This window comes from Lepidothrix coronata, unplaced genomic scaffold (genome assembly GCF_001604755.1).
Source record: "Lepidothrix coronata isolate B3197 unplaced genomic scaffold, Lepidothrix_coronata-1.0 Scaffold33, whole genome shotgun sequence".
Taxonomy (NCBI): domain Eukaryota; kingdom Metazoa; phylum Chordata; class Aves; order Passeriformes; family Pipridae; genus Lepidothrix; species Lepidothrix coronata.
The window spans coordinates 740868-842295 of record NW_016690213.1 but is presented as its reverse complement, the minus strand read 5'-3'; the positions used below and the strand labels follow the sequence as shown (position 1 = coordinate 842295).

General features: G+C 44.2%; 4 protein-coding genes across 10 annotated transcripts in view; 3 read left to right on the top strand and 1 right to left on the bottom strand.

The window, feature by feature from the left end:
• The window catches only part of TATDN3 (TatD DNase domain containing 3), a 5157-nt gene extending 4731 nt beyond the window's left edge, over window positions 1-426 (top strand). Inside the window, exon 10 of one of the 2 annotated variants that reach the window (XM_017811766.1) lies at window positions 60-426. In XM_017811766.1, the coding sequence (XP_017667255.1) occupies window positions 60-203 (144 nt within the window). In that variant the 3' untranslated portion in view covers window positions 204-426. The remainder of the gene's footprint in view (window positions 1-59) is intronic. The other variant, XM_017811767.1, reaches the window with a different exon arrangement.
• A 19907-nt stretch (window positions 427-20333) lies between these two features.
• On the top strand, window positions 20334-31464 carry FLVCR1 (feline leukemia virus subgroup C cellular receptor 1). Its single transcript, XM_017811771.1, has 10 exons — window positions 20334-20801; window positions 24050-24194; window positions 24676-24816; window positions 25128-25195; window positions 25448-25551; window positions 26726-26836; window positions 27859-27964; window positions 28184-28295; window positions 28841-28908; window positions 30306-31464. The coding sequence occupies exons 1-10, from the start codon at window positions 20334-20336 to the stop codon at window positions 30366-30368; spliced, it is 1386 nt and encodes a 461-aa protein (XP_017667260.1). The 3' UTR covers window positions 30369-31464.
• Window positions 31465-44730: 13266 nt separating this feature from the next.
• Window positions 44731-82097, top strand: VASH2 (vasohibin 2). 5 transcript variants are annotated; one of them, XM_017811698.1, is made up of 7 exons: window positions 44731-45039; window positions 50260-50348; window positions 52552-52608; window positions 61272-61346; window positions 72580-72961; window positions 74857-74972; window positions 79657-82097. In XM_017811698.1, the coding sequence occupies exons 1-7, from the start codon at window positions 44731-44733 to the stop codon at window positions 79724-79726; spliced, it is 1098 nt and encodes a 365-aa protein (XP_017667187.1). In that variant the 3' UTR covers window positions 79727-82097. The 5 variants fall into 5 exon arrangements, with proteins under 5 accessions (XP_017667187.1, XP_017667190.1, XP_017667188.1 ...); XM_017811701.1 differs by lacking the exon at window positions 44731-45039 and adding an exon at window positions 45101-45128; XM_017811699.1 differs by lacking the exon at window positions 44731-45039 and adding an exon at window positions 45152-45315.
• Window positions 82098-83242: 1145 nt separating this feature from the next.
• On the bottom strand, window positions 83243-99306 carry ANGEL2 (angel homolog 2). Of its 2 annotated transcripts, none has more exons than XM_017811696.1 (9): window positions 99111-99306; window positions 96907-97343; window positions 94475-94728; window positions 92994-93063; window positions 91592-92013; window positions 90489-90615; window positions 89749-89809; window positions 87620-87783; window positions 83243-83778 (listed from the first exon to the last, which is right to left on the bottom strand). In XM_017811696.1, the coding sequence occupies exons 2-9, from the start codon at window positions 97334-97336 to the stop codon at window positions 83624-83626; spliced, it is 1683 nt and encodes a 560-aa protein (XP_017667185.1). In that variant the 5' UTR covers window positions 97337-97343; window positions 99111-99306; the 3' UTR covers window positions 83243-83623. The 2 variants fall into 2 exon arrangements, with proteins under 2 accessions (XP_017667185.1, XP_017667186.1); XM_017811697.1 differs by lacking the exon at window positions 99111-99306 and adding an exon at window positions 98733-98856.
• Between the last annotated feature and the right edge of the window lie 2122 nt (window positions 99307-101428).

Genomic DNA, 101428 nt, shown 5'->3' with positions numbered 1-101428 from the left:
TGAAACACCTGTGGTCTGTAGGGATCTGTAACTTGGTTGGTTTGTTTCTTTGTTTTCAGGTGAGAAATGAACCCAAAAATATTTACATTGCTGCAGAATATGTTGCCAAAATTAAAGGAATTCCAGTTGAAGAAGTTATAGAAGTGACTACACAGAATGCACTAAAAGTATTCCCCAAACTTCAGAACTTTCTTCGGATATAGATTCAGAAACTGAAACATATGATATTGCAGAAAGTATTATTTATATTGTAATTAATAAAACCAACATGCATCTTGTGTTAAAGTGGAGTTTTGCTCTTGGAAAGTTCAAGAAGTGAGCAGTGTTATATAGCTGTATAGGGTGAAAATAGGGAATTTCTCAAAGACCTTTGGTATGCACCATACTAATATCTTGAATGTGATAAAGACGTGGTGTTCATTTGCATCTCTCATGTCTCTGAACAAGTACTTCGTGTGCCGTGGGTTGATTCTGCTACTTTGTCTAATGTCCTAAAAGCTGAATCTTGTACTCCCTCACAGCACCTGTGTGCATGTGGGCCTGCAAAATATTGATCAGAATTTTGCTGACTGTAAACCAGCAATTGAACAAGGTGAGTTTTGCATAACACCTAATTATTCTAAGAGCCACTAAGCAAGTGGAGATTTTGTCTCTATGGGGAGTTTTTTACCTGCTCAGCCAAGAAAATACACAAGTACTGACTTAGCCCATAACCACCTCAGGTATAAAATCATGTATCATAGCAGCTGAAGGTGAAAGATCTGGCTTTAAGATCTGGGCACATTTCTTTAATGTCTCATGTGCCTATGTGATTTTTTTTTTAATTGGAATCCTTCCTTTCTTCCCAGTTTAAGCTTCTTACTGGTTGCCCCTTTGCAAAATGGTTTTATAATGCCCTGTTCTGAAATCATGTTGATGTCTGCCTTCTGGGGTGGAGGACTGCAAGGCAAGAATTTGGGTTTTTTTCCTGTTTTGAGGAGCATGTGGTTAGAGAAGGGATCAGCTCCCAAATACGGGGAAAAATAAAAGAAGGAGAAAAAGCTTGTGATGTAAGTGATGCATATTGAAGTTTTGTTTCCCTCTACGTTCTTTTCCTCAGTTTCTTAAAACCACATGGTCAGGAGGGTTTTTTGCTGTCTTTATCAGAACAGCTGTGCTGTTCTGCTTTTTGACCTGAGTTAGCGTATTGAGTTTAAACATATGTTCCTAAACAGTTCTTGACCTGCAGCAAACGACCAAACTTGCATAAGTTGTCTCTATTCCAACATGTATTCAGAGCAGCAAACACCTGAATCTTTGCTGAGAGTTTGATCTGGAGGAGTTAGAGCCATTTGTTATCCTGGATCTACAGGCACCGTTTCCACTAAATTGGGCGAAGGACTAAGTTTGCCTCCAGATGGTGCTAGGGAACAGGTGTGCGATAGTCTTAAGAATATTAATGCAATTGACTTAATGATTAATAATCATGTCATTGGAGATACTAAACATGTGATACCAGGCAGCCTTACCCATGCTTCCTGCTGCCTGTGTGATGGGAAGGCTCCCACTATTGCTTGGGAATGCAGTTATGTATGGAGATGCTCCGGGTAGGAAGTCAGGCGGCATCCAAATGTTTGTGGAGTTTTGACCTAGTTATTTTTCTCTATGGAGTTCTCAGCATTGCATGAAAACACTAGTTTTGCAAAAAGGGGAATATTAAGTATTTAGACAGCTCAAAATCCCTGTCTCTGCAGGGAGCATTGCTCTGGTTCGGGCTTAGCCTTGCAGACGGGTGATACCTGGCTGAGCATTTGAATCCTTTTGCTGCTGCAGTGCTGCAAAAACCTGCAGACATGCCCACATCCTGCAGCTCCCATCTGGGATGGCACTGCTGAGGGTGGCCAGTCCCATATGGGCTGTGGGGGCTCTGTGGGACAACCTGTGCCCCTGGTCCCTGCATCAGCAGAGTCTGGCAGTGCTCATGGTTGTCTGGGAGTGTGGTTGGGGCTTGGGAAGGAGACACGGAGTTGCTTCCCCCTGGGCCAGAGAAAGCTGGCATTGCAGCAGCCGTGGGCAGGGCGAGCCTGGCAGAGAGCCCACAGCAGAACAGACCGACTTTGTCCTCTCCTTAGACCTGCGGCGCCTCGGCTAAGTCATGGAGTAGATGGCCTGGTGCTCCAGAAAAGGAAAATGCAGTGTCATTCCCACTCTGCCTTGGCATCCCTGACACCAAACAAGGGTCAGAAGCACCACCCTTTCCCTGGTGCCATTTTGCTGTATGAGCTGTGCCCAAGTCCCCTGCAGTCAATGCTGGGGGAGCGGGCAGCAGGCTCTGAAAATAAAGTTGTTACTTTGCACAGGAAGCCCAACTTTTTAAGGTGCTCACTCAGGACTGATGGCACTAATGTGTGTGAGAGAGGAAGTGGGGTTTCTAAGCTGGAAAACATCACTGATCCCTCAGCAGTCATCCTGTGACTATACCTTGAAAGGAGAATTTAGCTAAGAGCTTGCATTTCTGCCTGCAGTCCTGCGCTAATACCTAGTCCCGAGGGGCTTGGGAAGTCAGGATGGCTTTTGGGGAGGAGCTGTGTGGCTGTACGCCATGAAGCCCTCCATCCCCACAAGGGTTGGCCTTAATATCAGTGTGTGCTGAACCCTGTTGCAGCTTCTCAGATTGTATCAACAAACCATGTCCCCTCCTACATAGCATAAGACACTGAGGTGGTCAAGGATGTACTGGAGGAAGGACCCAGTGCAAATTTAGCTGGATGGCATGTTTAGCTCTCAGGAAACCTGAGGAGAAAGGAGAGAAAAAGTACGGAATTAGCGGGGACCCAAATTTTGTTTTCAGTTATGCCATTAATTTTGGGGGACATAAATGGCCCTGGTGACCTCTCACTGAGAGAACTGGAATGGCACAGATGTTCTGCAGCTGTATGGAAAGTGGTAGGTCCCAAGCTCCATCTGATACCTATAGCCATCTGGTACAAACAGCAGATCTGGTTGCACTTTGCGTGACTCCTCATGTCTCTCTGCCTTGCAGGATGCACGTGGTGTGATAGAAAAATCAAGAAAGGTTTGTGATTTCTTTGACATAAATAATGCCTTCAGAGTGCCTTGTGTGTTAGTCAGTACTTGTTATTGATGCAGCTCTGGCTGTTACAGCTTCTGCCAGAAAAAAAAAAAAGCCCCACATCTCTTTCCAGGCTTAAAATAATGCACAGAGATGCACTGTGTGCCCCAGGACTCCCACACGTGCAAGGGCTTACAGTGAGTGTGTAGCTCAACACCAAGGCAAAGAAATGAGAGGGAGACAGGGTGACAGTAATAACGTGAAGGTACTTTCCATAGGCTGAGATGCACAGCCTGGAGATATAGAGAGCTTCTAAAGTGGATTTTATCTGCTGATAGAGACAAAATATTGGATCAGTGTATATTGTCAGTGGCAGAGGTATTTTGCTCAGTGAGCACCATGGATCAGCAGCAAGGGTTGGAAGGACACTGAAATTGTGACTCCTTGGCAGGCTGGTGGCATTGCCCTTTTCCCACCCATGCCAAGCTGCTTGCAGGGCTCCTGGGGAACAACACTAAAGTGATTTTTCCTGAAGGCCAAGTGACTTCTAAGAATGGAGTGGGCATAGAAATAAAAGGTTGCATGTGTCACTTGAACTCAGATTCTGAATTTCCTCTGAGTTCAGCCCTGAGAGCTAAGAGTTTGTCTCACTTAAGTGAGTTTGTCTCACTTAAGTGAGCACTTATCTGTGCTCACTTAAATAGTCTTTGGAAGGCTGCAGCTGGATCATCCTCCCAGGGTCTTTCTTCTGAAACTTGTTTTCAGTCATGGAGTTACAGGACCTGAATCTGCTGAATTTTGGGACAAAGTGTACTGAGTTTTTCCAGGCTTCAACATGGGAACAAGTGAGGAGATGGTTATGAGGCCAAGTGGATGAAATGCTGTTTAATGTTGCTGTTTATTATTACAAGAGTTTAAACAAATTGACTAAAGACTTTTACTGGAGGTGCTTCCAACAGACTCCTATGCAATGCATAGATAGGCTCTGTAGAAGCAAAAGCAAATAAATAATTGCCTGGAAATGCAACTTTTATCACTTATGAAGTTATGCTTGTGTTTGTTTTTTTCATTAATGCAGGCTGGGACTCGATCCTCTGTTCCCATTATGGAGCAGGAAAATGAATTTGAGAAACTCAGTGGCTTAGCATAAAGCTTAATTGTTTTTCTCTTTGCTTTCTATATGCAGTACAAAGATAAAGCTGAGATCAAAGGAAGTATACAAATTGCCATAGCACCTAGTTGTATCAACATTTTCCTTTTCAGCAGGTGGTTATCCATCTGTTCATTTCCCCTGCTGGGCCTGGCATTTCTATCAGTGTGAATGGCTCAGGACATGGACATCACCCTCACTGCACTGTGTGGCGGCCCCACCATGCAGTGAGTGCAAAGTGCCTCTTCCAGGGGCTGGTGAGTTTTTATGCTGCTTTGAGCTACTGTGAATGACAAAACAGTGACAAACCACAGTGAGGATCATGGCCCTAACGAACCTGTGCCTGGAGCAGGAGCTGATACCCATCTCCCCAAATGCTTGGTGCTGTTCTCAGAGAGATGCTGCCCATGGGCTGCTTGATGCAAACATAGGAGACCAGTGCCACTACCCCACCTGGCTCTGCTGGTGAAAGTGGTGGTGTGGTTCATCTGCAAAAGCAGAAACGATGAGGCACTGGGACAAGGAATCTGCAGGAGCAAGGACCCCTCTTTGCCCTAAAAAACAGCATAATGAGCACTGCTGATATTCATCTTGGCTGCCTCAGAGAGCCTCTGGCACATGGAGCACTTGTATGGAGTGGGTGCACAGGTGGCATCAAGGAACTTAAGGCAAAGCTGAAAATAGGTGTAGAGCAGTGGCACATCAGCAGAACAGGAGGATCTAGGATGTTGTCTGAGGAGCAAACAAGTTCTGCACTGATGCCTGGGGACATATCTGGTGTCCTACCAAAGTGACAGAGTCAAAATATATGGAGTTTGTCTGCAATGTCTGGGTGAGTCGATATGTCTAGTTACATTGCCTTCAAGGGCAGGTGAGGCAGCTGCGTGATGTCCATGGCTGGTGGCTGCATACAGATGAGCCCAGCCTGCCATGGCAGAGCACCAGTGTTGTGTTGTGGCTGAGCAAAGCTTCAGCTTCTTGGCACGGGAGTGAGTACAGCTGCCTGAAAGACCGTGGAGCAGCACTGACATGTGGGGAAGCAGGGCCATATCCCCCTGTTTTGAAAATGCAGGGTGTGAGACATGGAAAAGTGATGGTATTGGCAGTGTGATTGAACCCCTGATGCCTCAGAGGTACTACCTGGCAGGCAGGCTGGGTCAGCACATGGACTGTGCCTTGGGCTTGATGCTAAAGCCTGACTGCAGAGCGGGGGGAGCTGTTTGAGGTCCCTGTTGACAGAGCCCATAGTGCTGAACTGCAGCAGAGCCCAGCCCTGTGGCACCATGGCCACTGTTCTCTCCATCTGCTGCAAGGTCTCTGCAGCTGCTGGCACTTACTGCACCTGGGCCATGCTTGCTGACAGGGAATAATAGCTGACATGTCCCTGCTGCCTCCTGCCCCGCAAAGGTATCCTGACTCCATCACTGCATGTTGTGGGGTTCATCCAATTTGGAGCAGAGCAGAAGGGCAGTGCAGGGCCACATTCCAGGTGAGGTGCCTGGCTCCTTCCCACATGTATTTTCTATTTCTGTGACTGAGTGTGGACACCATGTTTAACTTCTTTAATATGCATATTCAGATTTTGTATCCACTGTTTTGGCTGTGCCAGGGCTGTATGCTTTATCACCAGAGAGTGTAAACAGATGCTTGGTACCTTGTTAGTGTCCAGGGGCAACTTAGATAAAGCACATGGCCCCATATTGATAGAAGTTATTTCACAAGCAGCACAATCAATAATGCTTTTTTGCCCCAGGGATTTATGATCTCCTCGTCACATCAATCCCAATCTCCTACTTCTGTCCTGGTAAGCTTCTATTACAGCCCAGCACCCCCAGTGCTGCATTTCCAACTCCCTGTGTGTCTCCCAAATCCCTGCCATGGTACCACTAGCTCCTTCATGTATGTTCTGGGCTCTGCCCCCCACAGTACCTTGGTTTTCTTCTTTGTCCCTGTGACCTCCCTGTAATTCCCATTCTCTCTTCCATGTTGCCTCCCTGAGCTTGTTGGATTGTCATTTAGGCAAGATTAGTCTGGGTAGATCATATTTGGATGGCTGCTGGCATCAAACCCAGCAGCTGGGTGTGTGACTTCTCTTGCTAGCCTTGAGAGGGAATGAAGGGGGTCAGTGTCACCTACGTAACAACCAACTCTCACAAACCTTGTAGGAATTTTGTATCTCCAAAAGGTGTGTGGACAAGGGGACAGCATGACCACGTTAAGTGAATTCTGTAGAAATATATTGGATGCTATGTTTTCCAGACAGAATTGGATCTGTTGCTTGGAGCCTCCTAGTTCTGCTCAGCATATGACCACTGGTGAACCTGTGAAATGGACCTGGGATTATCTAGCAGGAAGGTCTGCCTTTGTGAAGTGCACTGCCTGGAGAGGGCAGCTTTGAAGTGCTGATTGGCACTGGCTTATTACTATAAATATATAGAGAGAGTGTTTTTGTGCTCAGAACATTTCTGGATGCACAACAAAGGGTAACGAAGAGAAAAAAATGGAACAAGTTAAAGGGAGAAGCATGCAGGGAGTTCCAATCAAAGCATCTCTAGATAACTTCCCTTCTCTTTAGGCATCATTATTCCTGCCTGGAAAAGTCAGGGTGGAAACTCAGCTCCATACTACACAGGACCTCTGTGCTGATTTGAAGCAATGGCAAGTGCATGTGCAGAGGGCTATTGTGGTATATAATATAAACAAGCAGAGTATAGCACTTTCAGAAATAATCCCTTCTGCACTCCCAGTGAGTGTAGCACATCCATTGACAATCTCTGTGTGTGATGCCATTTATCCAAAGATGATGTTTCTTGACCAGCACATGGAGGCTGCTGTTGTTGTCTCAAAACAGGTCCTTTCATCCAGTGTGCAAGGTGCCAATCCACACACAGAGTGGAGGTATTTATTTACAGTTCTGCACAGAAAAGGGTGACAGGTGCCAAATTCACAAAGCCAGCATGACGACTACCAAAACTTTTTGCTAATTTATATGTCTTAGCAAACAAAGGCATGAATGTTCATAGGCTACAAGTTACCTATTTCTCTTAGTAATTAATATTCTATCTTCTCTTGGTTATTAATCCTCTCCCTTCTCATGCTAATTAGTCTGCTTTCTGAGCCTTTCTCTTTGTTTGGGTTGGTGGGTTTCTTGCATGAGTGGGCCATGAGTTGGCAGTCATGCTCTCCCCCTGTCAGAATTACCTTTTACCCAGTCGGAGCTGATCCAGCACAGCTGTTGTCTTTATTAGTTTCTGCCTTATCTTGGAAACTCTTCAAATATCCTCGTGGCCTATAAGTTCTACATTATTTGTGTTCCCCTAGGTCTGAGATGTTTAGCCCTAAATCTTAACAAGGCAATTCTAATGACAAGTAATTTATCCTTCTAACACCTGGACATCACTAAGAGCTTGCTTGTTAGCTACTATCTGTTTCATGGATTAAATCTCCTTCCATGTTGATTAGGCTTGAAAGTATACAAAGATCAAACATCAAAGAACATCCTTTCTTAAGAAAATTTTTATATATTCTGCATTTTGCAACACTGTGGTATCAGGATGATCAGAGCTGCCTCTTGGCATCCTTAAGCTGCCCTGTTTTTTGGAGAGGTGCAGCTACACACAGTGGTGTCACTCCATCCCTGCTGTCTTAGTGAATGCATATTGTGGTAGATGAGGGTGAATGCTGGGGCAAAACTCGAGGAAGGTAAGTGCTGACCTTGTGGCAGACAGCATTGAGGTTCACTAGAACAGGAGAGGCTGTCTTGCTCTCATCTCCCAGGGATCAGGTCTCCTTCCTTCCTAGCCTCTGTCCCGGATCAGTGGGGGTCTCACTGCTGGAAGCCCACAGTGAAGTTTTACAATTGCTGAGGGCAGGTGTATTCAGAATTGTTGTGTCTGTGTGCTGTTGGCTGGTGCAGCTCTTGAACAGGAGCCTGTGCTCTTGAACAGCTATTGTGGTTTAACCCCAGCCAGCAGCCAAGCCCCACACAGCCACTTGCTCACTCCCCCACCAGTGGGACCCGTGAGAGAATCAGAAGGATAAAAGCTAGAAAACTCTTGGGTTGAGATCAAGACAGTTTAGTAGGAAAGGCAAAAGTCATGCACACAAGCAAAACAAAACAAGGAATTAATTCACTGTCTCCCATGGGCAGACAGGTGTTCAGCCATCTCCAGGAGAGGAGGGCCCCATCATGGGTATTGGTTACTCGGGAAGACAAATGGCATTCTCCAAATGTCCCCCCTCTTACTCCTTCTTCCCCCCTCTTTAGATACTGAGCATGATGTCATATGGTCTGAAACACCCCTTTGGTCAGTTTGGGCCACCTGTCCTGGCTGTGTCTCCTCCCACACTCCCATGCACCCCCAGCTTGCTTGCCGGTGTGGCAGTACGGAAAGCAGAAAAGGCCTTGGCTTTGTGCAAGTCCTGCTCAGCAATAACAAAAACCTCTCTATATTGTCAACCCTGTGATCAGCACAAATCCAAAACATGGCCTCTTTCTAGTTACTGTGAAGAAAATTACCTCTACCCCAGCTAAAACCAGCACAACAGCCCAAAGTGATGAAGAGCTTGGCCGAAAAGACAGTGATTCATGGGACTGGTCTGGGAGGTTGGTTCAACAAGACCTGTTTGCTGGCACTGACAACTGCCTTTCCTCTGGAAAGGACACCACTCAGGACCAGGCTGCCAGAGAGCTATTAAAATGCCTTTCTCAGAGGTTTCCCAGCTCTCAGAAGATGAGGCTCAGTTCAGCCAAATGAGGAAGAATGGGATCTTTCTTCCTCTGCTCACTAGCAGAGTTACCTGGACCAACATCACTCCAACCCTCTTTGAATCTATCTTTTAATTTTGTTCTGAAAAGGATGAGTAATTAGGCTTTTCAGAAGCTGTTAGTAACACTGTAGACTGATCCCCTCTGTCCTGGACTATCGTTTTCAAGGTTTGCTTTTCAAGATGCACAATAATACAGTTGTGTGTGGTTTTGTTTGCCATGGCTCAGCTTAGCACTCATCTGTCTTTACAAAACACACAGGCTAGTTTATTACAGGTCATGGAATCTGTCCTGCTCTTCAAGAAGCACAAAGATAAGCTGCTGGCCATTGGTCAGGTAATCTGCTCTGATTTCTGCACAACCAGATCTTGCTTGATTTGACTATATGGAAACTGTCTGAAGTTGCATGTAACTCATTGTAATCTCTGGCTGCTTACATTCCTCTTCATGGATAGATACGAAATGAGTTGAGATTAAAACCCAAAACTTTATTTTCCTGGCTAAATACCCATGCAGGAGTAAAATGAAGGTTGCAAAATCCTAAAAGGGGAGCATATTGTCAGATGTCTGAAACGCTGGTTTCCTTCAATGAAGATATGGTAGGGATGCTAGAGAAGTTACTTTAGATCTTTACCAGGAGTGTTTTCATAGCTAGTATCACATTTTCTTGATTTTTATTTTTCTTATATTAATATATTTCCAGGTTTGTTGCCTTTTGGAGGTTGCTGTCTTTTATTCTACTGCTTCATTGCTAAAAGCTTCTACCACTCTCCTGAGAAAATTAAACTAGCATTAGATCCCCACAGTTTGAAGTTCATCGCATTTTGTTAAGTCTTAGGTGACTTTTTGTGTGGATCGGGTTGGACTTCACGAATTGTGTCCATGCCTCAGCAATGTGAGGAGCAGCAGAGAGCCCTTGGCTGCAGCTGGCACAGCAAAACAACTGGGCTTGCCAGTGTGAGCCAGAAAACGTTCACACAGTGTCTCCTTCATACACAGGACTTTAACTGGGCTCGACACCTGTTTCCTGCATCACAGCTCCACAGGCATTCCCTAAAGAACACTAATGGTTGTTTTGAAGTTTGAGTTTATCCAAGTGTTCAGTGTTTTGAGTTGAAAGAAATAACAATTCTTTGTAAGCACTTACATTTATGAGCATGGTGTCTTTGTCAAATGTGAACTAGAAAACTGTTCCTTTCTGGCTGTGCTTCTGGTGAGGATGTGGGAGACTTCCTAGCCTTTTCACCAAGACTCCCCCAAAGGAAACTTCTTTTTGTGATTCTACACCCCAGGGGCTATAGGGTGCTACTTAGTACTGACCTAGTAACATAAGGAATTGCAAAGTCCACCTGAACAAGTATGGCAGATGGAAAATTAGTGAAACAGAGACAAGTGCTGTAACTTTGTGGGGGACAAGTGGTGAAGGTAGTGGAACAAAACAGCTACTGCCCCAGCATTACCCAGTACAGTGTGGGGTTTTTTTTAATTAGGATAGGAAAGTATGATTTCATGAAATATTTTTTCTTCCTGGGGATTATTTTAGGCAAATGAGTATATTCCAAATTTTACTTATCTAATGGGGAAAAATATATCCTTTCCACTCATCTAAAAACAATTAGGTTTATGCATACCTTAAAATAGAGCACGGCAGAAGACAACAGGACAGAAAAAAGGCTGAGCTATTGCAGCAAAGACTTTTCCTGTATTTGCAAGTCCCATTGTGCACCAGGCAGATGCTAACTGAAAAATGTGCCCATTACCTGTCCTCTGGTGACTGGTAAGTTAATTTGATGGTCCTTGCCTACCTACCAGTAGGCTGAGGGAATCTCAGTAGCCATTTCAACACCTGGAGGGCAGGGTTGACAAATCCAAGCTTTGCGGTTTTTTTGGTGGCTTTAGTACTGCCTATAATCTTGGAGTCTTCTTGTCCTGCTGTAAGAAAACCTGGTACACAGGGTTTGGGCTGCTCAGCTCTGCAGTGTGATCCCAGCTCCCTGGCTTTCTTACGTACATCACAGATGTTCAGGACATACTGCTCCGTAACTTTGCTAGGACACAGTCTGTCACTCTGGAAAGGGTACAAACTGGTTATTATTTTTCTTTTCCTCTTGCTGTTACAAGGCTTGATCAGTATAGTCCTTGCAGAGTTCCTGGAAGACATTTCAGCAGAGTTATAACTAGATTGCATGAGCTTTGGCCTTTTGCCTTCTCTTCCAACTATCATTTTCACTACTGAATCAATGTAGAAGGAAAAGTGATACTAGCAGGGACGAGGGATTGGCTGTGGCTGTCTGGGGGAATAACTTTAATGCCATGAAGCATATTAATGCCCGTGTTTTCCTTTGGAGTGAAAACGAAATACTGGGATTTTTTTGATTTTGGAAAAAAACACGTGAAATACAAGTCACATAGCAGTTTGAAGCTAAGCCTCCTACAGGCTATGGGGTTTTCAAACAAAACTGCTCATTTTGAAACAAGGGGCCCATTTATTTTTCTGTATTTCCCAGATGAAAACAGTCTCACACTTCTCAACAGAAAGCTCAGTATGAGTTTCTCAGTGAAGTGGTTTGATGTTTACCAGTAAAAGAAAGTTTCCCAAACATGTAAGTAACTTTGGTCCCTCAAAAAATGCAGCTTCTCCCAAGCCAACCCCTTGTCAGGGAGCAGTGTGAGCTTCACTTTCACCACCAGCCATCCCAACATCACCCAGCTCTGTTCTTGCCCCAGGCTCTGGCTGCCCCATCACTACTCTCTGACCTGATGGGGGACAAGGGCAACAAAGCCTTCTGATTCCAGCACTCAGACATTTTTCCTCGAAATAGCTGAGCTGACAGGAGAGTCATCAAGAGTGCCAAATCTGCCAGGGTAAAATGAGGCAATAATGAGCTCTCTCTGTCCTTTCCCTTAGGCTGAGAGGAGGGATGCAGGACTGTTTCTGAGCGCAGCACTCTGAAGCTGCCAGCAGAGTCATGGCTGTGCTGGTTTTTCACCTGTGTTAAACTGCCCTGTGTCCTTTTAGCAGCTTTGTGAGTCTGCTTTCTGGCCTCCAGCATCACCTTTGTCCTGTGTGGCTCCCAAGGTTGTTGTACAGCCAGCAGGGAGGAATAAGCACTCAAAGCAGAGTTATTCCCAGAACCCAAGTTATTTCCACTTCATTCCCCTCCCAAGGTTTCTAAAAGCTATAAGCCTCAACTTGGTACTGTCTGAAGTCTTAAGGGACACAAATACTCTGTTCACCCTATGTTTGCAGTTAATTGGAAATACAGGATTATCTCCAAAGGCTTAAACAGTCTGAATGCCATTCTGGCAGAACTGGTATGTATGGGCTATTCTGTCATGTTCATTTTCCTGTTTGCATCGATGCAGATGAGAGTAGATGGCCTCAGGTTACACCAGGGGAGGATTAGGTTGGATATTAGGAAAAAACTCCTCACTAAAAGGATTGTTGAGTATTGGAACAGGCAGCTCAGGGCAGTTGTTGAATCACCGTCTCTGGAGGTATTTAAAAGACATGTAGATTTGGCACTTAAGGACACGGTTTAGTAGCAGACCTGGCAGTGGTGGGTTAACAGTTGGACTCGATGATTTTAAAGGTCTTTTCCAAAATAAATTCTGTGATTCTATATATAAGAGCCACAGGGTTCTCACAAGACAGAGAAACAATTTATAAGGCAACAGTTCAGCTGTTGGGCTGACATCATATGACTGCTGCTCCAGCAAAACACACTGACGAATGTACTTGTGGATGTCTCAGGGATATCAGGTGCTGGGTGAGTGCTGGAAGTGCTGAGTGCCCTCCATTTCCCGTGGTGCCATCAGGAGTTGGGCATAGTGTTGAATTGGTCACTGCACAGGCAGGAGGTGGAAGCAGAAGGCCATGCTCTCCCCTACTCTAAACATGTGGATGAAACAGATGATGTCACTCACATGCAAAAAGCTCTAGATGCTCCGGGGTTGTCCTGGCAGAGGAGCTGTCCACTGGCCAGTGGTTGATAGGCGCACTAAGTTTGCTTTTCTTGATAATAAAAAGGTGGGGAATTTTCTGTGAGAAATTCTGGGTTTACAGCTGATCTGAAACAGTTTATATCTTGTAGCTGCACTGCAAAAGACAGCAGTTCAAAAGGGTCTTCGGAGAACACTTGGAGTGCTTTCCCAACAGAGGAGCTCCAACAAGGAGAGTCCCCAGTGTCTGTCTGTCTGTCTGACTTCCTGTTAAAATGATTAAAACTGTTGGAATGTTGATGCATTTGCCATAATTTACTCTCACAGCCAGGGTCTTGGGCAGGCATCTTTTATTGTTATTCAGTCTAAACAAAAAAATTCCTGCTGATTTTTATTTAAGCTGAGTTAACATTCCCCATCGAATAGATGTAGATGTTTAAAGAACATGGCTCCCTTCCTGCTGATAACCTCTTCAGAGAGAAATTGGGAACTTCAAGCTGTTACTAAATGTTTGGTTTTCCTCAATAGTAAAAGCAGCAACATTTCTCAAGCTTGGGTGAGCAATCTGTCTCTGAAATAGAAACACATTTCTGTACTAGGCCCTTAATGGCCTAGTATGGAATGTCCCTTCCATTTAATTTTCAAAGGATCTGCATGCATGGACCAGGCAGGTAAGTTGTAATGAATCAGGTAGTGAAAGAGAAATGGGAAATTTGAGACATATACATTGTGGTGTTTTTTTGAGAGTATAGTGCTTTTTGTTGTAACTCTGATCTGAGATCTCCTAGAAGGGAAGAAAACATTTTATCCGTGTTGCTCTGAAGGGTGGTTTCTCCAGCTAATTTCTTCAACATTGCTGTATATTCCTATGTGGATGGGGCAGGGAGCAGGAGCTCTCAGTTGACTTTGCATCCATGGAACACCACTTGTGATCCTGCTAGAGCCAGCAGAGAAAACTCTTATGGAGTAATTCCTCTCACATTACTGAATTCTTATACTCTGAGTTGCTGACTGCATTGTGTTAGTGGAAACCTGCATTATCTCCCAGGTGTAGAGCCAGCTTCCTCAAAATGCAACTGGCAGCATCTGCGTGGCTTCTCGAATCACTTCTGTCCCACAGCCCTTTGATGGGTCAGGTTGATGTCACTCAATCTTTCTCACAAAACAGCTTTGTTGATTATCTTTTAGGAAAGAAACAAACCCAACAAATCAGGATCACCTGCCAGCAGATTGCTGTGGTGAAAGGCATATCAGCTGAAGGAGTTTGTGATGTAACAATGAAAATGCCTCCAAGCCTTTCCCCAAACTTAATAACTTTTGAGGGAATGAGTGCTGGCCAAAAATAGGAATGTTCATCCAAGATAACTCTTCTGCAGATTATGCATTTTATTAATTTTTTTTTGGTAGGCATACACATTTTTCTCATTGTTTATAAAGGATTCAGATGGTAGTTACATTTGTTATAATATATGAAGAGCCTGTTAATCTTGGAGAATAAGAATCAAATAAATTTACCTACTGTATTTGTTCATATTATTTTTTGGTACACAAAATTAATTTTACATATGTATGTTTTTCCTGCTTGCTTTGGTAGGAAACTCAGGGGTAAAATTCCATTACATATATGAAATTGATAGCTGACTACAAAAAGAAAACCAGATGGCAGCCCAACAGAAGTACCAGATGTACATTTCTGCAACTTTTGCGTGGATTGAGACACTCAGAAACACAAATGTCTGTTGTTTACAGTAGAGGAGTTCACTACACATATTTCAAATTCAGAACTTTTCTCTGATACTTAAGAGTACGCTTCTATATTTCTGTCAGTTCATCAAAAATTGAATCCAGGTCATTGGCAAACATACCTACTGTGGGGAGTCATATTCCCAAATTGGAGTGGCCAGGCAAACCCTTGGAGATAGATACAAACAAATTTCAGACAAGTGCCTTCTGTTGCAAGTGCTTTTTCTTCAGGTGGGGTTATGACTTTATCTTATGGGGAGATTGGGCAAATATTGCTGGAATGAGGACTGCATAGGAGGAAGAGGATGTTTACATTTTCCCCTGCATTCTCTCAGAGCTTTCAATTAAGATATTTAAGGCATATGACTCTCCAACTAATTTCTTTCAAGTGCAGCTTATTGAAGTTTGTTTAATATCCTGCTAAAATAGTTCATTTCTAGCCCAGTTGGAACTTCAGATCTTTTGTTCTGAAATCCCTTTCTTAAACTGCTGTCGTTTTCTTGTTTAAACAACTCGTCTGGAAGACAAGTACCTGGTGGACTCCTGCCATGTAGGTTTTCTCTGCATGAAGAGGTCAATTTTTGCATTGAAAATCATAACCAAGAGTTAAATAAATAAAGTTTAATTTGTTTCATTTAGAGACTGATGTACTTGATTTGAAACATTAAAACTAGAAAAATCTGGAAGCCTTAACTGTGTGCCTGGTGTACATAAAAATTCTAGGTTTTTTTAGAAGTGTTGATATTTTGGTAACATCCTATCTCTTTGTTTCAGACTCCTAACCTTGGTCTCAAGTTTTACAAAGATGGATTGACATGTGTTTTTTGGGTGGTGGGCTTAGATAACATTTTGAGATTTGGAAAAAGGATTTAACTAGGAATTAATACCACTGAAATAACCCAGCTAGGGATATCTGAAAGTTAATTACACCCTGAAAGCAACACTGTAGCTGAGTTTCCTTTATTTTGTGAAATTCCCTGGACTGAAACAAAAAGGCTGTTTCTGAGCCTTTTTTTTTTTTTTTTTTTGTACAAAGATTCAGTACCTGCAAGATAAAATTAAAGTTTGGAAATATTATGAAAATATATTTTCTTTTGATGGAACATATCCTACAGGAGGAACAATAACACCACTACAAGTAAGGATACTGCATCTCTAACTGCCTTTTAACTTTCTCCAGCTTGGAAATTTGAGTGCTTGGCCCCTGTCTGACTTCTGGAATTTGGGTAGAAGAAAATAATTTCTATGGAGTAAATTAGTATCACCTGCTTCCCAGTGACTGCGTGATACATAACATATTTTAGCGTTTTCACAGCATTCAGGAAAACAACTTCACTAACATTTGGGTATCCATGAGCAATTTCTGGCACTAACTAATAGGAATATTCAGGAGAGCCTAAATTTTCAGTTAGAAGGTAGATTTAGAAGGGACAGCAGCAGTTTAAAGCTAAACTTATGCTGTAAACCTTGACATCAGTGTTCCATTTTTAGCTTTATAAATTGTCCATGAAATGTAGAAATCCAGGGACTCACATTTTAATGCCATAGACACTTCTCCTGGGCTAACATTCTCTTTCTGGGCAACTATGTCCTTGGCCCTGCTTCTCATACAAATGGCTATAAATCAGAAGTAATGGTTGTGAGGCTGATGAAATACAGCAGTGTCAAAAGACAGAAGATAAGTACCAAGGCGTTGCCTTGATGCTGTCAGTTTGGTTTGCCTTTTCTTTTTTTTTTGTCTAGGAAGATACTTCTGGAGATAAATGTTCCCAGGATGGAAATGTATTGGCCGCACCTCATCGAAGTCGACCTGGTTTTATTTCACTGAGACCAGTGCAGCTGTAGCAAAGGTGGATTTGCCTCCACGTTGATCTGCTGTAAATAAACTTGTTTCTTTCTGGAAAAAAAGTCTCTTCTCCTTGTGAGAGTTAGCTGTCATTGAGGTGCTCTTTCCACTACCAGACTTCACCTCTTTTTATCTACAGTTCCCTGGTGTCTAGTTATTTCTTCCATGTGGGAAGCAGATGAAGTTGTTTTGTGCTGAACCACTGGGTGGATAGAGAAGACAGATGATACTCTGTGGGCACTGTAGCAGTGAAACCCAAGGTGTGCCGGCCATTCTAGCACAGGCTGGATTCAAACCTTTCACTGAGTGTATTAGCTGGCAGCAGCTCTGCCTGCTGTATGCAGCCAAGGGTGTAACAGTAGGAAAAGAATAACAGAATCAGAGAATCACAGAATATGCTGAGTTTCAAGGGACCCAAAAGGATCACAGAGTCCAGCCCTTAGCCCTGCATAGGGCCATTTCCAAGTGTCACACTATGTGCCGGCGAGTATCATCCAAATGCTTCGTGCTGTGACCCCTTTTCTGGGAGCCTGTTCCAGCACCCAATGGGTGAAGAAAATTTTTCTACCTAGTATCTAACCTAAACCTCCCCTGACACAGCTTGGGTCCTGTCACTGATCACCACAGAGAAGAGATTAGTGTCTGCCCTTCTACTTCCCTTCATGAGGAAGTTGTAACTGCAATGAGGTCTCCCCTCAGTCTCCTCCAGGCTGAACAGAACAAGTGACCTCAGCCACTCCTCACACAGCTTCCCCTCAAGATTCGTCACCATCTTCAAAGCCCTCCTTTGGACACTCTAATAGCTTAATAACTTTCTTATATTGTGGTGCCCAGTATTGCACACAATATTCATTGTGGGGCTGCACTAGTGCAGAGCAGAGAGGGACAATCCCCTTCCTCAACTGGCTGGTGATGCTTTGCTTGATGCCCCCCAGGACACGGTTGGCCCTCCTGGCTGCCAGGGCGCTGCTGACTCATATTCCCCAGGTTCCTTTCCAACATCTCATTCCCCAGTCTGTACGTACATCTGGAGTTGCCCCATCCCAGGTGCAGAATCTGGCACTTTCCCTTGTTGAACTTCATACAATTGAGGATTGCCAGTCCTCTAATTTTTCAAGATCTCTCTGCAGGATCTCCCTGCCTTTGAGGGAGTCAACATCTCCTCTGAGTTTTGTGTCATCTGCAAACTTGCTTAGTATTCCTTCCAGTCCTGGGTCCAAGTAATTTATGAAGATATTGAAAAGCACAGGACCTAAGACAGAGCCCTGTGCAACCACACTAAAAGAATGAGAGAACAAAGCCTACTTTCCTCTGCTTTTAAGGAGTAAATGTTATCTTTGGATGAACTTCGAGGTCATCCAAAATTCAGTGGGAAAAAATGTTAAATAAAATTGGATGTAGATCAATGTTTATACCTTCTTCCAAAAGAACAAGAGTAATTTAGGAATTTAAAGCTACATTTATACAACCCAACCAAAGTGTCATGGTACTTTTCCTGACCCTAAAGCCAAGCTACAGCCTGTGCCAAGGATCATAAACAGCCACTGCTGGAAGTACTAGCAGAGACATAGTCACAGGTGCGTTTTCAGCATATAATGTATAATATGGACATATGTTCCTGAAGTGAAAGCCAGCTATTCTGTTGCTTTGATACTGTTTGTTTCAGATCCCACTACACTTCTTTCTCCTGAACTCGTGTTTGAAAAAGGCTCCATTGCTACAGTATATAGAACTTGAACTGTCAAGTCAGGCAGAGGATTTGGAAGAAATTTACCCAGCATCTGATCTTACACAGGAAAAGTAGAAATAAATCAGGCTTTTTCTTGGAATGAATGACAGAGGCAAGAAGAGCCTGAATCTGTCATGGGTAACTTTATTTTTAAAGAGCCAATTTCTAGCACATACCTCTAATCTGCAAATTCGGGATATACTTCCTGTAGTCTCTAAAAATCCATGGCGTCTGCAATCACCACTATCGTTGCTTAGCTAAGTGCTCAGGGAAAGAAAACATAGCCAAATTAATAGTTTGAAGCATGTGTTCATATTATTATTCATGCTGTAAATAAGATCAGGAACTGCGGCTTACATAGGTCAACTGATCTTGAGTAAAATACCAACTCATAATTAATGAGGGTACTTAAGACTGGTGGCTAAGCATATCTACCACACAGACAGATCTGATTAGGCTCTGACATACCCGTGAACAATGTGCGATGTGTTATTTGCTGAACACACGCCAAATGATTTCCCACAGAAACCAGTAAAATACTATTAACATTGTTAACAAAATTAAATATTTCTATATTTTCCTGTTGCTCTTTGGAGAACAATCTGTCTTTTTATTAGGGGACACTGTCTGCAGCAAGAGAATTACAAAGTGTGACAGGGGCTGCCAGACACTGCTCCTGTGCGGGCACATACTGAGTGGGGTTTGAGGGAGGATTGCTTGCTGAAGTGATATCTACCCGCCTCTGCACAAGGCCAGATGGCCAGTTTTCTGGGGTATGTGTCAAATCAAATTTCAGAGGTTGAGTGGAAACAAGGAATGTTTTGCCTGCGGCTCTGGAGGCAATGAAGGGCTGGGGTGGATGCACACACCCTGGCGATGCACTGTACTAACCACCCTCTGCTTCAGTTTGGGTCTCTGTCTCTGCCCATCCATCTCTTTTCACTCCAGCACATTTCTCTGCATCACCGTGTTGAAGAGATGAATCTTATTATGGCAGGGGATGGCCAGGGATCTTATTATGGCAGAGGAAGGCCAGGGATTTTCTCAGAACGTGCTGGGAGTGGTGTGGCCTGTGTGTCTGACACAGATGGTGCAGCAGCCGAGGCAACCTGACCTGTGCCAAGGAAGAGGAGCAAAAAAAGAGCCACAAAGCACTGGTCTGTGATCACCCAGCCTTGCCTGGGTCAGGCACACCAGACACCAAAATGGTTACAGGAAGGAAGTGATGTTGCTTGTTCCTTGGGGATGCCATGGGGATTATTTACACCACTGCTATCTCCCTATGATTCTCAGTCACCCATATGGACAACCTTTCCAAGTTCAGCTTAAAAGACTGAAAGAAGTGTGTGCGTGTACACACACACATATATATATGTACACACACACATATCACTTGGATGTTGAGATGTTGGGGTTGAAGTGGTGCAGGACAGGAGCAGGAGTGCAGGGATTGTGTGGATAGGAGCCGTGAGAAAGATGGATCAAGAAAATGGGAGCAGAGGTGTGAACAAAATAAATACCTCTATGTATATATGTATATATATATAAATATATAGATAGATGTGTATATACATGTGTGCCTATATATATAGACATAGAGAGAGATACAGATATATATACATACATACACACTACCGACAGCCTCCCAGCAATCAGGGCTGCAGTACTAGCTTTCTAAGATCACCTCTGCCACAGCAGTGTCGCCCCGCCCGGCGAAACCCGCCCGTGCTCGGGGCCGCCCCCCGCCCCGCCCGCCCTGCCGAGCTGCGGGGCCCGGCCCCGGGGCGGGGCGGCGGCGCCGACGGCGTGGGCTCGGCAGCCGAGCGGAATCGGAGCCAGGTGACCTTGGCCGACAGAGCCGGACTGCGCCCGCCGCCGCCGCCGCTGCTCCCGGGGAAGCTGGGTGGGGAGACGGCCGAGATGGTGGAGGACGGCGGCGAGGAGGAGGCGGAGGGGGAGAGCGGGGAGATGCCGGCAGCCACCGCCGCGCCCCCGCTGCCGCGCTGCAATGGCTTCCTGCCCGGCAAGGAGGCGGCGGACGGCGGGCGGGCGGCCCCGGCGGACGGCGAGGAGCAGCCCGCAGCCCCGGCAGCGGCCGAGGCGATGCTGCCGACGGGCGGCGGGCGGGTGGAGACGCGCCTGTCGCGGCGGCGGCTGGTGGTTCTGGCCGTCTTCAGCTGCTACTCGCTGGTCAACGCCTTCCAGTGGATCCAGTACAGCATCCTCAGCAACGTCTTCGCCGTCTTCTATGGCGTCTCGTTCACGCAGATCGACTGGCTCTCCATGGTCTACATGGTGGCCTACGTGCCGCTGATCCTGCCGGCCACCTGGCTGCTGGATGCCCGAGGTCTGCGTCTCACCGCCCTCCTGGGCTCGGGGCTCAACGCGCTGGGCGCCTGGCTCAAATGCGGCAGCCTGGCCCCCCAGCGCTACCCCCTAACCCTGGCCGCACAGGCCGTCTGTGCCATCGCCCAGGTCTTCATCCTGGGGCTGCCGTCGCGCATCGCCTCCGTCTGGTTCGGCCCCACCGAGGTCTCCACCGCCTGCGCCGTGGCTGTGCTGGGAAACCAGGTAGGGGCGGAGGGGAGCAAGGGCGGCTTTGGAGAAGTGGGCTTCCTTGGAGTTTGGCATTGAGTTAAAAATAAGGTGCTTAAGTGGGAAAAGGTATTCTCCAGGAAGCGGTTATGGGGCGACATTGGAGAGTGGAAAGGTGAGGGAGTGGGGACAAGTGTGCGGTGATGCTGCGCCGCGCCCTGCCCTGCCCGGGCAGCCTCGCTGTGCCGGACCCCGGCCGTGTGGCAGCGTGTAGCAGCTCACACGCTTCCACATCAGCTGCCGGGAGTACACCAGTCAAGACCCTTTTCAGAAGTGGTCTTATTCCACTTTCTCTTCCTCTTGCATTTTGACATTTGGATTCATATGACTGAATCCACCTCCAGTTTGAGGGGTGTGAAGTACGTGAACTTTCATGAAGAGCCCCAGCACCAACATATATTAGTTTCTGCTTTTTAAAATATGGCCTCTAATTGCCAGGTGCCAGTAGTCAATACCCTGGTGGCTCGTGAAGTTTTCTGTTACGCTGTGATAGTTCACATCACTGTGGGGAGCTGATAACTGAGTCCTGGATTTCCTCAAGCTCCCTGGTCCTGGCCAGTTTCAGAGAGCTGGAACAGGTGCATCTGAAAGCACAGGTGCAGGTATGATACTTGGTTTTTTTCCTCCTATAGCCTTGTTCTCACACTGTGCCACTGTCCCTGCTTTTTTTTTTTTTTTTTTTTTTTGGTGGCAAAATATTGCTAAGATTCCAATCAGAGTCACTGGTGCAGGCTGAGGTCCTAGGTAGAGTTTGATTAAGGTAGTGGGGGATTTCTTTTTTCTCATGTGAGTCTAATGATTTTATGCTTGTGCACTTTGAATTATTGCAATGGTACCTTTAATGTTACGTATTTACGGTTAGGGTTGCTCATTAGCTTATACCTGTCTGTTTGCAGTTTTTTCAAAACAATGGTTTTTTGCATTCAGGTCTTTCAGTGTACAAGTCAACTATTCACTTTGGACTGAAGATTTCAGGCGTTGTTGGTTGTTTCAGCAGCTGAGCAAAAATTTTGGATCTACATCCTGGAATTAAGTTAAAGGTTTCTTTGGCAGTTAAATTTCCACTCTTCCAAACATGCACCAGTCCTCTCAAGTACCAAGGAGTTACTGGGTTTTCAGTTCTGCAGTACAGTGCCAAGGATCCAACTTGAAGTCTGAACCTGATGCTTTGTTTGGATGCTGAGATGAGGGGGTCAAAGTGGTGCAGGACAGGAGTAGGAGAGCCGGGATTGTGTGCATAGGAACCACGAGAAAGATGGACAAGGGAAACGGGAACAGAATGTGAACAAAATAAGTCATAGTTATTTCTGGGGCATATTCCCCTCCAGAAGGTAGAACTGATCTCAGTGTGCCGAAGTGCTTGCTGGTCCTCTGCCAGGGAAAAACCTGTGACATGCACTGACAAGGTGTGTTTCATCTCCCTCCAGCAGTCCTGTGCAGAGGACAGTGGCTTATTCTGTGGCTGTGCCATACACTGCTACCTCAGAGCTCTGTGCTACAGAGGTCTGAAGATCCTGGTCCTGCTTGTGATGCATGAAGTCTGATATGGTGTCAAACAAGGAAATTTCTCTGTTCTCAGTTTTTGCTTTCTTAAAAAACAAACGCCAAAACCAAACTAAAAATTCCCCCCCTCCCCGCCCAAACCCTCAAAAGCTAGATTGAAAGAGTGAGATGGCAAATCAGAAATTAGAAATAATGTTGTCTGTACATTCTACTGCAGTTCACTTCTTTATACACATTCTGTTAGGGTCTCAGTGTATTTATTTAATTGCACAAGGCGAACTATGTAACAGAACATTTTGCTATAATCCACTGTGCTGTTGGTCATCCGATTTCTTTTCAGAAACTTTTTATAACTTCAGAGCTGCAGGAAACAGGGCTGGGACTGCAGGCAGGGGAGGGACAGGGTAGTTATGAAAAATCAGATTGTACCCATTACCTCTTTAGATGCTGATCATTTGCAGTTCAGCGCAAATCACTGGGAACGCAGCGATGTACCCGCCAAGGATTGTTAGGAGTGCCAGATTGCCTCAAGTATTTAGCATCTTAAGCAAGGCATGCCAAAGTCATTGGAATGCTTGATCCTTCTGGCCTTAACCTCTCTAGATGTAAATGGTGAAAAATGGCATCATTCCACTTTGTTGGAATATTGTGGGTGCTGTATTGGCTCCTACTGGGGGAGAAAAAAACATACCTTGAGGAAAAAAAAGTGTGTACTGCGTTCAGGTTTGTAGAGTTATATACTGAAGGGTGAGGACAAAAAGACACAGTCTTTATGTGACCACTGGATACTGTGTAAATCCGATGGTCTGTGGGGGGAAAAAAAAAAAGTAGCAAACCACACATCAGGATATGCACGAAGGATGCTTTGTAAGCACTGTGGCACACCTTAAATGTACTTTCTAAGTGTTAGACTTGCTACTCCAACAGTCTTTTGTGCCCTTTTTTTTTGTTTTATTTTACCTAAAATAGATGCAGGTTCTTTAGTTACAAAATAAATGTTCTAGCACTTTAAAAAGCAGTTTAGTTTTGGAGGAGCAGAAGAGAGAAATTGGAGAGTAGTCCAAGACGGTTGTTTCTTCATGTTTTAAAATGCTTTATATATATACCCAAAATTTCAGTCCTTGTTTTTTTGTCTCTTTAATACAAAATCAGTTGTTATGTTGGAATTTACTCCAGATACAAATCAGATACTAGTTCATTCTGTGATTTTTCTTTAGGATTTTGTGTTTCTTAAAAAGGATGTTCCTTTTCTCTTGCTCTTCTCAGCTCAATCAGTAAACATTGCGTGTCAGTCTTTGTTACTATGGCGGCAGGAATGTGACATCAAATGGAGAAGAGCATTTCTACAAAAGTAGCTTCAGTCTTCTGTCAACTCCAGCCCTTCAGCTGCAGGATGACTGATACAAATTTATGTGCATACACAGTGTTTTTCTGTGAAAGATTCTTAGATATGTGCTATTGTAGTATAGATATACACGAGGTGTAGTATCGGAATCTAATTTAGAAATGAAAAGGTTAAAACCTGAGTTATGGAAGCTCGGATTGTAAAACATCATCAAGAGAAAATGGCTCAGAAGTATGATACCAAAGGAACACTTTTCCTTGATAGTTTTATTAATACTTATTATGATAGAAATTCTAAATTCTACCTGGTAAGACTTTTCACTTCTGTTAATTTCCCTATGAACATAAAAATTATTTTTGGTTTTCTTGCTTTACAGCTTGGCACTGCAATTGGGTTTTTATTGCCACCTGTTCTGGTTCCAAATACACCTAATGATATTGATCTTATGGCACATAACATCAGCATCATGTTCTATGGAACAGCAATAGTGTCCACACTTTTGTTCTTCTTAACAGGAGTTGGTAAGTGTTTCATTCCTGGAATTTAAATGCTGACCATAGGGAGTGTTAACAACATCTCACTTAAAGCATGTGACTGTTCAAAGTATTTGAGGTTACATTTTCTCCAGTTTATTTGTGCACACTCACCTGTTGTGCCAGAGTTAAGCAACAACCACTTCACTGTATGTCGTGCTTCACATGGGGTGACGTCTTTCAGAATATTTAGTTATCTTATTTTTTTTGCTACAAGGACATTATGATATAATGTGAATTCCCCCTGTTAATCTAAAAGTTCAGATTGTTGGTAGCAATCAGATGTGACTTGTGGCTGTGACTTGATCCTTTAATGACAAAATCTAGAATATTTTTTAGGGAAGTCTTAGAATCACAGGTCAGTCTTCTGAAAATCATCATGCTGAAACACTTAAAAAACAAAAACAAAAAAACCCCACATTAGTTTGGTAAAGATAAATCCAAATTGTTTTTATTTCTTTTTCCCCAGTGTTTGAAGAAAAGCCCAAATATCCTCCTAGTCACTCTCAAGCAGTCCTGCAAACCAAACCTCCTGAGGATTATTCCTACAAGCAGTCCATTACTAACTTGTTCAAAAATACTCCATTTCTACTTTTGCTGATCAGTTATGGTAAGTGGTGCTGCCCGGCTGTAGTCTGGCAGAACAGTTCAAATGTGTGCTGAAAGCACACTGAGTTTTAGTTGTGATGGTGGTTTTTTACAGGGGAGGGAGTATCAAACTTTTATTTATTCAGCTGCCGGTTCTGGAAAATCTTGCAGGATGCAAAATACCATTTATAGGTCCAGCGAAGAGATTTCACCTGGCAAATAAAAGGTTTTACCTCTGATGTGGGTCTTAAATGTCAGAAGAATATTTCTTTAGGGTAGCAGATCTGCTTGGCTACCCCTGGAATGACTGAAGTATTTATTTTGGTACTGCAGGTATTATGACTGGGACATTTTATTCTGTCTCCACGTTATTAAACCAGATGATAGTAACTCATTATGAGGTAAGTTTCTCATATCTTCTTTGTCTTTTTGTTTTTTTCACTGTACATTTGCAGAGGTGATGTTTGTTATTATGTAGGTGCTATGTGTGCTCAGATGTTTGGTGTCCTTTATACATCTCTACAGTTTCTTGTACCGTACTGCTATGGGAGTCGTAGAAATGTTTGTTTGCACTTTTGACTGCCATGAGGTCTGAACTTGACTCTGAGTGGAAGCAAGTTATTAATGAGCACCATATAAATATTTGTTGAAAGGGAGAAGAAGTGAACGCTGGGAGAATTGGCTTGACACTGGTGGTGGCAGGAATGGTGGGTTCGATTATTTGTGGTTTGTGGCTGGATTACACTAAAACATACAAGTAAGTGTGGGTAGGCATGTCTGGGGTCAGGGGTAGGAGAGTGTTGCAATTGCATTCGAAAAATACTGCAATGTAAGGGCTGAAATGAACTGATGATAAAATGCAGTTCATCCCTGATCTTTTAGTGACCTTGATAGACACGAGTTTCTGAGGCTACAGTGAAAACTTGAGGCTTTTATTGGTTCTTGGCCAAAAGAAATGAGGGAGAGGAATGCAAAGATGCAAAGGGGTTTTCCATCTACCCCTGTCTCTTCAGGAGTATAAGGCTAACGAGGAAAGCACTGTAAGTCCTACATACAATGGCCAGGTGGCCCAGGGGGCTTCTTCTCCTAGGAAAGCATAAAGGCTTAAAGCCTACTCTGCATTGTTTTGCAAGATGGACAGGTGATGGATTCTCAATTTTTTTATACTGCTCCTGGTCCCATTAGTAAGCATAACATCAGCTTTAATTCAGGAGGTGACCATGGAGCTGAACTCTGTTCAGCTAGGAGGCTAGGAGCTCCCAGGTGCAACACCCAAGGCCCCCAGCAGCAAGCACTGGCCTGGAGCACTGTTTGTGATGGAGTAGTTCTCCCCTGTGACTCATAGCACATTATGTGCAAGAGCTCTAGAAACCTAATGGATGTTAATGCTGTAGATTGGCTTTGTTTCTGTGTGTGTTTTGGCTTATAAATATGTGCTTTAAGAATTTGGATGACATCCCTTATTCCAGATTTAAAATAAATAGAACATTATAATGAGATTTGTTTGACTTTCCTCTTAGTGGGCTGACTTTTATTTTTAAGAGTGTTCAGTTTGGCTGCTCCTGTGTTGATGTGTCGTGTAAAGGGCAGCACTGAAGAATGGTTGAGAGGTACAACATAGCAGAGAACTTAAAATAGTCTTGAGGTAGTAGTATCTGCTGTGATTGTCCACTCTGAGAGTCTGAGTACTGAATGTCTTGAGCCTTGAGTGAAGCAGCCATATAACCAAGGCACTGAAGAGGTCAGGAAGGAATATATTCTCATTGCATGCTATGTTTGAGTCAGAATTGGATGAAGCAAATTTTATAGCTTTGGAATGTCTGTTGTTAGAGAGTAAGTAATGTTTATGTTGCTCTTCCATGCTTCAGTAATGTACTATGACCTTCTGTTAAGAATGTTAACTTTTTTTTTTTTTTTTGGTTGGGTTGCAGGCAAACTACTTTGATTGTTTACATTCTCTCTTTCATTGGGTTGTTGGTATTTACCTTCACCCTGGACCTCGGATACCTTATAGTAGTGTTCGTGACTGGAGGAGTACTTGGGTGAGCAATTAAAGAGCATTAGAAGACTTACTTTTGTTCAGAAACAGTATTTAACTGTTTTAATTAGATGATTCTACTGTGTATTCTGTCACCATGGTCTCAACCTACGCCTATAGCTCACAGTACAGGTAGGGTTTACTAGGATTTCACCTTCCGTTAAATCACAATAAATCTAAAGTAACTCACTTTTGAGTAAATTTCATTTAACATTTTTATGGACCTAAGTCTCTATACGGTCAGTTCATTTGGCTGCAATTCAAAAAGCTGTCTGCAGTAAAGTTGCAGCTTCCTGTTGACCAGTGGAGAAGTGATTAGAATATGAGCAAATCTAGAAAGACTGACTTCTTTGCATTTTGATTAATCTCTGCTTTGATAGCCCAAGCAACATGCTGGTTACTTTGATCACTCAGAAGAGCATGAGCTCTCCTCATAGATACACGGTCTAAAAGCCTCAAAAGGTGCTGTATTTAGACACAGCAGACCAGGTAAAGCCAGAAATGTCTCAACACAACCTCAACTGGATTAAGCCCCTTCTCTTCCTGTCATCTGTCAGTCCCCTCAGTTTATTCCATAGCAGCTTCTAGCAGATGTTCCAGTGTACAGCCTCACTCCCTACTGATAGTCTCTCTTTGTCCTTCAGCATGGATATCTGTGCTGATCAAATGATGATGATTCTGTATGTCTTTCATTTGAGAGGAATTGGCTTCAATTATGGAGAGGCTTGTGGACTGGTCAGAAAAGGTTGTTTCGTATGTATGGAGTGGAATGCAGGTGGTTATGGGAGATAGGACAAATATGTTAAAACATCTTTGTCCTAAAGAGAGAGAGATGCTTGGCTAAAATTCTTGAATGTTGTTGAGGGAATGAAGGAAACAAAAGAATTATTGAATTATGTTGTCATGAAAACATGACAGTTCAGAGTACCAGCTAATTCCTAATACCCAATGTGTATGTTAGATTTTCTTAGCTGTAGTAATAGATGAAGGCTACACCTGCCATCCTTTTACTCTTCTCTTCAACAGGTTCTTCATGACTGGCTATCTTCCACTTGGGTTTGAATTTGCTGTGGAAATTACATACCCAGAGTCTGAAGGCACTTCCTCAGGTCTCCTTAATGCATCAGCACAGGTTGTATCATTTTATTTCTTCAAGCAAAGTAATTTTGGGAAGACCACTATGTTCAGGTCTAGGAAGGCTTTCTTAGACTTGGCTACTAAGTTTCTGTTGTGTTGCTGTAGCCCTTGTTTTTTGTAATTTGGTTTCCATAAGATGTGACCTGGAACTTTTAAAGGTAAAGTGATGACATTTTTCTGTGTGATCCTGACGAACTGACTTGTTTGTTTATAGATATTTGGAATTCTCTTTACACTTGTTCAAGGAAAACTCACAACAGACTACAGTCCTCGTGCAGGAAACCTCTTTCTTTGTGCTTGGATTTTTGTGGGCATTATCTTAACAGGTAATTAATTAGAAATACAAGTAAAGTTTACTCTTTAATGTAAAAATGTGGAGGTTTTAAGGATGATGTTGCTAATATAGCAACAGCCATTTGGCATCCATTTCTTGGGTCATGCCTTGAATTTGAGACATAGATATCTATCTCCTGAGTAGGATGGTAAACGGAAAGAAATGCATAAATGGAGGCAGTTTGCAGTTTTCCAAATGTAAGAAACTGCTGATGTGTTCCAGAACTGTACCAGTGACTTACGCATGTTGATACTTCCAAATGTGCTGAAAGTGCTAAAACTATCAAGCTTTGCTTTAAGTACTTGTGCTTTAAAAGCTTTTATTGTCATTTTCTGCTTTGTATGCTTTGTGGGGAGCAAGTTCAAATGGGCAATGAGTTCCAGTCACAAAAGAGTGAATACAGGTATTTTGAAAATGTGCTGAAAACAGCTTTCATGTCCTTGCACTGTGCAATCATTTCCCTTGACATGCATGTCATTGCAAAGTTGTGAACCAGCTTTCTTTTTTCGTTTTTTTTTTTTTGTTTGTTTGTTTCAGCCTTAATAAAATCAGATTTGCGAAGACACAATGTGAATTCAGGGATTATGAATTTGGATGTTAAAGCTGTAAGTGGTGACTCTGTGATTGTATTCCCTACTTGAATGCTTGGCTTCTATTAGCATAACAATGTTAACTGCAAAAGAGTAAATACAAAATCTTATGACTGTTTCCATGCTGTTTTGGAAAAACAGAGCCACATGGGATGCTGCCCTCAGATATCTGTTTTTCCCCTTAGTTCCCATGAAAAAACCCTAAAGTACCTTCTGCTCCCAGATTTTCCTGAATTTTAAGTGGCTAATATTAATATTTGATTTTATTGCTTGAATCTTGCTTTTTCATATTTGCAGGTGCCATTGTAAATTGTGAAGCCTTTTTGTGTATTGAGTTATGAGGCCATCCTATAGACTACGCATTTTATTTAAAATATCTGCAGTCCCTTCAAGTGAAGTCAGTCTGCTGAATAGAAGCCATGCTGCAGTTTCTGTACTGTGCTGCATAAAGAGCTGGGTTGTTCTTATGCTAAGCACCCTCTCAATTTAAATGAAGTGAGCATAGCCCTTTCGCTGTTCATGAGGTTCCAAGACCACGTTTCAGCAACTTTTCCAAATTACCACAGTTATTAGTAGAAATAAAGTTTTCACCGAAAGCTTTTTTCAGTGGATCAAAACATGAGACAGCTTTTTAGATTCAGATATTGCAAGATCCTCTGTCGTACTTCTTTTTATGTGTAGGTGTCTTGCATGTACAGCAGCTTTTGATCATCTGTGATCAACTGCACACAGTTAGTATCTGCAGGAGGTTCAGAAACTTCCAAACTGGTGCTGTATGAGCTAACTTGAACCTGAAACCTGTGCAGCTGTGTGTGCAAAGTGTGGCATCCTATGGGTTTGCCGGCCTGAGTTGGGGCTGTCTTGGGGCTTATATGCTGCTTAAAGGCAGTGGCCCATGACTCGTCTGATTTCTGTTATCACCTTCCTAATTAGCCTAGGTTGTCACACAACTTCATTTATATTAGCCAAGATATAAGAAAAGTTGGAGTCTTTGCCCTGGTATTACCATAAATAATTGAAAGCTGTCTGTGTTAATAATGAACAATAGCACTTTGATGCCAAACCTTGATCATCAAGATTCTACAGTGTTTAAATGTAATGGAGAAAAAAACTGGAAGTTAATCCATATGTGCCAAACATCTATATGCTGTAAATCCATGCTTTAGATTTATACTAAGAAACTAAATTCTAAGGGGTTTTTTGTTTTTTTTGTTTGTTTTGGTTTTTTTAGGGGAGAGAGAGAAGGGAAAATAGGGCTTTCTATAATTGCTTAATTGGTCTAATTGACTAGATATACTACTAGAGTCTAACTTAACAATTAACTAAGAATACTGAGGTTGGGAATAGTTCTGCTGCATAACAGCCTAATTCCTGTTGTGTTTGTGTTTTTTTTTTTTTATCTCTCTCCCCAGGTACCAGTTGACAGTCCTGTAGAACCTGAAAGCACTACGTTAAAAATTCAGTCAACTTTATAAAGCTGAAGGAAGGTGACTTAGAAACGCACAAGTTTGGTTGGATATGGAACAGTATGAACTAGTATAATCACTGGATTTGTGTGTATGAGTAGTAAAATGTGTTTGTTGATATTGGTGGTAGATGTGTGGTGGAAGCTATGAAGATGCTCAGTTCATTTTGCCCACGATGCAAACAATTCATCTTTGTATGGAATATTTATTTTAACGGTTTTCAAGTTTTGCAGTTTCACTAGTAAAGAACCGTGTGAACACTCTCCACACTAGGGAGACATGTACGTTCAGGATGCATACTTGACAAAATCTGGAATCCTGAAGTACAATTGTCATGATTGGAAGTATCTAATCTTCTCTTCTTGCTCAGTCTTTGCTGGTGCGTTTGAAAAGTCAGAGAGTAGGGAGCTGCACAGCAGGAGGATGTTCACGAGTTCCTTTTTTATTTTAAATGTATCTGTATTTTAATATAAGCCAATGATTCCTTCTGGGAAACTGATAGCACAATACTGAAAACGAGAGATGACGTGTATGTTTCATACTGGCATCTGACATTTCTTTTGCCTTGAAACTTCTTGATAGGTATCAGAAGGCAGATAAGAGAGAACACTGTCTCATACGTTCATTGTAACATTTTTGGGGAGGTTTAAAGAGTTTCCCACTAGATAAATTGAAGAAAAAACATTTCTTATTAAATATAGTAAAAAGGAGGAGAAAGGCCTTTGATATCTCTGTTGTGAAGTACAGGCAATAAGGAACACTACCACATAGATTTCCTCCATGGAATATTTTGAGTGCTTTCTCAGTTAAAGCGAGAAGAGTACGTGTTTACAAAGAGCTGGTGCCTTTACTTTGTAAAGATCTTTGCCTCATCTTGAGTTTAATCAGTGCTGCTGAAGAAATTCCATTTTGTCTGTTAAACTTTCTCTGAATATATGTGGAATATCAGAAAATGTTTTCTATCCTTTTTTTGCATTTATTTTTCTTTGTTATGAATTGTATCACTTGTCTCGTGAAATTTTTGTGCTTGTATAACTTAAATCATGTCTTTTGCAGTTTGTTAAAAGCTGTAAGGATGACTGAAATGAAAATAGTGATATTTTCACTTTGCCTGATCAACTATTTGCTTTTATACATACATCTTAGCTACAAAATGAGCAGACTGTTAACATTCACTTTGTGATCACATTTATCTGAATTTGGGATGTGGGTTTTTCACTGTAGGGCTTCTGAAAAGTTTCTCCTTTACCTTGTGCTTTACCTACACACCTACAGAACTGATAGCACTACAGTAATACTGAGGTCCTACTATTACTGGAAGAGTCAGACCTGAGCTAGCGGACTTTTTGCAAACATTTAAGTTTTAGCAGTTTGTAAGCTGAGCCTGCAGATTCAGTGCCATCAATGATGCTGTCTCTTTAAATTCCCACAGATGTAGTGCCATCCAGAAGGTAGAATAGAATCCTACTCGAAGTTTTCCATGGATTGTTACAGTTGAGTATGGGGAACTGTTTAACTCTGTGCTGGTTTCAGCTGGGGTAGAGTTAATTTTCTTCACAGTGGCTAGTTATGGGGCCGTGTTTTGGATTTGTGCTGAACACAGGGTTGATAGTATAGAGATGTTTTTGTTATTGCTGAGCAGGGCTTGCACAGAGCCAAGGCCTTTTCTGCTTTTTGTGCTGCCACGCTGGCAAGGGAGTTGGGAATGCATGGGAGTGTGCGAGGAGACACAGCCATGACAGGTGCCTCAAACTGACCAAAGGGATATTCCAGACCCTATGACATCATACTCAGTATATAAAGTGTGGGGAAGAAGGAGGAAGTGGGGGCATGTTTGGGGTCGTGACATTTGTCTTCTCAAGTCACTGTTACATGTGACAAGGACCTGCTTTCCTGGGAATGGCTGAACATCTGCCTGTGGGAAGCAGTTAATTAATTCCTTGTTTTCCTTTGCTTGTGTGCATGGCTTTTGCTTTCCCTATTAAACTGTCTTTATCTCAACCCATGAGTTTTCCAGCTTTTACCCTCCTGATTCTCTCCCCTGTCTTGCTGGTGGGGGAGTGAGTGGGTGGCTGTGTGGGGCTTGGCTGCTGGGGTTAAACCACGCCAAACTCCAAGATAGCCTTTCAGTACAATAAGTATCATGAGATGCTTTTCTTTTCCTTGTTTCACTGTAGACTTGGAGAATCCTTTTGTATGAAAAGGATCCTGAAAACTTATGTTTCTAAACTTAGCCTCTAAACTTGGTGATCTTGATTTAAACATTTTATATGGGAAGACCTATCGGAGTAAGCTAAGCGTGCTTGGAACACTTGCCAAATAGGGTCCATGTGTCTTTGCCAGGTCAAGTGCTAGCAGGCCTTGCTGGTCCTAGAGAGGTGAGCTCAAGAATAGTCTGCTATGGAGGTAGCTGAATATAGGAAAAGTAACTCCTGGATACTGAAATGGCAGGCAAGGGTATAGGAGTGGAAGTAGAGATGCTTTCGTTATGTCAGTTCTTTACATTTAGTGACTTGCAGTGGTATAAACTGCCCCATCAAGGGATGTACACGTTTTCAGCCTGAGTGAGAAAAGTGAAAGTTTCTCCCTTCTGATATATGTGGGTGGCTTTTCCTCTGGAAAATTTATAATACTGTGTGCCAAAATATATTTGGGTTCTTCGGCAAGATACAGATTCAGAAAATATTTGTGTTCATGGCCCCTGGTTGCTTTGACTTTTGCCGTTGCAAAATCCTAAAAAGATAATATTTTTGCAGTTTTGGGGAATTGTTTTCAAATATCCAGTAGAAAGTCTTTGGCAGTATCCAGAATGTTTGCTAACCTCTCCAGTAAACACTGTCCAAATTCAAAGATGGAGCCTTTTTCTTTCTTAAAATTTATTTTTAATTCCTTTCTTCAGTACTAGTTTCCAGTTTCTTTAGTTATGTTCAGCTGATTGTTGAAAAAATATTCTAGTTCTGGTTCCCTGTGTTTTTATCTCCTGCCAAATTACTTGGCTACCCTCTGAAAAGGTTCAAACAAGATTTTGGCATGCTGGAAACCCTGTTGGGTCCCTGAAAAGAAAATATTTCTAATAATAAAGGCTTAATTATATCCTGGATTTAAAAAGAGCTTGAAAGTTGGAAACCTGTGAGCTATTTCCAGGCAGTGATAAAGTATTTAAATAAAAGGCTCAGCAGCAAAATAAAGAGCAAATAAAGAGCAAACCAGTATTTTATGCAATAGTCTTATCATCTGTCAAGAAACTGAGGTTCTAGCTCACAGCAGAAACAAATTTGGGGTAGTTGAGGCTTTGTGTTTTTTGCTTTCCACTCAATCAAACATAGAATCATAGAATGTTAAGGGGTTGGAATGGACTTTAAAGATCATCTAGTTCCAACCCTGCTTGCCATGGGCAGGGACACCTCCCACTAGACCAGGTTGCTCGAGGTCTTGTCCAATTTGTCTTTGAACACTGCCAGGCTTGGGGCATCCACAGCCTCCCTAGGCAACCTGTTCCAGTGTCTAACCACCCTCAGAGTAAAAAATTTCTTCCTAATATCTAACCTAAATTTTCCCTTTTTCAGTTGGTACTCATTATGCCTTGTCCTATCACCACAGTTCCTGACAAAGGATCCCTTTCCTGCTTCCCTATATAGGACCCCTTTCAGATACTGGAAGGTTGCTATGAGGTCTCCATGCAGCCTTCTCTTCTCCAGGCTGAGCAGCTCCAACTTTCTCAGCCTGGAAATTCCACATCCATCTGGCACTGGAAATAGGGTTTCTGACTCTCTTAGCCTTGATATCCTGGCTCAGCTGTCCAGTAAGAGTAGAGGTGGGTGCTAAAAATCATAACTGTTTAAAGAAGTAATTGTATCATGAATGGAATAACATGTCAACTACAAGAGGATGGCGTGAGAAACCAAGTGAGGAGAAGCATTCCAATCCCGTGCATCAGTTTTTTCTTTTCAATTTGCTTTTCTTTTAAGTGTTTCAAGAGAGCTCTAGAGGATGAAAGAGAACTTATGTAATGGAACGTAAGCAAGGGGACTGCCCCCAGGTTCCCAGGGGCCCACCAGTGTGTGCAATTGATAACCTTCAGCTACAAGATTCAGAGTTTAGCCTTAAAAATAACTCTTATCTTTGCATTTCTTCCAGACTGTGTCAAACTTTTGATAACCTAAGTGGGAGAGATCCAGCAAACATTGACCCATTTTTATTTAGCATTCCTAACATGGCCTTAAACCCCTCATTTCTGTTGCCTGGGTGTGAAAATATCAGATCTGTAAGGCATAGTCTGGAATTGCTGCAGTCAGGAGCTTTCTTAAGATTAGGACTGAGATAAGTCCTTCAGAGCAAGTATTTTGTAGATGGGTGCTTGTGTTTAGTAACATCTCTTTGTGTTGCTGAATGTCCATGTTTTACAAGGAAGAAAGAACAAGGGAAGAAGTAGGAAGAATTAATGTGAAACAATTCAGGTTAATAGGTCTTTCCTAACTTCATCCTCTTGGTCATCTCTTTTGTTCAAGGCAGTCTGTTGTTTCAGAGACAATCACTGGAGTGTGTAATTAGAGCTGCCAGCCCATGTTGCCTAATGAAAAAATGTTTTTTGAGAATTATTTGGACTATCTTGTGCATCTACAACCAAGTGAAATTGGGTTAAGCTGTAAACAGTTATTGTTTTCATTTTTCATTCTGTGAACTCACTAGTTTTCCTGTGTAATTGGGAATGTGTGCCCTTTTTAGTTGCTGTCTTTCAATACATGGATGTACCACCTTCTTAAGTGTTATAGGCTACTAATGTTTCTTGGACCACAAACTGTTATTGTACCCCATGTGATTGCCCCCAGCACCACATTCAGTCTGAAGTCTGTAAAGAGGGCAAAGTGGTGTTAATACATGAACTAGAATGAATTAAGCAAAAAAAAATTCCTAAAAGAAATGTATTTTTGTTTAAGACCCATGTTATTTACTGCTCACGTCTTTGTTCTACTCATGAAGATAACAAATATTTTTGCTGTAATATTTCGGGTTTGTTACTGTACCAATCTTTGTTTCAAGAGAAAATTAAAAATTCTTTAGGAATATTCTCTGATTGCAATATTGTCTGTATGTGTATATGTGGATGGCATCATTACTTACTGTTATATGTAACTAATAAAGTGTATAATGCAAAACTTGATTGAAGCCAAGATTAGCATTTTTGATAGCTGCTGATACTGCTGATGATCTAAAAATGATTCATTTTTTTCCTTAGAAGCTGCCTTTTAATGTAGGGGAATTTAAAGTGAATGACTTACTGTGTCATTAATAAACATGCATGCACATGTACATGCAGAGTGCATGTATGCATGGTATATAGATTTATTCTACACAAGAGTATTGGCATCCAGAGAAATTTTCTCAGGGCATGGAAGGAATTAAATATTAGCAACAACTGAGTTGCTCCACTCTACCGTAGTGATTTCTCCTTTTCTTTGAAAAAGGTCTGTGAGGAAAAGGAAGTTTAAGTTAACCCCTAAAGCAGAGCGATCCAAAGGCAGCTTCTTGAGGGTAGTGCAAATATTATTTTAACAAAGCACTTGGTTGCAGAGAGATTATCTGGGGAGAGAGAGTAGATTAACTTCTTAGAGAGGATAGAGTGAGACATTATCTTCAGTTATGGCACAACTTTTGTTTCTAAACCCAGAGTTGTCTTCGGTGGGAGCACAGCAGAACCCTTGTGAACACTCTGCAAGGGATCTGTCACTTACCCTCAGACATTTAGCCCAGCACATCAGCTGTGAACCAGGTAAGTTTGAGTAACCTGCTTCAAAGAAAATAGAGTCAGTGTAAGAAAATGGTTTAGGGTTTTTTAATCTCACTTCTCCACAAAACTGGGATTCTCTCTCAGCTATTTTTGTATAGGAGATTCTTCACAGAAGGAGGTTGCAGGTGCTGCAGAGCACAGCAAACACAAGTCTTTTGTTATATAAAAATGCTAACTTCCAGTCAACACTGGGTTGAACTTTTAGATGGGTTCTTCATTTTACAACCATGACTACAGGGTCATGTTCCTCTATGAAATCTGCAGGCAATATCTCCATTTAGCATTGTAATTTAAACATTCCTGCAGCTAGGAAGGAACAACCTCAGAAAATTATTATTGTCTTAAAATTTCTTTTGGTTATTTGATTTGTTTGTTTGTTTGTTTGTTTGTTTTTTATCAGATGCTCAGTCCTTCTTGAAAGAAAACACCAGAAGCTTCATCAGGTAAGTGGAAGATGTGAATCCACCCTGACTATGATTAGTCAGATAATCATTTCTGTAGTTGGGAGGAGGGCCTGTTTATCCAAAGCTAACAAGTGCTACCCTTTCCAGAAAGGGATGTGGTTTGTGAATGGATAAAATAGGCAGACGCTTAATAGTCCAGCTGCTTCCTGGGCTGAAAGCTTTCTTAGAAGCCTGCTGGATTTCCTTCTGGTAGTACTTCACAATGAGCTAACCTTATCTGACTATGTTCTAAATCAATATTTATAGCTTTATTAAACAACAACTTTCAGAAAATAAAACAATAATATCCTGAACTTTACAGAAAGGACTTCAGCAGGTATGTCACAGTAAAAAAAAAAGGCTAAGTACTGGCAATGGTTAGGCATAATTATTGATTTGTGAGTAATTTGTGAGTAACTGGCTAATGTCTGCTTAATAGCAGGGATCAAAATTCAGCCTCTAGGATGCTAATTTCCAGTGTTTTCTCAGTAAACTGCTTCTGCTTGTAATAATGCTGAGACCATCCAAAAGGCTGTAAATAATATATAAAGGGCATTGTCAGTATTGTGGCCTTGCGTTACAAGTTTCCAGAAACAGACACAAGACCCTACAAAAGCTATAAACTCCATGCAGATGGAAAAATCCCAGGGAAGTATTGAAGGCTTCAGTTTTGCTAGACTGCATTAGGCTGAACCAGAAAGTTCTGAATTTCTTTTCTCAGAATGGGGCAGTCCTGAGGTTCCTCGGATGCTGATCACTGGTTTGAATAAGGTAAAAGAGGGAGTGCAGAGGAGTGCGGAGTTAGTTATTTTTTTAGAAATCAAATTATCCAGCTTGCTACCAAGAGAAAAAGAACTTAGAATATAACAGCACAGTTTCTAAGGCTGTGCATGCTGCTTTCTCCATTAAATATTGGAAGGCAACTTGATTTCTTCAGAATAATTCATCAGCTGATTCTGAACAACCCTACGGGCATTAGACAGAACGTACATCCTGTGCGGAATGAAGAAGCACTGTCCCACTGGGGTGAGAATGACTCACCCGTGGATGATTAACTGTCTCTATGGGACTTGAATTTGTGTTATCTTCTGCTCCCAATGAACAACTGAAATTTCCTTAGGGCCCTAATGCTAAAAACCTGAAGTTCACTAAGAGGCCACTGCCTAAAGCCTAGATAGAAATCCCATGATTTTGCATCTTGTCACTGCTCCACAGAAGCTTCAAAAAAGTAGAAGAGTCTGCAAAGGCTCAGAAGCTTAACAAAGTTATCCAAACCAGGCTGTTGCCAGGGGAGATGCAGAGGTCCCTTGGCTTTTGGGGAACAGAATGCCCCACGGTTTTCCTCTGACCTACTCCAACTACTCAGGCTAGAACTGTAAGAATCTCATGAGGGTTGAAATATCTGTGTGCAGGAAGAGTACAGAGAGCATTATAGAGCCTCCTCCAAGTTTGCAGCTTGCATGATCACACAACATTCCCAGTTTTGATTCCAAAGTCAGAAAATGCTCTATAGGCTTGACTTTGAAAGTCAATGCTGACAATGAGTATCATTTCTGTGATGGTAAATAATGAAGATGACTGAGAAAAAGTAATTTTGCTCCAGATTACTATGCTTCCTTTAAGAACTTTGTTTATAAAATGATCACAGTGTTTGAATTTTACTGTCACCTTCAGGTGCTTCTGCAGTGTTTTGATTACTCTTCAATCATGCTCTAGAAAGGGGGACTCTTAACCTGCGGAGCACTGTTTCCTAGGGATGCTTGAAGTGATGCTTCAGATCAAAAACTGTTTGATGAAATCATCAGCTGATGACACCTTGTTGTACCATAGTATTGAGAACATCACACATTTCTCTTTGCAGGTTTCACACAGCATCTAAATTCAAAAGCTTTTGGTTTTGGGCTTGTGATATGTTCTATTGCTAGATTTAATAACTTTTTGAGTCAACTTCTCTTTCTTCCTAGAAAGAAAATGTGTTTGAGGAATTTTAATATGTAAGGGTGACATCAGTTCAGAGCATTTCCTAACTAGCATCATACTGTTCATAGAGGGCACAGAGTATCCCATAACAGAACTAGATTGATTAATTTATTTCTGAACAGCACCAACAATTATGCTTCTAACCTTAAGCAGGCAGGGTTTTATTGCAGTACATTCCTCTCTCCATGCAGGCAGGGATGACTCAGGTGCTCATGTGGCAGTGGAGGTAAGTCCTGACTCTCACCTTTGGTGCCACCACTGGCAGCTCCCTTGTAACAAGGGCTGCAGCTGTGGATGATTGCTGAAACATCTCATTTCTAGTAGCAGATTTTTTTCAGCCACCGCCTTTCTTTACTCCCTGCATTTTTATTATGCAGTTCCACTGGAAAAAAAAAAAAGTGATTGTGCTGGGTAGTTTACCCTCTGACTAAAGGTTAAAGAAGTAGTTGGTAAAAAAAAATGGATTGTTGATATTTATGGAAGGTTGCATTAGTGTTTCCTTGTTTGTATAAGCAAAGCTTGCTGCAGAGACCAAATCATGTGATATGCCATCAAGTAAGACCTTCACAGCAATCTGTTTTGATGTAATTATTTTCCCAAGCTACTATAATGTTTGAGACTGAAACTTTGCAATGAGACAAGGATTAAGGCAGGCTAGCAAAGGCACGCTGACGTTGTACCCCTCAGAAACAAGTTTCACTTGTATCTGGTGCTATCTGTTGTAGACCAGAGTGAGGTGACTATAGTAAGTGTGGAAGAGGCTATTTCACTGTCAGCGAAGGATCAGTCAGGCCAAGTGGGACATGCTGACCTGCCAATGGGGAGTGGAAAGTGAAAACTTGCAAACCAGTTTTGGGGGAAGCCTGATTTATAGGCTTTTCCTGACACTTTGATTTTTTTTTTTTTATCTTTATTAATACAAGAAAATCTCGCCTGTTGGATTAGTCTGAGGACAACTGGAGCCCAGTTAGATCCATCTAAAATAAACACTGTAACAATTTGTTGCAGTAGAATTACTGCAGGAGGTCCTGGACTTGCTCATGCAGAAATTGAAAGATGCTGCTGAAGTTCTTCATTGGTTCAGCCAAACCAGCTGATGGCTGTTTTTTCTGATAAACCACTGTAAAATAAATAGTGTTAAGAGTTCCCAGAAAGGGTTACTTTGGGGAAAGCTCCAAGGAAGCACACCCTCAAAGCATTCCTTTTGTAACTTGCTTTTTTGTCGTTGTTGTTTTAAGTCTGCCTCACATTTTTATTTTCCCAGTGATCACATGGAAGTTTTATGAATACATAAAGTTGTTCTTAGTGATTACGCAAATCACTTCTGCAACCTTGCATCAACAGCCCTTCCCACATTACCATGGTTACATCCTTATCACAGTTTGACCTTGCATTTCATTACTAAAAATATCCCGTTCCAGTATAACGTCCAATTTAGGAAAAAGCCCCAAACAAACAAATTTTATTTTCCTTTTCAAGGATCAAATGAGGTCACTATGGTCTTTCCAGGAAATGGGCTCACGGTTGCATAGGAATAATGCAGTTCATTGACAGCAGGCAAACTTTCTTGACCTCTGTTTTTCTGCTTCCCCCTGCAAAACTAAAGCACCTTTGTACGATTAACCATTTCGGACTGCAGCTGCTCTTCTGGTTCCTAAGTTCAGAAAAAGCCATTAAGATCACTTGACCCAGCTTTAGCAGAACAGTGTGCCCACCCTGGGAACACTTTGTGAGGTACCCAGGCTTCAGGCTTTTGACCACTGCCAGCTGGAGGCACTGGGCATATTTCCTGCTCCACCAGTAACTGACCTGCTCTTGGGTACTGGTACAGGGACGTTCAGTGAGTGCAGAGCACTTCACTTTTGGTGACCTGGAAAACAACCCAGGTCCAGAACTGTAATGTTGTCATCTACCTGATGGAAAGAAAGCTTTTGATTGGGTGCTGTAAGACCATTTCTTGACTATTGCTTCCCAGCCCTGGCTTGGACAGCAGAAGGCTTGAACACCCTCTTCTTGCTCAAAAGAAATCTTCAGCTCTCCCTAGTGGGGCTGTAGCAATGTCAGTGGTGTCTCCTGCCCCTGTTGGGTGGACTGCTGGACCAGCTCCCCACTGCCTGCCTGCAGAGGCAGCAAAGAAAATGCACCAGGAGCAGATTTGTGGCATGGCTATGGCACTGAGAAGGGCACTGGAGTGGACTAGGACCAGGAGAATTGCCGCACAGCCTGGTCTGAAGGAGTCCAGAAGCCAGGCAGGGCAGGGTCAACAGCAATCTGCCAACCACCCCATCTTTAGCTGCAGTGCTGCTGCTGGTCTTCTTCCACTTCTGGGTTTGGTGCTTCCCGTATGTGCCCTGGCAGCATAGAGTAGCATTCCCGTTCACAGTGAGAAGTATTTTAACACAGGTGTTTTGATAGTGGAGTTGGGACAAGGCCTTACAAAGATCTTACAAAAGGCTGGAGCCATACTGTCAGAAGACCTGCAGAGCAGGAACCCACTGAATTTCAAAGCAGAAAAGTGGAAGCATGGGCAGTGCAAGAGTCCTCACAGGCGCTAATCACACCGGTGGTCCATTCCCAGCCTGGTTGCAGCTCCCTGTTCTGAGTCTGGGTCAGGCTGGAGCTGCTGGCCAAACAAACCCTCTCCTGCTGGCTCCTAGCACAAGAAACGCTGTTTGGAAACAATGGGTAATAAAGGAAGTGTTTTCTCAAATAAGCCCAAATAAATACGTCAATGAACTGCCTCTGTCCATGAGGAACATCAGAGGGTAGAGAGGTTTTGCTACACGGCAGGGCTGAATCTGTTGCTGTGTGCAAGAAGATGCTGGGGAAGGGGCTAGTGGGACTCCTTGAGGGGGTTGGGGAGGTGACACTTTGGAGAAGTCTGCTTGGAAAAAGTGCCAGTGCTAATATCACCTTGCTGCCATGGTACAATTAAGAGCTATTAATTTTCCCACAGTTGATTTTGTAATTGCACTGCAGGGCCTTTTGAATATTGCATTTAAATGAGTCTGCAATTGGAAATAATGAAGGTTAAAACCCTCTTACATGATTTTATGATCAAATTAGTTCCTTTGACCCAGAAAGCAGCTGTGGTAGCAACAAGCCCCACAGTAGGAGAAAGACTGTAGGTTTGAGGTGTTGTTCAGAGCTAGCTTTAGAAAGGTACATCCGTACAAAGTGACCTCAAAGTCAAAAAGGTCTTGCACTCCAGGATAGAAGCTGGGCAGGAATCTGGTGTGAGAGTAAGAGCTGTGAACAGAGTGGGGAGCAAAGTGTCTCTGCTGAGAGTTACGGTATCAAAATTAGGTGATCCCATGAAGTGAAAGCCATTGGATGCTGGGGACGTGCTGCATATCTCACCCTGCTCTTACTCATCCTGAATATCTCTCTGTTTGTAACTAATACCAGGGAGGACTTTGGCTAATCCAGAGCAGCGTTCTTCTATTTTTATTCTTAATTTGTAGCTGGCAAGAGGGTTATTAAGATGTTCCCTCAGTTGTTGGGACTTGGGGATTCTACTTTTATCTCCTTAGGCTGTTGTTCCAAAGTTGCTGTTGGCTTCAGGACCTCAGCTAATTTCAGCCCTGCCTGTCCAGCCCACAGCTGGCCTTGGACACATCAAGTGACCTCTGGGAGTTCAGATTGTCCCTCTTCATCCTGAGCATCAAGGAGTTGGTAATAGTTTCTTTTTCTTTCAGTCCTGATTGGAAAGGGTCTGAGTGCTGCAAAGGGCTGCTATGGACAGAGCTGTGGTGTCCCAACCTCACCATACCCCTTTTTTGTCTGGCCAGGGAGAGTCCATCCCTCTGGCACGGAGCACGCCCTGATGTGGTAGATGCAGGAGGCTTTGAACTGCAAAGCACGTAGCATCACTCTAAACTTCATCCTTTCAGGGTGGGTGTAGGAAAGCATGATCTGACAGCTCCTGGCTGCTCTGGGCAGTGAAGCAGCACTGAGTGAGGCTGTGACAGCCTCACCATGGTTGCCTGTTCCAATAGTGAACAAGGCTCTGGGACATACGTGACTGCCAGCTTGTATATCAGAATCCTCGGTGATGACATTCTGCTGTGTAATCCCAGCGCTCCAGGCTCTGTCACACGCAATGTGCCCCTGGGCTGCTCACACATGGATGCCACCACCTGCACAGTCCCATTAGTCCCAAGATCCAGGTCTGAATGATTTTCGAGCTTTCCCCTGGCTCTGCTCCAGTGAACTTACAGACTTCCTCAGCATTCCTTTCCTTACATTGCCTTTCCTGAGCCTCCCTTGGCTCCTTGAGAGCCCTCTCCTCCATGTCTGCAGCCATCTGCAGCCTCTCTGGGTCTCTGTGCTTCATCAGCTCCCATCTGGAACTCATCTTGGTGCTCTCACATCTTGCTGATGTGCAGCTTCATCTGTGCTCTAGGAGGAGAGACTGTGCTTCCCCTGGGATCCTGCTTCAAAACCCAGTGGTGTGTGTGTGTGTGTGTGTGTATTGCCTCTGGCCATCATGGGGGCATATTTGCCCTCCAATTGCAGTGTTTGCCTGACGATGAGGGAAACGCAGGACATAGTGGAGAAGGTGAAGGCTTCATAGCAGCTCTAAATCCACTCTGACCTTTCCTCCTGTCCCCCAGGTTGTGTTGCCACTTGCATACAGAGCCCCCACATTCAGCTCAAGGGGCTCCCTAGACCAAAATCTCCTGGGCTGAAAGCTGACACTTGGCAAGCCATGTAAGCTGGAGCTCTTAGTTTGCTTTAGCTGATGGAACAGCTTTTCTTGGGCCTCCCTTCCATTAAACCTCCTGATGAGATTCTGGCATATGACAGGGCCAGGGTACAGCAGGGAGGATTACTGGTAGGACTCACAGAGACATTGACTCCTGCGGAGAGTGATTAGCAACTCAGCCTACACTCCTGGCTACTGAGAGCCTCCAGGAAGCCGATTAGGGCACTGCAGAAATTTATTTATGTCTGGGAACTGAGGAGATCAGAGTGGCAGCAGTATTTGAGTTGCATGGGTAGGGGATGGGAGCAACATTTTTCAGACTGTTTGTTTCTGATGGGGAAGTCATCTCTAGCTCCAGAAGTTCCATTACATCGACACTTTTGTGCTTGATATAAAGAGCTGCAAAATACCCTCTGAGCATGGAGGGTATAGCCATCAGGGAGCAGCCATCAGGGAGCAGCCAAGTGCTGGAGATGGCAGCAGCATCAGGGAGCTGTCTCCCGACCTGGGGCGCTCCTTTGCCCCCCGGGCACAAGAGCCCTGGTGCCTCCCTCGGGAGCGCTTTGCCTTTAGGCTGGGATCTCACTGCCACCACCTTAACACTCAGTCCTTAGCAATGGATTGTCCAGCTCTGTTGGGAAGAATGGAACAGCGCAGCTCTCTCTGATGAAGAGTTTGATCCTCAGGCTCCCGTCATGCAGTGTGGGCCGGGATGCACGGTTCGCCTCAGGCTTGGCTTGGCTTGGCTCTGCTTGGCGTGGCTGGGCTCAGCTCAGGCTCTGCTGGGTTGGGCTCGGGCTGGGCTGCGATGGGCTCGGCTGGGTTCTGCTGTGTTCGGCTAGGCTCAGCTCGGTTGTGTTCGGGCTCGGCCGGGCTCTGGCTCGGCTCGGCTGGGTTCGGTCTGCGGCTCGGCTCAGCTGTCTCGGGCTCGGCTGGGATGGGGCTCGGCTGGGATGAGGCTCGGCTGGGTTCGGTCTGTGGCTCGGCTCGGCTGGCTCGGGCTCGGCTGGGATGGGGCTCGGCTGGGATCGGGCGATTCCGCCCTGGCCGCGCCGCCGGGCTCCTATGGCCCGCTCTGCCCGGCAGGGGGCGCCTCCCGCGGTCCCCTCCGCCAGCCCCGCCCCGCTGGCCCCGCCCCTCTTTGTGTCGGCGGCCAATGGGGGCGCGCGGCGGGCGGCGGTCGCGCGGTAGCGCGCGGCATGGCGCGGGGCGCGGGGCGCGCCCCCAGCGCGGCCGGGGCCGGTACCGGGGGGAGCGGGGCCGGGACGGGGCGCCCGCGCTGCCGCCGCTGAGCAGGGGCCGCCCCGCACGGCCCTGATATACACACACACACACATACATACATACATACATACATATATATATATATTTATATAAAGAGGGACCGGGCGGCGGCGAGGCCGCGGGGCACCTCCCGGCAGCGGTCCCGGGCTCGGGCATGGCCGCGGGGCCATGACGGGCGCGGCGGGCGGCGGCGGCGGCCGCGGGAGCAGCCGCCGTGCGGCGGCCGGCAAGGAGGGGGGCCGGTCGCGGAGCGCCCAGCCGCGGGCGGCGGGCGGCGGCGGGAGCGGCAGCGGCGGGGGCTCGGAGGAAGAGGAGCAGGAGCAGCAGCGAGACGGCGGGTCGCTCTTCCTGGTGAACAAGAGCGGCTTCCCCATGGACGGGCAGACCTGGGAGCGGATGTGGGGGCACGTGGAGCGGGTGCATCCCGACGGCGGCGCCGTAGCCGCGGCCATCCGGAGCGCCGCCCGCCTGGCTCGGGTAAGGCGGAGCCCCCGCGTCCCCCTCGTGCGAAACGGGAGGGTGTCACAGAGCCCGAACCTCGAGGTCCCGCGGCTTCTAGCTCTGAGGTCGTCCGGGGGCCGGGGAGGCTCGAGGGCGGGTTGGGAGGGTGTGACAGCTCCGCCGAGAGCGTGCTTTCGGGGCTGCGAGGGGCAGCCAGGAGAGAGCTGGAGCGTCTGCGCTCCGAAAGCGTCCGGAACGGGCAGCGGGGGCTGCGGGATGCTTAGGAGCGGGAGTTGGTATCTTGGGAAGCGAGTAGGAAGAAAATGACTCTTTTTTATCCTGGGGAGGAAAAAGTAGAAAACAAGAGTTAAAAGGAACTGAACGAAGTGCTTTGTGCAGTTTAAATCACGTTTTTCTCAGCTCTTTGAAACACAGGCATTTTGTAAAACACAGCCTTGCGCCCGAAGTGTAACAAGAAATTTAAAACTCAGGCATTTCATTTCCAGTACGTGGAAAGATTCCAAACGCTTTTGTCTTGTATGTTCCTCAGTACAAGCTCCAAACAGCTCTGCCTAACCCAAGTCTTTTTCCTCCTGCCAGGAAATGAAATGTTGGTATCTGCTGTTGTTCAAAGGCTTCTCACCACTGTGCTGCATTACTGATCACAGTGTCTTTTACACTCTCTGCTTTGGCAGACTTTGAGCTTGATTCACTCCTCCCATCCAACAGCATTAATCTGAGCTGACCACTGAAGTCGGGGTTGATTTGCACCCCTCTGCATGCTGGGGTGAGATGGTCGGGCTGGTGCTGTCACAGTCCAGATTGTCAGTGATATTTATATACGTATATGCCTTTTCTCTGTGGGGTAGAAAGGAAATTTTGTGTACAGAGAAGTTGAAAGCGTTTTGAGTAGGGCTTTTCTGAGAAGGTGCTTGTCAAATAAGATGTAGGCTGAAAAGGCCTTTTATCTCTTCTGCAGTGTTTAGTTCAGTGTAAGTGTAAAAGGGGCAATCTCTTTCTCTCTGTTCTACTCTCCTTGTTCTGGAACCAGCCTCTCTTTGGATAGGGGAGTAGATTCAGCTGAAGAATAGTCTGGTTGTATTGAGTTTGTTTGTGGTTCTTTGGTGTGATTAATCTTGTACTTGTGCAGGGGCTTGAGGTAGAACTGAAGGGGTCAGGGAGAGGGTAAAACTTGTTTCAGCAGCATGACCGTCTTACAGTAGTCTAGACAGCCTGCAGATCTCTTTGGTGTTAAGGGATGGCAAAGCAATCGCTAGGCTTAACTTCCGTCCCTTACTTCCCAGCTCCAAAGTGTGTAACTTTTACTGATGATACCCATGGTGACTGTCAAAGCATCTGGTGAGACGTGCCAGTGGTTCCAGTGTGCTGGCATGCTGCCTGTGGGAGTGCCCCACAGAGCTTGCCCATGGCTTCTTCCTCAGTGCCAAAGCACTGGCCTGACTCTCTGTGGCATGTGTGCATGAAGTTGATTTGGACAAAAAATGTTTTGAAATCTGCTTGGCCGAATCGTTTGTTGTTGGTGATCAGTGGAGGGTGATTTAAGAGTTGTACTCCTCCAGTACTGTATGGAAGGAAATTCCCTGTTGCAGTGATTAATTTCTTCAGGGACAGGAGGACTTGGTGACCCCTGTGACTAAGTAGCTCTTGCTGGCTAAGCCTTGAACCTCTGGGGTCAGAGGGCAGCTTGAGGACCACCTGGTCCTTCTTAGGGCCAACACAGCTCAAGTGAGCAAATGAAGGTTAGGAGCAGGGGGTTTTGCCACCAAGTGATAGTTGGTTGCTAAAGCGATGATGGTAATTTCTGGTTCAGAATAGAAATGTGAGGGGAGACTTGTTCCTTAAACAGTGGTACAGATTTTTTTAGTTGACTTGTGCTGTTGGGTATGTGCCACCCCGCAAAAGACCGTGTACTGCTTATTGGGAGTGACAAGAGAAACTTGTGTCTGTGAGAAGATGATTTGTAATCCACTTGCATTCATAGTTGGTTCAGGCTGAGTGAGTGGTGAGTGCAGCTGCTCCATTTCTGCATCTGATCTGTTCTTAATCCCTAGTGATGGGGAGAGTTTTCATCAAGAAGCTCCACTTGATTGCTCTAATCATCTTGGTATTAGTCTCAGCAATCATACACTCAGAGCGGTTAAGTAGCTTCTTACCGTATTTGTGAGGTTGTCCTTACTGGAACAAAAGCAAACTGCAGAGATGGAGAGCTGCATCTCTCTCAAGAGGCAGAATCCTCTCAAAAAGCTGGCTTGTCTGCAAGGAGGCCAGTTCTGGAACCTGAGGGATGTCCCACCTCTGACTGCTGGCTTGAGCTCTGGGAAGAGTTCAGGCTTATGGTTTGGAAGGACTGTGCAATGCTTTACGTGTCCTGTGATCATGGAGATACTTGTAGATCTTAATGAATTAAACCTCTAAACAGCTTTGAGGGCTCTTGCCTGTCAGCTTCATTTGTGCTAGCTAACAATGTACTTGCAGGGTGAGCTTGTAGAAAACTACTTTATGGTCATTAAATGAGACAGTAGAATTGGGCAAGACCAGTTTCACACAAGATGTCTGTGGTGAACTGAGACTACAGCATTTCCAGCCATAGGATGATGGTGTCGGCTCTGCCACATGGTCTTGTGCTGCAGTGCCTTTACTATCTCTGGATCTCTGGAGCTGCTATTGCTTGGAAATACTGATATAAGGTCAAGGCTTTTCATCTGCCTCGTCTCAGTTTCACTCGCTTCACAAATTCATGGTCTGTAGTGCTGTGTCTGCAGTTCCTCTTGACGTCCCTGATCTCCTGCTACAAATCTTCACCAGCGCCTTGCCACTGAGCTGAGATGCACACTGTTAGCTGGAAAGCTGCAGCCTCAACAGCAACAATGCTGCACGTTTCTTTGCTTGTGGTGGTGTCCTACAGCCCTGGCTTCTGCTCCATGCTGGGTGGGTGCCCAGTATTGGTGCTCCTGCAGCTGGGGCAGGAATTGGGGGGCAGGAAATGTGTTTTGTATGGAAGGAGTGGGAGTGGCAGGTGGCTGTCCTCTGCCTGGCCTGGCTGGTGGCACAGTTTGTGTACTGCCTAGTTGCACTGGAGACATGAGAGCAGTGCGATATCCTGTGTGGGGAAAGACTGATGGCTTCTCTGTCGTGTCCTGAGATCTGGAGGGACTTGAGATTCCTGGCTCAGCAGGCCTGCTGAGGTAACTTTAACAATCAAGTTATGTGTCAACCATTGGGAAAACCGTGGTTCTCTTTACCAGATCATACCTTGGTGTCTGACATGATCATCCTCCTTGGATGATGTATCATCCACCTTGGAGATGGGGAGCACCTCATCTGGAGGTCCAAACCTGATCCCTATGGTAAGGGTGGCCACTCTGGGTTACAGGAAGGGCCACATCTGTTCATGCTGGTGTGATCCCTATGGCATCCTGGGTCCCACAGCTGTGCGAGGACTGGAAAAAGGATGCTGTCTGTGTCTCTGCAGCAGCTGGGCCTCTCACTGGCTGGGTCTCCCATTGTCTTGGTGTATTGTGTAAGTACATGCACCTAAGAGCTTCTCTATCTTCAAAGAAAAGGAGCATTTATACTGGAGCAGGCCAGCCCTGGGAAGGTGTGACAGCCCTGCTGTAATTCCCTTAATCAGCTCCTTGCTGCTCCTGAAACTCAAGCCTCATCTGGTGTGTTGAGTCCAGGTCTGCCTTCATGCTTGGAGGGACAGGTGAATGATTTGTCCAGACCAAAGGGGCTGGGGGAGAAAGGAACTTGTGAAACCAAAAAAAAAAATGCCTTTAATGAAGAGCTTGGGCATGGAAATCGTGATTAAGAAGTGCTATTGAGTCTTGCTCGTAACTCCCACTGGTGAGGAGAGAAAGCCCATGTGCGTGCTCAGGCCCGTGTGGGGCTGGAATGGCGGGAGCGGGCTGGAGGCCTTGCCATCTGCTCGCTGCTTACAGTACTTTTCTGTGTGCCAGTAGTGTAGGAGTCTCTGTTTTTTTTCATTTGGTGTTTTGGTTTTTTTTCCTTTCTCATAAGTGTATTTACTGTTTGACTGTAGTAACTAGCTACATGTAGTAAATGCTGGGTTTTGGTCACCTTGGTATTACCGGTGCTCACTCCCTGAAAGCAAAGGCACAGTCCCTCCCTCATAAGTGGAGATGGGAAGTGGAGAGGAAAATCTGTGTGTTGGAAATGACCCTGTATCACCTGAACTTACTCTTCTTACCTGTGATTGCTGCCTTGAACTGTATTTAGGACAAAGATATGTCACTTTATGCGTTTCAAACTATTGTAGCAATGATGTGGGCCCACAGACGCTGCAAGATTTACTTTGCATCTTGTGTCACGGCTACCCAAATTGCTGGTTCCTGAATTTGGGTCTGCATTAATATTTAAATAAACTGTTTCTTCCATTGTGTTTTTGAGAATTGTACTAACCTCTTTTTAGCCATGCTGCCCACTTTAATATCTGCTGATCCCATATTTTGCAATGTCACCCCCAAAATAATGGGACTTGGGACAAGGCTGTGCCCCTTTCCTGCCTGGCTGCAGGCTCAGGAGCCACATAGCTTTGGGTATTAAACATGGATTGAAGGCCTGGATTCTTAAAATGCTTAGGCACAAGCAGATGTCGTATGAGATTTTGGAAAAATCCCATTATGTTGCCAGTCTATATCTTTAAGTGTCTTAATATCATTAAATATCTGGGTCACAGGTGGTCTTCTAGGTACCATGCATTCCCTGCCCAGCAAGTCTGCTGCGGACACATGGCAGATGGGAATTTATGCAGCCTGGGATCCTTGTCTCCTTTTCTCTTGTGGTAAAGGAAACCAAAAATCAGACTTGAAATGGCTTCTTGGGGAAGGGGGGACAGCAGAGCCAGTGCTGGGACTCTGCTTATCCAAACTGCCCTGTGCTAAGGGGGAAAAATGGGAAGCATTGGCTTTCTGTGCTGGACTGCCTGCCCACACAGGGATGCTGGTGGCTCTAATGATGAGCCTGCCGTGGGGGGGCCTGCGCTGGGCTCTCTGTGCCGGCAGGGATGGGGCTGGCTCTGGTGCACAGGCAGCCCCCATTGTCAGCAGGATGACTTTGCCTGATGCTTGAGTTCACGTGGGGTTTAAGCCATCTGTGCTGCCGCGTTGCGTTGCACTGAGCACATGCCACTGCCCGAGTAAATCACTTATCCGCTCTGCGGGGAGTGGTAACTATCTAACCTCTTTATCTCTTTTTTTTTTTTTTTGTGTCCAGCCCTCAGTGCCACCTGTGCCAAACTACAAGCTCTCCATGTCAATCCCAGAATGGCTTCAGGCAATACAGACCTACATGAAGATGCTGCAGTATCCTTCTCGAGTGTGTGGTTCCTGGAGAGAAGGTTGACTTGTGCCTGGCATGAGTTACCAGGAGCTTAACTGAAGCATTAGCTGGTTATGAGGGGTTGAGATCATTTGGGGGTAAAAGGACGCCTCCAAGGATTTGTGATAGCACCAGCAGCGCTGAGCTTGTCATAGCAATCCTCTGGGAGATGTAATTAGCTTTAAATGATACTGAAAAATTTAACTGAAGTGGCATTGGTGGGAGTAGAAGTGCTTATTTTGAAATTGATTTATGCGGATATTATGATTGGATCATGATGTCTGGAGAAATAATATGGCATCTTGTCATAAAGCAATGGGGACAGTGTTGTGGCAAACCCTTTCTCCCTCTGCCTTGGAAGCCCCTGTGGGCTCCCTGAGGACTGCCTGTGTGCTCAGCTTGCAGGAAGTGCTTGTCATTGGGGTGAGTGGCATAAGCAGCTGTCCTGACCCCAAGGTGGGCAGGCTTGCCTTTGAGACAGGAACTTGCCTGGTGTGTTCATCAGGGATGGACACATCTATTTAGCCTCCCTGTCACTGCCCCATGCCTAATTCCTGACTGTTTCCCTTGCTGACTGATAATATCAAAGAAGGTTGCTGTCCCAGATGCTGCTCTTCTGGTTTCCTTTTTTTCTGAACTCTCCCTTTTTGTGTGTGTGGGGAAGCTGTGGGGATGAGGAATGAGTGTAAAGTCCTGGTAAGGATTAAGAAGGGATATGGGTGGCAGCTGAAAGAGCATCCAAAAATAGCAGGCGTTGTTAGCCTGCTGAGGAGCAGTGGTTGGGATCAAGGCAGCAGCAGGGCTTGGAGCCGCAGCAGCTGCGGTGGGGAGAGAGGCTGGGGCCTTCCTGCTCTGCAGGGGGGTGGTACGTTTCTCTTCTGTATGTCAGCCACTTGGGCAGGACAAGAGGCTTGTTGCTTGCTGGAGTTGTGCCAAAGAGGATACCATGTCACATAGAACTCAAAAAATTGTACTTTTCCCTGCCTCACCCTGCAGTGGTTTTGAAATCCTGCACTCTGCTATGTAGCAGGAGCAGGCCTCAGGGGACAAAGTTTGGATCTGTGTTCAGAAAAGCTTCAAAGTGGGCTGGGGGGTAGTGTCTGGGCTTCCTTTGAGGGCTGAAGGAGGATGTATGCTTTGTTCAGAGCACCCTGAAAGGGCCTCATGAATTAGGTTTTGAAGGCAGGAGGGGAAAAAACCCCTTGTTTCTGGAGAACTCTGAACTCTAATTGAAGTCAGTTCAGAGCATCCTGGTGCAAGCTGGAGTTTTTATTTAGACCATGGTTATGCAGCCAGCAGCCAGCAGCTGTGCTATTTATGCCTTGCAAGGCACCCTTTGCCTCCATGGGGTAACCTCTTTCTGCTCTTGTATTGCCACTACAATTTTACTGGCATGAATATTCTAATGGCCATGTTACGAAATAGGTTAGGAAAGAGATTTAGCTGGAAAGATAACCTAGAAAATGTAAGTGAATAGTCTTGGAGTTTTTTAGTTTCTTCTTTTTCTAATTTTTTTGGATTTTTTGTTTTGTTTTTACTGAACAGATTGCTATCTTGATCTGATTTACTACATTGCTGCTTGAACAGCTGTGCTTGAGGAGCAAGGAAGAGGCTGCTTTTGGTGATGCTGCTGCATGGTAGCTTGTGCTTCTAGGCAAGTGGTGCTGAGATTTGGTTGACTGCAGGCATCATTTGTGATGAACTTTTCTCCTATCCTCATAGTGTTAACTAATGAGCTTGAGTTGCATGTAGCTGGTTATTTTAATTTCAAGTGCATTGTGGTTTTTTAGAGAATGATTTCTATTTCCTAAGTGTAAATGGATGCACTTGCCACGGTTTTGGTTTACAGATCATATGTGAGCTATGTGGCCAAACTTGTAACCCAATAGTGAGTGAGACCTGGGAGATAAGTGACTTAATAACCGTCAAATGCCAAATTTGAGTATCATTTTAGACAGACAGCCTTTTTGCTTGACTCTGCACTGGATGGTGGTTAATAGATCATACAAGAAGACAAGTAAAAAGTTTGCTTTATTTCACATGCCAGGGTTTCATCTCTGAGAGTCAATGGCTTTTACTGCTTGTTCTATGTTTCAGCAGGAAGTGAGAACTGAAATTCACCTTTAGAGCATTGTCATCTTATTGTTTGACTGTTCAAGTCACTTTCCTTTAACAGAGAAAATTCAGATATAATCACACAGGAACACAGTTCTTCGAGATCAGAAAAAGCAGACCTCTAAGTGGGTAAGTGTCTCTGGAATTGGTCTAGTGCCCTTGTCCCACATTGTGTCAGCTGATCACCTGGCATTTAAGCATCTGTGGCACCATGGCACAGGAGGGCTGTCTCCTCTGCCACGGCTCCTCTGGCAGGGCCAAAACTGTATGTTGCTGAGTGGAAGGGCTGGCCTTGCTTGGCAGCTGTGTGGCAGCTGCATATCTGCAGGCTAAAGCTGCATGCACGGGGTGGGAAAACTCTAACTTTGTGCTTGTTGGTGTTGGGTTGGGAGGGCTGGGCTGCTTTTATGAAAACTATGTAAGTCCTGATATTCTGGTTGTGCTGTAATGCCCTTTGCTGATGGTTGGAAGAGATCAGATTTGAAAAATGCTGTAGGAATTTTGACGTCTTGGGCACAGTCCTTTCCTCTGGAGGCTCACAATGGACTGTGTTAAGTTGCATCTGTGTTCTCCCATTGCCTCTCATCTTGCTCTTCCTTCCATGTGGTGGACTCCTGTGCTGAGCGGTGATGGGTTGTGCAATGCAAGTATGAACATGTGCCCGGGGAGCCTGCCAGCAGAGAACTGGGGTCCCTTGCATGTAAGAACTGCATCTGACTTAGGATGATTCTTTAATAGAACCCAATAAATTAGCAGGTTAGGGCAGGAAGTGATGTTGACAACATTATGCTTTTATTTTAGGGTGAAATTTAGATAAGCAGAGTATAATTACTTCTGTAGATTAGCCTGTCTCTAGTTCTCCTCAGCTCTCTGTCATTAATCTAATGGTCCATCACTGTAAATTCCGGTTCCCACTCCAGCTTTGTGCTTCAGGTTTTCATCTTACTGACAGCAATCTTTTCCCACTTCCTTTTTCTGATGTTTACTGCTCTGGTGGAACTAGTTTAAAACAAATCTTGTGCCTTGAATGATAGATAGGTTTACAGAAGCTTAAACCAGTTTTCAAGCTGCTCGCTCATTTTTAAATTTGTCCCATTACTTTTTTCCACGGAAGTGGAAGATGAAAATGAATTGTGTTCAGCACTTACCACTTAAAAGGCCGTCATCTTCCTGGGCTGGATGAAAGCCTGGCTTATGAGGACGGGTACTCTTTCCTGGAAAGGAACCAATACAATGCTCACAGCTGGAGACCTACCCCTGGCTTTGGATCCTCTCCATTTCCTCTAATTATCTGCCTTACTGTGTTGTCTGGGGACTTGTGTCTGACTTCTCTCCTGGTTTTGTTGCTATTAGGACTTCTGTGAGTGACTTGAAATGGGGTTGCAGGACTTCTATGGAGTTAAGGAGAGTACCCCTGGAAATGGTCCAACTCCTCAGGGCAGCTGCTGCCAGATCTCCAGGCACAGTAGTCTGAACCTGGTGTATGCTGGACTTGCACAGTGTAGAGTCCTAAGACCTGTGCTGCTTTGCTCCTTGATCGTGTAGATGGGAGTGCTGCCCACATCCTGTTGTACTGCAGTAGGGCTCAAATGCTTGCCCTGTCTTGGTTTCTCCAAATTTGAGAAGGGGAACACATAGAAGACTATCTTAAGTTCCTGTCATTTTTATGAAACTAGGTTTAGATTTCAAGTAAACAGATAATTGTGTACTCACATACTAGCATTTACTATGGTCAAACAAATACAAGAGGAAGTGAGCTTAAAGGGTCATATGTCCTAAACACACATAATACTCTGAAGACCCAAACTTTAATTAGCTGAGATTTTTTTTCTGAATAGATAGCATGAAGATACAATTAGCTTTTGTGAGAAGTAAATGTAGCATACTGAATACAAATATACTGAAATGAAAAGCAGAACTAACTGATCTTTTTAAATTTACCTGGGCGGGTGTCAAGGAGGATGGGGCCAGACTATTTTCAGTGGTGCCCAGTGACAGGACAAGGGACAATGGGCACAAACTGGAACACAGGAAGTTCCATCTGAATATGAGGAAAAACTTCTTTACTTTGAGGGTGACAGAGCACTGGAACAGGCTGCCCAGAGAGGTTGTGGAGTCTTCTTCTCTGGAGATACTCAAAACCTACCTGGACATGATCCTGTGCAGCCTGCTCTAGATAAACCTGCTCTAGCAGGAGTGTTGGACAGATGATCTCCAGAGGTCCCTTCCAACCCCAGCCATTCTGTGATTCAGTGTGAATAATGCATTGATTGCCCTGTAATGTTGAGTTGTGCCTGAAAGCTTTCCTTTCCTTCATCTGGTGTGCAGGTCAGTTTTCATCAAAGCTCAAAAATCACCTACACCTGTTTTTTTCTGGGGGGTGTGTTCCACTTTGCAAGAAATCCGCTTCCAGCGTGGTGACAACAGGCTCCTTGCACTGAGGTAACAAGCGCTGCTCTGAGCAAGTTTCTGTCGTGTGAGAGGCCTCACTTTGCTGCAAGACAAAGTTTGCATTTGCAAGTCGGTTGGACAAGATGCTAAATGCCTCCAATTGCCACTGGCTCTTGAAAAATGAGACTGTTCCCAGAGCTTTATTGATACTAAACGTATTGCTTATTTCATAATGCGAGGGCTCAAAGCTAATGGAAGTATTACGAGATCTTTGGCAGCCTTTCTTCAAGAGAGCAGTGGCTGGACACAAAGAAGCTTGAGTACTAGATGGAAATTGAATATTCATAAATTCATGTGAAAGTGTCCTAAAGCAGCTGGGGCATATTAATGAATTTTTCTATTATGGAGGGAGAACTAGATATTACAGAGATTTAGTGCCAGCATCAGTGTGATGTATGAGAAAATAAAAATGTGTGGCTGCATGTAGAAAGACAAGCATAAATTATCTATAGGAACTCATTAACGGACACAGTCTTGCTGTAATTCAGTATTTAAAATCTCTTTAAGAAAAAGTCACTCTTATTGTCAGCTTAACTTCTAGACTGCCAGACACTCCATGGATTTGTCTTGACTACAGATAACACTTTTGGAAATGTTAGATTTCTGTTGGCATAGTTGTGTGAGTCAGGGTGGTAGAGCTGTGAACCTGTAAACTTTGTGTGGTATTCTTGTTGTACTGGCAGACTGTGACTGAAAATGTGTCTGTGTCTAACCTTGCCTGAGTTTGCAGTATTTGTACAAAATCCAGATTTACAGGTGTAGCTACATCCACCATATGAGTGCTTTGCTGATAGACTGTACAGGTATCCTGACCCGGGACAGTGACCTTCATAGGCTTTGTGATGTAAAGGTAGAGGGCACTCCATGGAGTTCAACTCTCATGATCCATGGAATGTGTGTGTGCATATGATACGAGTGTTTCAGGCATCAATAGGGCTGGTTTTCCTTTTCCCATACAGGATTATGCTGGTCAAACCTATAATACAGCTTCCTGTTGGTACAATTGGTCTGATAAAAAACGCCAATTTTAATTGAAATAGTCATTATTTTAAAAATTTCCTAGCTTAGATCAGTTAAGAACTTCAGGAAAAAAATGTATTTCTGGATATCTAGTAACTTCTGTAATTGTGTATGCAATGTCAACAAGCTGTTATTACTGGCTTTACAAGGAGTGATAAGCCCTCTGGAAGCTTCTGTTCTGAGATGCAGGTATGAGCCACAATGAGAAACAAATACCTTTGTCTTGCACAGAGTATCTGGGGAAGTGTGGTATTGTACTGTTCCCTCCAGTTAAGTGCCAGCTGATCAGTGGGACCTACAACTGAAGCAAAAACTGATGTTTGAGTAGGTTCTGGAGTCTTTGAGGAATTGCAGCCCTGAAGCTGCTGTGTGAGGATGGAGAGACATTCAGTGACTGCTGGTATAATGGGTAATCAATTGCAATAAAAGACTGTGAGAGGAGCAGTCACGTGGGAACGGTGCAACCAAATAACAGGGAAGGGGGGAAGGAAATTATACTGTTTCAACACACCATGTTATTAAGGAAACCTGATGGGGCTGCAGAGAAAAATAGGCTTGTACCATTTCCAGACAATAGACTGCAGAAGGCATTTGAACATCTGCTTCTCTCTCACACAAAGGGGGAATGTTACAGATACAGTGCTATGTGCAGCATGTGGCAGAAATGCTTTTGCTGTTGAAGCAGACTGGTTTTGAGAAGATTCATGAGATCAGTATCTGCTCTGCTGTTTTTTCTCCTTTTAATCCTGTTGGTCCCTTTCACTTCTTTCTTGGCTTCATTGTCATGAATAAAACTGCCAGGAGTTTTAGGAAAGCTTGGGAGAGGGGGATTTTGAGCACCTCATGCAAGCACAGAGGTCTGGGAAAGGAGAATTTTGTGGAAAATGTGCTGAAGGATCTCACTAATTAAAAATGTTATTGAAGTCTATGGTATTCTTTCTGGTGAAGGTAATAGGCAGCCTCTCCTAAGCATGGTCATCTCTGAAGGGAGTCCAGTGTGACGGGTGCCAGCTCTGACGTTCTCCTGTTTTGGGCATACTAAAAGGTTTGAAGATTTTTCTAACCTGTATATGAAACTGGGTGCTTGAGTGAAAAATCTGGGAGCAAAAGGAATTCATTCTTCCCATGAGTTGTCTGGAGACACTGACATTTTAAACAGAAAACCTCCTAAAGAGGCAAACCCAACTCCTTTACAGGCCCTCTCTTCCTGCAGAAAGCAGGGGAGTTAGTCCAGTGGGCTCCTGAAAACACCGAAAGAAATTTGAATCAATTAACAAAGAAATATCATCATCTGCCAAGGACTAGATCTCAAGGCAGGAACAAGCAGCTTGTGCTGTTGGCTCCATTTGTAAGAGGCAGAAGTGTTCACTGTGGTCTGGAATAGAGATCTGTGTGGCAGACTTTAGATAGTGTTGTAAGTGCCACAAAGAGGGAAGCTGCATGACACTTGTCTTTGATTGTAGCAGTCTCCCTTGGGTAACTGGAAGTGATGGGCTGCCCTCGTGCTCACTGGGGTCTGTGGAGAGGGTGACTGTGGGCGAGTTCTGTGATATAAGGTTGTAAAGATTAGTTGTACATGTGGAATCTTTTGAGGTAACTGTCAAGATTTAAAGAAAATCCCAGAAACAAACCCTTCTCAAGCAGGAAATTGAAATGCTTTATGCTATTTTTAAAATTCTTTTCTGCCTTCCTTAAATCTTCTTTCATGAGTTTAACTGTGCAGACTTTCTGGTCACTGTTAACATCTGAGACAGCATGGTAAGAATTTAAGAGTGAAAAAAAAGGGGGAAAGGACAAATCAAAGAGCATCTGTAATGAGTTACTTTCAAATGAGCTGAATGCTCTGTCATTTGTTATCTCTTAGAGAACTGACAAGTGGTGTCCCACCATTAATACTTGTGCTAGAGAGCATGGGGAGGATGGGTATTCTTGGAAACTGAGGAAGGCAAAGATATCAGCCTTTAAAAACAATAAAGGAAAAGGTAAGTTAAGAACTTGCTGAGTTTATCTGCAGTTTCAGGGGAAAGGCAACATTAATTTCATTGGGCACAATTTGTTTCTGAAAATTTTCTTCTGTGAGAGTGTAAGAGCTTTTGTCAGTCAGAGAGAAGTTGTGTGTAATAACTCCTTGCTTTAGTATGGCATTTGGCAGCCTGAGGATAAGGCAGGGGCCTTGAGTCTAAATAACACTATTCAACATAAGGGCCCAGCTTGGTGAAAAGCAGCATGTAGAAAGTGGTACTTACCAATAGGTTGCTCTTGCCCAGCAGAGGTTGTCAGTTGTGGTGTGTCATGTCTGTCCCAGCTCAATGGACTTTTTATTAATGGTATGGATAACACTAATGGTTTGCTAATGGATGGTGTACAGTCCAGGCTGGACAAGGTGACAAAGCTTTGCAAGGTGAAGTTGGGATTCAAAGTGATCTCAAAGGATAGGAGAAAGCTGGGCTGGAACAAACAGAAGATAATTTAGTAAGGGCAAATGCAGAGAAGGGTTTTGGGAGTAGCCAGTTGTGGAGAACAAAAGGCTAATTTTACAAAGAAGGGGCTGATCTTAGAAACCAAACAAAACTTGTCAAAAAAAAAGGCCAAACCAAAAAACCTCCACCCCTAAAAAAACCCCCAAAACCCACCAACTCAGCCCCTCCCTCCCCCCAGTAAAAGAAACCCACAAAGCCCCACAGAAACATATTCAGGGTGGGCCAGGAGGGAAAAAGCCAACAGCACACTGGGTTGGTTGCAAAAAATGCACTGAAAGTTGGATTCAGAAGGAAATTGGTGTTTTTCTACTGTGGTGGACTTAGTTGAAGGACTGTGAGAAGTGAGTTGATTGAAGGGACTCTGAAATTCAAAGCAGCAAACTTTTTGTTTGAAAGGTATAGAAAACATAACCTAAGGGGGAAGTTTTGGGGGGAGTGAGGGAAGGATGAAAAAAAAAAAAAAGATTGGTGTCTGCTTTCTCATGTTCACTGAGAAAGGAATGAGAGGAGGGTGGATTATAATCTGTTGCATATCCGAACATCTGTAGCAAGAGGAGAGATAATAAATGGTCTCCATGCTCACTGTGCAGAGCAGAAATAGCTCCTGATTTAATTTGCAAAAAGGGAAAGATTTAGTTTAAACATTAGGGGACCTTCTTAGATGCAAGGTTAAGTATAGGATAGATTAGCTGGTGGGTTCCCAGGCCTTTGAGAAGCCAGTTGAAAGTGGGTTGAAAAATTGTCTGTGAGCAGTGATTTAGATTTGGCTTATGCTACCTTGGGCAGAGCAGTGGCTTGGGGATTCTCCAAAGGCTCTGCTTCCAGTGCAAACACAGGGTTTAAGGCCATGCTTTGTCTCAAGCTTGTTAAAAGTGGAAGAAAAACTCTTAAGTGGCTGTTGAACTGGATCATCCATGCAGAGATAAAGCAAACTGTTTGTGGAGTACTCCCCAGGACTGTGGGATGGATGTGTGCGAGGGCATGACCTGCCTGTGAGTGCAGATGGACACTTGTTCACTGACCACTGCTGATGCCTCCTGACTGATGCTCCCCTTGCACAGATCCTCATCCTTGTCCCAGTCTGGAGCACCTGCTGCAGCTCCTGGACCCGGGTGCAGGTTCCTGTGTGTGCCTGCAGGCAGCAGGACCAGCACAGGTGCAGACCTGAGGAGGAGGTGCTGGCCCTGTCCCTCAGATTATGTTAACCAGGCATATGTCACACTAAATGGCTTGAAGCTAAGTAGCTTAACAACTCAGAGCTTTTTCCTGATGATGCATGTTTATTATCAGCTGTGACTTTTTTTTTTCTTAACTTTAGAAGATAGGCAATTCAGTGGGATGCCTCCCATGCATCATCTACATGTAATGCCTCCGGATGGAGCTGGGGCTTTGCAGAGGCTCCTTCTGCGACCAGCACTGAAGAGCCACTGTGGGGGATGAAGGAATCCCATTGTGTGCCCTTGCTGGAGCTGCTCTGTGCTCTGTGGGGTTTCTGTGGCTGATTGTGAGTGTGTAGGAGGCAGGCAAACTCTAATTAGTCTTCTGTACTGAAGGCCGAGTGTAAAGGGTGGTTGTTTACAAATCAAAAGATAATTTCTAACTTGGATAAATGGGACATGGAATGGCTGTGACAGACTGTAATAGCAGTGGAAGCTGTATTGCCATTTGCACTCAATACAGGGTTTAAAATGCATGAAGTGGCTGAATTAGGAAGTGGGAGAAAAAGACTGATGATTTCAGATGCATATTTTTATAATCTTCTCTAATACAAATATTTTTGTCATTTAATATTGTGTTTCCTTAGAGTAGGGATTTGTTTACAAAGCTCTTCCCAGGGAAAGGATATGGATAGAGAAGACTTCAAAACAAACTTCATCCATTTGGCTTAGTTTTTAGCTGCCTTTTTTTTTTGTGTGTGTCATTGGATGCGACTCTTCTGGCCTTTTTTAGTCTCCTTCCAGTATTTTTCTTAAACTGTCCAGGATTTCAGGATCTGCTTGTGGAAGGAGATAGGTTACCTAGTTGGTTAATGGTATCAATCTGGGACATCTTTCTCAGCTGAACTTGTTTCTTGTCACAATGTTGTCCCTGTCAGATAACTGTACTCCAAAGATAGTCTAGATTGTAACTAAACTGAACTTGCAAAATGCTAGGCATAATAGTTTCCTGCACTTATGCAGGAAATGGTGTGGTTTTTGCCTCTTTCCCCATCACAGGAGGTGAGGAGCAGCAGCAAGACAATAACTCAGCTTGCAGTGGTGTGAAGTGTCTGTGCTGGTAGAGTTTTCTGTAGAGAAGGGTGTGATAAAAAGGCATTACATTCTTGTCCAGCTATAGCTATAGACTCACAGAGGCATTTGTAGCTTTCAGGGGGCCATCAGGTAACCATCCTCTCTCCCCTGTTATTGTTTTGTTTGGTTTTTTTTTTTTTTTCCAGAAGAGAAGCAGGGTTATTTTGAAAATAAGCTACTCTTAGTCCTGCTGTGAGAGCTTGCATGTTTGCCGGCTTTTCCAGTTCAGCAGGGATTTGTATTACAGTCTGAAGTGATGCTCATTGAGTTGCTGGGAGAGGCAGCATTCCTTCAACCCATCTTCAGAGGCTGGAAGGCACTGGGATGCCAAACATCTTTTTTTTTTCTTTCTTTTTTGTTTTTTCTCCCCCCAGTCATCCTCCAGAAGTCAACAGGGCTCTGGCAAGTCACTGTAAAGGATAATCAAGTTCATCAGCTCTTGCAGAGATAAGAACTGGAGGCGCCTGGCCCTCAGTCTATGAGGAGGCCCTTTGGTTCCAGTCAACTGCTCTAGATGGAAGGACTCAAAATTGTTTTGTTTCTGTTCTAGGTTAATGGAGACAGCAAGAGAAATGACCAGGGAGTCCTTACCTATCAAATGCCTTGAAGCAGTTATCCTGGGGATGTATCCTTTCACATGCCTGTCCGCTGCAGTGCTGTTTATTATATTGCCCTTCCTGAATGGTGTTTGAGAGGGTCACAGCCAAAGGTGAGTGCCAGCAGCTTGGTAAGCTGCCATGGTATTGGTCAGCAAGTTGCTGAATTGCCTGGGCTTGTTGGTAGGAGTTTGGATGCTGGATGCCCAGTTCACAAGTGTTATGATTTGGCTGTGCAGACTTTGCCTTCTGCCCTGGTAATCTGCATACGTCAGGATCTGACCCAAAGTGCCCAGATAAGTATCTGCCTACACAGTCTTTGTTTTCTTTGTTAGTATTTCTCTGTTGGTTATTGTTGGAACTTGGTAACACTTGAGGAGCGTGGGTTCAGTTCTCGGTTTTTGATGTGTACATGGCCAAGTCATGTTAGTTTTTGTCTCTCAACCCACAGCTGTGCTTTGTGCAGAAACATATGTGTATTATAGTTAAACATTTAAGCTTTACCTTAACATAATGCTTACTTTCTGTTCAGGCTCAGAAAAAAAAAACCCAGAAATATTTTCATTTAGAGGCTGACTCCTTTCTTGACCCTCTTCTGCTGTCACTGATAAATCAACCTGCACCATCCTAAACCACTACAGGGGAGGGCAAGGCAGGGCTACAGGAACAGGTTGCCAGATAAATCTCATCACAACTGATCAAGTTTGATTTAAAACAAAAACACAACCGAAAATAAGCCCCAAAAGCAAACCAGCTTCTGGGATGTCTCTGCAGTGTTTTGCTTGCTGCTGCTGCCCTCTCCTGTGGGAGAAGGAGCTGGCAGAGCCTGGCAGGTAGTGCCCGCTGTTGGCTGGTGAGGAGGGGTGGCTGCTGAGGGAGTGGGAATGGGATGTGGGCTGAGCAAGTGCAAAGGTATGGTGTGCCAGACTGGTTGCTGGACACAGTCCTCACTGTGCTGGGAGGTTTGTGGTGTGCTGCTGTGGCTCTGCTTTGCTCCCTGTGCACCAGGGATAAGCCTTGAGTATGAGTTGAAAGGTGACTCTGGCTGACAGCACTTCCCCTGCAAATGCTGGAGGGTCTGCATGCAGCTAGAGGGATGGGGTCCTGGGGGCTTAATGTCAACTGGAGACTCAAACCAATGCCCTTCCAGAAGCAGAAATCATAGAATCATAGAATATTCTGAGTTGGAAGGGACGCACAAGAACCACTGAAGTCCAGCTCCTGGCCCTGTGTTGTCCAAATGCTTCTTGAACTCTGTCAGGCTTGGTGCTGTGGCTGCTTCCCTGGGGAGCCTCTTCCGGTGCCCAACCACACTCCGGGTGAAAAAAACCATTTCCTAATATCCAGCCTAAACCTCCCCTGACACACCTTCATGCTGTTCCCTCGGGTCCTATTGCTGGTCACCACAGAGAAGAGATCAGTGCCTGCTCCTCCACTTCCCCTCACTAGGAAGTTGTGACTGCGATGAGGTCTGCCCTCAGTCTCCTCTTCTCCAGGCTGAACAGACCAAGTGACCTCAGCTGCTCCTCAGATGGCTTCCCCTCAAGACTCTTCACCATCTTCATTGCCCTCCTTTGGACACTCTAATAGCTTAATATCCTTGTTATATTTTGGTGCCCAATGTTGCACACAATATTCAAGGTGAGGCCACAGCAGTGCAGAGCAGAGCAAGACAACCCTCTCCCTCGACCGGCTGGTGATGCTTTGCCTGATGCCCCCCTGGACTGGGTTGACCCTTCTGGCTGCCAGGGCACTGCTGACTCATATTCCCTTTCCCTGGTGCTGCTCTCCAGCATCTTGTTCCCCAGTCTGTATGTAGATCCAGGATTGCCCTGTCCCAGGTGCAAACTCCAGCACTTGTCTTTGTTGTATTTCATATGATTGGTGATTGCCCATCTCTCTAATTTGTCAAGGTCTCTCTGCAGGGCCTCTCTGCCTTTGAGGGTGTCAACAGCCCTCCTAATTTCATGTCATCAGCAAACTTACTAAGTATACCTTTGAGTCCTTCATCCAAGTAATTTATGAAGATGTTGAAGAGAACTGGCCACAAAATGGAGCTCTGCAGGACCTCACTAGTGACTGGTCGCCAGTCTGATGTAACCTGAAACCTTTGTGTTTGACCCATGAGCCTGTTGTTCACCTACTGTGTTATGTATTTCTCTAGCTGTGTGCTGGACATTTTGTCCAGGAGGATAATGCAAGAGACAGTATTGAAAGCTTTCCTCAATTCCAAAAAGTTTACATCAACTGTTTTCCCTTGAAATGATGTCAGTGGATCTGTTGTGCTTGTCCTTGTGTCAGGGTTGTGTCCCAAACTATTGGGGGATGAAAGCAGTGGGGGAAATAATCCCCAGGTGGAGTTGATGCTGCTTTGCAGTGTCAGTGTGGCTTGCAGTGCTCTACTTCTAGTAGTGAACTGATTATTCCCCATGACACTTGAACAAAAGGTGATTAGTGGCCTACAGATAACCATGTGTTGTGGTTTTAAGCCCAGCTGGATATTAAGCACCACGCAGCCCCTCACTCAACCTGCCCTCTCTCCCACCACCCTGGTGGAGTGGGAAGGAGAATCAAAGTAAAATTTGTGTCTTGAGATAAGAACAGTTTAGTAGTTGAAAATAAACTAATATACAGTAATAATGATAAATGATAAGAATAATGATAATGAAGAGTGAAAAACAAGTGATACACAATTAAATTGCTCACCACCCGCTGTCCGATGCCTTTCCCGAATGCACATCGGCCCCCCCTTCCAGGTAACTCTCCCCAGTTTATATATTGGGCATAACATTCTGTGGTGTGGAATATCCCTTTGTTAGTTTGGGTCACCTGTCCCAGCCATGCTCCCTCCCAGTTTCTTTTGTGTACCTCCTCACTGGCAGAGCATGAGACAAGAAAAAAAAAATCTGTGACTCAGGATAAACCCGACTTAGAAACAAATCATCAGTGTATTATCAACAGCAGTATCATTCCAGATCCAAAACACAGCACTGTAACAGCTTCTGAGAAGAAATTAACTCTTCCCTAGCTGAAACTAGGGCACCATGATAACCTAAAAGCGGTGCTTTTTCTGCTTGCCTCAGACCTTACTTGTGTTCAGTTTGGTGGTTTTTGGTTTTGGCAGTGTTTTTTTTGAGCGGTGAGGGAAGCAAAAAAGTTGAAAACTACGTTTTATACTATTTGGTGTCATTTGAAGTTTCTTCAGAGTTAAGATTTGTATGAATCTTTCTGTCTCTAGATGCTACTTAAAAAACCCTGAACTTACGCTAGACTTTTTTTTTTTAAATTGAGAAGGTTTAGTCAGGGGACAGTATGGCTTGTCTTTCTAGGACTTGTACTTACTGCCTTGGAAGTCTCTGTGTTAGAACAGGGACTGTCTGCTGGGTGGTGGTCCAGTAACAGATGCATTAAAGTTTAAAAGATCTATGCAATAGAAAACCCATGTATTTTGCTTGAGGTGTGGTTACACAAAGAATGTAGAGTGGTGAGGTGATGGGCCATCTGAATATGTGTGTCTGGAAAGGGGCTGGTTCGAAGCCTGTGCAAAACCTCGTGCTGTGATGCAGGTGCACCATGAGGGTTTTTGGGAGGCATCTTTGTCATGGCACGTGGTGAAGTTTGCTGATTTTTCTCAGCTGTGAGATTTTGATCTTCAGCATTGCCTTCTCTATGCAAACACAGTGAGGCCAGCAGCTTTCCAAGGTCAGGTGGCTTCCAGAGGTGTGCTTACCATCTCCTAAGTGTCCAGCCAGTGTCTTCACATAGGCCTGAGCTGAGCAGCCCTGCCTGTGTGTGTTAACCTCTGGCTCCATTCCATATCTCTGAAAATAAGGTGCTGCTTGTAATTCATGTGCTGGCAGGCTTTGCCATGTTGCTTGGATACCAAAAAAAGCACAGCCCACTCCAGCGGACCCTCGGCATGAGTCTTCATTCAAGGGCCAGCTCTCAGAGCGGCTTAGCGAGATGTCATTTTAATTGAGCTGCTCACTGGCTTGTGCAGCTGCCTTTTACTATGTGACTTCTTATAAAATGCTTCCCTAATCCCTCTTGGTGCAGAATTAAGTTTGGCATAATTGCCTGTGCACTAGATCTTTAAGCGTTTTTATAGGGCAGTGAGTTAAAATACTGAGCTACCCTGTCTGCATGCACCAAGGAAGCAGCTGCTGTGAGATGACTGAAAGCTCGTACAGATCTTCCCATATTATTTTGCAGCAGTCTGCACAGCTCTTTTTCTCTGTGTAGCTGTCTGAACTGGCTTCATATCTCTCTGCTTACATGATCTGCTTGTCAGTGCCTAAGCAGAATCATTCCTCCTGCTGTCTTCCCCAGGGCATTTCTCAGTTCATTTGTAAATCAGCTGAGTAATGGTGTGTTCAGCCCACTCTTTCTGAGCAAAGATCCAATCCACTTGAGCTCAAGAAAGGCAATAGTAAACCAGAAAGTGCCAAGGGAATTTTATGCATGCTGTATTCACTTTATTAAAATGTGGAGAGCAAAATATCAGCGGGGGAGAGAGAAGCGGCACAGGGCATCCATCCTCAAGGTGTCCTGTGGAGCATGTCTGTGTCAGCTGAATGTAACTCACTCCCATTGCCTTCAGCATGCTTCTCCCAGTTCATGTGAGGTAATGGTTAGACCCATGCAGGGTATTAGAGCCCTTGTCCAATCATATGATTAAACAAGGAAGAGGAGAGCAAAAGTGTCTCAGGAGGGAGAAATTATTTAATAAACATATACATAAAATATATATATATATTTTTTATATATATACACACTCCCCTATACCTTCTGTGCTTTTAATTGGTGGATGATGGTTATCACCACTGGAGACCGGGGTCCATCCAGCTCCTCCAACCTAGCAGGTACACCCCTCAACATGAAATGTTTTCAGTAAGGGGGAGAGTTTCTTGCAGTTATTGCAGGATATTAATGTCCTTGTAGTGCCCCTCTTTGTCTCCTGCATGCTTGTCTACAGCTTAACCCACTTGTTATCTGAAATGCAGGAAGGGATGATCCTGCTGAAATAGTCCCTCTGGTAGCTGGGAAAAGATGGGAGAGAGCTTTTAATTGCTTGCATTGTCATGGTCTAATCTTATGATAGTCTCCTCTGACTGCAGCCAGGCACTGGAGAGTAGGTTTCTCAAAATGAGGGATGCAAGCCTGGCAGTCCCACTTGGGGAGTCTGAACCAGATGCTCAGGCCTTTCTTCCATGGACACTGGAGCTGCCACAGGGAACTCTGGGCCCTCTGTGTAGACAAAATCTATATATGGGCTCGGTAGCACTCTGCCTTGGGAGTGAGCAGTCCCAAGCCTGTGGGAAATCCATCTGACTCCAGGCTGTGGTTGGAAACTTCTCTAAGTGTTTACTGTTGGTGGTTGGAGGCCCTCTGAGCAGTTGCTTGGTTGCTCAGAAAAACAGCTCTTCTGTTTCTACTGAAGCCTTATCTGATGGTTTTGAAGCTGAGGTTTATTTTCCTCCTGTTACACCTTCTCACTCTGAGCTAGCAGCTTCAGCATTGCTTGTGTAAATAAAGCTGCCTCCTCGCTCCTCAGCCTGCCATCATCCCTCCAGCTTGCTGATGCCCAGTGGCACAGCCTGCCATGATGGTTTGGGTCACCTGCTCGTGTCTCCCCAGCCTATGTGGGTGGCAGAAGAGGAGAGAACTAGACACCCTGTGGTTTTCTGTGCTCATCTCGACCAGACTTCAAGCTATACCCACCCTTGCTGGGCTCTGAGACATGAGGCACTGCCATGCCATCTTGTCTGATTTAAATAAGGGAGAATTTCAAACTAATAAATAACAAATTGATTAGCACAAGCAGTGCAATGGGCACTTATTTGCTCAGTTGTAGGTTCATCTGGCTTTCCCTTTTTTGTCTTTGGTTTGCAGCAGTGTTAGGTATGGTGCTGAGTCTTCTTGCAGCTGGAAAAGCACTTATGAGTCTGGGCACTGGGACAGCTGGTGCTTAGATTCACTCGGGCGTCGGTGTTGATGGGCGGGGCTGCTCAAACAGTTGATGCTGGCACTTCCATCTGAAACCTGAGCAGGCCTTGGTTTGGCTCTGCAGGGCCTTGGTGTGCTCTGTTTGGGCTTTTTCCCTTTGGGGATCAGAGGAGGGTCTCCCCATGTCCCCTGCCCCAGTGGTCTCTGTTGGTCTGGGTCCCTGTTGGTGCTGCAGGCACAGTGCAGGGACAGCATTAGTCTCCTCACCTGCCCCGGCACGTCCCTTGCACAGTTGTGGCCTGTCACCTTGTCAAAGGCTAAACTCCCATTCAAGCTGGTTTAGACACAGGTAGGCTGTGGTGCTCACAGTGTGTTCCCTCACCTGCTGTACAGCTGGCTGTACTTCCTAGCAGTGGTGGAAAAACTGCTGGTAGCAAGTTACCTGAGCTCACCTAGCCATGGGGAGCTAGCTACTCTCTGGTGGGTGCCATCAGCTTCTAAGACAGAGTTCCAGCAGTGTTCAAAGCCCAGAGACACGATGCTGGCCACATTGAAAGATCCTGCTCTGATTATTTGGTAATAAGTGTCCTGATTTAGGAAAGGTGCTTCTCAGTTCAGTGCCCCTACTGAGCCTCTCCAAACCATGGCTGCTCTCTCTCACTCCCCTGTATTCCCCTTTCCCTTCTCACTGCCGAGGGATGGAGTTGAGAATTGAGGGCAAACGTAATGGGTTGAGATAAGAACAATTTACTGGAAACAGCAATGAGATAAGAAAATGAACAGTAACAGCAACAATATTAATAACAAAAGTGAGGGTGATTCACTTGCAAAATGCTCACTGAGCTGGACCTGACTGCAGTCATGCCACCCCACCACTCTCTGGCTCAGGACCAGTGCCACACTACACCGACTGTCCTGTCCACCACATTTTCTTGACCAGAGGGAACCCCTTCCCCCAGGAAGAGAGTCCCTTTCCCTGCCCTGGCAGTGACATGAAGTGTTATAGAATGACATCTGTGTCCTAGCCGTGCCCCCTCCTGGCTACTGCAAAAAATGAACCCTGTCCTGGCTGGAACCAGGACAATAAGGGGGAAAAAAAAAAAAGCAAGGGAGAACATTTTTTTTCTAAAAGTTGCTGCTGGCAAGTAAACAAGGTGAAGGGCTTCAAGTCTCTCTTCTGGCTGGGACCTGCTCTGTGCTCTGCAGTGGGGGCACCTGTGTAGGGGAGGGTCTGTACTGGGAGCAAGATGGTGGGACTTCTTTGTAGGATGTTGTTTATTTTAGAGTCCACCAGGAGATGAAGAAGAAAAAAAACCAAAACAACCCTAAATCACAGAAGGCCATTGCTTGAGTCATTATGTGAGTGTGCGGATTTAAAGAAAACCCATCCAGATGCTTTCTGCTCCAGAGTTTTAAAACTGAGGGGTTGATTCAGCTAACACCTTAACTAATTCTCCCCTTTGGAACTGACTAAGGATACTGCTCTGCTTTTCCCTACTGCCTAGGAAGATCCAGGTGATGGCCAAAGGGCAGGTTTTGTGTCCCAGGTCTTGCTTGTACTTGAGTCTGGGATCTGAACGTCTCCCAAGTATCCATGCTAGGTTGTGCATGAGCCTGGGTGGTGAAGGCGAGGGGACTATGGGAAGCAAAACAACCTGTGGCTCAGAGGGTAGTATGTTTGGAGACTTGCAGATCCCTAGAAGCTGCATGCTGCCATGGGAAATCTGGCCCTTCCTGCAGACTGCTAGCAGTAATGGTGTGCTCAAGAAAGCCTACTTGTTAATAGGCCTTTTTTTTCCCAAGTCACTATTAAGTGTGATGGAGCCCTTCTTTCCTGGAGAGGGCTGCGCACCTATCTGACGTTTGGAAGTGTGAATGAATTCCTCATTTTGCTTTGCTTGTGTGCACAGCTTTTGTTTTACCTGTTAAACTGCCATTATCTCGACCCACAATTTTTCTCTTCCAGTTTTGTCCCCCATTCCACTGGTGGGGGTGTGAGTGAGCAGCTGTGTGGTGCTCAGTTGCCAGCTGGGGTTAAACCATGACAGCTGAGTTTGGGAATCTCCAAGGGATGGGGACATGCCATTCTGTGAAAACTCAGTGGAGCTCCAGGTATTGTCCTGGTGCATATCCTGGGTATGGGGAAAGAGGAGGGATACTGGGGCAAGAGGTGGCTAGCCAGAAGATTAGAATCCCTCTTGTGTGATCTCCAAGGAGATCAGTATCCCTCAATACTATATTTCTGCTGCTTTGATTTACGTGAAGACCCAGAACCGAGAGGCCACTGAGCTTTCACTACAGCTGCTTTTGCCCTCTCCTGCTCTGCCCTGCTTTGCTATTGTGGCGTGTAATTTACTCCCCGACTCTCCATCCTGCAGTTACAGTCCCGGCTCAAAAGTGTGATTACAGCTGCGGCGTTGCTGTGTCGTTGCCTTTTGTTTGCCACAATACAGCTCTCCTTGGGCAGAGCAGAAAGGAAAAGATATATAATGATGCATGGACGGAGGGGAAGATCTGACGTGCCTTTCCAACCCGTTTGCTGTGTATTTCATCTCGGGTGGGGACTCTCATTAACTATTGCTCAGTGAAGCAACCTGTACCTAAAGGTTAATTTCCACAGCAGTTGTTGCTGGGTTATTTGATGGTGGGTAATTTCTGCCCTCAAAAGATTCTTTTACTCCTACTTGGTATTTAATGAGATTAAATTGCAACTTCTCTGAGACCTCGTGGCAGAAGTGTGTATGTGTAGCAGGTGGCCACCAAAGCTTTGTGTGGACTTAATAGAAAGGCACTCGGGGAGCAGAGAGAAAACTCTTTCATAATGAAGGGGAAAAATAGTGGCGATGTTTGAAAGCTTCACAGGTGTTAATAAAAGATACTGCTTTGTCAGTTACATAGAATGATAAATACAATGGGCTTTTGCAAGAATCTGTAGGACACAAATTATTGTAACATGACTTTGATGTACACAGGATGCTCCTTTTAAAGCCTGAAGCAAGGTGACCTTTTATATGAGGTGACTGTGGGCTGAGTTTTCCAGTTGACATAATGGTGCTGGGCCCCAATTCTGGCTTTGCAGTGAATTTATTTAATTTATTTAATTCTACTGATTGCATGTTTTTTTTCTTGGAGAACCTAGTCCTAAGGCAACAGTGATCCAGTGAGACCACCAAAGGCAAATAGAGCTGCTTCTGTTCTGTGTTGATGTAGTTGATAGCGGGGTGGGCTTTGACAGTTGCTGCAGGGTTTTTGTGTTTGATGTAGGTGAGCAGGAGGTGGGTGCACGTAGCCTTGGTTGAGTGAGGGATGTGTGTGTGTGTTAGGGAGGTCTGTGCTCTGCGTGCTTATCCAGGCTTATGATCTGCAGATAGTGAAGTGCACTGTGAGCTGGGCCCGTAGTGTTGTCCGTTCCCATACCCTCTCTTACATTTTCTCCAGGCTGCCAAAGCTGATGACATCTAGCATTGAATGCAGTTAAACTTGTTTGACATGGAACTGAAAAGCTTTCCTGTGGCTGTTCTGAAAGATTTGTGCCAATGTGTTTTTCTTGACTGTTGGGTTTTTTTGTTTGTTTGTTTAACTACTTGCTCGACCTCGGATTCTGGGCAGTTCATAAATCTCTTATTAGTTGGTTTCTGCATTCACTTGGGGGGCGAATGTTTGAATATGTGAAATTCAACAGGGATCAGGTGGGTGAAATACTCCCCTGAGAAAATGCTTTAGAGACAGATGAGAGCCACTGGATGCTTTTCCTGCATCTCTGTAGAGAGAAGAGGTGAAACAGTGGGTGTGGGTGGGCAGGGATAAACATCCCTGGGAGTTGCACTGGTGGTGAGGTGGTGGCATGTCAGGCTGGTCAGAACCAGAACTGAGCCCGAATTGTGTTTTATGGTGTTGGTACAAAGGCTTTTTCTGTTCTCAGCTTCCCAGCAGTTGTCAGGCAGCCGTGCTATGCAGGCAGGGGAGGAAGGCTGGCCACAGTAACATCCCAGGACATCTCAGCTGTGCAGTGGCTCTTGTTTCGCTGCCCTTTTTGGGTTTGGGGTGGGGAGAAGAGGGGATGCTGCAGATCCCCAGAGCAAAATCCCGGTCTGAGCTGGTTCCTGCAGCTCCAGTAGAATGTAATGCCACTTCTCCATCCGTCAGGATACCCTGACACTATCCTGGCAGCGCTGCCCTTTGGGGCAGTGTATTTGTAGTGGCAGCACCCTGACTGACTGCCTTGACTGCATCTGCTTCCGGGGGCGGCTTCAGGGTTGCAGCAGGTGCCTCTGGCTGGAGTAACCCCAGGCTGGGGAGTCTTGCTGCAGCCTTTTCTGGTCATCCCTCCTCCATTCCCCAGGCGTGGGTGGGGGCCTCAGCTGCAGAGGGGAAGGGCACCTGCTGTCCCAGGGGCCAGGTGCCAGCACGTGGAGTCAGGGTGAGTTTCAGCTGTCCCGGGATTAGCAGCAGGGAGCTGCATGCAACGTAAGTGCTGACGCAAAGCTGTTTGCATGAGGGATTCTCAGCCGGTCCTTTCCCTGGCACGGGCCAGCAGCCTCCCAGGGAGATGGCCCCAGACCTGCACGTAGTTCCCCTCTGAGATCACATACTACAGTGTTATGGAGCTCGGTCCTGGACTCTGCATGTGCTGCATTTGAAATGGGCAGACAGTGATTCCGGGGACAGGTTTTGCTTTTTGAAAGCCTTTGTTCCTGACCATGTCTCTGTGCTTATCTAATTACCCATCTGGTGATTTTGTTCATCTCAGCAATGTGTGACAAGGGTAACATGCAAAAACACTATTGTATGAGGTGTGGCAATGTTGAGGGCCAATTTACAGAAGGGAAGGCAGGCTGTCACCTTGGAGAGGAATAAATTCGGATTTTTTTATAGTACTTGAAGATGTGAGAAAATGAGGCTCAGTAACCTGAGTCATACCAAGCCCCCCGTGAAAGGTAAACACTTTTCTCTTTTGGGAGCATGGGAGTTTGATGTTGGTATCAAATGGGGGAGTTCCCACAGATCTAGGCAGGGTGGTCTCTCTTTAGTCACGCTGACTTGAACGGTGTTGTGGTTTTTTCCCTTCCCCCTAAGTGTGATTAATAGTCAGGCCCTTCCCTATCTGAACCATTGCGTCTTATTCTCCAAGCAATGAAAGGGGCTTTGGCAGCATTGACGGTTTCTGGATCAGAGTGAGAATAAATCTGTGTTTGCAAGAAAGCCCTTGCCCTGGCAGTTAAAAAAATCAAACCAAACTGCTGAAGATGTTTTACAGGTGTCATTGTGAGGGCCCCTTTCCCAGTGCTGTTGTTGCCTTGACGCAGTGCACATCAGATACTTAACGAACGGGCAGCCCTCCGTGGAACGATTCCCCATCAGCTTTAAAACCCACTTCTCAGGGAACTATTTTCATCATGTGGTGCTTGGGATTTACTGCAACGGCCGGTACGGCTCGCTGGGCATGAGCAGACGATCAGATCTGATGGACAAACCTCTAACTTACCGAACTCTGAGCGACCTCATCTTTGAATTTGAAGACTCCTATAAAAAGTACTTACATTCAGTCAAAAAAGTAAAAATTGGATTATACGTCCCGCACGAGCCGCACAGCTTTCAGCCCATCGAGTGGAAACAGCTGGTCCTCAATGTATCCAAAATGATGCGCACAGAAGTCAGAAAGGAGCTGGAGAAGTTTGCCAGGGATATGAGGATGAAGGTAGGCCTGTGCACCTGGGTGGTGGGCTCGGGGGCAGCTGTGCCTTGTCCCATCCCCCAGAGATGGGTCTTACCCTGTGTCAGCAGACTGATCCCAGCCTGAGATGAATCAGATATCAGGTGGACTGGGCGTGTGCTTAAATCTGTCTTGGTGGTGCTCCCCCAGGATTTGGTGCATTTTCAAACCCTTGTAGCTATTTAGTTCAAGGATCTCCCCTTCAGCCTGAAAAACACTTGAACCCATACTTGTCCCTGGCCATCAAGGACCTATTTCCCACTTTGCTTTTCTCAATGACTCCAGAAGAATGTGGCTGGGAGCAATCAGCATAGCTGGGGCTGGAACTGGTGGAAAGGGTGGCCTGGTAACAGGTAGGAATCTGCTCTTTGCAGCTGAACTGCAAGGGATGCCACAGGACATCCGTGTCAGTGGTTGCCTCTCCTTGCAGGGCATGGCAGTGGGCTTGCCCTGTGCTGCCTGATGTCCACCACCCTCAGCTAAATCACAAAGTGGATTACATGGGAAAAGTGAGTAAAGCAAGTAGTTGGCAGACTGATGCTTCCCTGCCAGTTGGTTGGACTGAAGAGCTCAGAGAGAAACAACAGGGAGACAGGGCAGGCTGCCAGGGTGGAGGAGATTTTGGCTGCCCTTGGGGATGAGGGGTGTCCCTGACCGTGCCTCCGAGCCTGGCATAGGCCAGGAGCTGTTTGTGGTTGTGGTGGAAGGGGATTTGGTGCCTTTCCAGCCTGCTGCTGGCAGTGAGAGCAGAGCAGGTGTGTTGCTAAGTATGGGTTCTGGCTCTTGTGGAGAGGTATGTGGCATCGTGTCCAAGTTATTCTGGGTTCCTGTCCCCTTCCCTGCTAAAGAACGGCTCCTACGTAGCAGCCACGTGCCTTCTTGGCTGAGGCACCTGCCCCTTTTCCCTGACCTTGGGGTGAACATTTCCAGTGGCATCATAGCCCCTGTGTTCTGCTGCCATCTCTCCTGTCCTGCCAAGGAGTTTTGAGGGCTGTGTTGTATCATACTATCACCTTAAGAATGTGGTCTTGATTACTGATGTAATTACATTTTTTCTTCTTTTCACTTCTAATCTATTCATACACTTTTAATACTACGTAGAGAGCAAACAGCTGAAGCATGCTCTAGTTGAAGAAGTCCATATGGGTGGGTGGGTGACTGAATTTTATACTTGCTTTTGATAGAGGGACCAGCTCTGTCTGTGTGCTGAGCTGTAACGTTGAGTCCAGTCCTTTTGAGCGCCTCAGGGCCAGGACCAGAGCCCTGAACTCTTGAAGGTGGAAGGCTCTGCATCTGACCTTTCCCTTGAGTTACTTCAGAATTTGAGCCACTTGATTCAGAGGGCTCCTATTGTGAGGGGGCTGACTTTGAAGGGTCAGGTCTTTAAAACAGCCTGAAGCGCGAGTGTCGTGCTGATGGCCTTCTGAGGTTGGAGGGCCTGGAAGATGTGGGCAAGGTGGAGACCTGCTGAAAAGTCTCACTGTCAGAGAGTTCAACTGCCAGCCTGAGAGGTGGTCACCTCTGTGTAAAGCTGGAGAGGGCGATTTGGCTGCCTGAGTTTCCTTCAGCTGAGGCTCAAAGTCATTTTTCTTATCCCTTGCTGTTGCCAGCTCTGAAGAAAGCTGTGGATGAGACAGTATTCAGCTGGGAACTGAATTGGTGACACTGAATTTTTGCAGGAGGCCCCAGAACAGCTATCACATGATAACAGCTTTGGGTTCCTCTTAACCTGGGCAGGGTTTGAATAAGCCCCAAGGGACTGAAGGCTCTTTGTGTGCCATCCCTGCTACTGTATGAGGCCCTTTATTTTAATTTTTTTATTTTCAGTGAATCATTGCCTTTATTGAAGGCCACTTCCTTCCCTCTCCCATCTCTCACAGATTCTGAAACCCTCAAGTGCCCATTCTCCGATGAAAGAGAGATCACGGGGTAAGTCGCTGTCCCCTCGTCGAAGGCAAGCGAGCCCTCAGAGACGGGCATGCAGAAGAGATAAATCGTGAGTATTCCTGCCACCATCACTGCTGGGTCAGAAATGGAGGGTGATGATGTGTTGTTTTGCTGTACAAAACTTACATGATCAGTGGCATATATAGCAAAACTGCCCCAGGTACCCTTTGTTACCAGAGAGGCTCCAGAAGCCGCTAGTACTGCTGGTCTCCTGGCATTCCTGCTGCCCGATGACCCCTCTGTGCAGGGTCCTTGGACTGTCCAGCTTACAGGGATGGTAGAAAAGTAAACCTTTTCTCTTCTTTCAAAAGTGGAGACATCACTTGCATTGCATTCTTTGATTTTAATCACCTTAAAAAAATCCCAGACCACTTCCCTTTTGTGTTGTAGCTAATAGTTGTTCCTTAGCTGTGTGGGGAAGCATGGACTAACTGCATGTAATACCTCTAAATGGATAAAACTGAGCTTCCAGATCACAGGCCTTTTACAGCCACTGGCAATTCAGACTCCCTTACCTTAGATGTGGAAGAGCTGAGTTTTAGCTATACTGCCTCGTGCCAGGAACCTGACAACTGTGAAAGCCTATACGTAACCCAGATTAGTCACATATTTATGATCATCATTTTTTAAATAGGCTCCCAGACTACTGTCTCAGCACTTATTTATTTATTTTAAAGCAGCTAACAAAGACATTAGACTAACCTTCTAAAGATAACTTCAAGATACTTTGGCAGCACATGATTTCACAGCAGGCTTTTATTTTTACATGTGAATTCACACTCAGTCCACGATGCTGTACTTTGGGCTTCATCACTGAGAGCTCCTTGTTTAGTGCATAGATAATTATAGTTGTAATGGGCTCAGCTGTTCTAGGCTTCTTTACCTCCTGGATTCTTTTTAAGGGACAGTTTCATTTTTGGGTTTCTGATACTGTTTCTGCAGTTGCTGGAGTGGATTATATATTTATGGAGAGGAGTGTCTCACTGAGCTTGGAGACTCTCCAGTTGGGCTGGTTTCCTGAGAGAGCTGCTGGGCATGTGGCTGCTCTGCAGTGACTGATTCCTCCTTGGCAGCTTTGCTTTTCTAGGACAGAAAGGCAAGTGACGTATGGATGGCCTTGCAGTGGCTTCAGCACCTGTTACCTGCTGTGTTGCTCTGTATCTAGAGCAAACCCTGGGTCACCATGACACAAGATCCAGGACCCAGCTGTAGCATGATGATCTATGAGCTCTGAAGGGGGAATGGCAGCCCTTCATCAGGGATGAGCTGAATGACACACACCAGCTTGTACAGCAGTTGACACGGGGTGAGAAATACAAGAGGAGAAACTGGGTATTTTCTTCGGCATATTGATGGATCTCCGAGAACCAGATGGAGTGAGAGGCCTTTGTGTTACACACAGAAGAGGAAAGGCTTTCAGGTTTGCTAGGCTTTAGGCTGGAATCCTAGCTAAAGAATGGCTGTGATTATCAACACTGTATTTTGTTTCTTTGTGGATGTCTTACTCACATGCTGTAATTGCAGCTTCTCCAAGCTTGCAGGGGAGGGGGAGAGGAGTGTTTTGCTCTAGTGTGAGCTGGCAGGGGCTGTATAACACATTCATTTGAAAGGCTTCACCTGCTGATGACAAGCTGTTATTACAGCCTGCGTTTTGTCAACAGTAAAATTATATGGGCCTGCTGGGAAAAATCTCCCACTGAAGAATATATGAACTGGAATGGTGAACTGGAATGTCTTTGCTGGATTGTTTCTGAAGGACAAAGACTGAAGCGGTGCTTCAGGACAGAAGGGGATTTTACAGCCTCAAATCTTTAACTTCTTATCCTGGTTCCTTACTAGATTATTAGGTGGTGGCTGCTAGCAAGCCTATGATAGCCTTTTAGCCTGGAAATGCAGCTACAAGGCAGATAGGGTGCATTGCAGGAAGCAGGTGGTGATGCACTATGCAGTACATGCCTGTCTAGGAGGCTGGTGTGTGGTCAAATTGCAGCTCATTAACTGAGCTATGTAAGAGTCCATGTGCTCTTAGCCCACAGCTGGTGTGATCCTGCTAAGAGGGGACAGCATGAATAGAGGATACAGAGGATACAGGATGGAGTGAATCTGGTAAGTGTGAAGCTTTACTGTGTCCACTTGTCCATCCTCTGAAGTCCCAAAGCGGGAGGGTCATGCAGCAGCCTGGAGAATCTCTGCTCCTACATGTCAGTTCACCAGCTCTATTTCCTTTCAATTTCATATTGAGACTTAACACCTTCATGCTCTGGGAGTGTCATGGCAACACTGGCCTTGTGTGCTTCCAGCCCAATGTCACTGTTGAAAGGAAAATTCTGTTAGTCTGTTTTATTAGGATGTGCAAGGAGGCAGGATTATATTAGGATCATGTAAGGATGTGCAAAATCGGGCAGATCCAGTGCAGACAACTCATGAATACTGTGTACTCAGCAACTAGGCACAGCTTGCTCACCTGCTCATGGTCAAGGCACTTTGGACAGGAGGTGTGATCTGACAGGCCAGTACAGCAGGGGTCCCTCACTTCAGAGGACAGGTTTGGTGTAAGGTCATTTGCCAGTCAAGAAGATTGGGATCTGTGGTGCCTCTGGTCCAACAAATTCTTGTCTTTTCCTAAACGTCATGGAGGACAGTCTGTTTGTAGCTAGAAGCTACAGAGAATTGTGGTGGATGGGTGGGTGGAAATGGGTATGTCACCAGGGGTGTGCAGGGACTCCCCATCTCTGTTGGATAATCAGAGAAGGTAGAACCATCCAGACATGCTTTAATTAAAACCATATTCTAGCTTTAATTAAAGGGAGAAAAGGGTGTGAAAAGCATCCATAAATTGGAGGGAGGGAGGAAGGATGCTGGAAATTTCATGCAATGCATCTCTTGCTGGTCTCTGACTCCTCTGCAAGCTCTGATGGATGCAGCTTGTAGCTTGTTTACTGGCTAGTCAAATCCCATCTGCTCTGAAGGAATAAAGTGAAAAATCCAAACTATCTTACAGTGATTTCTTTAAGTGTGATTCCTTCTTGCAAGTGAGAGAGACCAGTGAGAACTCCTTCACATCTGTGAAGTACTTCCAAACTGAGATAAACACAAGGGTGCAGGGCAGTACTGCAAAGAAGATGATGAGGTTATTATTAGAGGTGCTTGGGTAAGTGGCAAAACAACAGGTTTCATTCATTCAGTGTGACTAGACAGAAGAGCATTAGCTGTCCATAGCAATGTCCCCAGCTCTCAAATGCTGCGTAGAATCTCAGCAGAGATCTGGTGTTAGCAGTTCTGCTCTTAAAAATAAATATCAAAAAATTCCCTATTGAATTAAAGAATTAAAAAAAGATTTTGGAGGCTCTGCCATACGCGTGTATGTGTAAGCTGTACACCCTCACCTCTTAGGGCTGCAGCAGTACAGCTCTTCCACCAGTGCATGCACCCAGCACACTCCATGGGCAGGGCCAGGCTTTCCCTGGCCTGCCAGCCTGCCTGTGGCATGCTGCCTTTCCTGAGCTGCCTCTCCCGAGCCCGTGCTGGCTGCCCTGAGCAGCTTCTGTGGAAATGGGCCGGCAGCTGGAACGGGGAGATAAGCAGCAGCCTGGCAGTGCAAACTCAGGGGTCACAGCTGCTGCATAATGAGCAAAGAGTGAGTGCACAGAGCTGCAAGCCAGGTCTGAGGAGCTGTAGGAAAGCACTGGAGCCATTACCAGCCTCACATTGTACTACTCTGGGCTTTAGCTGTGTTTCTGCAAGGAAGCAGACCTGCTGTAGAGTACTAGGAGAAATGTGTGTTTTAAACAATATCTGCCTTAAGAAAAGCAAACGTACGGCTTAGTGTGAAAGCAGCTAGGAGCCTGGAATAAACTCAGATTAGACACTTCCATAGACTATAAATCAGCTGTAATGTTTTGGTTTGACAACTTTGTTAAAGGAGCTTTTCCACTGCTTTCTAAATAGGGATAGACTGATTGCTCCAGGTTTCATTTGGTTCAGGCTGTTGAGACACTTAAATGACCTAATAGCATCTGTGTGTGTGTGATTGCTCATGGGAATGGCTGGACGGGGTCAGCATGTTGGGTGGCAGGAGACCCCTGAGATTAGCTCAGTTGGTTAGGGCATAATGCTAATGCCAGGGTTGTGGGTTTGATCCCTGTATGTGCCATTCACTTAAGACTCGATGATCCTTGTGGGTCCCTTCCAACTCAGAACATTCTGTGAAATGAGAGAAGGGGGAGACTGAAGGAGTTCACCTTGTGTTTTCTGTTTGGGGGGCTCTAGCCCTTCACACAGACCTAGCCAAGAAAGGGCAGGCTCGGAGAGAAGACACAGTGGCCGTGTGAGAGGCCCTGCCTGTTTGTTCTCAGCTGTTTCACCTTTATTCTAAAAGCTGGAATCCTGCTCTGGGGTAGATGACAGAGTAGTAGGTGGAATGTGTCTCCTCTTGCCTACTCATTTAGGCCCTCTCTCAAGTCAGGGGTGGGTGCTTCCAGGCTCAGATCATGGACCTGAGCATGGGACAGCTTGTTCTTCACTGGCACGTGGCTTCAGAGGCAGCACACAAGTAGCTCAATCATGTTAGTTCCTGTGGCAGATTCAGCAGGATCGTGCTTATGATGAGAAAATTAGAAGTAGTGAGGCCTGTTTTGAAGTGAACCTTTCCCTGTGTTCCCGTTGTGCTGTCCACACCTGTGGCAGCATGGGATTGCTGGTCAGCAGCGCCCTCTTCCCTCTTTTGCTCGCAGGCCTGCGGTGGTGGACAAGAAAGGAGACCTGGCGACGCTCAATGAGGTGGGCTACCAGCTCCGCATCTAACAAAGCCATAATGGACAGAGGGCTTCCTGCTGCTTCCCACTGCACTTTACCTGCACTCCGTTGGAAAGGAAAAGGAATGGACTATTTATTAACTTATGTACTCCCACAATAAAAGTTTTACCTAGAAAATAGAAGGGGGGGATTTTTTTTTTGGGTGGCAGTATTTATTTCAATTTATAGAAAAGGCATCAGCAAAGGGAACCTAAAATTAGGTTTGCCAGGATAGGAGATTTTTATTCCCCTCTCATCATGTAGCAGGTGACTCTGTGGTGTGAGTTTCTTCAAATATCATTTCCCTGTACAAGTGTTAATTGAACTTGGCGCTGTGCTGGGTAGTAGCATTGGAATAACTAAGGAATCTTAGTTTTAAGATGTGCTGGGGTGCAGTGCAGTTAAAAGAAAAATCATATTCAGTATTAATCTTTAATTCAGCAATAAAAGCAAGCAGTGCAGAAGTGGCATAAGTTTTTAAAGTATCAACATTACCTCACTAGACTTAATAGATATGCAAAACTGTCAGTATTATTGTTTTCTCACTAATTTGTCCTGTCTCCCAGCATTTCTGGTAGTATTAAAACAGCACTGGATATTTTACTGCCACCTGTATTATTTTCTGCATGTTGCTGAAAGATGTTAAGTAATAGTAATATGCAAGTGTATTCTTAATACTGACATCTTATTAGGCAAGATATGACGTTTTGGGTTTTTTAAATGATGACAATTGATGAATAATGGATTTTTAAACTTTCTTAATTTTTTTAATACTTTTTTCACAAGCTTTTAGTCTTTCCTGACTACACTGCTAAAGCACAAAACGTAGAGATTGCTGTTTTGGCGAGACAAGTGTTCACCTATTAGTCAGTTTTTTTCTCATATATGTACCTGGAATAATGGAAAAACTGTCAGAATTGCTAACCTGAGTCTCTGTGCTCTTCTTTCCACATTTGTGTGTAAATTTGAACCTTGTCTTTGAAAGGCTGAGCAGTCTCCAGTGGTGATGCTTTGTCATCTTATAGTAAATCAGAAATGGCAGGCTGAAGTTAACCTTCTGCTGTGCTGCTGTAAGGGGGTTTTCCTACATGTGTTGTAGGTCTCACTGCTTAGTGAAACCTGAATAAGGAAGTGTGCCCGAAATAGCTGCAAATCAAGCTTTTCTGCTTCTTTCCAACTCAATCCTTTTGTTCTAAGACTTGGCTAAGGACCTGTGACTGACAGCAGCGTTCTCAAGTGACATGGTAAGACTTATTGGGGTTCACCATTCACATTAGTGAAGTTCTCTGGAACCATTCGAGTGCTGCATTCCTGGAAATATTTCATTAGGTGCCTAAACATAAACTGGATTATTGTGCAAGTCCAGCCTCTACCCTTTGTGCTGTGCTTATAGATGATACTGCCATGGGCCTTGTGTACCTCCACTCCTGGGCACGCACTTTTTGGGATCTCAGTGAAGACAGGATGTTGTAACAGACAATGATGCTTATTCAAATGGAATGATTTAAGCTCCTAGAACACTTCTATCAGCCAGCAAATGAATGAACACAGAAGGAGACAATTGCTTGTACACAAACCTCATTGCCCAAAAAAGTCAATGAATTTCACTTGCCTAGGACAGGAAGAAAACACCAGGACCCTGCAACCTTCTACAACCAGTGAAAGGCTTTCTACCAGTTAGACTTCAGAAGGTCGAAGAAGAAAACTTTTCAAATGTATGACTCTTCTTTATCCAAGTTTACCATATCAATTACAGGGAGGCCTTTCCCATCCCTCCTTCTGTAAACTTTTCCACTCCTGTGTTCACAATAGGGATTTTTTTTAGTTAATGAATGAATTTGAAGAGAGGGAAATACTCTTTTAGTAGAAATTATTGTGTAATTTGACATCAGCTGCAGAGTTTCAGTTTTAAACTTTGTGCTGCCCAGTGTCTTGCGACCTAAACAATGTTTTTTTCATGTATTCCTTAGAATTTCTCATGCATAAAATGACGTGGAAAAACTTTTGATCAGCTGTATCCCATAGCACAAGATTATCTGATATGTGGCAAGTTTTTTCTATGAAACCATGGTTTACTTCAGCTCAAGTAATGTCTGTATATAGTTTTTACTATTGTCCAGCACAATTTATTTTCTCTTAACTTACACTGAAGCTTTTTAATGCTGTAGAGGTGTTTGACAAAGTGCTTTTGGTTCTTGTTTTGACGTTCAGCTGAAATATTCTCTTGAAATTTGCTTATGATGCCATTTGTCTTAAGTGTGGTTCAAGTGACAGCAAAGTGGTCAAATAGTGTAGAAAACATGCATGACTTTTTGGGCTTTTTTTCATCACTTGTATATGCACAGCATGAAACTTCAATAAAAATATCATTGTAGTCTTTTTTTTTTACTGACTTACGTTGTTTTTTTTTTTATTCTTGCTCTTAACACAGACTGTAAAAGTTGCTACAGTTGAACAATGTTTTTAGCTGTAACCTGGATGTACCCAGAAATTTGTTGCATCTGTTTAGATATGAGGTTCAGCTTTGAGATTACTCAGATACTTGCAATCAGACAGCACCCAGTATCAAAGAGGTAGTCAGCATTAACCTGACTGTTAACAGGTGAAAGAAATATCTTTAACTGATACTACCTAAGAGTAAAATAGCCCCCTCCAAATCTCAGCAATTTAAGCTGAATGTTTTAGGTTTTGAGGAACTTTTTTAATTCAGCTGGTTTTGTGATTACTACCACTGTACTTCCTGTGTTATTCTCAAGGCACAAAGTAATTGCAGTCGTTTGCCTGTAGTCAGGAAAAGGGAACAGAGATGAAAATTCTACAAGTGCTCCTGAGAGACAACTGCATCTGAATGTGATTTCATGAACATGGGTGGAGGTTTTCCAGCACTACACTGAAATGCAATTTTGTTACTTTTAAGTGGGTTCTACATACATATCCACATGTAGTTTGACCTGTTTTCAGCCCCTCTCAGTTTCCTATGCAGGAAGTCTTTGGTGTTTTTTTAATTACCTTGTAAATTGTCTTTTGCAAAGAATGTTTATGAGTCCATCATGAGAATAAATCTTGATCATGTAATACCTCAGGATCTGTCATTTCAAGATACAACCTGACATTTTTAAAATGGAAAAGAAACCCTGTCCTCCAGTTGTTCAACATATATGAAGCCTCATGATGTCAAGAACTGTTGTTTTTTTTTTTTTTGTTCTAGAATAGATTAATTAAGTTTCCTGTAAGGTAGCGTGCTCATTAAGGTTGGTTTTATTTCAAATATTTTTTAGAAGATTCCAATGAATGCTGCCCATATTTAAGCTTTTAGAATTTTAAGAAGCAAATTCCAAAAGCATAAATATTTGCCTTACTGCAAAGCTATCTTCTTCCTTTGAAAGTTCAATCTTGCAGCCTCTGCACTGACTACACTCTAAGCAAATTCCTTTGCAGATGTGTTTAGACAGAAGTGTCCAGAGCACCGTTGTACTAAGACATTATTTTCAGCTCATTATAGAATGTCACAGGCACACAAACACGTTCCCCTCTGATTGAAGAAGCACACAGTTCTCAGAACAGTCCTTTTTACTATGATTTACAATAAAAAACATTTACAACATCTCCATGAAAAATAATGCCATTTTGAGTCTGGCACAGATGTTTTCCTTTATCAAAGAGAAAGTCAATGCAAAATCTTTTCTTTTTTGCCTTAAAGACTTCATAAAGTAATTTGAACGTTTAAAAGAAAAAAAAAGTCTCTTTAAAAAGTCTACTTTACACAACACTAACAAATCTGCATGCAGGCAAAGTTATTTAAACCGAACCAGCAGTGCTTGAATTAACCTTTAAAAAAAAATAATAATCATCCCATGAAGAGAGAAGGTGAAGGTAACTTTACCTACACAAAAAGTCCTTTGGGTGTTACCGTTCAATAAGCCTGAACTCTGCTAGCAATGGCAGGTGGTCAGAAGAGTTATTTTCATTGGGAAGACCATTAACAGTCCAGAGATCTTTCTCTGTTAGAAGTGCCAGCCTGCCAAGAAGTTTCAGACCTCCATGAAAAGAATCCTCTGCTCCTGGTTAAAAAAACAAAACAAAACAAAACACAACAAAAGGAAATGTTCATCAGTGTGGGCTAATTATCACACATTCATACATATGTAGAAAAAGGAAAACAGTATGGGAGCAATAATCTGACGTTATTATTGTTCCATGCAAGATCACCATTAAGTTCAGAAATTCTTCTTGTTTACTATGACTTTCAGAGTAGAGCTTATAATCAGTAGAACTCCAAGTATTCAGAAGGACACTATTTTGTGGAGAGATAAATTGAGGTAAAAAAGAAAAGGGATGTATTTGTTCATTGTAACTCTCCTGAAAAAAGCCTCACATAATCCAGTCCTATACTTTAGCACAACAGCACTGCAAACAGAGCCAACCCTTGCAAAATTAATTATCTTTTTAGAGCTACTGATTCACATGACATTTTGTTTCTGTATTCTCAAGCACACAGTTCTCCAGCAGGCAGGTCATACAGAAACTCTTACTCATAAGGATGAAAGTCTTATAGCATTTCCCTTTCTAACTGTTCATCATAAGAAAGGGATCTTCCTCCATTATTTCCTGCTACCTATTTCTGTAATTGCCCCCCCTGATGAAACACCCTATTGCTCATGCAAGAGGGGAAGGTGACTCACAACCTTGTCTTTATTACAGAATTATATAGAGTGGTTTGGGTTGGAAGGGACCTTAGAGATCATCTCGTTCCAACGCCCTGCCAGAGGCAGGGACACTTTTCACTAGACCAGATTACTCAGAGCTGCATCCACCCTGGCCTTGAACACTTCCAGGGATGGGGCAGCCACAACTTCTCTGGGCAACCTGTTCCAGTGCTTCACCACCTCACTGTAAAGAATTTCTTCCTAGTATCTAATCTGAACCTACTCTCTTTCAGTTTAAAGCCATTCCATTGTGTCCTATCACTACCTGCCCTTGTACAGTGTCCCTCTCCAGAGCCTTCTCTTCTCCAGGCTGAACAACCCTGACTCTTACAGCCTGTCTTCACAGGAGAGGTGCTCCAACTCACTGATTATCTTTATGGCCTCCTCTGGATTCACTTCAACAGCTCCACATCCTCATGCTGGGGGTCACAGAGGTGGACACAGCACTCCAGGTGGGGTCTCATGAGAGTGGAGTAGAGGGGGACAATTACCTCCCTCGACCTGCTGACCACGCTGCTTTTGATGCAGCCCAACATACAGTTGGCTTTCTGGGCTGCAAGAGCACACTGCAGGACTGTGCTGAGCTTCTCATCAACCAGCACCCCCAAGTCCTTCTCCTCTGAGCTGCTCTCAATGCATTTATTCATCCCCGCCCTAATACTGGAGTTCTCCTGACCCAGGGGCACAACCTTGCACTTGGCCTTGTTGAACTCCCTGAGGTTTGCATGGGCCCACTTCAAGCCTGTCAATGTCACTCTGGATGACATCCCTTCCCTCAGTGTGTCAACTGCACCACACAGCTTGGTGTCATCAGCAAACCTGCTGAGGGTGCACTCGATCCCACTGTCCATGTTGCTGACAAAGGTGTTAGACAGCAACAGTCCCAATACTGATCCCTGAGGAATGCCACTCATCACTGGTCTCCACTTGGACATCGAGCCATTGATCCCAACTTTGTTTCCCACCAGTTCACAATGTGGTTCACCCATCAAATCCATCTCTCCAGCTGTCTTGCAGGACTGTGTAAAATGCTTTGCACAAATCCGGGTAGATGATATCAGTTGCTCTTCCCTTATCCACAACTACTGTAACCCTGCCAGAGAAGGCCACTAAATTTGTCAGGCACAATCTGCCCATCAGCAAAAAGCAACCTGCTTTTTCAACTCTGGTTAAGAAATTCCACTGAGATCCTTCCATGATGTGTCAAACTTTTAGACTTCTTAAGCTATGTAGTCAAGTGAGACAACTATTCAGCAACCCTAGCTACTGCTTTCGGAGTGCAGAGATGATACTGAGCCAAGCTGAGTGCCTTCAGGACCAGCACAAACAGCAGCTGTTAACTTTTGACAGAAATACTTTCTGTATGAAAGTGATCAGCAATTTCAGAACTTCCTGGCTGAGCCTGGTACTGGCTTACCATAAAACATACTTTAAAGGACTATCTAGCAACTGCTAAACTCCTCAGATCAACAGCTTCATCCTTTGCCATCTGCCAGCTTTCCAGCCCTCTAACAACCCAGCAGCTGTCAACTGCTGCTCTGAAGAAAAGCTTTATTACTGCAAAGATGTCTTGGCAGCTCCAGAGCACACATCCACCTGGGTCTTGAGTCAAATTTATCATCTGAGGCAGCACCTGCATGTCTACAAAGGAGCAGTTTGTCGCCACAGAGCTTGGTCTGCGTGCAGTGATTAATGTCAGCTCAGAACACTCTGGAACCAGCAAAACTCTGCTCTGCAGGACTCAGGTAGATACTGAACCCTGATTACATGCAAATCCTGAATACCAAACCAAATACTTGGCTAAGCATAACAGACTGAAGCACAAAAAATTTTCAAAAAAGCCCCTTTAAAAAAAAAAAACCAACAATCAGTCAACCACATTTAATAGTCACCTGTTCAGATAGTGGCAACTTTTAATACAGAGGCCCATTAAAAAACTGAAAATCCAGACCATTACTTAGTTTCTAAGACATAGTGACTAAAAACTATACCAGTTTAAACTACTTGGTAAATTCATTCCGTACTCTGATGTGGGGAGAAGAATCTATTTGAAAAACAAGTGAAGAAAGAAAAAAGTGCTGTTATCTCTTCTGGGGCAATGATAGTGCAACAAAATATATAAGCAGGTGAATTAGGATTACATTTTCTGCAGGAATGCACACTGAAATCACACCGCACTGTTAGAACACATGGCATTCAGAAGTCATTTAAATACTTCTCATACCTGTTTTTCAGTCAAAGCTTTTGTATTTACTGTTTTACATTAATACAGCATTTACTGTGCATGTTATGACAAATGAGACTTTCATGAACTGACTCAATCAATTTTAACAATCAGGTATGAGAGTTGAAGGTGGTATTTTAATTTTACATACTGAGAACAATGTTAATTTATAAAAATCAGTTGCAATCTACAGTGGGAGCAGGAATAGAATCCAGCTTTCATTGCTCTGAGTTCTGCAGAACCATTTATCTGATAGTGCTGCACTGTGGAATGACCTCTGTCGATGGCATAAAACACAGAACTAATGAGGGCATGGGAAGCACACTGCTCAGAAGTACCCACGGTTCGAGTACAAACACAGTAAAGGACAGATAAACACTGCGTTCCCCATCACGAAATTCCCGCAGAGATACCATGACTTTCTTGCACCATCTGGTGAGTTTTAGCTGCAACTGCAAACCAGAGAGGGACAACTGGGCATGTGCCAGTGACCATGCTCAGAGCAAAGGCCACGGAGTCTGTTACTTGACAGAAATTACATCAGGACAAGCTGAAAAGTTTTTCTTTGCCAAGAAACAGTTCGTTTATCAGTTTTAATGCACATCATAAGTTGCTGCTCAGCAGGCTGTTGATTAGATGACTGGAAATACTGCTTTGTTGTAGGTCTGGCCTGAGCTACTGACAGCAGTATTTCTCAGGTGCTACTTACATTGCTGCTTTTCTGTACCCTCGAGACTCCTCTCCATGATGACAACTACAGAGATGTTCAGTCAGGTAAAACGTTTGCCCTGTGTGGCACTACAGGTTCATCTGTGGTGAGCTGACAAGGCCAGCCACATTTCTCAGGGAGCAGCTGGCATTGAAAGCACCACCACGAACCTCTGAAGTACTTCATATGGATTGAATTATCACTACATTTCTCTTAATCTCATTTAGCATTTGTGGAAAATAATGAAAGGTTGGTTTCTTTACCTGGCTGGGCAGCAGCGTCATCGTTTGCTGCAGAATAGAAAATATAATCCACAGTGACAGCACTTCGGGAATGACAAGTTGTTACTTCTGGTACCCCAGTTTCAGGAAGGTAATGAGAGTAGACTGAAGACAATTTAAAATGGTGCCGCAATTTTGAAGACAACCTAAAGCGGAATCAAAGAAAATAATTTTGTTTTCTTGTGTGTCCTACAAGGTATAAGCAATGAAGAAATACCAAATAGTTCCTGGTTACAAACAAAATGAATTATCTGGATTATGCAAACCAGTGTTTCTCTCATGCAAGCAATAGCCTTTTGTGTGAGTGGCCTAAACCTCAGAAGGCAAAATTCAGGCAGTATTTTCAAGGCAGATAAAAGGCAGATACCTAAGAGCTTATCCAAACTGGCTTAACTGACACTTTAATTACAGGTAGCTTTCACCTCCATATACACTTTGTAAACATTCATGTGCTCTCATTCAGCAATATCTCCCTGACACACAGGTAGAGACATCCATGAAAGCAGCTTATATGAAAGCAACACTCATGCATGAACTCATCTAACCAGGCCCTTTAGCATATATAGAAATCAAGATTTTTAGCATTTTTTTTCTCCCCTAAAGCTACCAAGTGCTTCCAAATTAGGCTATGCCTAGTCATCTTTCCTCCACTCAGGCTCCCATTTTCTGTCTCCCGGTTACTTGCTTGCCTGTTCCTCTTCAGTTCAGCCCATCTTGCCTCACCTGTCTTTTCAATCTTGAAAGCAAACTGCATCTTCAGCAAAAGAACTCTCTCCCAGCCATTTGCTTCCATCATCTCTGCAAATCATCCATCCCTGAGCTGTACCTGCCTCATCTTGCATTTTAAACCTGAGCTGCAACGTGTTCTCGTTAAAAAACCAAGCAATTAAAAAAAAAAAATCAGCATGTTACCTGCCTGATTCAGAGAAGAGACAAACATGCCAGTTGGTACAACACAGGCAAGTAATAATTTCTGCTCTTGTTGCATGACATCCCTTTTAAGACGAGGGGAAAAAGCCCTGCAAGCAGCATTCAACACGTAGCATGCTATGGATTTACACCACAGCATAGGGCCTCCTGTCTTTTTATCTACTTCTTTACTCAGAAATGCCATTGCTCACCTTTTTCATCCCCAAGAATCACCAAGAGTTCTAATATAACTATCTGCAGTGATACCAAGATCTCACATCTGATAAGAAACAGCTAACTTGTAGCCTGACATCATACACATACAGTTAGGGCAATTTCCTTCTTCTGTGCCTTACTGTATAGAGTCACAGATTATTCGGAGTTGGAAGGGACCCACATGGATCATTGAGTCCAACTCCTAAGTGAATGGCCTGTAGGGGGATCAAACCTGTGACCTTGGCATTATCAGCACCATGCTCCAACCAACTCAGCTAATCTCAGTTGTTATATGCCTTTTCCAGTTTGGTAAGTGCAAGTATATTCTTCCTTTCAAAAAGCAGTTACGTTTTCCTTCCCAGCATTCTAGTCATGGTTTCCTCCTTCAGTTTAACAAGCAAATGTTTTGATCTGAGTGAGAGTTGTACTACCAAATCCATAATACTCCACACATTTCTGAGACTCAAAGAACTTAGATGCTCCCACAGAACTCCCAACAAGAAAGATTTTATGACCTCTCCAGTTCCTTTCCCTCCTTCATCCCAATTTCACATTGTAATACAGGATTTAATATAAGATTACAGAATCCATAAATCAGTGTCTCAAAAACAATAAAAGAGGGAAGTGCCAACACTTAAGCAGGTGGACACTTGATTATGTCAAGAAGTGACAAAAAAATGTCAAAAGCATTCCTTTAATAAGACAGAAAGTATCCTCTAAACAGCACTGACTCCTTGCCCCTGAATTCTGAAATAATATCTGCAAGTTCCTGAAAGAACACACACTCCATTATTTCCAGTTCTAGTCTTTTGCTGTCTGATCAGCCTTTTCATGTTTAAATGGACAATGGTTTTTTTCCAAAAGGGCAGACTGGGTTGGGTGAGCATCTTGTATCCACGTCTAGAATCAAATACAAGTTTGGTCTAAAATCAAAACCAACCCCCAAGTAACCAGCCAAGGTTTCCATATTTTTCCCTAACACATACTTTTCAGATGCTACTACAATCTCCTGAGTGTTGTCCAGTTTTGCTGCTTCCAATTTTTCTCCTGCAAAATAAAAATACATTCAATTTATATTTAAAAATAGGATATAGCTGAGACCAATACTGAAGAGCTACATAAAGAAAAGCCACAGAAAAAAAGTATCTGTAAGTACACTTATTTTTTTGCAGCAGGCAAGATACAATTCACAAGGCTGGATTGAATTCTTCTGTTCCATTAGTCAGATCCCCTCTAAAGACTCTTTCAAATTATGTCCCATTCATTTAAAATTGTTTTTTCCGTCAAAGAAAAAAATGGTGGATGAAAAATATAGCAATTTTCCCAAAATTTTTTTCCCAAAATTTTCCCAATTGCTCCATAAAGTGCCAACACCATAACACATACACACTGAAGCAGAATGTAGGTTCACACCACGTACATGTGCCGCATTCCTTTGTCTCTCTCTTCCCAGTCACAGCACAACTGGCTTTCATGATGCAAATACAGGAGTTTAAATATTATGCATCGAGTCCTGAATGGCAATTTCTAACTATTATCTTCTAAAGATTCAACTTTGCAAATGTTTATGTGAATAAATCACTTTACACTCCAATGAGCCCAACAAGTAAGTTTTGCAAGCTCAAGACTCACTGTTCTTTCCCCACTAGAAGAGAACATCTGTTTTTCAGTGCTACCTGAATAATATTTTTAAAGGTTCACAAAATTTGTCAACCCAGAAACTGACCTGCATTTTCTTCTTTTTGTTGCTGTTTTATTTCATATACACAGTTTTGTGAAATACCTAATTTTTTTGGCCAAATAGGGATAGATAAGATTCTTTGTCCCCTTGGAAACTGTTCTTGTCCAGAGACCTGAGAAAGACAACATGAGCTTTTTTTTAGACAGAAATCTTACTTAAAAAATAAAGAACTCCAAACAAACCTGAAATAAGTGAACATTTTTTGTAAAGTTCAAAGCAAAAAAAAAAAAAGACCCAGCCCCTTAGAATAAATCTTTTATAAAGGCTTGCCAAATCCCTGTAAAAATACCACCCTTTATGTACATCCTCTTTGTTTATGCTCTGCAAGTTCTTTGCAGCTACCCAGTTTTTCCAGATAGTTCTTGTGACAATGAGAGACTACCCAAGAACATTTTTAGCAACATGACAGGACTGGCTGAGCATATAGAGCTCCCTAGCTGACACTTACTTTAGCTTCAAGATGCTTATTCTTCTGGGAGCAAGTCAAGTCAAAGAGGGGCTGGAAACAACTTCCCACTAGCAAAGAACACCAGTGGGGGTATTATTTTGTTGTGTTTTCTCATTGTACATGTTCCAGTTACTTGCTGATAAATAGCATGTGACACATCCAACAGCTAGATACAAGAGCTCACAACAAGACATCATTTAACATAAAACAGTTGAGGTTCAGCATCTAATTGCATTTCTGCTCTTACAATTATTCCAGACACCAAGTTTATCTAAAGGAAGAGTCATCCTCCCATGGAGTCCACAGTAGGTATTTGATTAAGTAGTTATTTTATCCTACTTAAAGACTGGGACACAAACATAGTGATACAATCATCCTGTGGATAACTACATTTCAGGAACAACTGTTGCTGAGTTTTGCCTTTCAGAATACTGGAAGTGGAAACAATATTTTGTAAGGCACAGTTAATACACCCAAGCTTATTTAAGTAACTCCACAGTAACTTTTGCTTTGAAGGCTGTGTAGAGGGCACTAAGATAGGCACTGCAATGGAAATGATCAGAGATACTGCATGCTAGCACCACTCAAATATTTCTCTTCTTAATTTTTTCCTTGGTGAGAAGTGAGAAGCATGGCCTACCTTCCCTATAGCAAGTCCTTCATAATTTAACTTTCCTTCCTTTATAAATCTGTACAGTGGAGAACCAGGAACAGAATTGAAGTCACCACAGATGATAATTGGGCAGAAGGAACCATCCTTCTGAGGGGCGACACTCGCGATCTCTGCCAGGAGCATTGCCAGCTGGGTCAGTTTGATGTCCCCTCGCCTGGGGTTGTACAGCAGATGTGTGTTGGCAACACAGATTGCAGCATTAGTTTTACAGTGAAATCTAGGCTGCAAAAGCAACACCAGTCCAACGTTGTCCCTGTCCAAGAGTGGAATATCACGGCGAAAGAATTCCACGGGGTTAGATGAAATCAGGCTAAATTTGGAAGTTTTGAAGCAAATAGCGCAGCCATCAGGTTTTCTGCCTGTCCTCATTTTATACTCACAGTGATACCCTGCAAGAAAGGCAATTAAAAACATAAAATACCATAGTAAAAATAGAGATTTTAAAACAAAAAAATTAGGAACACCTCATGCTACTTTTCTCACGACAGCCAACAGTCAGTCTGAAGTACCAAAGCCTACATGAAGTTCACATAGAAAAATGAACACAAAAGTCTTTCTGTCCTATCTAAACTGAAGTGAGATGGGACAGGACGCCTGGTCTAATACCTTTTGTGATGTATAAGCATCTACATACATTAGGATACCAGCCATGTTCTTCTCTCCTCATGTGGAAAAAGCTCAAAACAAAACAACAAAAAAACCCCACAAGTCACATAAAAGTGGACTTGTGTATTGAAGATTTTTCTGGATGTTTACCAGAATGGTTTCGGAATAATACCAGTGAAGCATTCCAATCAAAAACCTTAATCACTCTAAGTCATAAATCAATGTCTAAAATCATTCCCAGAACAAAGGTCTCGAACACATTTACAAAATTATGCAATTATCCAGTTAGCAGCAAGTGGCAGGCTTTCAACAGGGAAACTGAGACACTTGTCAATGACAGCATTGGAGTTCAAACAAGTCCACCTAAAAATAGTGATTTGCCAATTTCTTCACTTTATGTAGAGATGAAACGTAGATATAAATGAGATCTTATCTATGTAAGGAAAAAAAATTAAATCTTGAACCAATGTCTAGTTTTTTTTGCCATTTTGAAATACTTCTCTGTCCTGCCCATACCATATGAATTCACTTAGTACAACCTCGGTGAAGTGGGGCAAGTTGACCTCTAAGTTCATACCAGTGCTGGAACAGGGGATTCCCACTCCCCTCTCCCAGCTTCAGGCCATGTTGCTCCTGCCACTTGTTGTGGCACTTTAGTCTGGATAGTAGACTTGATTCTATAATCTAAGAAAGGTTTTTTGGAGGAAAATAGTACTGGGGCAGGGGAGAAGACGATGTTTTGGTCCTAGGAGTTTCATCATACCCAGGGATTCCAAACTTGACTTGATCTCTGTTCTGTAGTGGTCTTCTTGGACTTCTTGTAAACAGAGCACCTAAGGCAAAAGTTTACAATTAAAATATATTATTAAGTACATCAAAATATTACCATAGCATATCTCTATGTTTTTTGGCCAGTCTGAATAGGTATTAAAACAAATAAATCAGAAGCTTTTTGACTCCATAATCCCACAATAGGATTCACTCTCCTATAGAAAATGCTCCTCAAAATTATGAAGAGGGCTCCAAGTTCCCCCACCCTTTCTCAGACATATATTTTCAGATGTGAGATTAAATTTAATCAAAATAATGACCTGCTGATACATTCTCAGCAGTAAAGGGGAGGGCTAAGTGTTAGAGTGGTGGGATGAAGAAGCCAATGGCACACTACAGAGTGGACAAGCAGCTTCCATGTTACAAGAACCCGAACCAAAGATCAACCTCAAAATATTCTATTAGGAGAGTTCTGAGCCTTCTGCCTTGCACATTGCATAAGACACAGATTTACAACCCCCTTGGGACTGTGATGAAGGACTGAGTTCCCAAAGGGTAACAAGTAACCCCTGCTTGCTGAACTGCAGCAACAGACTCCACTCACCCAGCTGACACTAGCTCATTCAAGGGCTCAAGGGAGAGCCAAACCTCAAGCAATATTCTGAAGTCTCTGCTTCACTTTCAGGTTACAATTCAAACCAATGAAACAGTTAAAAATCTATGTGCTTTAGCAAGAAATTTCTCTGTGGAAAGGGCACCTGCAACTACCAGGGTCTAAGAGCAGCTGCTCACCATGACTAGTGCATGCAGTACAGGGCATCACCTCTTTACCCCAGCGCTGTGCTCTGTGGCTCTGCAGACTTTAGCAAGTACCCTGAACTGAACTGCTCTTGGCTGGAAGGACTGGCTTCAGCTCCAACCCTTCTCTCCTGAAGAATTGTCTTGTTGCCTCTAATAGTACCAGGCAGATCCTCACCAAAGTCCCTCTGCCTGATGCTCCTCTCAGAAAGCCCTCTAAGGTATGTCACTGTAAAGATATATGTATATATATATATACACAGTATGTATAAATTTATTAGGAAGAAATGAAGAGCGTGAAGGGGACTTTAATTTCCAGATTCCTGGCTACGGACCAACATAACTGCATTTTTCAATTTTTCAAGGCTGTTTTTCTGTGATTTCTCTAATACAACTACAGTACTGTTTTCTAGCACAAACAGGTTGGATTCTATCACTGAACTTTTGCTGGTCTGAATAATGACTGAAGCAAAAAGTTTACTGACTTGATTTCCTGATTAAGACTAACAATGAGTAATGTGTCCTCAAAACCAAACAAAAAACTCCAACCAACAAACAAAAACCAAACTAACCAAACCCAAAGCAAAGTGTTCTGCCAGACCCCAATATAAAGAGAATTTGCTACTCCAGTTTATCAGTTCTTAAGAAATATCCACATGCTCATTTTCTACTCACATCTGCATCCAGCTGTTTGATTTCTTGTAGAATGTTGGGAAATCTGTATGTCCAAAATAACAATCGTTGCCTGCAGTGTTTGTACAGGTGAGAGTTGTCTTCCAACAAATTCTGTGAGAGAATATTGTAGGACATGACCGTAAAGTCAAACGTTGCCTCACTTCCTTTATTGCTTTGGTCAGATTCTTTATTTTCAGAGATTTTCATTGTTCTACTCTGCTGACAGAAATATTCCCAGTGTCTTTTGATGGTTCCTGTTAAAAGACAGAAAAAAGTTATGTAATGGACCATATGACTTCTTACCGCTCTTAGAAATCATTCTATTGACAACTATTAGTCTTTCAAATTGCTTCAGCAATTCTAAAAGCTTATTTGATGAGCAGTGATTTAGACCCTCTGTTTAAGATGAACTTTATATAAGCATCAGTAAAAAAAACAAAACAAAACAAAAAAAATCAAACAAACAAAAAAACCCAAGCCCAAAATACAGCACAAAACCACTTTATGCCCTGGATTTCAACTGCTTTGAAACTGGGAAACTGGCCCCATTCTAAGGAGATTGTTGCAGTCACACAAAAGCCCCCTGCTCCCTGTAGAAGGGCTGTCAAACTGGTAAGCCAAATCCAGTCTGTTGAGAGACTTATGCTGCCTTCTGCCACTACCTCCTCAGCAGAGACGGTGTATGTCAGTCTAGGATGCACTCTTTGGAGCAGCATATGGGCATCTTGTTGATCCCTCTATCCATGGCTAACAAAGGGTTAGCAGTCAATCAATCAATCACCTCTAGCCTCTGTACAGACTGTAAACTTCAGCCATAAACTGCAACAGGGTACACTACAGGGATCCCAAAACAAATAATGCACCCAACCTTCCTCAGTGAGGTTGGGAAATTAAAAAATTAACAAGCCTCAGAATTACCAAGAACTTCTGAAAAGGCTTCCTTTGCCTTTCTGCCATTTCTAATTTCATACTTATTATTAGTATCAAGATATGAAAATTTATAATCACATAAGTGCCCATCATTAAGAATCCAATTACTTTTTAAGATATGTATTTCTCCACTTACAAAACTCATGCACAGAGATGCCTTTCACCCTTTATATCTGAACTCATGTGAGAGCAAGTGAAGGTCCAGTTACCCATGATACCAACCAGTGGCAGACTGCAGCTATAGCTGTCACCATCTGCCCTGTTTGGGTAGTAAATCTCATCAGTGTGCTTACGTTATTCAGGACTTTATCTAGTGTTTGCAATGAATACAGCAAGGCTTTAAGTACTGTTTCTACTGTGGGAGAGAAGCCCCACTGCTCCTCAGCAGGCATCTTTAATTACCATCACCTTACAATATGTGAACAAAAGGAACACAATGCTAACCATGCTCTCAGATAAAGGTATGTCAGTGAGGGTTAAGAGAGGACTCAGCAGTTTAGGCACAAAGCAAACTCCCTTCTTTCAGCTGGTAAAGATGGATATGATGTTTCTAAGCCTTATGGATATTTGTGTAGAAAATTCCCTTCAGGATGCTGATAGCATCTGTTGCCCTTTTCAGTTGTAATATACCTTCCAGTTTATTTTGCTAAGGAAGTGATTTATACAAGTGGGCCATATTTTGTCTGTGTCCCTCAATTTGCTCTACAGTAGACAAAACTGTTAATATACACAAAACTCGGTAAAATACTTGGATGCTATGTAGAGGGTTGTATCTGTAATAAGGTAACACAGACACTGAAGTCTCATTAAAGTCTGCTACTGAGCTGGGTAGACAACTCTGCGCTTCCTACTGTATTTATCTGGATAAATGCACTTGCTGCTTGCTCTGCCACATGTGGTCTGACACAAAACTTGCGAACATGCCAGTGGCAGAATACAGTTGTAAATACAAAAATCACACAATCACACTGGAAGCAAACACCATTAAACCTCAGTCTATTAATTCTCGGTTATCTAGGTCATAGGTAACTCAACTGGTCTGGAAAGAAACCATTTCAGGTCCAGCAGGGCTGATGAGCTCAGCTAGAGTACAAGGAACGAAGCTACACAACTGCCAGCCCATCTCAGCCCTACAGCAAGTCAGCCAAATCTTTGCTTTTACAGAGTTCCCAAGTTAACAGACTTGATCTGGTGACAGACATCTGAGTGTTCTTTGAACCAAGCTCAGGACTCCCCACGTTGGGCAATCCCTTACCCAGCTGACTGTGTTCTACTGCCAGATGAAGAGAAACTAGTTCTAGTAAACTGTTTGACAGCACAAAATACAAGTTTACAGACCAAACAGCATTACAAAACTGGAACATTTTCAAGACAGATGTTTTCCCGAGAGGGGTGCCAAGAAAAAGAGTAACTAAAAAGGAGCCCGCAATATTGCTAAAAACTCCTTAGGTGTATTTAGCATTACAAATAAACAAGGAAAATGAGCAAAAAGCATCTTTTACCTTTCTTGCTGCTATGTTTTTCTTCATTCTGTGCTACAGAAAGACACGATGCTTCCTTTTCGTTAGAGAAGTTCGTTTCCTCTTCAGAAGTTGAAGTATCATGCTGGCCACTGAGTCTTCTCTTCTTTGTCAATGGTTCTTCTCCCTCAGGTTTCATACTGGGGTTAGGTAGGTGAAAGCAACAACTTTGCGTGTAGTTATCAAGATGCCAATTAGAGTTCTGAAACTGTCTCCAAGGTCCAAGAAATGGAGGGAGTCTCCAGTTTGCTGAGAAATCAGCTGGGATAGGAAGTGGAAAGGAGGCCCAGGGAGGATAGTGTCCGGCCCATCTCATACAGCTGGAAACTGGGCTGTTCAAGGCGAGGATCTGGGAGCCATTCCAGTGGGTGATCCAGTCTCTGCCCAGCCTCTGCACATGGCGGGGCAGCATGGAGTGTCTACCAAAAAAGCAGAGGTTTCATTACTTGCACGCAGCTACATCTGCCTGTAGAAGGCTGCAGATGCAAGTCATCCTGGTCATGGCTTACAAAAGATATTCCTTCTCAATAAGTTAACACACAAAAGATATTCAAACCTTTTTAGATATATACAAGATACTTAAACATTTATCTAAATGATATGCAAAGTGGGACTTTACAAAGTGATCTTGCATCCTTTTTCCCGCCTTCAGATTTATAAATACCATTTAGTGTCCAAGCCCTATCCATCTGAATAACTATTTATTTTCTGCCTTATTGAATTCAACTGTCAGATATTTCAAGCACTCAGAAGAATGACCTTTAGAAAAGGTCGTTTTTGCATGCTGCATTAACTTTATCATAAGGTTATATGAAAGAAATGAGAAAACCACTTTCCTTCAAGCTGTTAGAAAGCCACTGACTTGGCTCAAACCACAATGCCAACACAACAGGGAAATAAAGGTACTAACTCTCATGGCATCTCTGGCACCAGCTTAAAACTTAATTTGTATTCTCATTTCTTTTCCAGGAGGGCAAACCACAGCTTAGCTATTAAAACAATGAAAATAAGGTGGGTGGGAGTTCTTTGTGGTGTTGTTTTTGTTTTTGTTTTTGTTTTTTTTCCCAGAAGAAAAAAAATAATCTGTCTCAACAAAATTGCAGGGAGAAAGGCTGAGTGACAATAATCTGTTTTAGCTTCCTCATTGTTTAAATAAGAAGGTGTATTTTGCCCTTAAAAGCAAAAGATAACAAAGGTTGATATGTCTGAAGTTGAACTGAACTGAGAACCTCCCAGCTGCCATTCAGCCTAGCAAATAAACTGAAAATACAGAATCACAGAATACTCTGAGTTGGAAGGGACCCACAAGGATCGAGTCCAACTTCTGGTCCTACACAGGACACCCCAAGAATCTCCCAATGTGCCCAAGAGCATTGCCCAAACACTTCTTGAACTCTGTCAGGCTTGATGCTGTGACCACTTCCCTGGGGAGCCTGTTCCAGTACCCAACCACCCTTTGGGTGAAGAACCTTTTCCTAATATCCAACCTAAACCTTCCCTGACACAACTTCAGGCCATTCCCTCAGTCCTGTCACCGGTTACCACAGAGAAGAGATCAGTGCCTGCCCCTCCTCTTCCCCTCATGAGGAAGTTGTGACTGCCATGAGGTCTCCCCTCAGTCTGAACAGACCAAGTAATTTCAGCTGCTCCTCATACGGCTTCCCCTCAAGGCCCTTCACCATCTTCGTTGCCCCCCTTTGGACACTAATAGCCAATACAACTTCCAACAAAACCAGCTTGTCCTGGAACAGGCTATTTCCGCCACCGCGCATCACATGCAGCCCGACAGACATATAAGCAAAACACACCCCCGGACACCACGGCAGTACGATGGAGCAGAAAGCGGCGCCGCTCCTTTACAAAAGCCTCCTGAAACATCTCTTTTACGGAAAAGCGCCGAGAAACTGCCCGCTTCCAAAACCCCGGCCCCACCGCCGCCTACCCCCGGCAGCGGAACGCCCCAGCCCGCGCTGTGTTTTGTTTACCGCGGCCCTGCCCGGCCTAATGGCGGGTGTTTGAAACCAGCGCCCCCCGAGCCCCGTTACCTCCCGGCGGGCCCAGGCGCGGGCCCGGCCCAGGGGGGCCCCGCTACGGGCCCCGCGCAGCCCCGGCGTCCCCCGAAGGGGTCACCCCAGGGCAGCGCCAGCTCCGCCCGCCGCGCTCCCGGCCGCCCCGCCGCCTCATACCCCGCTCGGGCGGCGGCCGCGCCCTCCCGCTCGCTCCTGGGACTTGTAGTCCGAGGGCCGGGCCCGCGGCCATGTCTGGTCCGGGAAGCCGACGCCGAGGCCCGGCCGCCATCCCGGCCCCGGAGCCCGCGCTCTGCTCTCGGTGCCGCTCCGCGGCAGCGCCCGCTCCAGAGCGCAGCAAAATCGCCACGTAGGCAGCTCGACTAAAGGCTTTTGAAGCATTTAAATGGACGTAAAACTGTGATCGTCCAGTGGTTTCTTCATTCAGAGGGTGGTTGGGCGCTGGAACAGGCTCCCCCAGGGAAGTGGTCATAGCAGCAAACCTGACGGAGTTCAAGAAGCGTCTCGACGGTATTGTCAGGCACCTGGTGTGACTTTTGGGAATGCTCCTGTGCAGGGCTAAGGGTTGGACTCGATGATTCTTGTGGGTCCCTTCCAACTCAGCATATTCTGTGATTCTCTGATAGTTTCAATAGGCAGTCTTCTCCCTGGGATCACCGTGTGTCCCTGTAGGGTCAAAGGGACTTAAGGAAGAACAGCCGTATGTTTGGAGGTGCTGTGTCAGTGCTGCAGCACCTTGCTCACTGTTTGCAGAAAAAAACCCAAAACCCACTCACCTGAGATAGTATTTTAACGTTCTCAGGTTTTAAAATGCACCTGAAGGTGCTCTGCCGAGGAGACCTGCCTGCCCTGCAGACACCACGGAAAGACACACCGCTGCTTACCAGCTGCATAAGCAATCCTCTGTGTCTGTCGATGATGCTTGAATAAGCTGTTAAAATGCTTTCTTGAGGTCTTCTGAGGACAGAGTAAATGCTGGCTCTGTTTACTGTAAGGAAACGTAGTACAACACATGAAAAATTATAGTGCTGAATAGTGCAGATGCTGCACAGGAACTGTAATCAAGTAAAATACTGTTTTTCTGCATTCCTTTTATTTGTGTCATAAAAGTGACTTTAAATAACATTTGATGTTTTTCCAGGAGTGGTAGGGAAGACTGGAACAGGAATAATGTAGTGATGTTAAGAGCGTGCTACTTAGACAATTTGTCAAATCCGCTTTAGGTTTTCCATTTCTTGGACACAAGTTACTGGCAAAAAGTAAAAATACCCATCCATTTTCTGTTACTTTCTTTACAATGTAATAAGAGAGCAGAGCTACTAGTCACATAATACAGAGGTAGTCAAAGATCTCCCAACTGTATTTTCAAGACCTACTTATTTTTGTTGTTTGTTCTTCCCTGCATTTTTGAATTATTCTTATGTATTACATATATTTTTAAGAAAAAAGACAGCCATAGCTATAGGAACAACAACAACTGCTGTTATTTTTAGGAGAAGACTTCACATAGAATGGAGTTATTTTCTGTATTTTGAGCTGCACAAGTCACTCAAGTTTCTCTATCACTTCAAAAGTTTTTACACAGTAGCAATTCCAGTAGCAAAGTGTCAGTAGTGAAGGACTGAAGCTTTGGGGTTTTTTAAGGAAAGCCTTAATGAAAAGGAAGATATGCTGATAAGCATGACAGTTAATTGTGTAACAGACAAAATATTAGATAAGAAAAAAATTAACTTATTACTATGATGCAAATTGTCTCTCATCTGAGTGATGATTTTATTTTCTGATTTTGATGAGAGATTTTATTTTCTTGCCTTGACCTAGGAAAGTCTTAATAAGCCAGGAACACTTAATTGTGGATTACTCTAATTATTATTTTGTGTATCTCGGTTGGCTATACCATGTGAAAAGATATTGTTCAAAATTAGGTATCTTCAAATTCTGATTTGTAAGTAGAAGCCAAATTATTTTATGAGTCATTTGAGCTTCTGTAACTCTCTAGCGAATGAATGCTACTGACTCACCGAGGGATGCTTTGATTGATTACACTGCACATAAGAACAGCCACAGTGGTTCAGATCAATGGTCCACTGAGCTCAGTTGCCTGTTTTCCAAATGCAGTTAGCAGCAGATGCCTAGAAATGTGCAGGGGCTGGGCAAACTTCAAATGAACACTCTCCCTGTCTCTAGCTGTTTTCAGCTCAGTACATTTCCTAAGCCTGATATGTTTGTCTCTTTAGTTACTCAGTGACTCTCTCCCCCAAGGACTTGAATTTGCAAACTTTTTGCATCAGGAACATTCTTTGACAAGAGTCCTGCAGGTCTGCTTTATTATTATTAATTTTATGACCTCATTCATATCAGCTTCACTGGCCTCGGGTTCTTGTGTTAAGAGAGACTGAACAGTCCATCCCCATCCACCTTCTCCATGCCACTCATGATTTCACAGAGCACTACCATGTCCCCCCACATTATTCCTT

Excerpts from the sequence above, each read along its gene's own strand:
- FLVCR1 (XM_017811771.1), top strand. The coding sequence starts at position 20,334 with ATGCTGCCGACGGGCGGCGGGCGGGTGGAGACGCGCCTGTCGCGGCGG. Across the intron at positions 20,802-24,049 it reads TGGCTGTGCTGGGAAACCAG|CTTGGCACTGCAATTGGGTT; the intron begins GTAGGGGCGGAG and ends CTTGCTTTACAG. Across the intron at positions 24,817-25,127 it reads ACTTTTGCTGATCAGTTATG|GTATTATGACTGGGACATTT; the intron begins GTAAGTGGTGCT and ends TTGGTACTGCAG.
- VASH2 (XM_017811698.1), top strand. The coding sequence starts at position 44,731 with ATGACGGGCGCGGCGGGCGGCGGCGGCGGCCGCGGGAGCAGCCGCCGT. Across the intron at positions 52,609-61,271 it reads AAAAGCAGACCTCTAAGTGG|GTTAATGGAGACAGCAAGAG; the intron begins GTAAGTGTCTCT and ends TTTCTGTTCTAG. Across the intron at positions 72,962-74,856 it reads CCAGGGATATGAGGATGAAG|ATTCTGAAACCCTCAAGTGC; the intron begins GTAGGCCTGTGC and ends CATCTCTCACAG.
- ANGEL2 (XM_017811696.1), bottom strand. The coding sequence starts at position 97,336 with ATGCTGCCCCGCCATGTGCAGAGGCTGGGCAGAGACTGGATCACCCAC. Across the intron at positions 89,810-90,488 it reads ACAAAAAGAAGAAAATGCAG|GAGAAAAATTGGAAGCAGCA; the intron begins GTCAGTTTCTGG and ends TTTATTTTGCAG. Across the intron at positions 83,779-87,619 it reads TGACGCTGCTGCCCAGCCAG|GAGCAGAGGATTCTTTTCAT; the intron begins GTAAAGAAACCA and ends TTTTTTAACCAG.